The sequence below is a fragment of the Diabrotica virgifera genome, chromosome 8, assembly GCF_917563875.1.
Source record: "Diabrotica virgifera virgifera chromosome 8, PGI_DIABVI_V3a".
NCBI lineage: Eukaryota > Metazoa > Arthropoda > Insecta > Coleoptera > Chrysomelidae > Diabrotica > Diabrotica virgifera.
In genome coordinates this window covers 213,199,130-213,343,308 of record NC_065450.1, presented here as the reverse complement: position 1 = coordinate 213,343,308, position 144,179 = coordinate 213,199,130, and the positions used below count along the sequence as shown (strand labels likewise).

Sequence of the window (144,179 nt, the reverse complement as noted above, 5' to 3'; positions counted from 1 at the left end):
TTTAAAAAAAAAGATGTATCTCATTTTATGACATCGTCATTTTATGACAGTACGGTCTGGTAATTATCAAAAATTAAAACATTCGTGTATGATATTCAAATTTAATTGTTCCTAAAAATGAATAATCATGTTATCTACGAAAGAGTAGACATGGTACTTTGCATTGGGGAGTGTTTGCAAAATTGTATCTTACCTTCTTAAGTTTACGCTCAAAAGTATCGTGATAGATGACACCCAAAAAAGGACGTTTTTGAGAGATTTCAATAGATTCCGTGCTACTGGTAATGTTGTATACGGAAAGTTAAATAAAAATAAACCAGTTATTTGTGATGACGTCAAGGAGCTTGATATCCTGTTTTCTGTTACGGAAAACCCAAATACTAGTAAAGAAAAAATTTCGGGTGAATTGTAAATCAGTCAAACGACTGTTAGAATACTTAAGAGTAACCACTATTATCCCTATAAAACTCAACTACACCAGTATTAGACCAAACAGGACTATGATAAATATTTAACTTATCGTTTATGGACTTTAGACTTTATAGAAGATCCTGATTTTTTTAATGATTGTATACAGACCAATATACCTACTTTTCATAATAATGGTCTAGTAAATAGACATAATTTTCATTTCATTATGATACAGTAAACAAACATTTATTTCGTACAGTTTAAAAATCGAGAGTAACTATAATAGTACATTATATACCGCGGGACTGAAGTAGTACATTTAATCCTGAAGGTAAAGTTTATGGCCCGACCGCAGGGAGGGCCATAATTTACCTGAAGGATTAAATGTACTTCAGTCGCAAGGTATATACGATACTTTTCGTACTTCCGGTATGATTTTATTAATTATTTCAATAATTTCAATCAGTTTTTTCTCTCTTCAACTCATTTAATAAACTGTCTTTAAAATAAGTTACCATAGTAACATTGCGTTGTGACAGTTATAATTTAGAAACATTGTCATTACTAGTGTCATTGTAAAGAAACATTGTTATTGATAATTATTGGTATCATGAGTGAAGAAGGTGTATCTGATATTGATAAAAGAGCAGCCGAAGTAGGTGAAGAATTGTTACCACCGAAATCTAGAAAACTATACGAGCAGCAGTACGATGCTTTTAAAAAGTGGTGCCGCTTAAAAAATGTGAGACAACCTACTGAAAATGCGCTGTTAGTCTACTTCGATGATAAATCAAAAGCGGTTTGTGCCTCAACTCTCTAAGCACATTACTCAATGCTGAAATCGGTCCGGGAGTTTCGTCAATATTTAATCCCGGAGGGATTAAATTTGACACTTTAGTACCTGTCACAAGGGAGTGAAGTTGTCACTTTAGGCCCGGAAGTACGAAAATATTATTTTTAAAATCAATTTACCGTTTAAGAAAATTGTAAATTACGCAAAAACTATAACTCCTAGTTATAGAACATCCCTATACCATTCGAAAGAGGAACCTGTGCTTAGTACAATAATTTATTAATATACATGGTGTTTTATTTAAAATAAGCATCATATGACACAATAAATAATCCAATAACGAAACTGTAAATTTTGAACACCCTGTAAATAAATGTGTAATAATCAATCATGGAATACATTAACTATAAAATAATTACCAGACCGTACTGTCATAAGGTAACAATGTCATATAATGCCATTAATTAACTACATCTTTTGTTTTAAAATCAATTTACAGATTAAGAATTTAAGTAATTGTAAATTACGCAAAAACCATGAGACCTAGGTATAGGACATCCATATACCATTCGAAAGAGGTAAAATTTTTTAGTATAATTATTTATTAATATGCATGGTGTTCTATTTAAAATAAGAATCATATGACATATTAAATAATCCAATAATGAAACTGTAAATTTTGAACACACTGTAAATAAATGTGTAATAAATAATCATGAAATACATTCAACCAATATACAAAAATTTAAATGTTAAACTAATTTTTTTATAATTTCTTAAATAACTTGAGAATAAGCCTTCTTTTAAAACTTTACATTTTAATAAAAGTCAACATAACTCAGAACACTCTGTACTTAGGTATAGGGAAGCCTTATGATACTATACCTTATTTTTTGCAGAAAATTAAAAAATACAATAATATATAGGGTGTTCCATAAGAAAAAATATAACTTTGATATGCCGCCATTTATTGGGACACCCTGTATATTTCAAAATAATTTTAAAATGTAGATCTTATCAACTTACACACTAGTAATTTAAAAAAAATTTCAAATCTTTTACCATTTCGCTGTAATCTTCCGTCCCGTTAGTGGTGACTCACCCTGTATATATAAAAAGGAAAGTAGTCTTTTAGTCTCAAAGGAAAGTTTTTTGACTAGTTTGGAAAAAATACAAACATTTTTTTCTTTTCGGGTGTAGTAGTCAAATAAAACAGAGCGCTTTGCTAAGGCACACTATTTATTTTAATTCCAAGCTTTCGGAGGTGACTGCCTCCTTTTTCAAGGTTCTACAAATAAATTACTTGCTAAGCATTTTAAAAGAGGTACAAAAATTTTGAAACTTACCAGAAAGTTAGATTACAGCAAAAACTGACAAACGTTAAAAGCGAACACATACTCATTAAAATAAGTTAAATAAGTAAAACACATAACTACATTAGTATAAAAATTAAAGAAGGGTAATGGTACTTTTTAATAGTGATATAAATATTTATTCCATTTAAAATTACTGAGAAAATAATGTATTTGCGTTTTAACCCACCCTGTATTAGATATAAAGAAAATTAGCAATATCAATCATTTTAAAAAAATTTGATAATAAATAAAAAAAATATGGCATCATGCGGCATAAACAAATGCCGTTGTGCTTATTTTTATTTATACAGGGAGTTAAAAATTGACGACTAATTTATTTTAAGATAAAATGCTAAGTATATTTAATCCCTAATCCACCAGATTTAAATACATTATTTTACTCCTACAATACATTTTATTATAGTGTTATTTCTACATTCAAAAGGTTGGACGGGTTAGATTGCATGGTTTTTGAAAAAGATCAAATTATAAAGCGCATTTTTAAATGTTCTTAACAATTTTCTCCGTGTAACTCGAAAATTATAAAAATTTACTACTATCTCTATTATATCTTATTCTTTTTGCTACGTCTGTTTTTTTAATATCTACTTAAATTTCCCAATTATTACTAAACTTTTATTTTTATTCGATTGTCTTCAATAAGTGTCTAGTCTTCGAATTCACAATTCGAAGCCTCACTTTTGATGAAATAAATTGCTCCTGATCTGATCTTATTACAACAAGAGGCAGACTGATTTATAACTTAGAAAAGAACAGTACTTGATGTCTTTTTATAATGAATAACTTTTTTTTGTAAGACTAATAATAACGGAGTTTTCATAAATAAAAAGGATGTTGGGTGTCCGTAATTTGAGAAAAAATTTAAATTTTTTTTAATTAGAAGAATTTAATTGAATCGGTCATTGCGAAAACAATATACAGTGAGCACGTGAAGGTTGGAATAAATTCATTTTTTCATGAATGTGCGATTCTGGAAATAAGTTCCGAAACAGATAGATTTTTTATTTTTAAATTACGATTTTCTGGCATATAGATCGTACTAATGACGTCATCCATCTGGGCGTGATGATGTAACCCATGATTTTTTTAAATGAGAATAGGGGTCGTGTGATAGCTCATTTGTAAGGATATTCAATTCTCTATTTAGTAGTAGAAACATTAACATCATTATTTATACAGGGTCTCCAAAAATAATTTTTCAATTAAATATTAATTGAGACAAAAATAAGAATGTATGTAATTTATTTAATTCAAAATAGCATTTTAATGCTGTCAGAAAAAAAGGAAAAAAATGTTTATTTGAAGAATAATCATTGCTTTTTGCTTAAATTAAATATTCAAACTGTCAAGAGGCACGTAGGTGGCAGCTTGAACATTGAATTTAAGTGAAAGTCAATGTTTATTTGTTAAATAAACATTTTCCCTTTTTTCTAGCAGCAGTAAAATGTATTTTTTCTTCAAACGTCAAATAATGATGACATTACTTATCTAACTTGATCCTGTCAAAGTTTGATGTCTCCGCCGGCAGCAGTTTTTTTTCCCATTTCTTTACGGCGGAGGGAAAAATGTTGTCATGGCAACAATATGAAACATGTCACAAAGCAATAATACAAATGCCATTAACAACAATTAAACATCATTTTTATTTATAGTAATATTAAAAGTACAATTAGTTAATGAGGCATTTTCAAAATTGAAACCGTGCAAAAATGTTACCGACTCTTGATACGCATTGGTAATTGTTGATGATATTGATGGTCGAGCACAACTTTCAGCAATCATTCCGACGACTTAAATATTTTAATTTCTAACATCTAGACGACTTTGATAGTTGTCACAGTTAATTTCGAGTAAAAATAGCGTATGAATTGTACTATTTATGGTTGAAAATTGTTACGTTTGAAGAAAAAATAGTATACTTTATTCGGCAAAGAAGCGACTTTTCTTGACTTGCCCTCTATTACGCGCCTCACTTCGTTCGGCGCGTAATATCGGGCGCGTCAAGAAAAGTCATGCTTCTCCGCCTCATAAAGTAATATACTATTTAGGGGGGAGTGCAATTACAACGAAAACATCCATTGTTTCGGAAAAATTCAAACAAGCTTATATTTTTCTAAAACTTTTTTTGTTACTTTACATACATATTAAACTAAAAAGTTGTACTCGCAGATTTGGCCGCTAACTGTTTATTAATTGTTTAAACAGTAACAATTGTTTTGTATAAAAATAATTTTAAAAATATCGATAAATTCATTATTTTACTTTGATAAAATATGTTTGTATTTTGTTTTTGATTATGCTGAATCCGAATATGGCATTGCAATTTAAAAATTCTTATACAGAAACCCTTATACAGTGTGTCTGCGTAGCTATAAACCACATGTAAGCCTTTTTTATTATCAATTTTACGAACAAAAGTTATTCTTAATAAAATGCTCTGGATAGTCAAAAATCTAAAACTCAACCATCAGATATCAAATTTTATCAATTTTATACGAGTTATGTCAAAAATATGAATTTCGTTAAAGAGTAAAGTACATTTACAGGGTGTTTCATTAATAATTGTCCATATAGTAACTGGAGAAACCTTATCACAAAATACGAAGATTTAACCTAAAACACTTAAATAAAATGTGGTTTCTTACTGAGCTACAGGGTGTTTTATCTAAAAATTTAAAAATTATTTTTGCTCAGCATTTTAAAACTGTTCAACGTATCCTTTCCATACTTGGCAGAAAGTGCGACTTCTAGACACTCTACTAAAATATGAGAAACAAATGTTTCTACCTACTACCAGAGGCGTACGACAGGGGATGGTGAATGGTTGACCCTTCTCAAATTCTACGCCACTGGAGGAATTACTATTTTAGTGCCATTTTTAGATTCTACAATACTTTCTACGTAAATAATATACTCTTCAATGGTAACGATAAAGTCATTGGTTTTCGAGATATTTGAAGTTAAATATGAAACGGCACAGTTATTTTGATTATGTAATTTATGATATGATTCATATTAGGGATGGCGGTTTTTGACAAAAAACCGGTTTTCGGTTATACCTGTTTTTTTTGCTTGCGGTTTAACCTGGCGGTTATAACCGGCCAAAAAAAAACCGGTTTTTGGAAAAACCGGTTTTCGGTTTTTTTAATCCAATAGGTTACAAAGTTACATTTACAATTACAGTTTTCCTCTCCTCCCAAAATCAAAAAATTCCCCAACCATTTCAACTTATAAAAAATTTCCCAGACTCTTTGAAATGGGATTTAAAAAAAAAATATCAACATAAATATTTTACTTAAAAATAAATTGGATAATGCAATATATCTTTTATTTTTGCTACCATCAAAAAAAATTTATCATGTATTATTTTTAACACGTTTGTATATATTTCTAGAATAGGTACATTTTAACTCATTCAATACTTCCTGTATGGGTGTATAGTTTTGAAAACGTAGGGAAATTCTTGAGTTTCGTATTGGTAATCAGTAATACGATATGCATAGGCAGAGCATTATTTTTGGTAATCAGATAAAATCATTCACCGACTTTCAATGTCAAGAGTTAAGAGTTTAGTGTGAAAAATAGATGATGTTTGGCTTGCGTCTAATTCAAACAGACACTTCTTATGTAAATATTATGATTACAAATACCTTTTCAAGGAAATATTAAATAAAACTTAATAACTGAATCTGCTGGCTGATGTGAGATTGCACTTTCAGTTCGCTTCTGTATTTATAAAATAAAATAAAATTTGAATTATGGTTCTGTTTGGAATAGTTACTTCAGAATAATAATTATGATTGGGATCCCAAATAATACCTAACCTAATCCTAATCACCGTAAAAACCTAATAACCGGTTTTTTCTTTAAAAAGAAAAAACCGGTTATAACCGGGACAAAAAAATAACCGGTAAAACCGGTTATTGCGAAGTAAAAAAACCGGTTTTAGGTTTAAACCGGTAGGTTTTTCCCATCCCTAATTCATATGATTAAAATATAAAAATTATTTGTACCCAGTACTTTAAAACTATTTGGCGTATCCTTCTGATACTTGGCAGAAAGTGTAAGTACTGTACACCCTACTAAATTAAGAAAAATAAACGTTTCTAGCTACTACCAGCGGCGTACGATAGGGGATAGTGGCTGCTTGACCCTACCCAAATTCTACGTCACTGACAAAATTGTTATTTTAGTGTAATTTTTTGATTTTGCAATAGTTTTTATATAAATAATATAATCTTCATTCGTAACGATAAAATGATTAGTTTTCGAGATATTTGAAATTAAAAATGAAGCGACACAATACACTGATCAAAATAACCGTGTCGTTTCATTTTTAACTTCAAATATCTCGAAAACTAATGACTTTATCGTTACGAATAAAGAGTATATTATTTTCATGGAAAGTATTGGAGAATCCAAAAATTGAACTAAAATAGCAATTTCGCCAGTGGCGTAGAATTTAGAAAGGGTCAACCATTCCCTTTTCCCCGTCGTACGCCTCTGGTAATAGCCATAAACGTTTGGTTAACATAATTTAGTATATTTTATATTATCTATATTTTCTGCCAAGTATGAAAAGGATACGTCGAATAGTTTTAAAATGCCACAGTTTTTCAATTTTTAGATAAAATACCCTGTAACTCAGTAAGGAACCACATTTTATTTAAGTATTTTAGGTTAAATCTTCGTATTTTGTGCTAAGGTTTCTCCAGTTACTATATGGACAATTATTAATGAAACACCCTGTATATTCCAGAATGTCAAAAAATGCTATTATGAAAAGTTGTTTGAAATTAGAACATATGTCTAAATATACAATTACATCATTCAAATCGAAAAAAAGATTTCAATTTTTTCTCAAATTACGGATACTCATCATAATTTTTTATTACAATTATGATAACTATTTTATTATCACTTTTACGAAAAAAGTTATTCTTCATAAAATGCTCTCCCTGGTCTAAAATCTAAGATACAATCATCAGATATCAAACTTTTTTAATTTTATACGAGGTATGTAAAAAATATGAATTTTTCTTAAGAGTTAAGTGCCTTTATTATTCACAATATTTTAATTAGAAGGATGTAATTGAACACTAAAACAATTTTTTTAATTCCAAACAACTTTATGATCCCATATTATCTAATGAACCCATTAGATGCAAATTAGTAATTAACAACGAACTAATTGAACAAGTCTTGAGATTCCAATATCTGGGAATCGAAATATGTAGTTATGGAGATGTTAAAGAGAGCGTCCTAAAACAAGCAAATAAAGCCAATTACGTGTCAGGATGTCTGAGGGATGTCATCTGGAGAAACAAAGATATGAGGCTGCAGAGTTGGATTGGATACTGAAAAAAAGTATCCGGATACCGGATACGGATACTCAAAATGTATCCGGATACTTTTTAAAAAAGTACGAATACTTTCATTTAAAAATGTATTCGGATACAAGTATCCGGATATTTTTTTCGGATACTTCCTAGGATACTTTTTTTAAGGACATAAATTATTAGTATTAGAACTATGTGATGTGCTTGTATTTTTAATGTAATATATAATAATAAAAATATATTAAATGATGGAGAAAGAAATCAGAAAGTACTCAAAAAATTGTTTACAGGGTACAAAAAGGGTTCTTCAAAAAGGAGATATAGAAAATATAAAAAATAAATGTAAGTAATTAATTAAACAACGTACTTATGAAGATTTATAACTGATTAGGTAAAAACAAAGCTCCATTAGCTATATAATAATATATTATAACGGTGACGAGTACGAAAAATGGGATTTAACATATTAGACACATCTGGATTGAAGGAATGGCAGTGTTGTGCCTACGTTAGGTGCATTATCGGCGGGCGATACATATTTAAAAGTATCCGAATATCAAAAAAAGTATCCGGATGCCGGCGGATACTTTAAAATTTGATCACGGATACGGATACCGGATACAAAATTTAAAAAGTATCCGGATACAGCTTTCGGATACATAAAAAGTATCCGGATATTGTATCCGGATACTACCCAGCTCTGTGAGGCTGGAAGGGAAAGTACGCATATACAAATCATGTGTAAGACCGATCATGACGTACGCGATTGAAACAAGTTGTGACACAGCAGAAATCAAGAGGATACTGAGAACATCAGAAATGAGAACGCTGAGGTCAATAAATGGGAAAACACTGAGAGACAGAATACCGAACGACAGAATAAGAGATATCTGTAACATAAATGATATAGTACGGTGGGGAGGACAGAGACGACGAGAGGGGAATCAGCGTGTGACGAGAATGGACAGCGAGAGAATAGCCTGTGTAGCCTGGGATTCGAAGCCAACAGGCAAGAGACCAATAGAAAGGCCCTTGGTGGCGAGATAGCTGGCAGTCAATATCACAGCTACAAATACAAGCTCAAAATCGGTAAGACCAGGCCAAGAGGTCTATTATAAGAAGAAGAGGAAACAACTTTTCTTAATAACAATTTTCGATATTGTGAAATGTAAAGGTACTTTACTCTTGAGTGAAATTCATATTTTTTGACATACCTCGTATAACATTAATTAAATTTGATATTTATCAAAAGGTTCCAAGTTACACAGACACACTGTATAAGAGCTAAAAAAATTTTTTTTGCTGAGAATTTATTGTTGTTGAAGCTTATTATTAAATGTATTTTAGGTAAGTTTTACAGAAAAAAGTTTTGATTACTATGTATAAACATTTTTTTAGCTGGTAATTTTTGGATTTTGTATTACATTTTTGTCATTTTTCTTAATTTTCTTAAAAAGAAATAGTTTGTTTCATTTCTAAAGTAAAACAATTTAGTGAATTTTAAAGATTACATCCTAAGCTTTACAAAAGCACTTATAACACTGTAATAGATCTGTTCAAACTTAGTGATACCGTCTTAAAGGGGTGGTAATTCTATAAAACTACGAAGATTTCAAAAATTACAATTTTTGAGATGTCATATCATTTCGCACGCCGGCAAGAAAAATGACACAAGTCAAAAATTGGGAATTTTGGGGTTATGCCATGGAAACGTATCAATGAAGTGTCCCAACGTTCACGAAAACCGCCACATCTCTAACTATAAATTTGTCCACGTGAGGGCAGTTGTGTCACTTTTATCGAAGGCTAGTTCGTCAAGAAACCAATCAAGAAAATCGTCACTTTTGAGTTGTGTCACTTTTCGTGAATAAGATAAGTTTAATGTAATTTTTTATACGGTCATAATTAGTAATATTATATTAGTAATATTAAACTAATTAGGTGTTAAATAACTTTTTTATATTATTATTATATACAGTAAGGTCTCTTTTTATGCAGATTATTTTAATGCGATTTTGAAGTTGTGCGGTTTATATTTCATCCAAATTTTCTATTATTAACAGCTACTATAATAATTTTATTAATATTAACTCTTCACATCCAGATATAAGCAAAGTATAGTAAGTGTTTGCAATTCGGGGAGACCCCTGGTTATATGATGTTGCTATTACATCATTATGTACAATCTGTAATTGTTTTGAAATTAAATTTTCTCTTAGCGGTGCTATTTTATAATAAGTGGAGAATTTAAATTTTGCTGATTCAAGTTGCAGTTTAATGAGCAGCACATTTTGATTTATTGATTGAAACATTTAACGTGAGTGTCATAAAGTTTCATTTTTCATTAGAAGAGGTTATTTCCATATCAGTACCGTATTTGCCATTTTGTAATTTCTTTCAAGATTTTATTTGGCCCATAATGATAAAAAAAAAAACATCAAAGACAATTAATTTTGGAGGACAAACGTTTTGGTTTTATGTGATTTTAGAAAACTACGGAATGGTTACCTAGTTTTTCAAGGCAAGTAAAGTCATTTGTAATGCGATTTTTTTATATGCGCTTTTCTGTAGAACGTATCCACTGCATAAAACCAGACCTTACGTATTTTTTATTTTATGTTATCTCTCGAACTGTGAGTTTTTCTGAATAATTTTAAAAATAATTTCGTACGTTATTGATCTCAATTTTTAATGGTAAAATTTGTGCACATATTATATTTTAATGTATATGGGGTTAGTATAAAAATCTTTTAACAGTTATACAAAGTTAATAAAAAAACTGCTTATTTTATACTTTCCTCTATTAATACTTTCGTGTAAGTTTTCATAATAATACTTTTCGTTTTCATGTTTCTAACATTAATTTCATAATATATTTACGTAGATATTTTTACAAGCATATCTTCAGAAAATTCGTTTTTTACAGATTCATCATGTACTCCCAGCAAGGAAGTAGAGGTAGTAAATTACTGGCACCGGCTGCTGGAGCCATTAAAATGGGGCAAGCTATGGAACAAAAAATTGGTTCAAATGACCTAAAATCTAGCACCACAGTGCTAGAATGTTATGAAGCAGACGTCGAACAAAAAAAGTCAACTAAAGAAGTAGAATTGGAAGACATAGTGCCAGAAGAACATGAAAATGTTGCAAACGAAATAAAATCCAGCACTATAGTACCACAATGTAACCAAGTAGACATCGAACAAAAAAACTCAAGCAGTTTTGCCTGCACCAAGAGGGAATTCATCAACATTTTATTATAAAAGCAAAATTAATAGCTACAATTTAACTGTCATTGAACTACAGTCAGATAATGTACAGTGTTTTTTTTTTGGCATGAAGGTGAAGGTGCTCGAGGAGCAATAGAGATAGGTTCTTGCATTCTGAAATACCTAGAAGAAAAAGTCAACGCCACCAACAACAATAATCTTGAAATCATACTTTATTCAGACAATTGCTGTGGTCAGCAAAAGAACAAGTTTATAATGGGAATGTACCTATACGCTGTACAAAAATATAATATTAAATCTATTACACATAAATTTCTGATTGCAGGTCACACGCAAAATGAAGGAGATAATGTTCATTCTGTCATAGAAAAGCAGATTAAGCGAGCACTTAAATCAGGTCCCATCTATATTCCCACTGATTACGTCAGATTAATTCAGTCTGCAAGAAAAAAGGGAAATCCGTATAAAGTAACAGAATTAGGTTACCAGGACTTTATGGATTTGAAGACACTGTCTCAGCAAATAGGTTCAAACTATAATAAATTATCGGACAATGAACTGATCCGAACAAGTGACATAAAAATACTTAAAGTGCAGAAGAATAACCCAGGCATTATTTTTGTAAAAACTACATACGAGCCAAAAGAATTTGCGCAGATCAACGTCAATCATAACAGAAGAAGCATGCAGATCTCTACACCGGAGTGCGTTGCAGCGTATAAGAAAAAAATGCAAATTTCTGCTCTAAAGAAAGCTCATAAAATCACTTATCTCAGCGAAAAGCATTCCTACATTGTATAAGCCCATCTATGAATCTATGTTTTCTTAAATTGCATTAATTACTTTAGTTTGTTGTATCTTATTAGTTGTTCTTTATTAAATTGTATTAATTTTTGCGTTTTGTATTTTTCTAATAAATCAATTTTCGACGTTGCGTTAATTACTTTAATTGCATTAATTACTTTAGTTCTATGTTTAGTTGTAATTGTATTGATCACTTTAGTTGTATCTTATTAGTTATTCTTTATTAAATTGTGTTAATTTTGCGTTTTGTATTTTTCTAATAAATCAATAATTTTCGACGTGTTTTATTTTTTAATCTTCCTTAAGCTGTAGTTTTTCCAGGTATATAAGGTCTGATAGTCGTATTATGTTACAGTCAGTTAAAATATACAATGGTTTGGTGTTATAAAGTAACTAACAGTACAGGATCATAACAAAAAAATAAACAAATAAAGCAAGAAAAGTGACATAACTCAAAGACCCTACCTGTATCTACCTGATAATGACGCAAATTCCACAAAAGTAGACCTACATGTGCATCATGTGCATACAATAATGCTATACAATATAACATAATCAACCAATATAACTGTTTTTAGCAAAAACCTTTTAAAATAATTATGAGGATAAGTTTTACAGCAATCTTTAAGTTGATTTATCTCAGTATTTTTGGTTTGTGTCACTTTTCTCGCAGGGGTGCGATTTGACCGAAGGATCCTGAGAGGAATATCCGGTGGCATCTGTGAAAATGGTATTTCGAGGAGGAGGTACAACTACGAGGTATACCACAGATATAAACATATATTTGGTGGTAAAGACGTAGTATCTCTTATAAGAATAGGAAGACTAAGATGGGCAGGACATCTTGCAAGATCACAGCATAACAAACCTCCTAGAAGAATCCTTATGTCACAGCCTGTGGAAAGTAGAAATAGGTGTAGGCCAAAACTTAGATGGAAGGATGGTGTAGATGAGGATGGAAGAAAAATAGGCGCAGCAAACTGGAAACGGTTGGCAATGGATAGCACTGACTGGCGTAATAGACTTGGAAAGGTCGAGGCTCTTTCATAGGGCTGTAGCACCATTGATGAAGATGATATTATTTGAATTAAATTAATTAAATTTTTGAGATTTCTTTTGAATGAAACATCATTTAGTAAGATGCGTGAAAGGTAAGTTGTGCAAAATTGAGAGTTTTATAAGAAAAATTGTATTAGTTACACATTTTTAAAGCATTTTTAAACAAAATTCATGTAAGGCTCACTTTCCGCCCACACCGTTCTTATGCCCATACATTTTATTTCTTTCTATTATAACCGTAAGATAGCTTAATCAATTTTATTTCATGTTCAATTTGTAAAATTTTATTTGATCAATTAGTTAAATAGATACATTAAAATAACTCAACCGTGCACTTCGCCGTACGTTAGTTTACAGTGCGCCAATGTTTGTGAGAAGGGTGACTTTAGCGTTATAAATAAAAAATTATAGATGATACAGATTTAATTTTAGAAAATTTTTTATAGAAGGATATTTTTTTGTAAAATTTTCTGAATTTTTCAATGGTCAAGTCAGTTTTTTTCTAAAATTTATATTTTCGGAGTCATTTAAAAACATCTAAGGTCGTAGTTCATTTTTATTTAATAAAAAATGAAGCACCCACTTCTCGAGTAGAACTTTTTGATACGTTGTTTATTAAACATTTCTTAATGAAATTACGAAAGGTTCTATTTTGTTTGATTTTTTCCGAAGTGAAAATCTATATGCACTCCCCTATTGGAATCAAACAAATTGCATATATTCTTATCTTTGTAAATTAATTAAATAAAAGAAATTTTTGGACACCCTGTAAAAATAATAATGTTAATGTGTATATTTCTGAATAGAGAATTGAATAACCTTTCAAATGAGCTAGCATACGACCCATATTCTTATTTAAAAAACCATCGATAACGTCATCAAGCCCAGATGGATGACGTCACCAGTATGATAAGTATGGCAAAAAATCAAAATTTTGTTTTAAAATTCGCCCATTCACGAAAAAATGAATTTATTCCAACCTTTACGTGCTCACTGTATATTACAATGTGTAAATTTTTTAGGAAAAGTAAAAATCTTTTCATTAATAGAGGGATGTTCTGAGGTAATACTATATTTAATAAAGATATTATGGGTTATAAATGCATCTTTCTGAAAGACAAAAGAAGCCTAAATAGTTCAGAAAGCCACTGCGCATCCGCTAGGAAAAATATTCTAATTCGGATTTTTTGCAAAATCTTACTCAAAAAGGACTCCTTTTAACCAATTTACATGTTGCCAGGACCAAAAGTGGGTCAAAAATTTTTAAAGTTTTTTTTTGTTTTTTCCTAAAATTATTTTTTTTGCATGGAACAAATTTTTTTAGGTTTTTCGGATCATTCCAAACAGAAAAGGTCATTAGTGACTTTTCTCTAAAGTTGATAGTTTTTGATATATAAGCGATTAAAAATTGAAAAATTGCGAAATCAGCCATTTTTAACCCTCAAAAACTATGTGAAAAACTGAAAATTTGAATGTTGCCAAGGTAGGTGGATATTCTCTAAACATCGATTGATGAAATCCCGAAGAGGTTTTTGCAATACAGTATTCAAAACTCCTTTGTTTTTTAATTGCTAATCAAGCGTGCGCGACAATATTTTCCACCGTTGCATGTGTATGCAGTATGGTGCAAATGAAAGGAATAAATTCGTTATTTCGTAAACCAGCGACTTAAGGAAAAATCCCGAAACAGGTCCATTTTTATTTTGAAGTTATGATATTGTGACATATATGGTATACTAGTGACGTCATCCATCTGGGCGTGATGACGTAATCAATGTTTTTTAAACGATAATAATAGGGGTCGCGTGCTAGCTCATTTAGAAGCTTCTTCAATTCTCTATTCAGTAATATAAACATTTACATAATTATTTACACAGGGTGTCCAATAATTTAATTTTTTTGTCAATTTGTTAAATGATTTAATTTAATAAAAAATTTTTGGACACCCTGTATAAATAATTATGTACATGTTTATATTACTGAATGTAGAATTGAAGAACCTTTCAAATAAGCCAGCACACGACCCGTATTCTCATTTAAAAAAATCATCGATTACGTCATCACGCCCAGATTGATGACGTCACTAGTATACTATACATGCCACAATATCATAACTTAAAAATAAAAACCGACCTGTTTTGGGATTTCTCCTTAAAGTGACCGGTTTACGAAATAACGAATTTATTCCTTTCATTTGCACCATACTGTATACACATGCAACGGTGGAAAATAGTGTCGCGCACGCTTGATTGGCAATTAAAAAACAAAGGGGTTTTTGATATTGTATTGCAAAAACCTCTTCGTGATTTCATCAATCGATGTTTAAAGAATATCTACCTACCTTGGCAACATTTAAATTTTCAGTTTTTCACATAGTTTTTGAGGGTTTAAAATGGCCGATTTCGCAATTTTTCAATTTTTAATCGCTTATATGTCAAAAACTATCAACTTTAGAGAAAAGTCACTGAAGACCTTCTCTGTTTGAAATGATCCAAAAAACCTAAAAAAAATTGTTCCATGCAAAAAAAATAATTTTAGGAAAAAAAACCGTTTAAAAAATTTTTGACCAACTTTATTTAAATTTAATTCCTTAAAAGGGGTCCTTTTTGAATAAGATTGTGCAAAAAATCCGAATTAGAATATTTTTACTAGCGGATGCGCAATGGCTTTCTGGACTAAAATGTTGCGTATTTTTTTATAATATGTTTATAACTTTGTGGACTTACGTTTTTTTCGAAACGAACCATAATTTTTATTGCTTTTTCTTTATTTTCGGCAAAAACAGTCAAAATACATTTAAATTTAGATATATTGTATATGTATATGCAAGAAAATGAGTAAATATTACTTAGTTTATTTGATATTAATGTTTTAATTTTGTAGACTTATATAGATTTCGAAATGATTTTTAACGTTTGTACTAAAACTTTCTTTATTTTCAGCACGAAACAGTCAAAATACTCAAGTAAAGGACATGTGCTGTTTTTGAACTGAACGAAAAACATACCGACCTACCATATAATATTTTTTTTGATACACTGCATTTTTACAATCTACTCTAAACATAAAGTAATAAGTAAATAGTCTGAAAGTAAATTAAGGTGAGTTAGGTACCATCCAGTGACGCGGCTGCCCCAAGTAGAAACACTGTATATCCATTTTTTTTTTCAAAATCGCTTTTATTGCATTTTTGAATATGGGGTGTTATTATCTACAATTTACGAAGAATAAACAATAAAAAAATTTGCAGAACCACAATTTATGGTTGATACGAAACACTGTATATCACATTCCAACTTCACTTTACCAATTTAAAACACATTATATCCATATTCCCAAGTATAAACACTGTATATGCGGGATATACAGTGTTTTTATTTAGTTTTGGGATTAACAGCGATTTACCGTGGGAATCATAGAGTTTACATTCGCCAAAACTCAAGACTGTCGATATCATCAAAATTATATTTATGTTGTTTATATTCTCTAAGACCGTTGAAGTTGCAATCATTACATATTTTTTAGTGTGTAACGTTACACGTTACACACTAAACGTTACTCGTTACACACCCAGGTATATGTCAAATTGAAACTTAAAGAAAAATGATGAAGACAATGAAAATATCTTTACACATGCCCCAAATGGATTCATGCTCTGATTGTTTATAGTACAAAAAATTTGTAGAAGCAAGCAGCACAGGCATAGATAACTCGGTCGAATCTTCTACCAAAAAAGCTCAATGGGAGGCACACAAAAAGAAAGCAGATGATGCTAATAGATATTATAAAATTGATGCAGAATTACCAGAAACTAATAAAACTAAGTATTTATCTTTTGACTTGCAAAAAGTATTATTGTTACCAATTATGCCAGGAAACAAAGATGTCTTTTTTACAAGTCGTTAAGTTGTTTTTAATGAAGTCTTCGCTTCTTTAAAAAAGAAATCAAGTTCCAACTATTCAGTGGTTTGGCATGAAGCATTTGGCGGTCGTGATGCTTCTAACATCATCAATGCAATATATGCTTTAATTAAAGAAGATCGTGATACGAACAATTTTGTTTTTTGGGCAGATAATTGCACTGCCCAAAATAAAAACTGGTATTTCTTTACTGCATTAGCGATTATGGTAAATAATGATACCCATACCTCTCATGTAAACAACATAACATTCAAGTATCTTACCAAAGGTCATACACACATGACTGCAGATGGTGTTCATGGCAACATTGAGCAACAAATTAATAAAGCACGAGATGTATTTGACTTTCAAGATTTATTGTCTCTTATGTGTAAGACAATCACGAAAAAATTTAAATGTACTTCAAGTACAAACTTCATTCCAATGGCCAAGAAAGAAACGGCAGCATCGAAAGGGAGATGAAAATGATCCTTTGAAAACATTTTTAATAAATCCCATAGTAGAAGCTAACTTTTCACGAGGCTCTAGCTCCCTTAAATTAAAAACCAACTTCGAAGATGAAAACTATCAGAAACTTGAATTCCTGCAAGTCAGGTTCGTGGTGTCAAATTTTCCTCAGAACACCAACGTACGAGGTATTCGTACGTTGAATAATACAGAAACTTATTCCTTTGATGCCTGAGAACAGAAGATCCTTTTGGCTTAATTTGTCGGTCGCTGAGACAGCAGTGGACGATCTCCTCCATAACCGTGGATTGCAGCAATTACAGGACAATGATCATTAAAATGTTTTTAAACCAATTATTTTATACCTATATTTGTTAAATTAACGTGAATAAAGTATAATTTGTAGTACTTAATATCTTTACAAATTGGGATATTTTATTTTATATTTTTAGGTTTCCCAAATAAAAACACTGTATGTGTTCAAAATCTAGTCAAGACATAAAATACAGACATAAAAATATTTGCTAAAAAACAAGAGTATTTTATGCTATATTAATGTGTATTCACTTTTATTTTAAACAAAATAGAAATTTGAAAAGCAGAGCCCTTCACATTTCCTGCTCTGTTGAACAATTTTCGAAATGGCGCTTACAGTGTTTCTACTTGGGACAGCTGTGACGGTTCTCTAAGTATTATTGTATATTGTGGTAGGTCGTCTGGCCATTTTCTCTTTAGTCTTCTGTCAGCAAGTGGTTAAGTGAATTAATTATTTATCTGTCAGCAAGTGGTTGGGTGAATAAATTATTTATTAATTCGTTGGTGTGGTCAGTGGTGCGATTTTTATATTTTAATGAACGATTTTTTATTAAGTCCTTGATTAGTGGGATGTCCAAATCATTGTGGAGTGTCTGGTTGGATACATACAATGGAGCTTTACTTCTCATATGGAGAATTTTGGATTGGAATGTTTGGAGTATCTTCGTATTTGAAGGTTTACTGCAGCCCCATAGTTCTATTCCGTAAGACCAAACTGGTATAAGTATAGCTTTGTACAGAAGCAGTTTATTTTCAAGAGATAACTGAGACTTCTTTTTACATAGCCAGTTCATATTTTTTAGTTTAGGATCTAATTGTTTACGTTTAATTTTAATGTGTGTTTTCCATATGAGTTTTTCATCCAGATGCAACCCAAGTATTTGACAACTGGCTTGATGGGAATCGGAGTATTATTTACAGAAACTTAACGACATGCAGATTTTCTGGTTGTAAAAGTAATTTGTACTGATTTGCTAGCATTAACATTTATTTTCCATCGCTTGAGCCTGTTTTTTAATTAGTCTAAATGATTTTGTACTTTTTGTGATGCTACATTAGTGTCGACATCCACTGCTAAGATTCCCGTATCATCGGCAAAAGTAGCTAAGAAGGTATTATTTCTGGTTGGAATGTCGGCTGTAAATATCAGATACAGAAATTGGCCGAGAACGCTACCGTGTTATACGCCAGATTGAATGATGTGGTAATTTGAGAAGTTATCTTCAATTTTGACTTAGAAGTATCGGTCAGTAAGATACGATTTTAGAATAGGGTATAGTTGGTTATATATGATATTTAAATAGAGTTGTTGATTTATATTTTAAAAGCATCATGGCGTCGAAACGTCATTTTACCCAAAATAAGGACTTGGATTGTTTTCGCATTGAGCGATTCAATTACATATTATAACAATTTTTAATTCAAAATAACTTTTCTTAATAACCATTTTCGATATTGGCCAATTATGCAGGGTGTCCCGAAAAGATAGGTCATAAATTAAACCACAGATACTGGGGTTAAAAATAGATTGATTGAACCTCACTTACCTATATACAATAGTGCACACAAAAAAAGTTACAGCCCTTTGAAGTTACAAAATGAAAATCGATTTTTTTTCATATATCGAAAACTCTCAGAGATTTTTTAATGAAAATGGATATGTGGCATTTTTATGGCAGCAACATTTTAAAGAAATTAAAGTGAAATTTGTGCACCCCATAAACATTGTATGGGGGTTTGTTCCCTTAAACCCCCCCCAAACTTTTGTGTACGTTCTAATTGAATTATTATTGTGGCACCATTAGTTAAACACAATATTTCTAAAACTTTTTTGCCTCTAAGTACTTTTTCGATAAGTCAGTGTTTATCGAGATATTTTGAATATTTTTCGAATCCACCACATATTTGTATATGGTTAAGTACGGTTATAGAGACCTGTTAATAATCTGAAAATTTATTATTTATGATTTACATTTTTAGGTATATTTTGAAAAAGAAGCTACATCTCGATAAAAGGTGACTTATAAAAAAAAGACTAAGAGGCAAAAGTCTTAAAAACACTGTGTTTAACTAATGGTACCACAATAATAGTTTAATTGGAACGTACACAAACATTTGGGGGGTTTAAAGGAACAAAACCCCCATAAAATTTTTACGTAAATATATTGAAAACGAAGCCGAATCTCGATAAAAACTGGCTTATCGAAAAAATACTAGGAAGCAAAAAAGTTTTAAAAATGTTGTGTTTAACTAATGGTACCACAATAATGAATTAATTGGAACGTACACAAAAGTTTGGGAGGATTTAAAGGAACAAAATCCCCATAAATTTTTTATGGGGTGGACAAATTTCACTATAATTTTGTTTTAAGATGTTCCTGCCATAAGAATGATACATGTCCATTTTCAATAAAAAATCTCTAATAGTTTTCGATTTATTGAAAACAATCGATTTTCATTTTGTAAATTCAAAGGGCTGTAACTTTTTTTATGAGCACATTTGTACTGAGGTAAGTTAGGTTCAATCGAATTATTTTTGACCCCAGAATGTGTGGTATAATTTATTACCAACCTTTTCGAGACACCCTGTATATTTACATATTGTCTCCTTAAAATCTTGCTTGTTGATATCGTATCATCTATCTTAATTTAGACTATTTTTAACATCAGCGATAAAACCGAAAAAGCTTTGTAAAGTTTTTTATTACGTACTTATACGTTGAATATGTGTATGGTAATCCTTTTGTATATATAAAACTAACCCCCAATAAAATATTTCCCACACAGAGTGAGTTTAAGTAGATATTTTAAAAGCCATTCACGCTATGCAACTCAAACAAAGTCTTATAAAGAAGAAAAACTAAACCGCCCTCTATTGGAATTTTATTATCAAGAACCGCCTACGTCCTCTAGTTCAAAGGAGAAAAAGACAAGCACAAACTATTCTATGTAAGTAATTACAGTTAGGGATTTAATGGAAATAGAAGTATGAAACATTTTAATGTCTTCGCAGTACTAACACTAAATGACTTTTTAAGGCTAGCGACTTCTTTTATTTTTCATATCTAATTTAAAAATGTTCTACAACGCTCTTCGAGATTTATTGAAAAGGGAGGCCAGACACAGAGCTTGAAGAGAACAGGTTACAAGGAAACAATTAAGGGAAGTATGGGTGATTACAATGATTCTTAAATAAAATAACATCCGCAAAATTGAGGCCATTTTTGAAAAATATTTGTCTCCAAAATAAGCTTTGTTTTGTTTTATTGTATACTGAAGCTTTTTGAGATACCGAAAACGACAACTAAAAATATTTTTCTAAAAAAGGATACTCTACAGTTGACCAACTGTTTAACTTGACAAGCATAATTAAAATACGAAGATCAAGGTGTTATAAGAGAATTTATGCTTTGTTTGTGGACTTCAGTAAAGCATTTGATACAATTGATCGACAAGCGTTGTATTAGAAGCTTAGTTGTATGGGGTTGTCTTCCAAAATGCGGGAAATTATCAAATGAATTTTTATAGGAGCACAATCTACAGTATGGGGAACGAATAGTACGTCACGTTAGTTTGACTGTGAGGTGGGAGTTAGACAAGGCTGCATTCTTAGTCCGCTGCTATTTGCACTATTTCTTAATGACTTACATGATTTTCTATGAGGAAGCGTTGATTTAAACGGATTTATCATTAGAATATTGCTGTATGCTGATGATATGATACTTTTAGCAAGCAGCCCAAGAATTTTACAAATTATGATCAATAAATTAGGGGAGTATTGCAGACTACGGAATTTGAAGATCAACATGGGCAAGTCAAAAATTATGGCGTTTAGACAAGGAGGTGGAAAAATTAAAGAAGAGTGGACAATAAATGGAGAAGTGGTGGAAGTTGTTAATAACTATGGCTATTTGGGACTGAAACTAACACCGAGGCTATCTTTTAGTTCCCACTTTATCGAAAAACGACGAGCGGCTAGAGCAGCTATAAATACGGCTGGGCGACAGGTCTTAGCTAAGGCGAATTTTCCACTATCATCTATGGTGCGTATATATAAAGGGGTAGTCCGATCTATTCTGACTTATGGAGCTTAAGTTTGGGGATCGGCGGAATTTAAGGAAGTTAAGGAGGTAAGAAATTTTATAAAAAATAAGTTGAATATTAAGAGTTACTGTCCAAACTACATGTTGGATTTAGAAACCAACATTGAGCATGTCTATCTATTTACGATGAAGTTGCATAAAAAATATTTAAAGATAGTGTTTAGACTAAATATGAAGACTTTAAAATGATATTGCCAATATCTATGAGTTGCGTTCCTGGGACGACTTTACTGAAAGATAGTTCATTCGATTACATGAAATCAATCCCAACTCAAGAATATCCGTCACAAAAAAAAATCATAGCATGTGATCTGTCTTTAAAAAGACAACCACATGCAACGGTGACATTAAAATTCTTGCGTTAGAGATTTCATAGTAAATCACGAGGGAAAACCAGGAAAAACCTCGTGACACTATCCCGACATCGTAAGTATTTGGTCTTACATTTAATTTACTCTCAAAATTAATACCAAATTCTGACTTTACTATAATTTTGTTTAAATTATAGATAATATCAATAATACATGGATATATAAATAATACTAAAATATAAAATATGTACTAACTCGACTATTGACTTACTAATTGTGGTATTTTCTTTTTATTGACTTCCTCTTTCAGTATGGTATCCACATCCTACTGCATTCGACCGAGGAATTTGCGACACAATTGGTTTCGTTTAGCATAATTAGAGCCGCTTCTTTGATTTTTCTCTTTTTACTCTCTGTTTCTTTCAGGACTATACTTGAATCTCTCCACTGAACTCTATGTTCATTATCCCATGCGTGTTGACATATTTGAGATCTATCAAATTCTATATTTTTAATATAATTTCTATCTAAAACTAAACCTAGCAATGAACAAGAAAGGACAAAGAATTGAATTTATAAAATACCTTGTGAATGCGAACAGTTTTATATAGGTGAAACATCAAGACCATTAAACGTTACAATAAGTGAACATCAATCTTATATTAAAAATAGAGAATTTGATAGATCTCAAATATGTCAACACGCATGGGATAATGAACATAGAGTTCAGTGGAGAGATTCAAGTATAGTCCTGAAAGAAACAGATAGTAAAAAGAGAAAAATCAAAGAAGCGGCTCTAATTATGCTAAACGAAACCAATTGTGTCGCAAATTCCTCGGTGGAATGCAGTAGGATGTGAATACCCATACTGAAAGAGAAAGTCAATAGAAAGAAAATACCACAATCAGTAAGTCAATAGTCGAGTTAGTACATATTTTATATTTTAGTATTCCTTATATATCCATGTATTATTGATAATCTATAATTTAAACAAAACTATAGTAAAGTCAGAATTTGATATTAACTTTGAGAGTAAATTAAATGTAAGACCAAATACTTACGATGTCGGGATAGTATCACGAGGTTTTTCCTGGAAACTAGCATAGTTATCATTTTTTTCATATTCATTAGTTATATTTTTTATTAATGATTGTTAATTTAATTGTTATTTATAGAAAAAAAATGTTGATTTATATTTTGGCCAACCCCCCAGATGACCAATGGTCATGGGGGAAAATGTTTTATTAGGAGAGATATTACTGTATTACTTACTGTATTTAAAAGCAATAAACATTTCTGAATCTGAATCTGAATCTGAACTAAAAAGATTTCGGAAATACTCTTCGGCAAGTCAGGTATTGTAAACTTCTTCTTCTTTTGGGGCCTATTCGTTTCGAATATTGGCGATCATTCTGGCTATAATTATTTTATTCACTGACGCTTTAAATAGATTGGTAGTTGTTGTGGGGAACCATTTTCTCAGGTTATTTAACCATAATATTCTTCTTCTCACAATTCCTCTCTTTTCGAATACTTTTCCCTGAATGATTACCTTCAGTAATCTTTATTTAGTGCCATTTTTCATTATGTGTCCGAGATATTTTACTTTCTCGTTTTGATGGTATACATCACTTCTTTTTCTTTCTCCATTCTTCGTAATACGGTCTAGTTGGTTATCTTGTCAGTCCATGATATACTTAGGATTCATCTGTATAGCCACATCTCGAAGGCTCCAATTTTTTTCTCTTTTGCTTCAGTGAGTATCCAGAATTCAACTCCGTAGTATAATATTGAGAAGATATTATAATATCGTAGGAGCCTTACTTTTATCTCCAGATTAAAGTTGTGGCTTTTTAAGAGTTCGGCCATGTTATTGAATGCACTCCTAGCCTTCTCTATTCTACATTTTACTTCTTGTGAGTGATCCCATTGTGAGTTCATTTCTACTGCTTTCAGTTTGTCTCTGTTTCTTTGTGTTATCTGCCAACATTCTGAGCCATATGTTGTATTTGGTTCTACTATACTATATAAGAGGTTTATTTTTGTTGTTATCCTGACGCGTTTTGACCATAATATATAATTTAATTTTTGGATAACTGTTCGTCCTTGAATTATTCTTTTACGGATATCATTTTCTGTGATACCATCTTCCGTAATAACAGTTCCTAAATATTTATATTCTTTACAGCTGTTTGTAATACCGTCTTCAACTGCAATATTTTCTGGATTTCCTCCAACTTCAAGATGTTTCGTTCTATTTATGTTTATTTTTAATCCCCATTTAGCTTATTCCTCGATTAGCTTTTTAGTCATGGATTTTACGTCTTCTGTATCATTTGCCACTAGTACTTGGTCATCTGTAACTAGCAAAGCACACAGGCAGTCCTCTCCAATTTCTATTCCCATTCTTGGGGACTTTTTCATCCATAGTTGTAGCGCTTTTTGGATGTAAATTTTGAACAGCGTAGGTGAGGGACAACATCCCTGTCTTAGACCTTTAGATGTCTTAAAGGTTTTGATAAATTGTATTTTATTTTTATCCTACTAACCGAATTTTTGTATATATTGTCAAGAGCTTTTACATACGTGTTATCTAAACCAGATTCTTGGAGCACTTTAAACACCATGTTTATTCGCACACTCTCATAAGCCTTTTCCAAATCAACAAACATTAGGTGAGTTGTCAAATTTCTCTCCATTCTCTTTTTTACCAATTGCTATAATACAAGCATGGAGACTACAATGCCAAACTCAACTCCACCAGCCTTACACCTAAAGGTAGAAAGGCTTAGGACTAAGTAAGTAAGTAAGTATAATACAAAGGTATTCTCTAAACAGGAGCGTCCGGCGCGAAATCTGCTTTGCTCTTCGATTTTTGGGAAATATTTCATTTCATTGTTCGCAATCAATAATCACACACAATACACTAACAAAATTCAATAGCTACCCACACGTGTATTACTTATTGTTATATCTAAAAAAATTGTTTGTGATGATACCAGTTATTATTGTCTATGCATTCATTTTGGCAGTATTGGCAATTTATATATCTACAGCAGCGATACTCAAAGTGTGTTCCGCGGAACCCTAGGGTTCCGCGATACCCCTGTAAGGGTTCCGCGAGAATTTAGAAAAAAATTCAAAACACCTCTCTCTGTTCAACTTTTCTGACGCGGTACAGCACGATTTACGAGGCGTGGTCGAACCACTGGTCGAACTTAGTTGCCTCCTGTTGCCTCATACAATTTTACTAGCCTGTCACAGCCGATACACGACTAAGTGTGACCAAAGAATACCCCAACCAACTTAGTGGTTTGGGGTATTCTTTGGTGACTTAGTCCTTAGTCAGTACTGTCAGTAGTCTCGCTAGAAAAAAGTGTTTATTTTTCTACTGGTGTATTCTGATTTTATCAGTTTTGTACTTTTGTTGTTTGTGATCGTACGTTATTTTCTGGTTTTTAATAAAGAAGAATGGAACGTTGGCTTAAAGGCGTTAAACGTGATGCAACAACATCTTCTACCGAAGCCGAATGTTCGAAAGCAGTACGCGCGGAATATACAGCAATTACCGGTCAAGACGATTATGCAACGACGTCACAGTTTCGGTTTTGTTGATTCCAACGGCTCACCTATCTGCATTTTATGTAGTAAACTGTTTCCTAATAGTTCCAATGGCACCTGCTAAGTTGCGCCGACATTTATAAACTGTACACCCTGAGTCTAAAAACAAGAATAAAGAATTTTTTATACGTAAAAAAGAACAGTTATTGGAAAGTCAAAAAACTATAATGCATGTAACCAAAACTTTTAATGAAAAGGCTACAGAGGCATCATATTTAGTTAGCTATCGCATTGCACAAGCAGGTGAAGTGTACAATATGGCTGAAAATTTAATAAAACCATGTGTGTTAGACATAACAAAATGAATGCTCGATGAAAAATCTGCAAAGCATCTTTCTACTGTACCGCTATCGAACGATACTGTTTCACGGCGTATTCATGATCTGGCCAGCTACGTCAAACAAGAACTACCTAGTTACACGTCTACAAAAGACACGATTCGCCTTGCAAATAGATGAGTCTACTGATGTCGCTGGTCTGGCTATCTTGATGGTTATCGTGAGATATCCATATGAAAGTTCTTTTGATGAAGACAAGCTTATGTGTTCACCGCTGCCCACAAACACAACCGGAGAGGAAATTTTTAATAAAATAATTATGTTTTTTGAGGAAAATAATCTCAGTTGGAACGATTGCATTGACATTTGTACAGATGGGGCCAATGCGATGACAGGTAAAACAGCAGGATTAGTGTCACGAATAAAAAATAAAGCTCCCAATTATAGCTCCAGCCATTATATACTGCATATACAAGCACTTGCGATGAAGCAAATGCCGTCAAATCTAAAATTAGTTATGGATGAAGCAGTAAAAAGAATTAATTTTATCAAATCACGACCATATTCTCGATTGTTCTCATTATTGTGTGAAGATCATGGCAGCAAATGTAAAGCACTGCTGCTCCATACAAAAGTGCGGAATGGGACGTTTCGATGCCGCCGGTTCATCGCCGGCCGTTTCGATGCCGCCGGTTCATCGCCAGTCCATTTCATCGCCGTCATATCTCGCATTTCCTAGAATTCCTAATTAATACTAAAAATAACTAATAATTGTAACTGTCGAAAATTCGGAAATATATCAGATAGCGATTAATTGACTAGCGATGAATCGGCCGGCATCGGCATCGAACTGGCGGCATCGAAACGGCGGCGATGAAACGTCCTAGACCCACAAAAGTGCTATGGCTATCTCGGGGTAAAACTTTAACAGGGCTATTTGAACTTAGAGCTGAGTTACAAATGTTTCTTTCAGATACTTATTTCAATTTGAAAGACCGTTTTTATGATAAAACTTGGTTGTTCCGACTGTCTTTTATGGCGGATATCTTTCAAAAACTGAACGGTTTAAATTTATCATTGCAAGGTAAACAGACAACAGTGTTCCAGGCCTGTAACAAAATAACTGCGTTCAAAAGAAAATAAGATTTTTTAATTATTTGCGTCAGAAAGAGAAAAATAGAAAGCTTTACTCAGTTTGTTAGCGATACGGACTCAGAAATGTTCCAAGATGATGTATTTGAAGAATTAGTCAAATATCTCACTTCCATGCGTGCATCTTTTAATGTATTTTCCCGAAGAACAGAAGACAAAAATGAGACTGAATTTATGGATTCATAAACCCAACTTACAAAAGCCCGAAAATATGTCAAACGATATATACGAATCTCTTTTCATTCATACGAATGTCATCAGACACATTTATGGAGTCATTGTTTAAAACGACGCCTCTCAAAGATTTTTGGTGCAGAATCCGTGATGAATATCCAATGATTGCCAAAGTGGCTGAATATTCTTCTCCCGTTCCCAACAACATATTTATGCGAAACAGGATTCTCAACATATGCAGCCACAAAAACAAAATACCGCAATAGACTGGACGCCGAACCTGATATGAGACTTCAAATTAATGTCATCTCTCAAACCTGATATCAACCAATTGATGAAAAATAAAAAACAGTTTCATACCTCCCATTAGTTAGATTCTTTTTATTTTAATATTATATTCTATTATCATACTTGTTATGTAAGTAAGTAATAAGTAACTGTTACATTGGAGTTTGATTATGCTTATTGCTATTATTGTTTTATTGTAGGGTTCCGTTAAGTATTTTGCTTTCCAGAAGGGTTCCGTCACCAAAAAAGATTGAGAACCGCTGATCTACAGTAATAATTGGTTTCTCTAACGAGTTTCACTATTTTTAAAAAACAAATCTACACAACAGATTCACAAACATATTTGTCTATTAGTTCAGCTAATATAAACCAACTTATTTTATAGTAGAATATAAAAACAACATGCCTTTTGTACATTTATTAAAAATATAACTCTAATTTGCATAGAAATAAAAATATTTTTGTATTTTTATTAGATAAAATATCAATTAAAGTAAAAATGTTGAATGTTGAATTTACATATTAAAAATAAGAAATATACAGGGTGTAACAAAAATACAGGTCATAAATTAAATCACATATTCTGGGACCAAAAATAGTTCGAATGAACCTAACTTACCTTAGTACTAATATGCACATAAAAAAGTTACAGCCCTTTGAAGTTACAAAATGAAAATCGATTTTTTCGAATATATTGAAAACTATTGGAGATTTTTTATTGAAAATGGACATGTGGCATTCTTATGGCAGGAACATCTTAAAAAAAATTATAGTGAAATTTGTGTCCCCATAAAAATTTTATGGGAATTTTGTTCCCTTAAACCCAAACAAACTTTTGTGTACGTCAAAAATTAATAACCATTTTCAATTTCGTTGCAAAGCGAAAACACAGCCGAACCATATTCTAGACCAATCAGAGAGTGCCGCAAGCACCTGCAAGCATATGTGCCTCCTGATGAGAGACTAATAAGTTTCGAAACCGGTTGGGGTGCTTGCGGCACTCTCTGATTGGTCTAGAATATGGTTCGGCTGTGTTTTCGTGTTGCAACGAAATTGAAAATGGTTATTTATTTTTGATTTACATTTACTCTGTGTGGAGTATGAAGGGAACCATTCTCGTTGGAACTTTACCGCGCTGAGCAGATGGGACGTGAATTGTAAATTGTAGAATTCCCTCATCTTCCTTAGTCTCAGTATCCGTATGGCTTGCAAATTGTAGAAGCCTCGGAGGTGCAACCAGAGAAGGTTCCCATTGTTTTCATTCTGGTGGGATGTAGAATAGCATTATGTTGTTGTATATGCTATTAGAGTGAAAACTTAGTCTTTTTGCTAGCAGTTGCCGCTAGGGCATCTATGCCATTTCGTTCGTTGCAATCCGGGACTGCACGCTGGCGTTTGTTTTGGTTGGATCAGGGAGAGCAGCATATGTGCCTCCTGATGAGAGACTAATAAATTTCGAAACCGGTAGGGGTGCTTGCGGCACTCTCTGATTGGTCTAGAATATGGTTCGGCTGTGTTTTCGTTTTGCAACGAAATTGAAAATGGTTATTAATTTTTGATTTACATTTACTCTGTGTGGAGTATGAAGGGAACCATTCTCGTTGGAACTTTACTGCGCTGAGCAGATGGGACGTGAATTGTAAATTGTAGAATTCCCTCATCTTCCTTAGTCGCAGTATCCGTATGGCTTGCAAATTGTAGAAGCCTCGGAGGTGTAACCAGAGAAGGTTCCCATTGTTTTCATTTTGGTGGGATGTAAAATAGCATTATGTTGTTTTATATGCCATTAGAGTGAAAACTTAGTCTTTTTGTGTACGTCTCAATTAAATTATTAGTGTGGTACCATTAGTTAAATTCAATATTATTAAAACTTTTTTGCCTCTTAGTATTTTTTCGATAAGGCAGTTTTTATCGAGTTGAGGCTTATTTTTCAATATGTTCACATAAAAATTTTATGGGGGTTTTCTTCATTTAAACCCCCCAAATGTTTGTGTACGTTCCAGTTAAAATATTACTGCGGTACCATTAGTTAAACACAGTGTTTTTAAAACTTTTTTGCCTCTTTGTATTTTTTCGAAAAGGTACCTTTTATCGAGATGTGACTTCTTTTTTAATATGGTTCACAATATCCCTAAAAATGTAAATCATAAATAAATGTTCATATTATTACCAAGTCTCCATAATCGTACTTAACCATATACAAATATGTGGTGGATTTGACAAATATTCGAAATATCTCGATAAAAACTGACTTTTCGAAAAGTATTAAGAGGCAAAAAAGTTTTAAAAGCATTGTGTTTAACTAATGGTACTACAATAATAATTTAATTGGAACGTACACAAAAGTTTGGGGGGGTTTAAGGGAACAAAACCGCCATAAAATTTTTATGGGGTCTCCAAATTTCACTATAATGTTTTATTAAGATGCTAGTGCCATAAGAATGTCACATGTCCACGTTCAATAAAAAATCTCCAATAGTTTTCGATACATTCGAAAAAATCGATTTTCATTTTGTAACTTAAAAGGGCTGTAACTTTTTTTATGTGCACATTTGTACTAAGGTAAGTTAGGTTCAATCGAATTATTTTTGTTCCCAGAATATGCGATTAAATTTATGACCTGTATTTTTGTTACACCCTGTATGCGGAGTATATTATGTAACAGTGGCAGTTATCAACTTTCTTATTTTAAATAAAATCTCACAGACATTATCCGATTTCTGGATGCTTTACAATCATAATAGTCTAAGTGCTAGTGAACTCTCCGACTAACGGTCGTCCTGTAAGGCTAGAAATTTTTCTAGTGATAATTCATAGCACATCAAGCCTAAAAACCATGACCTGGCAGGCCTCAGCGGTGCACGTGTATCTACCAGGTGAATCGAAAAGTGCAAATTTAGGGGGTAAAATAAACTTTCTCCTGTAAGGTTTAAATTTAAGTATATGTTTGAGTAAGTCATTTAGAAGAAATGTGTACAATGACAGGCGATTCTGAAGAGCATTAGACCTTGCCAGGCAAGGGGAAAGATTAGGGGTTTTTCCTAAAATTATTCTTTTTGCATCGAACAATTTTTTTTTAGGTTTTTTGAATAATTCCAAACAGAAAAGGTGTTTAGTGATTTTTCTCTTAAGTTAATAGTTTTTGTTATATAAGCGATTGAAAATTTTGAAAATTGCGAAATCGGCCATTTTTAACCCTAAATCTGACATTTATCTAAAAATTTCAAAGTTGCCAAGGTAGGTAGATATTCTTTAAACATTGATTGATAAAATCTCAAAGACTTTTTTTAATAAAATATCGGAAACGCCTTTGTTTTTTAATTGCTAATCAAGCGGGCGCGACACTGTGGTATAAGTGAGGACGTTTGAGTTGGCATAAATTCATTATCTCGAGAATGGGCAAATTTCGAGAGAAATCCTCAGACAGGTCGATTTTTATTTTTAAATTAGGACTTTTTGACATATATTTAATACTAGTGACGTCATCCATCTGAGTGTAATGACGTAATCGATGATTTTTTTAAATGAGAGTAGGGGTTGTGTAACAGCTCATTTGAAAGGTTATTTAATTCTCTATTCGCTAATGTAAACATTAACATAATTATTTATAAGGGGTGTACAAAAAAATTTTTTTTTATTAAATTAACTTTGATTAAATTTGACAAATAGAAGAAAAATCTTTTTTGTAAACCTTGTATAAATAATTATGTTAATGTTTATATTACTGAATAGAGAATTAAATAACCTTTCAAATGAGCTATCACGCAACCCCTACTCTTATTTAAAAAAATCATCGATTACGTCATCACGCCCAGATGGATGACGTCACTAGTATTATATATATATGCCAAAAAGTCCTAATTCAAAAATAAAAATCGACCTATCTGAGGATTTCTCTTGAAATTTGCCCATTCACGAGATAATGAATTTATGCAAACTCAAACGTCCTCACTTATACTACAGTGACGCGCCCGCTTGATAAGCAATTAAAAAAACAAAGGGGTTTTCGATATTTTATTGCAAATAACACTTCGGGATTTCATCAATCAATGTTTAAAGAATATCTACGTACCTTGGCAACATTGAAATTTTTAAACAAATGTCCGATTTAGGGTTAAAAATGGCCGATTTCGCAATTTTCAAAATTTTCAAGCGCTTATATAACAAAAACTATTAACTTAAGAGAAAAATCACTAAAGACGTTTTCTGTTTGGAATGTATCAAAAAACCTAAAAAAAATTTGTTGGACGCAAAAAGAATAATTTTTAGGAAAAACCCCTAATCTTTCCCCTTGCCTGGCAAGGTCTTATGCTCTTCAGAATCGCCTGTCATTGTACACATTTCTTCTAAATGACTTACTCAAACACATACTTAAATTTAAACCTTACAGGAGAAAGTTTATTTTACCCCCTAAATTTGGACTTTTCGATTCACCTGGTAGATACATGTGCACCGCTGAGGCCTGCCAGGTCATGGTTTTTAGCCTTGGTGTGCTATGAATTATCACTAGAAAAATTTCTAGCCTTACAGGACGACCGTTAGTCGGAAGGTTCACTAGCTCTTAGACTATAATTAGTCGAAGCAAAAAAGCACCGAACCTCCGAAAAAAAAAAACGACAAGACGGATCTTAATAATTCTTTTTGCGTTCGATTTGTGAATGCTTTAGGAAACTTTGTGACCCCGAGCAATGATATAATATTAAAAAACTGCTTACAATAATGCATTCTTAAAGTGCATCTCGAACAGACAATAAAAAAAATTCAGAACTCGTCAATTATCGGCGGAAATAAGTTCAATTTTGTTACTCCGGGGTTTTTGGGGTCGCTGAAAACGAATATGACGTAAGTGATCTTCGGAGTACCTGGTGCCCAGGGTACCTACTGTTTGCCTCGTCTTGAGGAGTTTTCGGCAAATTTATTAAAAATTAGTCAAAAATCATTACTTGGGGGGTTTTTGGGGTCGCTTACGACGAATATGACATCGGAAGTGATTTCCGGAGTACCCGGTATCGAGGGTATCTACTATTTACCTCGTTTTCTGGAGATTTCGGCAAATTCATTAAAAAATTAATCAAAATTCATTACTCGGGAGTTTTTAGAGTCTATGACTACGAATATGACATTGGAAGTGATTTACGGAGTATCTGGTGCCCAGGGTACCTACTGTTTATCTAGTGACTAATGATTTTTGACTATTTTTTTAATGAATTTGCCGAAATCTCCACAAGACGAGTTGAACAGTAGGTACCCTGGGCAGCAGGTACTCCGCAGATCACATTCGACGTCATATTCGTTTTCAACGACACCAAAAACCCCCCTAGCAAAAAAAATGGAATCATTTCCGCCGATAGTTCGGTCGATAGTTCTAGAACAAGTTCTGAATTTTTTTTATTGTCTGTTTGAGATGCACTTTAAGAATGCATTTTTTGTATGCAGTTTTTCAATATTATATCGTGGCTCGGGGTCACAAAGTTTCCTGGCGCATTCACGAATCGAATGCAAAATTATTAATATCCGTCTTGTGGTTTTTTTTTTCGGAGGTAAGGCCGATTTTATTGCTTTATTGCTTCGCCTAACTAGACTAGATGGTCGATAGATGAAAACCTAAACCATCTGAAATTTGCCGATGATGTTACGCTAATAGCAAAAGGCAGAGAATAATTTCAGGACATGTTATTAGACCTAACTACCAAATCAAAAGAAATAGGATTAAAAATAAATCAAACAAAAACTAAATATCTAACCAACCAATCGCTAGATATAACTGAGAATATAACTGGACAATAATAATAATGTAGTAAAGGTGCGTATACTCCATTGGCGCGCGTACTGGTCATATTACCCGTACGCACTCCAATGGTAAATATAAAATTCTTAATTATATGACAAACAATGCGCAGTATCGCTATCAAATAATAATGCCTATCAAAATTCATTTGCATATCTCAACCGGTTTTAGAGCAACAAAGTCGACAGTTTGAAAGAAAAATTTCAACATCCCGTCTCTCGAACATGAAGCTTTTGCGGACATAAGTTTATAAAGCAAACTGTCATTTCTTTTTCATGTAGAATTACCCTTTAAAGTTTGCCGCACACCCTGTATTGATGAAAAACATGGCTAGTTTCCATTAAAAAAATCTGAGGCTATTATTGGGTTGTAATTTCAGTATTTTGTGAATGCTAGACAATTCCACAGGGTCTGGTGAACTTAAAAAAACACAGTTTGATTGTTACACCCGGTAAAAAATGACAATTTACCTCTCCAGCAACAATATTATTACAACGATATTGTTAAAAAATAAGGCTATAACACAAGGGTGGGCAAACTTTTTTTAGAAAGGGCCACAAAATGTTTTTGTCTATTACCGAGGGCCGCAATACAGTGGCGAATCCAGAATTTTTTGGCGGGGGGGAGTCATGGATCTTGAGGATGATTGAATTACTTTTCTCTGATGCAAGGTCACTTAGTCTTACCACCCCTAAGATAAGTGGGTTTTCAATTATTTTTTGGATGGGCCTAATTTTTTTTGTTTGACAGTTCTCGGTTTTTCTTTGTTTTAAAATTATTGAATTAATATTTATTTTCGTTGGGGGGGGGGGGGTCGTAACCCCGTGATCCCCCCTCTGGATCCGCCACTGCCGCAATATTTGTTACCTTAACATGTTCGAATTTTTACCTTTTTACTAATTATGCGTAAGAGAGGGCATGGTTTGAAATTAACATTTCAAGCACCTTTTTTGAATTTTGTTTGAAAACAAAACAAACAAACAAAATGGTACATATTAAGAAAAATTCAAGACTTAATATTGAAAAATAAGCCAACTGTGGCAAATTTTTACAGACACCTCAAAAAAGAAGATTTTGCAGTAAACAAACTAGTAATGGGATCATGAAAAAGAAATTCAAAAATGTTTTATTAGCATGAGTTTCTTGAGGTAATACTCCCGAGTTTTTTTAGTTTTAACTATTTTTTAGATTTTAAAGTTTTTTGTAAAAAAGGGTGAAAATGAAGCCCAAAACAAAAAATATCTCGACAGATTTACTTCACGAAATGTCTAAAGAAAATATATGAAAAATTTCAGGTGGATCTGTCAAGTAGCTTTTGAGTTACAATGTCCACCGCTTTTGAGACGGTGAACGTTGTAAGTTTTGGAAGCGTTTTTGCGGATTTTTGAGAAAAACGCGTTTAAAGTTTTGACAATTTTTATTTTCGATTTCTTTTTTTGTATGTCAAATCGTAAAGTGATGCACATCGGAATATATTTTTAAATCGCGGAGTAATTTACAAAAGAGAAGTGGAACACCTGTTGAACGTTTCTCAGTAGGGGAGGGTGGTCTATAGTGGGACACTTTTGAACATTTCAGTCTTTCGGTTGCATCTCTTATTTTTCTAAAGGTTTGAACGTATAAAATCACTGCTTTGAATATCCTCGATTATGTGTCAATTGGAATTTTAGATAAAGTTAATAGAAAGGACTGCATAATCATTGTCCCAGTATGAACCATTTGTCCCAGTATGGACCAATATTGGTTCATAGTGGGACTCCTATTGGTTTATATTGGGACACATATGGTCCATACTGGGACCATATAGTTGAAGCAGGAGATAAGTAGGTGTTCATGGGGAATCAATATTAAAAATATTAAGAAATTTATTTATATAAAAATTAAGATTACAGAAAGCATTTAAAACATTTTATATGTAGAAAAATCAAACTGGAACTGTAGCTGATTTGCTGAACGTTCCGTTGAACCTATTGCGCTAGGTTTTGGTAAAATCCTAACAATACTATCTTGTTCTATTGTGTCTATATCTTCTTTCTCGGGATAAGTAAATGTATTACCCAATGTTTTACGAAGGAAAGAAATCACATATTCACCGTTAATAATATCTTCAACACATCCAGCATAATGACGAACAGTTTTTTTGGTAGGGTATTTCACAATAACAAAATCGCCAATATGAATATCTGGCTCTAAATCATTGTCTCCATCGTCACAAAGTGCGTTGAATTCTATGTCGTCGTCTGTTTCGGACTCTTCAAAGCTTGATTGGCGTTTGTACCTTTTGTTAGGTAATAAATCTACATTACATGTGTTCTTATTTTTTTTAGTTTATATTTTTTGTAATGCTCCAAACACTTGTTTTGTGACTTTCTGTTTCTTGTTTTCTTTTAACTGTTTCTTTTCTTATCTTTGTCTATACTCTTCTTCTATTTTATCTTTTATAGGAGTGTCTGTAAGTACTAGTGATTGCCCCTTCTTTCTTTAGGTGGTATTTTTTCTAGGAGGTGCTTTTGGATGAGGCCTAATGACTTCAGGTGTTATTAATATTAATGCTCTAGAATGAGAAGGTCCAGCTACTGGAGATAAATCAGAAGGTTCAAAATAGGCAGTATTAATTTCATTTGAATCAACTGATATCTTTTCTATGGGAACAATATGAACCTCAGTGGATAACTGGGGTGGAGTATTTGCTTCGTTTGTTGTAGTATTTTGAGGTTCTGGATTTGGTAAAGCTGCAACTTCAGACGGCCGATCTGTGACATAAGACATCATGAAATCTTGGTCTGTAAAAATGTTGGAATTCAGCGGACAAATTCCAGTTTTCTGGAAGCCTTTTAAGATGTTGGTTGGGGTAAAGGCTAAAGGAAATGCTTTACCAACAATTTCACTTATGTTATAAATTGTTAAAAGTGTACCCGGGTGATTAATCATCCATTCATCAGATGCTCTATTGTAGTATGACTTGAAGGACCCATGGCAGGAAACATCCAAAGGCTGCAGCCGATGACTGCAGTGTGGTGGTATGGTCAATAATACTATGCCATTATCTTTTGCTTTCTTTAAAACATCAAGTGCTTAATGGCTTTCATGATTGTCCAATATAATTAATATCTTTTTAGCAGGAGAGCAGTTAGTATGTTTGATAATATGATCCAAACATTCTGAAAACCTGTTCGCAGTCATCCAACCTGAAGGAAATGCGGAACCACCAGAACCAGGAGGAGCGTGTTGTAACATTTTTGGGATAAATTTTTTTCTTGGGAAAACCATAAATGGTGGAATAAAAGTACCCTTTGCAGATATTACAGAACACATTGTTACTAAAATACCTCGTTCTCCCGAAGTGATTTTTCCGACTTGTTTGCAACCACTTTGCGCTAATATCTTTGGAGGCTTGTGAACAGTCGTAACTCCGGTCTCGTCTAAATTATAGATGTCACTTGCACAAAATTTATACTTTTGAAGCACACTCGTTAGATTTTTAAAAAACTCACTAACATTGTGTTTGTTAAAGCTTGTCGCACGAGACAAACTGGTAGCTTCCGGTGTGCGTGACTTCAACCGCGAATTACGATGTCGGAAATTTTTCATCCATTCAGTCCCAGCAGCACCATTTAAATTCCAAGAGTCTGGTATAACAATTGAATTTGTGATGGCAAAAGAATAAGCCAAAATTCTAGTCCCTCTTTCAGTTAAACCGTAGCACATATAAGAGGCATCAAGTAAATATTGTGCCAACATAGCTTCTTGTGCTTCAGTAAATACGGATTTATACCCATGTTTTTGTGTAAAATCATACTTCTCTGTTTCATCACCTGAGAGAGCCTTATATTTTGAAACATGACGCTGCAAAGCCGATTTTGATATAGAGTTTATTGCTGCTGCTTCTCTTAAGGTTTTCTGACCGCTGATTACTTGTAGGACAGCTTTCTTTATCTGGTTTGCTCTTTCCAAGTGAAGTATCGCACTATCTTCATAATGATCTTGTAGCTTTCCCCTCGCCCACTTAGGCATTGTTAAAAAATCTGTAACAAAATTAAACAAGATATAAAAATTATCATCTTTAATTGTTTTTTATTCAATTTGGCAACATTGATATGTTTTAAATATACAAAAGTTAAAAATATTTAATTAGAAACCTACTTTTAAATAAAAATCATCAGAAAAACGCTTAAAACATACACTATTTACATGCGTCCCAGTATAGACCACTTTTTTAGATGTCCCAATATGCACCACATAGATATTTCCCAGTATGAACCATTCCACGAAAAATAAATTCTAACTGATTACTTAAAATTGACAACACGAAAACAAATATTTACTAGCCGATCTACTCTCTCATATCATAACCTCAAAACATACTAAGTATGTTTTTAAAATATTTACTAATAAAAAAGTTATAAACGAAATTATTTGACTCTAAATGGAGAAATGACATATATTTACTTACCTTTTTATTGAAAATATTAAATATTTCTCTTATTATCGACCGGAAACCGCAAATTAATCACAAAACACAACGTGTCTGAACATATGACTCAACACAAGTGATTTGAGGTGTTCGACGCAATTTACAAGGTTGCCAGGTCATTTGTCCCACTATGAACCATGTCCCAGCATAGACCACTCTCCCCTACGCTCAAGCGCGCTGGCTCGAAGCTGCTGCAAAGTGAGCCGAAGGTAGGAATATCAAACATGCGGTAATTTTACTTCGGTCCAACTGGAATTTTCAGAGACTATTCCCGAAGTTATGTACTTTCTTTCAAAATAATAAAATATTCGAAATTTTCAAAATTTTCGAACCATATCTCTCTTCTCCAAATAACATTCTCACTTATTTAAGTATTCTATTTCCCACAAATATAAGAGTAGATATTTATCTATTTTCAGTTTATCTATGAACCTATTTATGTTTTTACTAATATTGTTTTATCTGTAGTATTGTTTCACTGAAATGATTGTAGGGACCAAAGTCATACTTTTCCTCCCTAGGGAGTACGACAAAATTATGTGCCGGCAACCCAAATAATTGCCCGCGTTATGTTGAAAATTTGCGGAAAAATCACCCGCTGCGAAAATGTTAACTAATTAGCTGCATTATCTATATTTATTTATTAATATTAGCAATAATTTTAAAAAACCTTTAAATGAAAATAATTTCAAAGACTAATAGACCAGGGCGGATCTGTAAAAATATTAGTACATTTGGACGTTGAGAGGTGACTCAAATTTTTTTGCAGAAATTGCTTGAAAATAACTCAAATAATAATATTTGAGTTATCCTCCCTCTCAAAAAGGTCCGGAACATTGTTTAAATAATCAAAATGTCAAATAAATAAGGAAAAATTCGATTTTTTTCTTCGTTTTTTGATTATAACTTTAAAAGTATTCATTTCCGAGAAAAGTTGTACTGACATAAAAGTTGCATAATTAAATTTCCTACAATATAGAATTGGTTAAAAATTTTAAAAATAGTCACCCTTGTTGCAAAATAGCAATAATGGCGAAAAAACTATACAAAAACAAGTATTCGCTTTTTACGTTTTGCCAACCATTTATGCTCACTTAGGACCTTCATATTTCACCCAGAAAAATTTTATGATACAGTAAAACAATACTGTAAATTTCATTAAGATCGGTTCAATAGATTTTGCAAAATAAATTTTGCAATCCAGCTTTCGCAAAAAAAATTCGTTTTTTTTTAATTGTTACAGGACTGAAAATAAAGCAGATAGCAAGTTGAAATTTTTTTTGCGTATAGAAGTGTACTGTATCTTTTATTTGCAATTTGCAAAATTAAAATCGATTAACTGCCACGGCGTCAGGAATTTTTTTAAATAAACATTAATTATTGGTGCTACGCGCAGGACAGCGGATAGGTTGCTCTCATTGGGCATTTCAATAACCTTTGATAATGATTGATACATTTTAATTTTTATTACATTTCGATATAAATAAATAAATTTGTTTATTGCAAAATAAAAGCACATACTCTATCCTTTGAAATAACAATTTTTTTAGCAAAAACTTTCTTTGTTCATATATTTTAACTTAGAGAATAAAAGTTTATTATTTTTAAACATATGCACTTGTTTAAACAATATTTCACAAACAATAATAACATTAGTTTGATTTTTGTGGAATTAAAATATTAAAATACAACAAAATATAGAGTAAGAAAATAATATATTAGATAAAGATTAGAAGAAATTTTGGTGGAAATCAACTTGTGTGAATCGAACACCGCTGTCCTGCGCGTAGCACCAAAAATTAATGTTTATTTAAAAAATTTCCTGACGCCGTGGTAATTATTCGATTTTAATTTTGCAAATTGCAAATGAAAGGTACAGTACACTTCTATAAGCAAAAAAAAATTCAACTTACTATCTGCTTTATTTTCAGTCCTGCAACATTTTTAAAAAAGTAATTTTTTTGCGAAAGCTGGATTGCAAAATTTATTTTGCAAAATCTATTAAATCGATCTTAATGAAATTTACAGTGTTGTTTTACTATATCATAAAGTTTTTCTGGGTAAAATATGAAAGTCCTAAGTTTAGTATAAATGGTTGAAAAACGTAAAATGCGAATACTTGTTTTTGTATGTTTTTTTTTCGCAAGTATTGCTATTTTGCAACAGGGGTGACTATTTTTTAAATTTTTAACCGATTCTATATAGTAGGAAATTTAATTACGCAACTTTTATGTCAGTACAACTTTTCTCAGAATTGAACAGTAATAAAGTTATATTCAAAAAACCAATAAAAAAATCTAATTTTTCCTTCATATTTTGACATTTTGATTATTTAAACAATGTTCCGGACCATTTTGAACGGGAGGATAACTCAAATATTATTATTTGAGTTATTTTTAAGCAATTTCTGCAAAAAAATTTGAGTCACCTCTCAACGTCCATCTCAAAACAGATGAGCCCTGGACTATAAGTTTTCACTCTAATGGCATATAAAATAACATAATGCTACTCTACATCCCACTAGACTGAAAACAATGGGAACCTTCTCTGGTTACATACCGAGGCTTCTACAATTTGCAAGCCGTAACGGATGCAGGGGCTAAGGAAGATGAGGGAATTTTACAATTTATAATTCATGTCCCATCTGCTCAGCGCGGTAAAGTTCCAACGAGAATGGTTCCCTTCGTACTCCAATCAGAGTAAACATGTAAATCAAAAATTGAAAATGGTTATTCATTTTTTGAAAATAATTTACTTTTTTCCGCGGGCCGCAAAAAAATTTATAAAGGGCCGCATGCGGCCCGCGGGCCGCACTTTGCCCACCCCTGCTATAACATATAAAAAAAATCAGTTAAAACGGACGAAAAATTTGGGAAATTCGAGACTTCAAAAATGACCCATTTTTAAGATGGTGCGTTAATTTGTTGGTGTAGTGTAGATATCGATTTCAAAAACAAAGACAATAAGTAACGGTACGTGGTACTTGTGACAGAAGTGACTACTTCTTATAGCGTGGTATCTACTATTGAAATTTTATGTCAGCTTATCACTAAAGTATAAAGTATCGTCGTGCTATCATCCTATATTGAACAAAATCAACTTTCTACGACCTCTCATTAGATGTCACAAATCAATTTGGCTTATTTTATCTGCAGATATATCGCTGTATCAGTGCTATACTGTAACATCTCAAAATTTGTATGTTCTGAAATAAGAATAAATTCCTATGAATGAATGATGGTTCTTTTCAGATCAATACTGTACTATCTTAAAATATATTTTTTTAAATTTATAATTCCATCATACGTTACTATGGTTCTGTGCTTAAAGAGCTTACATTACAGGGCAATAGAATAATAACTAAAAATATTACGGTGTTGCTCTAGAAAAATTGTATAAAACTCAGAGCAATACAGTAATATAATCAAAGAATTATTGTAGTATTGCCATGCAGGCAGTTCTCTGTACGGCTCGTGCAGATAAGCAGCAAGACATAAACAATAGTAGGGATCATAACTCGAACACTCTTGTTGATTGTTTTGATCTTGAAGCTGTATTTCAACTTCCAAAGGGGCAAATTTCAACATTTTACTATAAAAGAAAACTAAACACCTTAAATTTTACGGTTTTTGACGCCACATCTAAGCAAGGCCATTGCTATATTTGGCATGAAGGGTGTGCAAAACGTGGAGCTTTAAAAATCGCTTCATTCCTTTTTGATCTTTTAAAAGAAACTGCTAATGGAAAATCTGTTATTTTGTATTCTGGCAACTGCAGTGGCCAAAATAACAACCACGTTCTCCTAGCAATGTATCTATATGCAGTACAAACTTTAGATATTCCTTCAATTACTCATAAATACTTGCTTGTTGGTCATACTCAAAACGAGAGGGATAGCATGCATTCTTCGATTGAACGACAATTAAAAAAGACTATTAACAGGAACCCTCTTTATGTCCCCAGCCAACTAGTCGCTGTAGTTCAAGTGGCAAATAACGAAAAAAGACAATTTCAGGTAAAAGAAATGGACACCTCAGATGTATACGACTGAACTGCGATAGAAAATCCTTTTCCGGGTAAAAATTTCCAGTACTCTATATCAGGAGAGAAAGTAGTATGGGCGAACGTTAAATCATTTCAAGTAAAGAAATCAACTCCATCGACTGTTTTTTATAAATATTCTTATGAGCAAAACGAAATGGTGTTTTTTAACCTAGACGATAAAATAACAAAAAAGAAAATTGGTTCTCTTGTTGTTATGTCTAGAGGACATTCTTGCTCTTCAGTTACTTCTAAAGATGTCCAAAAGAAACCTAGAAAAGCAAAACAACAGCCGCCGAACTCCAACGAGCCGAACTCCAACAAGCACCAATTCAAACAAGCATATCGAGCTCCTCCAGGGATTCTACTTCAGAAAAAAGCGGATTTAATATAAGTTTATGCGATGCAAAATTAATACCAACGCCTTATAACTTTTTCCATGGGGTGAAGACCAAAGAAAATGATGGAGATAATTAAGTCAGTTCTTTCTGTTGTATGTCACGTGTACTGAATACAGCCTAAAAATAAATGTAGTTTTTTAAGATGGCAGTGTCAATAAATATTATTTATTCTCCATTAGGAAATGGCGTTTTACCAAAAATTTCCCAACAACACTTACACAACAATCACTCAATATTTTTATTATATATTATATTATTTCAGAGCTAAAGTGTAACATTCAAAACTATTGTATAACATTGTGGAAAAAATTTAATTTAATGTCATTAAATTTCCAAAACAAAACAGTAACATCTACAAATAAATATAACAGTTTTAAAAGTTGTTGAAACGTTCAGTTCAATATTGTAACCACTCAAATTCCTTTCATTTAAACCAATAAATAAAAAATGTTTTAAACGATATATACATTAGTGCTTTTTAAAATTGTACAAGACTAATTTACGTAAACTAACAACTAACTGAAAAACGAAAATAAACAATAATTTTCGCTGAGGAGTCAATCTTAGCGCATGAAAAACTTTAAACCCGTTTTTCTCAAAATGGTTGATTTTGAGATAGTACAGTGTTGCACTGAGGCAGCGATATGTTCGGGGAATCCCTTTTGCTGAACTGCATAAGTATATGACATTTCTTAAGCATTAAATCACATTTATGGATGATTCATTAAAAATGTCCAATCTCTGAGTTGTAGATTCTAGACCTCAAAATATTAATATTTAACCCAAATCACTTCAATAAAATGTGCTTCGTTACTGAGTGTTGTTTTATTTGAAAATTTAATAACTATTTTTACCCACTACTTTAAAAATATTTGACATATCCATCCCATACTTTGCAGGAAGTGTAGTTACCGCACACCCTACTATATATATATATATATATATATATATATATATATATATATATATATATATATATATATATATATATATATATATATATATATATATATATATATATATAGTGATTTTTTGAATAACGGCAATTCGGTCAGATGAAATAAAACTCTATTTGTTCTAGGTCTCAATATTTCGTCACTATTTGGTGACTTCTTCAGGAGAAAACTGTAAATTTATTAAGATTAGATATGGACAAAAGACAAAACATTTCATTACTTACAACTATAAGAGTGATAATTTAAATTCGTTTAACATATTATATTGAACATTGACTTGAGAAATGACTGATGTTATTTTGACATATATTTCGGAGTTATGGTAACTGCAATATATTTTATGTTAATAGAATATTGTCTAATATTGAAAAAAATTTTTAGTGAATACGTCAAAGTAAACAAGAAAAAGTATTTGCGAAATTTTAAGGTGGAAAGGTAATAGTAGATAAATGAAAAAGGACTTGAAGTATTTTAAATTGACTATAAAATGTAATCGATGGTACGTAATGAGTTAGTGTAAGACTGGTATTCAGAACTTGAATAAAAATAAGGTAGATTCATTGTTAGTTGAATAGAACAAGTTGACAACTATAAAAAACGACTCTTCCTTGAGATGGTACATATTAACAAAACTCCAGAATCAATTAATTATAAGACTGACACTAACCATTTGAGTAATATCTACTGTAATATTCTAAGTAATTCATAACATTCTTTCCCAAAATTTAAAAAATACAAACAAATTACTCAATTAATCTACTAACAATGAATCTACCTTATTTTTATTCAAGTTCTGAATACCAGTCTTACACTAACTCATTACGTACCATCGATTACATTTTATAGTCAATTTAAAATACTTCAAGTCCTTTTTCATTTATCTACTATTACCTTTCCACCTTAAAATTTCGCAAATACTTTTTCTTGTTTACTTTGACGTATTCACTAAAATTTTTTTTCAATATTAGACAATATTCTATTAACATAAAATATATTGCAGTTACCATAACTCCGAAATATATGTCAAAATAACATCAGTCATTTCTCAAGTCAATGTTCAATATAATATGTTAAACGAATTTAAATTATCACTCTTATAGTTGTAAGTAATGAAATGTTTTGTCTTTTGTCCATATCTAATCTTAATAAATTTACAGTTTTCTCCTGAAGAAGTCACCAAATAGTGACGAAATATTGAGACCTAGAACAAATAGAGTTTTATTTCATCTGACCGAATTGCCGTTATTCAAAAAATCACTATTTAACACAGTACGGTCGAAAATATTTGTACAATATATATATATATATATATATATATATATATATATATATATATATATATGTAATGAAACTACATATTATACTTTCATCATTTTAATATTGCTGTGCTCCAAGATGTCATCTCAAATTGGAATTTCAAATTGGAACGCAGTCAGCCAACGTTAGAAATTCGGAACACACTCCTGGCCTGCCGAACCGTCACTAGCTGAGAAGAGATTGGATTGACAGACGTCGTCATTTATGAAATGTCAAGCATTTATGAAACTTTTATTTTCACTTATTTGTAGAAATAATCATAGATTGGGAATATTGACATTAAATGTCGTTTCTTTATTCTAGAGCAACACAGCTGTCCTTATTCCTATAAATATCATTACAAAACGACATTACTAGTCAAAAAAATGGAGAAATTAAAGTTCCAGTTTACAATACAGGGATCCGCAGATGGAAAAACGAATGAAATATGTATAACAGCAATTGAAACTCCAGATGGACGTGTTTTTGAGCTCCCAGAAGAATTCAAGCAGGTAAATAAACATACATACCTAGCGAAATCTAATGTATTTATGAAAGTAAAAAATTCTTTGAAAAAAAGAGGTCAAAAAAGAAATTTATGGGTACCATTAGATATTGAAATGAGAAAGATATATTTAGATGATGGTGAGAATTTACAATTTGGGGAACAGTATTTAGATGAGAAAACACAATCTGTAGTTGCTACTTATGAAAAAGAAATACCATCAATAAAAAATTTTAGCAGAGTAACTGAAAGTTTTTTGATTGAAAAATTTTCTATAAAAATACCGAATGCTTGTCAGTGGATGGAAGACTTTGAGAGAGAGTGTGAACGATTTGAAATCATAGATGATGAACAGAAAATAGAGTCATTAAAATACTTACTTGAAAAACAATGTTTAGATTGGTACAGTAGCATGATAATTAAATACACAGTACAATCAGATTGGAAAATTTGGAAAACAAACTTTTGTGATGCATATGAAAAGAAAGGTTGGTCTCAAATCAAATACGCATTCACATTCAAATATCAAAGTGGTTCTCTTATAGAATATGCAACAAAAAAAGAAAGATTATTATTGGAAGTAAATAAAACAATCGACAATGACACATTAATAAACCTTATTGTATTAGGTTTGCCAGACGACATAATGAATAAACTTGATAAATATTCATTGATTTCAACTACTCATCTATTTAGTGAGTTGAACAAGAATGAATACTTGGTAAACAAGCAAGGTAAAAGACAGAAAGTATTCTTAGATTTTAAAGAAAAAGTTGAAGAAAAACATTAGAGAAACCTGCCAAAAATGCTCAGTATGCATTAGAAATAAATCAAGGGGATTAGAAAAATTCGGATTAATGTCACATTTGGGACCAGCCACAAAGCCTTTCAGCATTGTCAGTATAGACACAGTAGGAGGTTTTGGAGGTTCCCGTTCTACAAAAAAATATTTACATATTCTAGTAGACCACTTCACACGATATGCATATATATTGACATCGAAAACTCAAACTGCAAATGATTTCATTAAACTTGTAAATAGTATTCCAGAAAATGATCAAATCGAAATGATTCTATCAGACCAATATCCAGGAATAAATTCAAATGATTTTAAAAAGTTTTTAGAGAAAAAGTTTACGAAACTAATATTCACTGCTGCTAACTCTCCTTTTTCTAATGGTCTCAATGAGAGACTAAATCAAACCCTGGTTAATAAAATTAGGTGTAGAATTAACGAGACAAAAGAAAAAAAAAGCTTGGACAACAATAGCACAAGAATGTGTGGGCAAATACAATGATACCGAACATACTGTAACTGGTTTCTCACCATCATATTTAATGTATGGCAAAAAAGTAACAACACTGCCATCTGAACTGAAAGAAGTAGATTCAGAAAAAGATTGGATAAGAAACAAAAATCTTGCTTTAGAAAGAACGAAAAGATCTCACAAATATAATAAACAAATTTATGACAAGAACCGTAAACATGTGGACTTCAACATAGGTGATTTGGTGTTTGTCGAAAATGGAAACAGGTTAAACCGAAAAAAATTGGACGAATTAAAAATTGGACCATATGAAATAACAGAAAAACTATCAAATTCCATTTATAAAGTAAATATGAATCGGAAGAAGTCAGACTCTAATCTATTCCATATCTCGAAGCTGGTTCCATTCCCTATACAGGAAGAAGGTCAAGATGAAGATGGTAACGAAAATATTTGAATATTTTCACCTTTGGGAAGGATGATGTAATGAAACTACATATTATACTTTCATCATTTTAATATTGCTGTGCTCCAAGATGTCATCTCAAATTGGAATTTCAAATTGGAACGCAGTCAGCCAACGTTAGAAATTCGGAACACACTCCTGGACTGCCGAACCGTCACTAGCTGAGAAGAGATTGGATTGACAGACGTCGTCATTTATGAAATGTCAAGCATTTATGAAACTTTTATTTTCACTTATTTGTAGAAATAATCATAGATTGGGAATATTGACATTAAATGTCGTTTCTTTATTCTAGAGCAACACAGCTGTCCTTATTCCTATAAATATCATTACATATATATATATATATATATATATATATATATATATATATATATAACCGGTTCTATAGCGTTCTACGCCTTCCGGTACCCAATCGCCAAGCCTGTCGATCTAGCCAGTCATTTTCTTGAAGATTTCTTTCTGACATGGCTTTTGTAATTCCTTGTTTCCAGGAGGTCGGTGGCCTTCCTCTTTTCCATTTTTCTGGCGGTATCCATCTCATTGTAATTTTTGGTAATCTTTCATCTCCCATTCGTTGGACGTGTCCATACCAGGTAAGTTGGTTTCGTTGTACCTCGTCCACTATTGTTTTCTGCTTACCTACTTTTTCTCTGATCTGTTCATTTCGAACATGGTCCAATCTCGATATTCTGGCAGATCTTCTAAAAAAATCCATTTCAGTGGTAAGCAGCTTATTTTCGGATTTTTTTGTCATTTGCCACACTTCGGAGCCATACGTTAAAATTGGTTTCAGAATAGCGTCGTACATCCTCATTTTTGTATTTAAATTTATGTTATGTTGCCATAAGACAGGGTTTAGGGCTCTAGTAACCTTTCTAGCCTTCGTCACTCTATCATCTATACTGGATTCCGTTCTTCCACTATTTGTTAATTTAATCCCTAGATATATATACTCTGTACAACCCCTGATGTAGTCACTTCCGTCAAGATCTAGGTCCTCCTGTTGTATTTGGTTACCGATGTGTAGATATTGTGTTTTCCTTATGTTTACCTCTAAACCCCATTTCCTGTATTCTTCCATCAATTTTCTGGTCATATATTCTAAGTCTTCCTTATCTTAAGCAACTACCACCTGGTCGTCTGCGTAGTTCAAAGTGTATAATGTTATGTCTCCGATTGGTATACCCATACCACTGCATTTCTGTTTCCAAAGTCTGAGAGCACCGTCGGTATATATATTGAAAAGAATGGGAGATAAGCAGCACCCTTGTTTAAGGCCTTTTGTTACTTGGAAGCTAGATGACAGATGGTTACCTCTCTTTACTCTTGACATAGAATCTTTATAGAGGCATTGTATGGCTTTGATGACAGTTGCAGATATGTGTGTATTGTCCAAAACCTCCCACAGTTTTTTCACGGGCACTGTGTCATATGCTTTCGTTAGGTCGACAAAAAGTATATGTGTGTCTTGTCCACGTTCTAGTCTTTTTTCCATAACCTGTGTTAGACAGAATATATTATCGATCGTAGATCGTCCGGCCCTGAAACCACACTGTTCTTCGGATTCATAGGGTTGATATTCTTCAAAAATAATGGTTTTCAGTATTCTGCCATATAAACGGCTCATTGTGCTTGTTACAGTTATTCCCCTATAATTGTTGACATCACTTTTACTTCCCTTTTTGTGTATTGAAGAGATCCAGCCCTCTTTCCAGCTTTTCGGAACTTGTTCTCCGTTAATAATTCTGTGAAGGAATTCTGTGATCATTCGGATTAATTTCTTTGAACCTGATTTTATTAGTTCTGCGGGAACATTGTCAGGGCCAGGTGCCCGACCATTTTTTAATTGTGAGATAGCTTTCTGTACCATTTCTGTTGTTATTGTTATTTCTTCACCTTCTACTATTACTGGGTTTGATTCTTCTTGTATGTATTGTGGGCGGTCTTCAGTCAGCAAAGATTTATAATGCTGTTCCCATGTATTTGTTGTTATGTTGTCAAGCCTTACATTTTCTGTTGTATCTGATCTCAGTGTTTTGATAAACCTCCACGATTCTCTACTTCTCCTACCACCTATATATGTTTCCAACTCATTACATTTCTTTTCCCATTTACACCCTACTAAATTTTGTTAAACAAACGTTTTTGGTTACTAACAGAAGCGTACGACAGGGGGCAGTGAATAGTTTTCCCTTCCCAAATTCTTCACCACTGGCGAAATTGCTATTTTAGTACAATATTTCGATTCACCAATACTTTCTAGGTAAATAATATGCTGTTTATTCGTAACGATAAAGTCATTAGTTTACGAGATATTTAAGGTTGAAAATGAAACGGCACAGCTATTTTGATTAATGTGTTGCGCTCTTTCATCCTCAACTTCAAATATCTCGAAAACTAATGATTTTATCGGTACGAATGAAGACTATATTATTTACATAGAAAATATTGTAGAATCGAAAAATTTCACTAAAATAATAATTCCGCCAATGGCGTACTATGTGGGACGGGTCAACTATTCACGTTCCCCTGTCGTACGCCTCTGGTAGCAGCCCGAAAGGTTTATTAAACATATTTTAGTATATTATACAGTGCCTATACTTTCTGACAAGTATGATTAGGATATGTCAAATATTTTTAAGGTAATGGATACAAATAATTAATATCAATGTAACAGGAATGCTTGACTTAAAAATTTAAAAATTATTTGTACCCAGTACCTACTTTAAAAGTTATTAAAATATCCTTTACATACTTACCAAAAAGTGCAGGTACTGTACACCATACTAATTTATGTTAAATAAACGTTTCTGGCTACTATCAGAGGCGTATAGGGGAAAGTCAATGTTGACCCTGTCCAAATTCTACGCCACTGACGGAATTGCTATTTCAGCATAATTTTTATATTCTCCAATACTTTCTATGTAAATAATATAGTCTTCATTAGGGCGCAATACATTAATTTAAAAGAGCTTGTGTTGTTGCATTTTCAACTTCAAATATCTCGAAAACGACTGATTTTATCGTTGTGAATAAAGAGTATATTATTTACCTAGAAAGTATTGGAGAATCTTAATGTTGTACTAAAACAGCAATTCCGTCAGTGCCGTAGAATTTGGGAGGGGTAAATCACTCATTATCCCCTGTCGTACGCCTCTGATAGTAGCCGGAAACGTTTATTTATCATAATTTAGCAGAATATATGGTAACTACACTTTCTGTAAAGTATCACAAAGATATGTCAAATATTTTTAAATTACTGGGTAAAAATAATAATTATTAAATTTTTAAATGAAACACCCTGTAACTCAGTAACAAAGCACATTTTATTGAAGTGATTTGGGTGAAATATTAATATTTTGAGGTCTAGAATCTACAGCTCAAAAATTGGACATTCTTAATGAATCACCCTGTATATGAATAGTCTAATGTTATGGTAGGTACAAGGCAACTATTTCTAGTTAGCCGATTTTGTCACTTTGTTTGATCTAATATGCTAAATATAATAATAATGTACTAATTAGTTACATTTTCAATATTATACTTATATTATTTACATCTTATATCTTTACATATTAAAAAAAGATTTAAAATCTAAAGTATGTAGTTTATTATAACTGTCTATTAAAATAGCGTTGTTGTTTTTAGTATTTTCTTTAAAAGCTCATCACATTTTCTCACCGTTTAAACCTGCCTTGGACTTCTACAAATGTTTCAAAATCGAGATTAACTAAATCTGTTCAGTTATTCTAAAGCTGTTATAAAAAAGATATTAAAATAAAATCACGATTATTAAACGTCATTTAATGTTTACATATCGACAATGTCCCGGGAAGATGCGTGACTTGTCGCATTAGGCTTTTTTAAGATTAAATAATGTAGTTGTGGGCAGCACATAGTTAAAAGTGCCGCAGAATTAATTAGAAATAATAATAAATAAATAATAAAATTAGGTAGATTATTCAAATTTAAAAATATTGTTTAAATTTTAAAAATCCAAAAAACATACTATGAAGCTTCGTACTAGTCTACAGTGCGGCCTACTGTACCACTTTTTATTTAAATTAATATTCCTTTTATTAAGGATCTTTTACTAAATTTTTTCTGGTTTAAGGTCTACATCCGACTGCAGGAAATTAACTTTTCCTTTTCGATTTTAAAGATTAAAAGTTCGTTTTTTGGCCATTTCCTTCTTCTGGGGCTATCGATTTCCACTTATACAATAATTGTTCCCTATTGCTTTCAATAATCATTTGGTGTTAATCAAATTTATAAAACAGTATCCATTAATCTTATATTTCACGCTTGTCTGAATTTCGTTCTTTATAATTCGCTAATTTTCTTGTTAGCGGAAAGCTTTTGCTCGTTTTTAGGTCGAATGAGTATGGACCAAAAAGTGAGAAGCGTTGAAAATTCTCCAAAGGTTTTTTTACGATTAGACGAATTTTACACGTATTCTAAATGGATTTATTTGGCGTTTTTTATACTCCTTAAACGGTAGGGAGACTTTTTTTACAAAACTCTACTGAATTTAATATCTAATTTTTTTACAAAAAATTATATTACATTATTTTATTACGTTACAACAGAAGAATGAAAAATATGTTTTTCGATAACGAGAATGTTAGGAACAAAAAAATGATACAGTAGGCGGCACTGCAGACTAGCGCGAAGCTTCATGCAAGGTTTTCTGTATTTTTAAAATTTAAATAATATTTTTCTTCTTCTTCTTCAGGTGCCATTTCCGCTACGGAGGTTGGCAATCATCATAGCTATTTTAATTTTTGAGGCAGTAGCTCTTAATAGTTGTTTTGAGCTGCATCCAAACCATTCCCTCAGGTTCTTCAGCCATGAAATTCGTCTTCTTCCGATGCTTCTTCTGCCTATCTTTCCTTGCATTATAAGTCGCAGGATGCCATACTTCTCGCCCCGCATCACATGTCCGAGATATTGTAGTTTTCTTTCTTTAATTGGAAGGTCAACTTCCTTCTCTTTACCTATTCTTCTCAGTAATTCGTTGTTCGTAACAAAACATAACTTCGGGAGATAGTATCATAGACTTTAACAACAGTGGTAATCTTTGATATTATCTAAGATTAATATTTTGACAATATCATAGTCGCGCTAAATGGAAGTAATAGAAAACGATTTTATTATTAATAAATAGATATTTATAAAAATAAACCAAAATGGGTGAACATTTTATGTTACTATAGGTATCTAGAAGCGTATTTGCATGAAATATCTAATAATAAAACAATATTAAATAATCATTTTTTGTTATGAAGCCAAACAAATTTCGATTTTGGCATAATTTTGGCGGGTTTTTAATGGACTTTTTCTTGAAAGAAAAATACGCCTTGGAAATAAAAAATCCTCCTAAAACTTTATATACTCACATTAGAATTCGAAATATTTTTACCTAAAATATACTTACCTACCTACATATAACTAAAACTCACAATAACTAACAACAATCCATTCTTTCAAAGAGGTCAACAACTTATACAACAACAAATATATAATAAATTAACTATCAATAAACACGACCTTCCTATGAAACAACAATAACGAATTCTTAAATTAACACACTACTGCACTGAACAGATATCGATAAAGATGACAGAACAGATTAGAGAAAATCTGACGCAGGTTTGTCAAAATGACAGTGATTATTTCATTCATAGGAGATTCTGACCAATAGAAAGCTACAGAAATCTGAATTAAATCGATAATTTTTGATAATTTCCCGTCGTTAAGTATATTACGTCACATGCCTTCGTTGCTACGAAAAAATACATTCAGTGACATTAATGACAATTAATGTTTTAAAAATTATAAAAGTGATGACTTTCAATCGTCAAATATTTATAAAACTGTGTATTTAATAGTACTTACCTAAATAAATTACAATGAAATTTTGGTTTTGAACAGTTTTATTCATGAAATAATCGCAACAAATTGCACTCCACCTCTGAAATTAATATAGAATTTTTTCTCTCGTGACACTTTCACATAATTTCACTCGCCTTCGGCTCGTGAAATTAAAACTGTCAAACTGTCACTCGGGAAAAATTCAATTATTTCAGAGCTCTTGTGCAATTACTACTGATGATTTTTTCACAAGCTATGTATTCAGTGATTGTAATAATTTATATGTACCTACAACAAAAACTAATACTCTATCGCTTACAATTTTGAACATCTTTAACAACAAACATCAAATACAACAAAATATATTTTTATTAGCATAAAGATTACAGCTTCTTCTGAACCCTTCATCAAAATATAATAGGATTTTTTTTCGATTACAATTTTACAGCTATTTGACTTAAGTTAACGATTATGGTTCACTATGGTGATTTCAATGACCATTTTTGGCGATCAATGTTTTATTTTATTATGGCGCAATGGCAGGCGTAAATATCCGGCAAAAACGGCACAAAATAAAAATTTTGGGCTTTTTCCATTACATTTTAGTACGCAAAACACGAAACCGTTTATGGAAGCTGTCTGTAATCATACGATAGAATTATATTAATGGCCTATATACTTTTATTAATGCTCTAGCCTTTTATAAGTTATTCAAATATACAATGGCTTTTTAGTTCAGGGAAATAAGCAAAAAGGGCCCTGTTTGTGATGCCTATGCTTTTTGCATTCGCTTTTTTTGTGGACTAACTACTTATTGGGACTTAGCAACAGTGTGTGTGAGTGGTAACACATCAAAATATTTCGCTCCAACGATAAGTCGAAAAATAGTGGTTATAAATTAAAATCCACTACAGATGCGATCCACATAGTTACACAAACAATCGAAAAATGCCACGAACACAACATAAAACTCCATATCCTCTTCGTAGACTTCAGACAAGCCTTTGACTGTATTGCAAGAAATAAATTATTTATTGGAATGAAAAATCAAGATATACCAGCAAAATTAATCAGATTAACAAAAATGACCATGGATGGATCTCGAGCTAAAGTAACAACAGAAGAAGGTAGCACAAAATCAATTGCAATAGAAACGGGAGAGCGACAAGGTGATTCCCTGTCAACCACATTATTCAACAGAACAGTAGAAGGAACAGTCATGGCCAGCAAAATTAAAGGAACTATAGCCCACTCCTCAACACAAATAGTTGCATATGCAGATGATTTAGTTCTTATGGGAAGAGACAAGGAAATATTAAAAGAAGCAGTAACAATCCTGGCAAATGAAGCACGGAAAGAGGTCTAGAAATTAACGAAGGAAAAACAAAATATCTACTCTGCTCTAGAAGAGAAGACAACAGGACGAGAGAAATCAAAATAGAAAACTACACTTTTGAAAGAGTCCAACAATATAAATATTTGGGAGTAATAGTGAATGGCAAAACAAGAGAAGTGAAGAAGTAACGGAACGAATACTAGCAGGCAACAAAACATACTGGAGATATCATAGGCTTCTGAAGGACAAGAACTTATCCAGAAATACAAAACTGAAAATATACAGAGTTGCAATCAGACCAGTAGTTACGTACGCAGCGGAGACAATGTGCCTCACGGAAAAAGATGAAGAAAAATTGAGAATATTCGAAAAGAAAATCCTCAGACGGATTATGGGCCCGAGAAGAATGAACAACGGAGAATTAAGAAGAAAAATGAACCATTAACTAAGAGACATAATGAAGGGAGAAGATATAGTTAGATTTATTAAAGCACAGAGGTTGATACGGCTGGGATACATAGAGAGAAGGAAAAACAACCTACTGTTTAAGAAGATCACTAGATGGAAACCAGAAAGTGAAAGACCCCAGGAAAGACCCAGAGAGAGATGGGACGACCAGGTCATAAGAGATATCAAAACTCTGGAAGTGAGAAACTGGAGGGAACTATGCACGTACCGAAATAAGTGGAAGAAAATTGTAACGAAAGCCAAGTCATACAACAAACTTTGACAACATACAAGTGGAATGCGGAGTGATTCACCGCAATAAGCGAATCCGAGAGCTCTACGTTTAGAGCGGCAAACATTCCACCCGGAATGAAAAGCCCTGATGATGAATTACTAATTAGCAAATTAAGTTAAAAACGGTTAATTTCCGCTAAGTTAGAAGCTTATAAGTAAAATAAAAACTTAATAGCTTAATAAACACAAGGACATTTTTAAATATTTCTATACCTATTTATTCTGTCAAAATTTGTTCACTTGTTATTAAGTCAGAAATTTCGAAATTTCGATATTTTATAAATGTTAATAACTTTTTAAACGTGAACTTAGAATCTTCATATCACATTCAATGTTGCATTTTATTGTGCTTAAGGGGATAGCCGCAAAATCTTGGTCCAATGCTATTTAAATGCATTGATTTTTTTCGAATCCTGAGAAAACTAATAAATATTTTTGAAAAATTTAAACGCAGAACGAAAGATTGCATTATTACCGAGGCCTGAAAGTCCCTTAGAATAAACGAAAATTTACTTTTGAAGGAAATATTTGAAACCAAAAAGAGCAATAAATTTTCACTTTTTTTTCACCTCTGTAATTTATTAAAATAAACATTAGGTATAGAAGTTTTCAGGGACTTTAGGCCATCAGTAATAATGTTCATTCATTTCATTCTCCGTTTAAATTTTTCAAAACAATTTATTAGTTTTCTCAAAATTCGAAAAACATAAATGAATTTAAATAGCATTGGACCAAGATTTTGCACCTACTCTCTTAAAATATGCCTAAAATTTGAAAGCGATCGGTCAAATGTTTAAAAGGTATTTTAATTATTTTTCATTCCTCATCATATTTTTCGCAAATTCAGTTTTTTTGCAAGAACATAGAAGTAAGAAAATAATGACGACACATAGTCCTGTCGCCAGTGGCGGTACAACGGCCTCCTTAATTCAGATGGACTTACCCAAGTTTTTTATGTATTTTGACCCGTAGAACACGAATTTTTTGGGTAACACTCGATCCAGATGTCGATAAGATTGTTATAAACAAAGAACTTGAGGAATCACATAACAGCGATTTTTCGCAAAACAAAACATTTTTTGTATTTCTGGGTCATTCTAAGCAAAAAATGTTTTTACAAGTTTTTTCGTAGGATGCATAGTTTTCGACATAAACGCGGTTGAACTTTCAAAAAATCGAAAAATTGCAATTTTTGAACCTTAATAACTTGTGATTGAAAAATAAAATAGCAATTCTGCTTACCGCATTTGAAAGTCCAAGTCAAATTATATCGGTTTTGATTACTTTCATTGCTAAAAATCATTTTTTTTTTAATCCAACGAGTAGGCGCGCATACAGACAATTTAAACGTAGATTACGTGCATTAAAACGCATGCATTGGGCACGGGAAACACTATGTGTTTATGGCTTTGTTTAACAAATAAAAACTTAATTTTTATCAATGCAAATAATCAAAACCGATAGAATTAGACCTATACTTTCAAATGCAGTAAGTAGAATTGCTATTTTATTTTTTTAGTTACAAGTTATTCGGATTCAAGAATTGCACTTTTTCGATTTTTTGAAAGTTTAACCGCATTTATCTCGAAAATTATGCATCCTACGAAAAAACTTTAAGGACCATTTTTTGCTGAGAATCACCCAAAAATTACAAAAATTTGTTTTGTTTTGTGAAAAATCGCTGTTATGTAATTCCTCAAGTTCTTTGTTTATAACAATGTTATCGACATCAAAAAACCGCTTTGTGATTCTCGAATAAATTTCGAAATTCGAGTACGTTTATCCAAATGCTACGTCTGGTCGACTCTTCTCTATGAATTTGAGACATGGACCTTTAAATCATCAACCATAAATAAGTTGGAGGCCTTTGAAATGTCGATCTACCGGAGAATTCTCAAAATTTCGTGAACATCGCATACCTCAAACGAAGAAGTGCTGCATAGAATAATAGGCAAGTCAAGAGAACTTTTCAACGCAGTGAAAGTTAGAAAAACATCATACCTGGACCACATACTGAGAAATAAGTACCAATATGCTCAACTTATAGTGAAAGGAAATATCGAGGGAAGGAAAGGACTAGGAAGGAAAAGACTCTCGTGGCTCAGAAATATCCGAAAATGGACAGGGCTAAATTTTGAACAGCTAATAAGAACAGCTGAAACAGAGAAAACTTTGCAATTGTAGTAGCCAACCTCCATTGAGGAGACAGCACTTTAAGAAGAAGATCGACATCCGGATCAACTGCTACCCAAAAAATTCGTGTTCTACGGGTCAAAATACATACAAAAAAACTTGGTTAAGTCAATCTGAATTAAGGAGGCTGTTGTACCCCCTCTGGCGACAGGACTAACAGTAATTCTGTGGATGGTTTTTGAAATAAATAAGGTTTATTCTATCAACTTAATTTAAAAGATATAGAAAAAAAAAACAAATTTTGAACATTGCAATAATGTTTTTCAAAAACATAACATATTTAGCATTATCATTACACCAATACTATATTAATATATTACCATTATATTGATTAAATACATTGATTTCTATATTTCAAAACATACAAGAAAAAGTATCATTGTTGAACATATTTATACATCCCTTAATATGATTCACTGACCACTGGACATTTTAAAAGGATTTAATTAGAATCATTTTAGCCCTTGCAATGTTTTGTAATGTTCTTTAGGAGAAATACCAAAAGTGAAATAAAAAACTTATAGGTAGTGAATTTTAAATTGTTATATTTTGACTGCAAAGTCGACGGGTTTTTTGAATAAAGAATAACTATACTAAAATCACAATAAAAACGCACTGCAAATGAATAAACCAAGACACGTTGAATGTTACGTTGAATGTATAAACTTTGTAAATCATGATTTGGGGTTTTCAATGTATATACATTGGGAGTGCTCCTCATAACATTCAACGTATCCTGGTTTGTTTATTTCTAGTGCATCTTTATTGTGATTGTAGTACAGATGAGCTACTTTCCAGCTAATAATTTAAGGACACTTCTTAATCTCCACTCCCGTAAGCAGGCAGGTGGACATGCTTTATCATCTTGTAACCAAGAGATAGATTGGAAATTGAAGGAAGCCATAATAAAAAAATAAATTATTTTGTAAAAGGTATATGTATTTAAAATCCCTAAAAAGGACTGTATCACAAAACGTTTTCGGAATAAATATTCCATCATTAGTGTTATCACCTAAAATAAGTATAACTCTATAAGTAAAACAAACGTGAGGTTAAATTTTGACAAAGGTAAAAAAGTGAATAGATAGTTATACCTACAGGTTTACAGGATTTAAGCCACAAAAATGTATGGGTAAAAACCCTTAAATTGATTTTAAACAGTTGGGGTAATATTATGTTATCAGATTTTGAAGGATGTTACAAATATTTTCAGATTAACCCCTGGCATCACATGACATCAACCATATTGGTTGGAAAATTGTAGGTAGAACCTTACATGGCAGAGTTTAGGTGACAACTGATCGGAATGACCCCCGGAAGGATGTCATTACCAGACTGACAGTGCACCTTGACATAATCTAATATGTGTAGTTAATTCAGCCAAAAGAATATAAATTTTGTGGTAATATTTAAATAATAACAGTAGTGAAAAATATTTGTTGGGATTAAAAATAACCAAACCATAATAGATTTGACAAAAATAAGTACACAAACACCGCCAAAGGTACAGCTATATCAGGCACGGCTTCACTGTTTCATTGTCAGACGAAGAAAAAAAATCTCTCAATCGCTAACTAAACGCAGGCCCCGCTCTCGCCGGGAAATTTTTCCCAGTCGACTAGGAATATAATATAAATAAACAATTGTCAATATAAATAAACAATTGGATTATGTTTTTCTTTGGATTATCTTTATTCTCGTTCGAAATTTTAAGATTAAATTTTTAAAGTCCTTTTCTTAGAAGATCTCCTAGACATTGCGGAATGTTTATTAAAAATTTTTTCAGGAAACATTTATGATATACAGTGTAGAAAAAATGCTACCGAGCTATTTTTAAAAAACAAACCGAATAGATTAATGCTTTATTTTTATACCAATAACTTTCAAAAACTGTCAGATAAACATTTTAATTCATATTTTTCTCGTATAAAATGCTACAAGAATAGGAAAACCGCTAGACGTCGTTAAAATGAGTGGCGCATACAATATTCCAGCTACAAAAGATCTGATATGAATATTACGTGGCGCGAAAATGTATTTTCATTTTGATGCAAAACAAAATTTTACTTTTATTTTAAAAGATTTTTCCATAATAGTTGCTCAATTTGAAGTAAGATGCGCCACAAAAGAGTAACTTTGATACAGTTTGAATTTTGAAACTCTTTTGTGGCGCCGCGTTTACTTTAAATTTAACAAATATTATGGAAAAATCTTTTAAAATAAAACTAGAATTTTGTTTTGCATCAAAATGAAAATACATTTTTGCGCCACGTAATATTCATATCAGCTTTTTTGTAGTTGGAATATTGTATATGCCACTCATTTTTACGGCGTTTAGCGGTTTTTCTATTCTCGTATTAGGAGTTTTTCAAATTTATTTATAAATTAAATATATGAAGTTGAATGCAATGTTCCTCGATTACACGTTGCTTTATAAATGGTCGCCTTTGTCGCATTATCTCTTAAATAATTTAGTGTCCATCGAATGTACACTAGATTTTTTCTATTCGAAATATATTGAAAAAAAAATATTGGGATGGCCGGTAAATGAACTCGGATTCCCATAGAAAATAGATTTGATCATACTTATGGAGCCTATAACTTAAAAATTCGAATTTTCCTGTGTATGAGGTATACACCGTTAAATTCGTCTAAAGTCCTCCTACAAATGCTCAGTTATTGGTGCAATTCGTAGGTTGAAATTTTGAGTAATTTTAGAAAAATCAAAATTTTCAAAGTTTAGTTTTTCAGTTTTTCTGCTATACTGAGCCGTGTGTATGTCTGATCCTGACGGCTTAGACCCCATTTGAAAGCATAACTCAACACTAGTGATTTGGTGTATTCAAACCTGCGGTTCTCCTGTCTCCTCTTGAACCGAAAATATATACCCCCAAAAAAATTGCCGTTTTGTACCAACCAAGTCCTATAGCTAGCTTATGGGTGGTCAAAAGTCACAAACCGGTTCTGAATCGGCCCTGACCCCCTCTTGAAACATAGAGAAACAATTCAGATCGGTTTAACTTTTCCGCACACATAGATACATACATATCCACAAACATTTTCCCTTTTTTAAATAGAAATTGAGTCATATTTCTGAGCTCGGTAACTTTGAATGGTATAACCGATTTTTAAAATTAGACATGCGTTGGAAAGGTAATGATCAGTATTATTAGAAGCCGTAAAGGTCGGACTTAAATTTTCAAAGTTTGTGGGAGCTTTGGGAACGAGAACGAAAAACAGATATTAATTAGGAAGGGCCGTAAAATCCACACCCTTAGACCAAAATGGATGGTTGACACATGAATGGGTGAGTCTTTTTCTGAACTTTAAGATGGGAGTTGGCCAAATTTTCAATTCAGTCCACTGAATGTGGGTGGTTGTGCGCCACTGGCGAGAACTGCCGTTTTCTGGTAATTATGGTTGCTAATTGTCAATTTCACTTATTCGTATATTTTAGTTATCTTTAAATGTATAATATATAAGTTTTTATAGTTGTAAAATATTTGACTTTCTTTTACAATTTGATATCCAATTGGTTCCTCAAGTTTTACTACTAAGGAAGAAAATTGTAAGAAAAATACTTACTTAACTTTTAAAATTTAAAAAGCAAAAATAAGTTAAAGTAAAAACTTACCCAACATCTTGACGACATGCTTCGTGGCTTGTGCACTTCTCGCGAAGTTCTTCCTACCCTCTTCCTCTCCTTGTTCAACAACTTCACCAACTGTTCCTCCTCGGTTCATTACTATGACCTGAGTGGAAGGATGCATATAGGTTACTACAGGTTTGTAGACCCGATGCCTCATCTTGACGCTGTTTCCTCTGGAAGGTCCCACGGTGGATTTCCGAAGCTGCAAACCGATGAAGATGTAGAGTATTGTAATTAGGGACATTGGGGCTACGAAGAATAGGAAGAAGGATATTTCGAATGCGTGTGGGATCACTTGACGTTTGACGTTGCAGACGCAGTAATCTTCACGAACATAACCTGTAAAAAATTGACACATCCTGTAAAAAATGGATCTTCATCAAATAAAGTATATAGCGGGATTAGATGGTAAAATCTGCACTCGGCTAGATTCTTATTTGGGACTGGGTACTCAAAAGTACTATTTAAAAACTCATTTAGCCAAATTTTTAGCTACCTGTAGCTTCAGGGGTCTCCTATCGCAAAAATGTGTTTTTTCGAAACAAGTTTTCCTGAGCTATCCTTGGCTTTAAAAAATATGAAAAAATTCATGAAGATACATAGTCCAGGAACCGAAGCTTTTCACCTCGCAATTTTTACAGAATGGATCGATTTGTTTGAAAATTTAAGAATAAGTAGTGGAGAGTCCAAGTATCAAAATCTATATGATGCCGAAAAGCGCTTTTACCATGGGGGTGGTTGACACCCCATCTAGAGGGTGGAAATTTTTTATTATATTTTAACCGCAAAAATTAATAAAAACATTCATTATAAGCAAAGAACGTTCTATATATTTTTTTGATAAAATTAATAGTTTTCGATTTATTCGCTATCGAAAGTGTTAGTTTCATATCTAAGAAATCAATGTTTTTCGATGGTATACTCATTTACGGTTCACTCAATTTTTGCCGTAGAAAAATTTTTTTTAACCAAGTTCTTGGGAATTAAATAACATACAATTTCATATTAAACATTTTTTCGTATCTCTGATGCTAATCTTTCTATTCTGAAGAGAATTGCATTTTTACCAAAATACAAAAACTCGTTATTCGCTTTAAACTCCAGTTTTTTTAAACTAATCATTATAAGCCAGTCAAGCTTCTATAATCTATTAACAATACATAAATAAAGAAGAATGAATAAGGCCAATGCCTAAAAAACACCGCTAACTTACATTATTATGCTTCCAATTGGATTTCACCTTTTTTTTTTTTCACAAAAGTGTATTGATTTTTTAACCGCAATTCTTTTATTTTTTATCTTAGTTTGGTAAAAAATAATTTTGTAGATTTTTACAAGATCTATAAGGCTATTAATAATAAATCCTTTTAAAATCCTCACTCACAAAAAAAGATGACGTTGAAAGGCTTGGTAAATGTGGTTTTTGCATGTTATTACAAATTTTAATTGTCAATAGTTCACTCAATTTTTGCCGTAGTAAAAATTTTTGCAAAACAATATCTTGGGAATAATAAGCTACAATTTTATATTTAAATATTTTTTCGTATCTCTGATGCTAATCTTTCTATTCTGAAGGAAAGGGCATTTTTACCAAACTACAAAAACTTTTAATTCGCTTTTAACTCCATTTTTTAAACTTATCATTCTAAGCCGATCAAACTTCTAGAATCTCTTAATTATACATAAATAAAGAAGAGCAAATCAGGTCAATGACTAATTTTAATTAAGGTGGTGATTAGAGGGTTGTTTTCGATCACTTTTTGCTGAAAAAAAAATGGGGACACATTCTTTTCATTATAAGTCACTTAATTTTTGAGGTAGAGACTTTTTTATTTTTAGAGATAGATATTTTTAAATACTTTAAATTAGTTTCAAACAAGTTATCCTCGAAAAACGCATAGTTTTCCCGTCTTTTGACTTTGAAACTACAATATTTAGCATTTGACGAAGAAGAGCTAACATATAATAAAATATAGCTCGATTACTATTGGTCTTAAAGAAAACTGGAAAAAACGGTTGTGTTTATTTTTTCAAAAGGTACATTTTTGTTAAGTAAACTTGTTTTGATAACACGAAATCTTTTTGAGTTACTAGCAGAAAACTGATTAAAAACATTGATTTTTTCGATATAAAAATAACACTTACGATAGCGAATAAAAATCGAAAACTATTAATTTTATCAGAAAAATGTATAGAACGTTTTTTGCTTAAAATGAATGTTTTTACCAACTTTTGGGGTCCAAATATAATAAAAAAATTCCACCCCCGACACGGGGTGGCAACCACCCCCATGGTAAAAGCGCCTTTCTGCATCATATAGATTTTGATCCTTCGACTATCCACTACTTATTCTCGAATTTTCAAGCAAATCGATCCATTCTGTAAAAATTGCGAGGTTTTGTCCTATTTTAAGCTTCATTACTTGGACTAGTGTCCAAAAACGCTCTGATTTTTTCAGAATTTTTGCATCAAAATTGAGCTTAGGAAAAATATTTGAATTCACTATTCAAAAGCATTTTAGCTTTTGTAGTAGATCATTTTTGACAAACTTATAAATAATAATAATTTTTCGTATATGTTTTTTCAGTTGTTCTGACTGGCGAAGTTAGATTTGCTATTTTCTCACCGAAACTTCCTCAAAATTCGAGAAATCCCCATTTTTTGTTTGTCATTTCCAGTCAGGCAGTTTTTTTACCTTAGGAGTAAGCATAAGCATGGTTCTGAAAATGGCTTCCATAGCAATGATATTAGAAAAAATGGAAAAAATGGATGTCTTCCTGCATTACATATAAACATTTAGAAAAAAGAGGACTTGTATTATTTTGAGCATGTCCTGGTCTGAAAAAGGGAAAATCTGATCCCGATATTAGAAATTAAAAAAATTGTATCAAAACTCATTATTTATTGTTATAATAGTATACTGAATAGCATTTACGTGCTAAAAACATGGAGGAAAACCGAAAAATATTTTTTTAAACTTAAGAATTTTTCGGAGAGGAAATGGCAAATCTAAATCCCGCCATTCTAAAGAAAGAAAAAAATTACAAGAAAAATAATTATTTATAAGTTTGCGAAAAATGACGTACGCTACCCAGAATTTTTTTAAAAGTTCGATAATGTGTAAATAAATTTATTAAAATCAGCTAAGTACTTTCAGCATTTTTAATGCTATTATCATAGCTATCCTATAAAAAGAATAAGTTGAAGAATCTTATTCATAAAAAATTATAAAGTGAAACTTACGTCTTACAATTGTAACTACCTCAAATGAAGAGTAGTTTTTTTAGGCGCTCCATACATAGAGAGAAGAAAGCTAATTCCGTTGAAAATAACTTCTTGTGGAGTTGAATTAGTTTTTTTAAACTTCAACACATTGAAGTAATATAGGTTTAACACGTATTTTCACTCCGGAGTAGTATTCAAGACTAATTAATACCTCGAGGGTGTCATCTACCTGAATGATTTCGCCACCCAGGAAGATAAAGGTGTAAATTGCATAATAGTAGACAAACTAAATTTTCATAAAATTTATTACATATTGAAATGTTTATTAGTACTTAGCATTAAACATTTTGCCTAGAAAGTTGGCTTTCATTATTATGTTCAAACCCTTCTGAGAAAAGAATAAGTAGGGTGATTAGATTAGCCGACGTACCGATAGAACGTGTTTATTCCGACAAAAACCATCTTTACAAATTGAATAAGATGCATAAGTAAGAAGAATTATTAGAAGCTAATACTTTGTCATATCAATTTACTATTTTTGTTGGGAATAACCCGTAAAATTAAAATATTAATTCCTATTATTTTCGCGGTACATTCAATTTGTAAAGATTTTTTTGTTGGCACTGTAATATAATACAGCATACATTGCATCCCTCGGTAAACCGCAAGCTGTATAGTAGAAACATTATCATATTTATAATATCTTATATTATTATATGTAATATAAGTTAAGTTGACGATAGAATATTATGGTTACTTGTATTACAGCTTCAGTGATATATATACAGTTGAGTCCCTGAATCTTTACACGTGCGCCATCAATTAAAGCATATGAAATAAGTCGATGATAAGTCGGAAATTGAAATTTACTAAACGCAACAGCAAATCACTTACTGTCACTTGCTGTTGCATTTAGTAAATTTCAATTTCCGACTTATCATCGACTTATTTCGTATGCTTTAATTGATGACGCTCGGGTTGGATTTATGATAGATTTCATTTTTGATGGTATTTTGAACAATCCTGCCAATTTTCGGCTTGATGGTAATTATTGTAACCTCACTCCTATTTTTGAGTCTAACTAGACCGGTCTATATTAGGAAATGCTTATTTAGTAATTTTGCTGTTTTTCCAAAATTTTGGTTATTCAGTGTATCTTGACATCTTAACTTACCGTTAAATTTCTCGCAGACAATCCCCAACGCCATAGCTTGAGGCACAGCCAGACACATAGCCACTGCCCAGATGAAGATGATATACTTGATGGCTCTGTTTAGCTTCGAGAGAGTGTGCGACAGAAAAGGATGACAGATAGCCACGTATCGTTCCACTGTGAAAGCAGTGATTGTGAGCACTGTAGCGTTGGCCGATGTTTCTGCAGTAAAGCCCTGAAATAAACAAAAAAAGATAAAGAGTTTATAAAGTAAATTTTCAATGGATGTCTGAAGGGCGAAATAAATTGTGTGTTCTCGAAAATAGCGCACTAAGATCAGAAACAGATAAGGGATATTGTCGTAGAGCTTAGGAAGGTTTTTAAACGATATAAGCTAAAGTTAAATTATACAGGGTATCCACAAAGGTAGTTAATAGAAGTAAATTCTGTGTTAAAAATATTTTATTGGGTATAACATGTTCATTTTCTAAATCACAGGTTGAACTTCGTATCACTGATAGCTCATTTGTTTGATTAACTAAATTATTGTAAGCATAACGTAGGAAGAAACGTTAAACGTTTGTAATAATTATTTTACTCATTCCCCGTTAGAGGTCGTTCTAACCTTACTACGATATAAATAGTTTATTTTATACCGAAAAAATGGGAAGTTTTGATGTCAATTTGTCTTCTTGCATAGCGTCCTTGACAACGGGTAGACCTAGAAATAGCTATCGGAGGATAGCAGGAGACAGCTTTCTGTGTTTGTAATAATATTCTTCATACGCTCTTCCTCATGGTCCCCCTGATTTTTGTTCTTTAGAGTTCTTATAACATTGTTTACTTTGCTTAGTGTTAGCACAATCCGTTTTTTAGGTTTATTTCTGTGTTGTTTAAATTACGTGTTGGTCTCTATAAAATCTGGACAGTTTTCTGTAAGTAGCTCTTTGTAGTATTATTCGCACTCTTCTTCTGATATGTATTATATTTGGAATTTTGCATTGGTATTTTTTCTTGAAAATTTTAATATTTTCCAGGATTCAGATTTCCTTGGTCCTCCTATGTATTGTTCAATTTGTGCCCATATTCCTGCCCATTCTATTCTTCTGGCCATTTTTCGTTTAAATTATGTAAAAAATCAATGGGAAAATCCCAATTGTTGGCTGTATACCATAGTTTAAAAAACTCATACAGAAGTAAAAACTTCGAGATGTATTCTGGTATAAAATCGTTTATTTAAAAACTATTTAAAATGTCATGGATTGCAAAACGTTTTCGTTCTATACAGAACATCTTCAGTGCCTAGAGTGAAGTATTTCCACGTTAGTTTAAAGCAAAACTTTAAAATTGTGACTGTTAGATTGAAAAAATGTGGGAATACTTACATCCTGCCGAGTAGTTTGAAAGTAGCACACTGTATATAGTGTTAACCCCATCATATATGGCTTACATAATATAATATATTAAAATTTATATGATGGGGTTAACACTATATACAGTGTGCTACTTTCAAACTACTCGGCAGGATGTAAGTATTCCCACATTTTTTCATTCTAACAGTCACAATTTTAATCTTTTGCTTTAAACTAACGTGGAAGTACTTCATTCCAGGCACTGAAGATGTTCTGTATAGAACGAAAACCTTTTGCAATCCATGACATTTTAAATAGTTTTTAAATAAATGATTTTATACCAGAATACATTTCGAAGTTTTTACTTCTGTATGAGTTTTTTAATTATGTGTTTTCCAGTTTACACTTCTGTATGTCCCCTGGGGATTGGGTATTCATATTTTTCACGTCATAATCTTTAAAGGAAGAGAATTCTTTCACAAAAAATCCAAAATATAATCAGAGTTAATTTTGCTCTAAAAATCATCGATTTATTAAAAAAAATAAAATAAAATAAATAAGATAAAATAACAATATCAAAGTAGAATTTGTAACGAAAATTATTTAAAATTCTTTACTAAACTCAAATTAAAATGAACTCCATTTTCAATTGCGAACATTTAAATAAAAAAAAAGCAGTATAATACCCTTAGAAAACATGTGCCTCTAACTAAATAAAAAAATAACCAAACTGGTTACATAAAAGGACGTATCAACAAACAAAGCTTACACAGCAGAAGGATTAGAAGAAGGCACATTTTCAGAAGTAAATATAAATAGTGACAACTATTCTGAAACATCTATTTTAAGTAACCAGGTAGAAAATATTTAAAGAAACCGAGCACAAACAATAAACTGACAATAAAATACTTTTTCCGTCGTCCGTCCATTTATGATCAATTTTAACACCCGTAAAATAATTGATTAATGACCCATATTAATGAATGATTTTCTATTAATGAACGATTTCATTATAGGCAACACAACATAAATTGCTTGCATAATTTAATTAAACGCTCTGCGATTGGCAGTGACCTGTGGTGTAGGCAACCAAACATAGACCTATTTATATTCCCACTAAAAAATTTAAAATCAAGTAGCCGCTGTTAGTACTATCTGTCATTGTATGTCATTATTTCCTTTATTGTTTAAAATTCTGTGTATTTGAAAAATCAAAAGATAGATATATCTTTATTTCTGAAAAGTACGGTCAACGGAAAAGTTTTGTAACGAACTCGCGAATTAAAATGGCGATTAACAATCTCGAACATTAACGCGCTCGCGCCGCTCACGCGTTAAAATATCTCATTTGTTAATCGCCCTTATTAATACACTTCTTGGTTAAATAACTATAAACAAATTTCCTCCATTTAATTATGTTTTTATTAATAGTCTTTCTTTCCAAGGAAGGTAACAACTGCTACGCTTCAACCGTCTATTATGCTTTTTCTCATGAGCATTTTTCAGTGCGTCACAGTTTTTCGATTTCTTTCTAACGCATTAAATTGTATGTGACAGAAAAAAACGCACGTCGGTGATTATATTTCGTCGGTGACATTTATAAAATTTATTCTAGTTGTCAATAGATGGCGCCATAATCGAAAATAAAATAATTTGCGAATTATATAATATATCTACGAATATAATCTGAACAATTTAAAACACTATACAAATCAAAGAAAATACCATTTTATAAATGCAATTAACACAATTGATTTGATTTTATGCCAAATTGCAAATAAAATGTGACAACTGTCAGATTTAACTAAAATTTCATGTCACTTAAATATATATTATCACGGACTTATCTTTTTTTCTATCATTTGTGACGCACTGAAAAATGCTCATGAAAAGAAGCATACTACCCCCGTTTTTACCCAAGATACTCATTGTATGGGGCTTAAGATCTTACCCAACGCTTTTGTTTAGCTCAAAACCAAAACACTCACTTCTATATGAAGACTACAGGGGAAAAACAAGGAATGTCAATTTTTCATTAATTTTTGTTTTTCTCAATATGTGGTAGCAAAAACTGAGTACGATCGACTAGGCTATCGATTCCGGAGTCTATATAAACTTTCAAAGAATTTGTATCCAGGCGAAGAACCAGGATTGTCCGCACGCCACTGAACAAAAATAAGGAATGTTAGCAGTTTTTTTGTGCATTATTAAATTAATATAGATTCATATTATAGTAAGATTATAGAATAAGAATTGCTAGAATTCGGCTAAGAATCTCCTAAGTAGTTTTTAGATATAATAATAATTAAACCTTTATTGGTGTTTATCTCAATATGTATAAAATGTGACATTCCTTGTTTTTTCCCCTGTACTCTTCATATACAAATTTCCAGTACGATATTCGCCCTCTTCGTCATGAGGCAGATACATTTGTACCAAACTCCTCTGATACGTTAGAAAATATACAGGTTCAAATTAATGTACAGTACAACGTTAGGACATTCAAGACTCAAGATTTGACTTTGAAGATACACTAGACCAAAATTGTTTACGTGCGAAGGGAGCTCAGCAAAAATAGCCATGACAAAACAGAGTTTATTATTAGATTTTGCGCATCAACATTTAAATCAGTTAAGATTATCAAAACAAAAGAGTACCTTATTTCTGCCAATTAATATATTTATTCTGTTCTCTTTATCATTTTAGTTTTGGTATCTGGTACTAATTTTTGTAATATATTTTATTTTTATTTTATTATTATTATAATATCGCCGGTCCTGCATAAGAATGACGTAACTGCATATCGATGGGTTTTTGACAAAACATCGTAACCGAAAAACGCACATTTTACAGGAGACGACTTTTTCTTCTACCGACTTTTTGGTTAATATAATTAAAATTTTGAAACTATGATAAATTAGTACATAAAAAATATTAATTTAATAAAAAAAAACTGTAATATAACATTATTTTATTAAATTATGTAACCTACGATATTTTGTTAGACCTTGTCTGTGTAAATTTTAGTTGCAGTAACAAAACTAAGAAAACTTCTGTTGGAGTGAAAGTAAAAAGAAAGATATACTCCAACAGAAGTAAGGAAAAAGAAAAGAATAACTAGAGTATAGAAGTAATGGAACAAAATGAAGATGAAAGTATGAGTAATGGAAAGAAGAGAGTGAAGTGGCTTCTACGTTGAGAAGCCGCAGTGGAAAAAAATACTACTTTGCAGTAGTACTGAAGAAAGGGGGATTAAAAGGGATATTAGTAGAAGTGGGAAGATAAACATACGATAGTTTCAAGGTATCAATCTGTAAATGAATATTCATAAATAACGTAAGTATCTTAACAGAAAAAATATTATTAATAATAAAAATCGACAAAGAAAAATAAAATTTAATACGTATATTAATCTGTGTCTAATATGTAATTCAACTGATACGACGTCCCAAAAAATGTAATTTTTGAAAACTTCGTAGTTTTACAGAATTACTACCACTTTAAGAGGGTATTAGTCAAGTTTGAACAGATATTACAATTTTATAGGTGTTTTTTAAAGCTTGAGATGTAGTCTTTAAAATGCACTAAATTCTTTTGCTTTAGATATGAAATAAACAACTTCTTTTTGAGAAAATTAAGAAAGATGAAAAAAATGTAATACAATAACTCAAAAATATCAGTTAAAAAAATGTTTGTACAAAGTTATCAAAACCTTTTCTGTACAACTTACCTAAATACATTTAATAACAAGCTTAAAAAATTATAAATCTAATTTTTTTGAGCTCTTATACAGTATGTCTGCGTAACTTGGAACCTATTGGTAACTTTTTATTATCAGTTAAAAAAAAAATATCAGATATTAAATTTTATTAATTTCATATGAGGTACGTCAAAAAATATGAATCTTGTTCAAGAGCAGGTAAAGTAGCTTTATCAATATCGAAAATTTTTAATAAAAGAAGTTGTTTGAAATCAAAAGCTATGTTTCAATATTCCATGTATATTGGACAATTTACATTTGTTTCATGTTTCAGTGAACTTACTACAAGTTGATATATTTTTGTTGCAAATATAATATTTATGATATTTGCACAAGAACAACTAAAAAACATAGGTTATGTCATTACCAAATTAGTAAATTAGACTTAAAATTCAATTAAAAAACAATAAACCATAAAAACAAGTATTAAAAACTTACCGCATTTATTAAATAAGAGGATTTATCAAAACTACCACTATTTTCGTTTTAAATTGTTCTGGCGAAATAAAATTTGCACTGAATTCTAACGAATTTAAGATAACACTGAGTAATGTGCTGAGCCACTACAGGGTAGTTACGTCGTTATTGAAATACGCACCATTTTAGACCTTGTTTCAGATGAATAATGACGCAACTGTAAATAGGGTTGAAAATGGAGGGACTAAATTAAGATAATGTAATTCGGAACAATAGGGATGCAAATAAAACCCATCGCTGTAAGAATAAACGACATACTAAATACTTAAAAATAGTCTTTTTGTACAGAAAAATTTTAAATTCAAGAATGACGCAACTGTAGATAGGGTTGTAAATGGGGGATTAAATTAAGATAATGAAATTCGAACCAATAGGGATGAAACTAAAAGCTATAATTTTAAGAAAATACACAATACCAATGCTCCGGACGGTTACTCTTTATTTAATCAGTATTGTAAATATTTAAATATTTTTAGATGAAGAATGACGCAACTGTAAAAAGGGTTTAAATTGGGGGATTAAATTAAGATAAAGTCGAACCAATAGGAATAAAAATAAAAACTATAATTGAAAAAATAAACGCCATGCCGATGCTCCTGAACGATTACTTCTCATTAATCCCTATTTTAACTATTTAAAAATCGTTGTTTTTGGTCTCCTGAGAAATTTGGCTTTTTTCAGTTACGTCATTCTTATTCCGGACCGGCGATATATTATTACTAAAGCTCCGATTATAGGCAAAATGCCTTTTTTGCCTATTTTGCCTATTATAATTGTTTTTTGAACTTTTTGCCTTTTTTCGTAAATTCCGCCTATTTGAGCCTTTTTTAAAATTTCATGGTACTACCCATGATATTATTCTATTACTAAACCATTCTATAATAAAATTTTGGGTCAATAATAAAATATCAATGGTTTGTTTATATAACAGATTTCTAGGAAAATGTTCCTGATCGAGACTTGAGGGTTAACTATTTGGAAATCCCTAAGCTTTATTTTTGCACGATTGATCATTTTTGACTGTTTACCGTGACAGATTTTACGTCAGTAGGTGACATCAGATTTTACGTCAGTAGGTGACATTTACTAGCAACTCGACGGTACGTAATTCACTTACTGTACCGAAAGAATAAAGAAAACTAACGAATTATTTATTAATATTGAAACTTATGGTACAATTTGTTAAATTATTTAATGAAATCCCACTTGTTTGGGCCGTGGTTTCACTTCTAATAGAAACTCCTGCAGAATCGCATACATTAGTAGTATCCAACATTTTTCTCTTCAAATACGCGATCAAAGTTGAAAACTTGGAAATATCAATGCCATCATAAAGAAAAACGGTGGATTTAATCATTGAATATTCTGCCCAGAGGCTTCCAGGAGCTTTCAACTGCATATGTCTTTGAACGAAATATGCCAATAGAGTCTTTTCTTCGATTCTTAAATTCTTGCATTCGCACCATTTTTTAAAACTTTGGTAGGTATTTTGATAACGGATTTTGGATTTTTCGGGAATAATTGCGGAACACCCTTCTTCCCAAGCCCGTTCAATTTCTTCAAATTCACTTTCGCTCATATTTTAATTTATAATAATCAAAATTGTACTTAAAATTATTGACAAGTAAATAAAAACTCAATTCTCCATTGTTGTTATGCACCCTAGTTATTACCTAACAACCAAAGTATCTGTCTTGATAAAATGAATGAAACTAGTCAATATGACGAAAATGTTTAATTTTATAATTTATAATGGTATCAATCGTGCAAAAAACGTTATAAGCATGTCGAACGTTAAGGGTAACCGATCTCAGACAATAATTGGAGTCGTCGCTCCGCTCCTCCTCCAAACAATTGTCTTCGATCGGTATAAAACCCTTACCGTTCTCCATACTTAATATACTATAGTTTATTATCAGTTGTACAGTCGGTTACTGTATCAGAGTTTAGTCACAAATTGCTATATCCTAGTTTAGTTTTGTTGCGTATACCGAAAAGCAAAGAACACGTTTTAAAACGTTTTAGACATTTGTGTGAAAATATGACATCTAAATAAAGGCTATGGATCGCACCTTATTCGGAACTTTCTCTAGAAGGAGATGGAGCATTTTGTAAACCATGCGGCAAATCGGTAAGTTTTATTTTTTCTCTTTTTTTCTCGTCCCAAAACATAACTAAATTCTAAAAGTACTAAAAAAGTACTTTATTGACCAGCATTGTGGAACCCCACTTCATAAACGTAATTTGGAAAAATTAAATTCCTCTAAGTTAGCCCAAATATCTCTGCGGGATAGTTTGAGCAGTTCAAAAAAAAAGGAGGAAGACGCATTTAAATTTGATTTATGCCAGATGATGATTGCATCCAACATTCCTCTATATAAAGTTAATAACCCTATTATAGTTTGAAATGCTTTTTCGAAAAATATCTTAATAAATCCTTACCGGACGAGAGTACATTGAGAAAACATACTGTGGAAAAATGTTATGTGGAATGTATTTCAAAAATTAAGCGGGAGTTAGAGGGCAATTTTTTGTATATTATCGTGGATGAAACGACAGATGTATGCGGCAGGTATATAGCTAATTTAATGATTAAAATTTTGAACGAAAACTTTGCGAGAAAACCTTATTTAGTTGCCGTTAAAGAATTGGAAAAAACTAACAATTTAACAATAAGTCGATTTATACAAGATAGTTTAACAAACCTCTTTTTACCCAACCATATACCAGTGAATAAAATAGTTTTAATGCTTTCAGATGCTGCGGCATATATGTTAAAAGCTGCTGTTAATTTAAAGATTTTTTATCCTAATTTAATTCATTGCACTTGTGTAGCCCACGGGGTAAATAAAATTGCTGAAGGAATAAGAAATCTGTTTCCGTTGGTAAATAATTTTATAAATTTTATGAAAAAAGTTTTTGTAAAGGCTCCGTTGAGGGTGCAAATATATAAAGAAAGACTTCCCGGTGTCCTTTTGCCACCTAAGCCAGTAATTACAAGGTGGGGAACCTGGCTCGAAGCAGTTTTTTTTACTTTGAACACTGCAATGAAATATAATTAGTTATGTCAGAATTTGATGATGATATTTCCGAAGCCATTCGAGAAGCAAAAAAAATATTAAAAACTCCCAAATTGAAACAGGAACTCGCTTATATCAATGACAATTATAAATAAATAGTTACCACAATTACCTTATTAGAAAAACAAGAGATAAATTTATGTGAGTCAGTACAATTAATAAATAATTTAAAGACGAAAATTAAATCGGCACCTGGAAGTAACGGTCAATTAATTTTTAAAAAAATGAAATAGGTTTTCGACAAGAATGAAGGTTTTTCGTTTTTATTTAATGTTGCTAAAGTTTTGAATGCGACATTTTCCGAGGAATTACAAATTATGCCAGATTTATTATCCGCTGTGAAATATGCTCCAATTACATCTGTCGATGTCGAACGTTCATTTTTAATGTACAAATTAATTTTAAGTGATTGAAGACATAGTTTTAAGACCGAAAATATTGAAAAACATTTAGTTGTTTCTATTAATGATAAAATTTTAAGTGGTTATAAATAATAAGTTATATTCCTTTATTGCCTATATTTTGCCTAAATGTTAATATTCCTGCATTTTTTAATAAAAATCTTTGCCTATATAGGCGCCTTTTTCTTCAATTTTTGTTGCCTATAAATCCGAGCTTTAATTATTACTATTCTGTCACTGATCTATTAACTTTAAAACCGACCTGATACTCACCTAGTTTATCTTCAGCAAATCTGTATCTCGCTTAGCATCCTAAGTAACACCTGTGTAATTTCATATGACAATCTATCCCTCTTTATATATGGGACACAATAAAGCTTTATTCCAATCTTTGGGGATATTTTCCTTTTTCCTTATGCTATTGACTAGGTTAACCCTCCGTTACTTGCACGCGGTGTATGAAAATAGCCCTCTAAATAACTTCCTATAACGCTGATTTTAATGGAGATCTTGAATTGCTGCTGTATGTACCTCTTCAATTTGTGGGTGAAGTCCAGGTACAGTGTAAAAAAGAGTATTGTACTTTTATTTTTAGGCAACACGGTGCGGTACACCAGGTGTGAGTATTTGTGCACAAATTTTTGTGTTTAAATCAGACATCGATAGTTTTAATTAGTAAGGTAATTTAAGGTCTCTTTCTTATTTTCCATATTTAGATCTCTTCCATATTTAGATATGGATTACGAGAAGGAGAAGCAAATATTATAAAATTTATTTGAGAAAGTATTGACTGACGAGGAAACGTATGAAGATGATGATTACCAAAGTTACTTTTTAATAAAGTAATATAATGTTGACACAAACGCATATCTACAAAATTATATGATCATATATTCATTAAATAATATATTGGTACACAATTTTGCAAGAAATTTTTTTAAATATTGATGACACATATTTTTGGACCCGGTGTTCTGCACCGTGCGCAAGTATTGGATCACAAAAAATTGGCGCGAGTAACGGAAGGTTAAACAAGAGCTAATAATTCAGATAAACCATAACAAAGCTCTACTTGCGTCCCCTCGCAGTTTTTATATATATTTTTTTTCTAAATAACGTAATAATTCTTTTTAAACATCTAAAGCTTTGATTGATATTAAAAACATTTTAAAAAATTATCCGATATTTAACCAATTATTACGGATTTCGTATAACCAAATCCGTAATACATATATTTAACCGCGAAATCTAAATCCTCAGGTTTTTATCAATCTGTATAATCCGATTTCCACAGCAAAATCTTTTGCTTCCACTTCGTGGCCATTATAACGCGCCGCTGTCGACGATAAAGATGAATATCGGTGATTTATTTGCTTCTTTTCGGCTCTTTTTCACGCGCGTGTATGCACGTCAGAATGGATAAAAAATTATGTCGACTCAAGAGACAGGATATATTATTATGGAATTATATATAAAGAAGATTAGCGGTCTCTTACGAATTGGTCTGGACAGAGACTAATAAAAAACACAAGCGTACTTGAAAAGCAATAAAAAAACCTTGCACTGTGTGTGAGGAGGCAACATGCAAACAGCCTTAAATCAAACAAAAATAAAAACTTAAGTTAGATGTTCTGATGCATTGTTCTATTATATTCTAGGTGGTTTATTCTATCTGGTTAATGCAAAAATAATATATTGTACAACAAGTGAGAAAAAAGACATATTCCTCACGAGCACAGAAGTTTGTTGCCGCAAATCAAGCGAGGGAGAAATATGTCATTTTCTCACATGTACACTGTATTTTTTCCTATGCAGGTTGTTTCATTAATAATTGTCCATATAGTTACTGGAGAAAAATGTAGTTCCTTACAGAGCTACACGGTGTTTTATCTAAAAATTTAAAAATTATTTTTGCTCAGAATTTTAAAACTATTTGACGTATACTTTTCATACTAGTATAGCTACTGTACAAACTACTAAATTATGTTAAACAAACGTTTCTGGCTATTACAAGAGGCGTACGAAGGGGGAAAGTGAATGGTTGACCCTTTCCATATTCTACGCCACTGGCGGAATTGCTATTTTAGTTCAATTTTTGGATTCTCCGATACTTTCTGTGAAAGTAATATACTCCTCATTCGTAACGATAAAGTCATTAGTTTTCGAGATCTTTAAAGTTAAAAATGAAACGACACGATTATTTTGATTAATGTATTGTGTCGCTTCATTTTTAATTTCAAATAGGTATCTCGAAAACTAATCATTTTATCGTTACGAATGAAGAATATATTATTTAAATAAAAAGTATTGGAAAATAAAAAAAATACAGTAAAATAGCGATTTCGTCAGTGGCGTAGAATTTGGGAAGTGTCAACCAGCCACTATCCCCTGTCGTACGCCTCTGGTAGTAGCTGGAAACGTTTGTTTATCTTAATATAGTAGGGTGTACAGTACCTACACTTTCTGCCAAGTATGATAAGGATATGCCAAACAGTTTTAAAGTACTGGGTACAAATAATTTTTAAATTTTAATCATATGAATCATATCATAAATTAATCAAAATAACTGTGCCGTTTCATATTTAACTTCAAATATTTCGAGAACTAAGGACTTTATCGTTACCAATGAAGAGTGTATTATTTATGTAGAAAGTATTGGAGAATCTAAAAATGGCACTAAAATAGTAATTCCTCCAGTGGCGTAGAATTTGAGAAGGGTCAACCATTTACTATCCCCTGTCGTACGCCTCTGGTATTAGCTATAAACGTTTGTTTATCATAATTTAGTAGGATGTGTAGTAGTCGCACTTTCTGCCAAGTATGAAAAGGACACGTCAAATAGTTTTAAAATGCTGAGCAAAAATAGATTTTAAATTTTCAGATAAAACACCCCGTAACTCAGTAAGGAATCACATTTTATTTAAGTGTTTTAGGTTAAATCTTCGTATTTTGTGCTAAGATTTCTTCAGTTATTATATGGACAATTATTAATGAAACACCCTGTATATGCGTTTTTGTCAAGAGATCAAACCTCAAAATTAAATAATTTATGCTTTGAGGTATATTATATGCCCAAATTTAAATAAAATATTATATATACACATACAGGGTGGGGCATTAGTGTGACAAAGTCCAATTACTCGTTTGTGGTAAGAGACACGAAAAAAAGTTATTTAGGTAAAAGCTGGGGCACACATAGTATCAGATTTTTAAAATATTTTCAAATATACAGGGGCGTCCGTATTGACAGGGTGACACAAACTTATGTTTTTTTAAATAGAACACCCGTATATTTTTACATTTTTGGATTCTCCTCGATGTTTTCTTTCTTAAAATATATGGGTTTGTGATATTATACGAGGTAGTTTAAAAGTTAATTACGTTTTTTTGTTAATTTCGTAGCAAAATCTACACCCTGTAGAATTGTAGTGATTTGACATCAAACTTTCTATTTACTTTCAAACGATTTTTAGTATAGTCTGCTACTGTTAATCATTAATAGTATAGCGAAATGTTTAATTTTAGTATACAGGGTGGGTCGAAACTCGGAGTGAGTATTTTCTGAGTTTTCTTAAATGGAACACCCTGTATTTTAGTATTGTAATGAAATTATGTTATATGGTACTTTTTTATTTCTTAAGCATTCCCTATACCTAAGTGCTTTAATTTGTAAGTTATTCGTCATTCTTTAAGCAAACATTAATTGCAACAAAAATTACGTAAAATTTCATTAGGTAGCCGTGAAAATATCCAATAAAAAGTAATTTTTCGAAAAAAAAATACATAATAATCTAGCCTGATCCTTAATTTATTAATATTGGATGAGATATCCAAATACATTCGTAGTTAAAGTTGTTGGTGCTTAAAATATGAATCAAACATACAAAATTCTGCCTAGTTGGCTATGACACAAAATTTGCTTAAACATTTGACATTATACTATTTATATTGTTCCAGTTGATTTGATGCCATTACTAATATTAATTTTTCTAATGAGGAACGGATTAAAATGGCTTTGTGCTAGGAGGGTACAACAAAAATTAGATACTTGCAATAAAAATTTATCATCAGCAATTCCCTGATAGACGACAACCAAAAAGAGAAACTTTTGAAAGTATACTAAAACGGTTTCAACAGACTAGATACATATATTGTAACAACGGTTGTACCAATATGCAGATCCTCAGTGACACTAAGGATTACATTTAATTGCTGTTTTCTTCACTTACAATAGTTTTTATTCGAGCAGATTTATCATAATCTAAATGATCAGTCCGTTGAAACCGTTCTAGTATATTTTTAAACGTTTCTCTTCTTAGTTGTCTATCAGGGAATTTCTGATGAAAAATTCTTATTGCCACTAGCACATTTTTGTTATATTCCACTAGCACCAAAATCTTATTAATCAGTTTCTCATAAGGAAAATACATATTAGTAATGGTAACAAAGCAACTGGATCTATAAAAATAGTATAATGTCAAATTTTTAAGGAAAAGTGTCATAGCCGACTAGGTAGAATATTGTATGTTTTTATTAATATTTTGCGCACCAACAACCTTAACTACGAATTTATTTGGATATTTCGTCCAATAGTAATAAATTAAGGATCAGACTAGAATATGACGTATTTTCTTTTCCAAAAATTATTTTTGATTAAATATTTTCACAGCCACCTATTAAAATTTCACGTAATTTTTCTTACAATTAATGTTTGGCTTAAAGAATCACGAATAACTTACAAATTAAAGCACTTAGGTATAGGGAATGCTTAAGAAATAAAAAAGTACAAGTCATTTCATTACAATACTTAAATACAGGATGTTCCATTTAAGAAAACTCAGAAAATACTCATTCCGAGTTTCGACCCACCCTGTATACTAAAATTAAACATTTCGCTATACTGTTAACGTTCAACAATAGTAGACTATATTAAAAATCCTTTGAACATAAAATAAAAATTTGATGTCAAATCACTAAAATTCTACAGGGTGCAGATTTTGCTGCGAAATTAACAAAAAAACGTAATTAACTTTTAAACTACCTCGTATAATATTATAAAACCATATATTTTAAGAAAGGAAACATCGAGGAGAATCCAAAAATGTAAAAATATACAGGGTGTTTTATTAAAAAAATCAAAATTTTGTGTTACCCTGTCAATACGGACGACCCTGTATATTTGAAAATATTTTTAAATTATGGTACTATGTGTGCCCCAACTTTTACCTTGATAACTTTTTTTCGTATCTCTTATGACAAACGAGTAATTGGACTTTGTCACACTAATGCCCCACACTGTATATATGTAGGTATTTAATATTCTGAATATTCATGTACCTGCTTTATTTATTTCAAATTATAATTCACAGTTATATTTAAACAGTTTTAAAACGTAATTCTTAGTAAGTTTTTCTGTAACACATTTTGTTTGACAAAATAATTGTTTTTGTATTGTGCATGTTACCATGGAGACGGCGCGGCGATCATGTGTATGGGAAACCGGCAATAGGGACTTTTTTCACTGCAATGGCCGACTTTGTTTCGTTTTGAATATATGTAAGTAGTGAGATAAGGGGCACGTTGTACCGGGTGTCCACTTATATTTTCCCCCATTTTAACTGCCTATAACTTCTAAACGGCTCAAGATCAGGCCCGACCAGAGGGGGGGCAGGGGGGGCAAAATCCCCGGGGCCCGGGGCCCAAGGGGGCCCGGGCCCGGCCGTTAGCAAATTTAAAAAAATTCCTTTTATTAAAATATTTTACAACAGATTGAATTTGCTTGCGGTTTTAATTATGAAATTATTATAAGGAATATTATGCATTTGGAAAAGGCAATATGCAAGAAATCATTTCTTTGCATAAGTTACAATTAATAAAAATATATCGGGAATACATTGCGCGTGGAAGCTCCTGATCGGAAGCTCGCTCTATCGGCCACTGCCACACGATTCGCAGAAGCGCTGACCTTGGCGCGACGTCTGTTTGTTTACGAGTTTACGTCCTGGACTCACTACCATTCCCATATACCCCCTTCGTCACAGGTTTCAATTGCAATTTTCGGCAGTTCGGCACTTATGTGGAGTATGCGCTGCTGAGAGTTGTACTGAAGCACAGACTTTCTTTGGTGTTGTTCAGAATATGTACAATTTATTCAGTTGCAGCCCGAAAAGATGGGAGCTTCTGAAAGAGATAGTAGGATCTTCACTGCACTCATTGTCTGATACGAGGTGGAGTGCTAGAGTAGAATGTGTGAAACCAATAGCGGCATACATAGGCAAAATCATTGAGGCAGTTTCATCATTGTTGAATCTTAACGTAACTGTTGAAACGAGAGCCACAATCAATGGGGTTTTAGAAAATCTTAACACCTTCAAGTGCATCCTCATGGCGTCAATTTGAGTGAAAGTGTTGGTACCCATCAACTACAGAAGTCAACTACTTCAAATTATGGACGCTACTTTGGATGTTGAGAGTAGTAATATAGAGAGCCTAATTGATGATTTAAGTGCCTTAAGAAATAACTGGGACAAGATATTGTCTGAATGCAAACATGTTGCAAATGCTTATGGTATCGAACCGGAACTCTCCACTTCCCGTGCGAGAAAGAGGAAGACTTTTCACGATGAAGCAGCTACAGAAGATGTAATGTTAAATTTATCTCCGGAAGAACGCTTCAAAACAGAAGTTTTTTTACACAATAATTGATGTTTTGGTGGCCAACCTGAAAACGAGGTTCACAGCACTGAGAGAAATCGAAATGAAATTTTCATTTTTATAGAAGTATAACGAAATGGACGAGAATACGATCTCAGAAAGTTGTGTAATATTCGCCGAAGAGTACAATTCAGATGTAAGCAGGGATCTAGTTGATGAAATGATTTACTTGAAAACTGTTAGTAAATCAAACATCTCAGATACGTCGCTGAAACCAGCAAAACTTTTGAACAAGCTCGTGTCCCTTAATGTGACAAATCTTTTCCCCAATGTGTGCATTGCTCTTCGTATATTCTGTTGCCTACCAGTATCCGTTGCTCAGGCCGAGAGATCATTTAGTGTTTTGAGCCGAATTAAGAATTGTTTAAGATCTACTATGGATCAACAACGATTATCTGATTTGGGACTGTTAAACATAGAGTCGAAACTTGCAAAAACTCTTGATTTCGACCACGTGATCCAAAACTTTGCGGATATGAAAGCAAGAAAAGTTATGTTGTAACTAACAGTTCTATTGTAAATAATTAAAAACAAAATTTAATGGTTAAACTGTTTTAATTTTCTTCCTTCCTGTGTCAATAGCATGAGTGTTCACTATTACATATCCCAGTTTATGAGTTATCAGATTTTTGGGAATTTTCGTTCAACTGGGTTTGGGGGGGGGGGCCGGCCGGGTCTCATCCCCGGGGCCCGGCCTGGCTCTGGGCGGCCCTGCTCAAGATAGAAATATGCGGTTTTCGCTGAAATGTTTTATTTTAGTAAAAGTTTTGTCTGAATCGCATGAATTTTTTATATCGCTTTCAAATACGAAAAAAAATGGCGGATCTTTGAAAAAAACGTTGTTGAGCAACGAAATTGAAAGTGGTTATTCATTTTTGATTTACATTTACTCTGTGTGGAGTATGAAGGGAACCATTCTCGTTGGAACTTTACCGCGCTGAGCAGATGGGACGTGAATTGTAAAGTGTAGAATTCCCGCATCTTCCTTAGTCTCAGCATCCGTATGGCTTGCAAATTGTAGGAGCCTCGGAGGTGTAACCAGAGAAGGTTCCCGTTGTTTTCATTCTGGTGGGGTGTAGAATAGCATTATGTTGTTTTATATGCCATTAACCCGCCATTACACGCGCTATGAGGGAATCCCTCACCATATTTGTTTATAAGCAATGAAATTGTGTAAACTAATACGATAACCTTAAGCACCCAGGAATGCCTTTAGCATGGTTCATGAGAGGGTATGAAAAAGTTATAGAATATTTCAGGCGGTCAGTGTGCTGTGTAATAGTTGAAAGAAGAGACATCCCTCTTCAAGTGAGGGAATTCCTCACTGCGCGTGCAGTCACGGTGAAATCACGTTTCTGTTATCTCAAAGAAACTTTTAGGTTTTTATTTAATATTTAGGTAGGTTTAATTAAAATATTATTGTTTGGATTAGGTTAGGAACAGTGGCACATCGAGAGGGGGGTTTGAGGGTTAAAATCCCACCCAGAGCATATAGAAATATATATAAAAGAAGGTAGGAAAATGTAACTTGTCTTTCACAAATAATACAAAAAACTTTCGGTGCCCAAGCAAACCCCCTCCCCCCAGAGGAAAATTCTAGGTGCGCCACTGGTTAAGAACCCATTTTTAAATTTACCTATTCTAATTGGGAAATAAGCCACAATTTAACTTGAAAAATTGATTTTATTGACGTTTCGAATTCCACCTCGGACGTCGTGATCAAAATACAAAATATTAATAGTTAATTACATAAATGCCACAAAGAAATAGCTTCAGAACAGTTGTTAATTTTAATTTGTATTTTTAGTAAAAGAATTCGCGTAAAGAACGTTAATTTCTTCAGTGGCTTGCTGAAATTGAAAATTAAGAAAACTGGCCTCTGATCTATATTATTTTTACTTTTGTTTTGTTAAATTAATAAAAAAAATTGGTTTACGAGACTTTCTATAATATGTGAGTACAATCCATTTTATATTTATACATGTTGACATTCATTCTTCCTCGAAATAAGTCGAATTTATGTAGGTGAGGGCGACGCTCATACGCGTGCAACCACGGCACAATAGAAGACGCGTGTAACGGCGGGTTAAAGTGAAAACTTAGTCTTTTTATTTTTTTATGTTTTTCGCAATTATTGCTACTTTGTAACAAGGGTAACAATTTTAAATAATTTTAACTAATCTTATGTTGTAGGAAATTTAATTACGCAACTTTTATTTTAGTGCAAGTTTTCTCGGAAGTGAATAGTCTTATTCAGTAATTTTTCCTTCAATTTTTGACATTTTGAATATTTAAACAATGTTCCGGACCTTTTTGAGTGGGAGGATAACTCAAATATTATTATATGGGTAAATTACAAGCAATTTCTGCAAAAAAATATGAGTCACCTCTTAACGTCCATCTCAAAACAGATCCGCCCTGGACTATATACTAATTTTCAGACAAATCGTAGATCCAAAAGTGTTTTTGATCCAAAGTTGAGTGATTTGACCTAATATTTCAATTAATCAAACTCTACCTACCGGTCAACTGAATGTTTAAACTATTAGTACCTATAATGAAAGTTTTTATAGTAAATATTAAAGTCATAATTTTTGAAGCGCATTCTGCTAACAATAGAAGTTTCAATTTATTTTACGTCAGACAAAGCATATGTTGTTCCCATTAGTTGATTAGTGCTAATAAGTTTTCTTTCTTTTTGTATACATGTGTCAATCATCAACTACACATGTCGGAAAAGTCCAAGTATATTTTTATACATAGATTTATTTGCTTTGGAACTAATTTAGATAATTAATAAGACATTTTTCTAGTGCTGCAAAGTATTTCAAATATACAGTGAGGACGTTTGAGTTGGAATAAATTCATTTTCTCTAGAATGGGCGACTTTGGAGATATATCCCGATTATAATTTTTAAATATGTAAATATAAATATAAATATGTTTTAAATAGATAAATTTTAATTTTTTTGGCATATATATCATGCTAGTGACGTCATCCATCTGGGCATGATGACGTAATCGATGATTTTTTAAATGAGAATAGTCGATATAGCTCATTCGAGAGGTTATTCATTTCTCTATTCACTAGTATAAACATTAACATAATTATTTATAAAGTGTGCCCCAAAAAAATTTTTTGAGTTAAATTAATTGAGACAAAAAAAAAGAATGCATGTAATTTATTTACCGCAAAATACATTCTACTTCTGTCAGAAAACAAGAAAAAAATGTTAAATTAAAAAATAAACATTGCTCTTCGCTTAAATTAAATGTTCAAACTGCTAATGGTAGGGGAGCAAAGTATGCTAAATGTGCAGTCACTCGAGCGCTTTGGGGATCTATGGGGTTGTGATTATTAGGTCCAAAAACTAAAAAAAGTTAAGTAAAATTTTCCATTTTAGTGGGGACTTGCCATTTTTTAATTTAATTTTCCATTTCCAACAATGGTTTTTTCCGATTATAGCGCCATCTATCCATAGTTCGAAAAAATGTTTCGAATAAAAGTTGCTTATTTTTACGTAAATAATCCAAATCGGCAATACAAATTTGGGGCTCCTATTTAAGATTTTAAAGTAACTCCCCACCCCACCTACTTGGGGGGTCGTGTTTGGTATCATTCGATAGATTTTTCAAAAATACTGAATAAGTGTATTTTGCAGTTTTTCGATCTGATGTTTATTTTGCGAAATATCTCAGAATTTGTATTTAAAATTTTAAACTTACCCCCCACCCCTCTACGTGGGAGGTCATGTTTGGTATCATTCGATAGATATTTGAAAAATATTGAAAACGTAGTTTTTAGTTTTTCGATCTGACGTTAATTTCGCGAAATATTCGCCTTTATTTTGTGAAATTTTTGACTCACCCATTTCCTTACGCCCCGCTCAAATCGTCAGATTTTTGAAATATACACTCGACTGCATGTACTTAACTTACCTTATCTTAATCTGATAATTTCGAGTATTTTTAATGATAGATTTTTTTTTCGGATCCCCCTTAACGAACTCCCCTGTGTTAAGAGCCAATATATGGTAGAGGTACATCTGCAGGGTACCAGGTTTCTCCCCATATGATAATCTGACGCGCTCGAGTAACTGCAAAAATCCCCGCTTGGGCTCCCCTACCATAAGAGACAGGTGGGAGGCAGCTTTAATATCGAATTTAAGCGAAAAACAGTATTTTTTTATTAAATAAACATTTTTTTCCTGTTTTCGGACAACAGTAAAATGTATTTAGAAATAAATAATTTATATACACTCTTCTTTTTATCTCAATTAATTTAATTCAAAAAAATTGGGCACCCTGTATAAATAATTATGTTATTAGATAAAGGCATTTTATATTTAAATAAATATTTAAAAATAAAATCTTTAGATTTCTTCATTCGGAAAGAGATTCTCTCTTATACCTATTACCCATCCTTCTAAAATTTGCAAGGAATAAAGGGTGATGAATGCAGAGACATGGGGAGTCTATATGGTTGCACTCCACAACACATTAATTCAACGAGGCAAAGATGGACAAATCTGTTTCCAAGTACTCAATACGTGAGTAACAACTCAGGTAGATAAAGGCATTTTATATTTAATTTCCAATTAGAGATCATTACCATCTCTATATGGATCATTTCGAACTTCTGTTCTCCTCAGGAGAGCTTGTAATGATGTTCTGAATCGAAATTAGACATATTTGCCAAGTATGCCAATTACAAAGAAATAATCAACATTTAGACGCACTCGCGACCTCTATTAAAGCAACGACGAAACAAAAAAACCTGAATTTTCAGACAAATAAATATTTAAAAATAAAATCTTTTGATTTCATAATTCGGAAACAGGTATAAGAGAGAATCTGTTTCCGAATTAAGAAATCCAAAGATTTTATTTTTAATTATTTATTTGTTTGAAAATGGAGTTTTTGGGTTTCGTCGTTTCTTTAATAGGGGTCGCGAGTGCGTGTAAATGTTGATTATTTCTTTGTAATTGGCATACTTGGCAAATATGTCTAATTTCGATTCAGAACATCATTACAAGCTCTCCTGAGGAGAACAGAAGTTCGAAATGATCCATATAGAGATGGTAATGATCTCTAATTGGAAATTAAATATAAAATGCCTTTATCTACCTGAGTTGTTACTCACGTATTGAGTACTAGGAAACAGATTTGTTCATCTTTGCCTCGTTGAATTAATGTGTTGTGGAGTGCAACTTATAGACTCTCCATGCCTCTGCATTTATCACCCTTTATTTCTTGCAAATTTTAGAAGGATGGGTAATAGGCATAAGAGAGAATCTGTTTCTGAAATTAAGAAATCCAATGATTTTATTTTTAAATATTTATTCGTTTGAAAATGGAGTCTTTTGGGTTTCGTCGTTTGTTTAATTGTGTTATTGTTTACAATAGTGCATAGAACATTGCATTACCTTTCGAATGAGCTATCACACGACCCTTATTCTCATTTAAAAAAATCATCAATTACGTCATCATGCCCAGATGGATGACGTCACTTGTATGATATATATGCAAAAAAAATAAAACTTAAAAATAAAAATCGATTTGTTTCGGAATTTATCTCTGGAGTCTTCCATCGAGAAAATGAATTTATTCCAACTCAAACGGCTTCACTGTGTAATAAAATTGGTTTAAGATTAAAAAAAATACCAATACAAATGACCAATAAATAAATAGTAATAAATATTTATTTATAAAAATATGAAACAGTTCTTGAAGTATGCTTTTTGCGAACGCACGCGATTTTTAGAGCACGAGCGACAACGGAGCGAGTGCTGTACATCGCGTAAGTTCGCAAAAAGTACTTCACGCACAGTTTCACACAATATTTTATCTATGATGAACAAATAAAAAAACTGTAACTCTTCGTCACTGTAATTTATTTCTACTCTACAATTTTCAGAACTTTGATATTTAAAAATTCTAAGTTCTTTCAAACCACAAAACTGTCAAAACTTTTGTCGTAATTTATTGCTCATTATGTCATGACCATGACAACGCGAAAGTTAAGGATATTTAATTATATAAAAGTGTGTCAAAAACAGTGCGAAAAAGTAAGTCCCATTTAAAATACATTGTTGCTTCACGCAGACTTTAAACACTTCACGCACTGCAATCAATGATAACAGTTTTCACAAACTAAAAATTTATACATAATATGACATAGAGTAGATAAAATATTTTTTAGAGCGTGCAAAAATGTCCACTTTCTCGCACGCGTTTCAGTTAAGAAAGTTTTACTTTTCCGCACGCGTTTTACTTTCCGCTCGCGTTTTACTTTTCCGCACGCGTGTTAATTTAGATATGTTAATATGGCCTTAAAGTAATTATAATACATGCAATAAACTAAAATTTGGATATTATTTACTAATTTATTTTAAATATATCTTATTGTGTTCATCAAACAAATGAAATAGAGAACGTGGAAAAATCCCCTTACGAATAACTCACACATCCACTATTTCTGGCTGGGAAAAATTTTTCGAATAGAATCAAAGATCCAAACACCAGTTCTTAGAAATGTGTTTCGCCCTCTTCAACCTCCGTGGGCTCATCGGTAAAGATGAGAGTTTGAATATCTTTAGATATTCAATATATTTATTGTGTTCATGTTTTAATGAAATTAACACGAGAATTCGATGAAATAAAATAATTTTGACATAATATTCGAAAGTCAAATCAGTAGAAAATAACAGTGGTTTTGAATCGTCGTCATGAAAACCAAGATCGTCGTCATGCTAACCAATTATGCTGAAAGTTTGGTTTTGACAACCTTGTCAAAGAATTAATTTGTGTATGTATTTTCATATTAATTAAATTAATTGATTAAGATTTGGTCATTTTTTAAAGACTCGTAAAAAAATATTGTTCCTAACGCTTGCAGAAAATCTCTTTTCCGCACTCGACTGCTTGCCGAACTCCCGCTTCGCATCGTTCGGCAAACTGCAGTCGCGTGCGGAAAAGTATGACTTACTGCACTTGTTAGGAAAATAACTATTTTCTACGGCCATGCTAAAACAGCCACTTTCCCGCACGTATTTCGTTTTCGAAAGTTGTACTTTCTTGTGTTTGATATACTCTATTTGTTATGGATTTTTTCCAAACGTACGGCCCTAGAAAAAATAGTGTTCCTAACTCATGCGGAAATATCACTTTCCACACTAGTTAGGAAAATAACTATTCATGATTTTAAAAATTTTCAACATTAAAAAAAGTGACCAAAATAAATTATGACATAATGGTATTCCTGCTTTTCTAATTACATACTATGTTTTCTTGTTTTGTGTGTTAATTGTCTTTGTATAAATTGTTATAATGTTTAGTTCATTGACTTTCATCGATTTGGTGAACTCTTGTACTTTTCTTATTAATTTGTTTAAGGTGTTGGTATAGCAATACTGCATTTCTTTATTTTCAATATTTTCTAGTGAATTGTCTAACCACTGATTGTTTTTAGTTGTGCATATGTTATTTTTGTACATCTCCTTTTTTCGTGGTAATATTGTTTGCCTTGGTCAATTAGTGTTTTTGTGCCATGTTTTTCTGTATTTTTTTCTGTTAAACCTTCAGTTTTAAAACAGTCTTTTCTGAACAAACAATTTTTAATTATGTTCTTTCTTCTTACTCTTGGTTCTTCTCTTTTTTCTACTTCCTTTTTGTTGCTAATCATTCTTCTCCTACACTATTTTCTATTTGTATTATTGTTAGTTTTCTATCTTGTTTATCTCTGTTAGATCTTAGATCGGATTCAGTATTATTGTCTTTCTTGTTTTGTATTGTTTTTTTTTAACTTCAAAATGCCGATTTTTGAAATTTAAAAAGTTAATTTGTTGATACGCAAACTGCAAAATAGGTGAAAATGGTTATTTGTTAATAACTTTTACTAAAACTACCTTAGAACTTTAGTGTTTCACCCAAAGTTGGGTATTGGGGTACTTAACAAACCCTCAAAATTTGAGACCGATCCATAAATTAGTTTAAGAATTATTCTATTTGTTTATCCCAGACCCCTTTATTTTGTTATAAATTTTGTAGTTTATAAACATTTAGAATAACTTTAAAAATGTTGTCCGTAGAAACAATCTTTTTATAAAAATAAAATAATTTTTTTTATTTTATTATATTATTATATTATTTTATTATTATATATTATTTTATATTATACATTATTTTATTTTATTTTATTACTTTATTTTATTTTATTTTATTTTTATATTGGTCTTTACTCCTTCGAGTAACTAGGTCCATTTTCTGTTGGAATTTACCAGCTGAACAGACGGGGTCGCGAATTGTAAGTTTTTTGAATTCCCTCTTGTCTTCTTCGCTTCAGCATCCATTTGGCTTGCAAATTTTAGAAGCCTTGGAGGTGTTACCAAGGAAATGGACCAATAAGTTTTCGATTTAAAAATCTTTTAGTAATATTTTAATATTTTCTAAATATCATTAATAATGCTATTAGGATCGAAAACTTCATCTTCTAATCTTTTTATATATTCGAATAGATAGTTAACACGAAGTTTCAAATAAAATAATTTAGCCTGGGTTCATTTGGGACAAAGTTAGCCATATGTTTTTTTTTAATTCACATTAATTTGTTTATAATAATTAAGGAATCTCATTAATGTCATTTTAAAGAATGAGATTTGTATTTTTCTTAAAAAATTTGCACAAACAGTGTACTTTTCACAGCACCCTCTACGATTTTTCAAAAATGTAGTTCAAACGATTACTAGGGGGAACCTACAAATCCACCGATAGGTCTGGATCCCGCGTATGAAAAAAAAGTTGATTAATAGCAAGCTGAAAATTTGTTAATAGCTTAAGGGTGTCTAGTGTCTAGTCGGATTAATTTTGATATATGGAAACACTGGAACAGGGGCAGTTTTAATTGTGGAACAGGTTAAAAATTTTGAACGGTCACACCACGAAAACAGCACATTTATTTTGTCCGACAGAACAGACTTAAACTCTCCGAACAGAGATTAAACTCTCATGCAAAAATCAGACTGCTACTTATCACCTGTCATAATTTCTGTCATTTGACATATTCTACATGTTCCACTCATTAAAATGCTCATTTGGTGATAAATAGCAGTCTGATGTTTACATAAGTGTCTAATCTCTGTTCGGAGAGTTTAAGTCTGTTCTGTCGGACAAAATAAATGTGCCGTTTTCGTGGTAAGACCGTTCCAAATTTTTAACCTGTTCCGCAATTAAAACTGCCCCTGTTCCAGTGTTCCCATATATCAAAGTTTGTCCGACTAGACACCCTTAAGCTATTAACAAATTTTCAGCTTGCTATTAATCAACTTTTTTTTCATACGCGGGATCCATACCTACGAGTTAAAATACCGAAAAAGCAATTTCAAACGAATATAATTTTCTGCATCTCCGGATCAACTCAATGGATTTTGATCTTTCTTTTTTTAATTTGTATTAATTAATAAACAGTATAATTTGTTTAAAAAATTCTTGAACAAATATTTTTTTTTACAAAAATCTATTTTTTTAATCATAGTATCATTAATGATCATAGAAACAGTTAAAGTACACTTTGATAAATAAATGATTTTTATTAGATAATTATTTATTGCAGATAATTTATTAATTAAAGTATACCTTAACTTTTTCTATGATTAATAACGGTAGTATGATTAAACTCATGGATTTTTGGGAAAAAATTATTTTTTCAAAAATTGTTTAAACAAAGTAGACTGTTTATTAATTAATAAATGTCTAGACAAATTGGATATTTGTAATGTACAGAAAAATTATATGCAAATTAAAAAAGAACGATTAAAATATATTTAGTAGATTCCGAGATATAGAAAATGATAGTAGTTTTAAGTTGTCTTTTTTAATTCTTGAGCTCGTGCATTTGTCGGCTCCCAGCTCCCCCTTCACTTACCACGACTAGTCACCAATTGAACTACATTTTTAAAAATTCGTGTAAAATATCAGATTTTCTAATATGTAGTTAATGAAGTTATGAAGTTATTCTAAATGTTTATAAGCTACAAAATTTCACAAATTTGGCATTAGGATTTTTCACTATATTAGATAATTTTTTATCTTTTTTTTGTACATTTTAATAGCATCATTTCTCTACTTTCATTTGACATACGGAGAATTGCCCTATCTTCATTATTTTCTGTCTTAATGTTGTTGCAAAATACAGGTCTCTGGGATAAACAATTAGAATAACTCTTAAACTAATTAAAGGATCAATCTCAAATTTTGAGGGTTTGTTAAGTACTCCAATATCCAACTTTGGGTGAAAAACTAAAGTTCTAAGGTAGTTTAAGTAAAAGCTATTAACCAATAACGATTTTCACTGATTTTGCAGTTTTCGTAGCAACAAATTAACTTTTAATTTTCATAAATCGGCATTTTGAAAGTTTTTTAATGTTCTAAAAATTAAATTTTGTAATTTTATGTCAACTATTTAGCTTTTGAATGGGGTGCAAAAAATCGGAAAATCGCAATTTTTGCATTAAATTGTTAATAATTAAAAAACTGACGCGAACTCTAGGCAGGAAACAGATAGGTTTTCTACCTATAGGTCTACAATAACTAAAAAAGTAGTCAGCTACCTGGATCTTTGAGTGTCTCGAACATGGTCTATTTCTAACTTATTTCCCTGGAGTACTTGTGTATCGTTTGTATTCCTGCATCACTTGAATTATATTAATAGTACCCAAATAAAATCAGTTGTAAGTGGGTTAAGATTTCTTTCAATTAGGGTGGTAATGCCAAGGGTACTATTTTTCATTTTTTTTTAGAAAAAAAAGTGACTTATTTTTGTCATACATGGATGACTTTTTATGCAAAAGATTTCTATCTTCCTTTTATTGACATAGGCCTCTTCCACCATCTTCCATAGATGTCTATCTTGAATAAGACACTCCCAATTTGTTGCGGCTATTGTTTTTATATCATCTACCCATTCCATCTATGGTCTTTCTCTCGGTTGTCTATCTTCGTAAGGTCTCCAGTATTGTATTGTAGCATTCCAACGTTGGTCTTTTTGTCTAGCAGTGTGGTCTACGCAGCTCCATTGGAGATTGATAATTTTTGTTGTGATATCTTTGACTTTTGTTTTTGATCTTACCCAGTCGTTTCTCTTTTTATCTGACTGTAGTATACCTTTCTGTTTTGGTTAGTTTATTCATATTGGCCTTAGTTAGGGTCCGTTTTTGACATCCATATGTCATGATAGGAGGGATACACTGGTTGAACACTCTGCTCCTTAAGTATTGAGGTATTTTGCGGTTCTTAAGAATCCATTGGTTTTTTAGTACTTTTAAAAATATTCTTTACGTTTTCAATGAAAAATTCACCATTTTCAAGTTATTTAAGGTTTAGTAAGGTAAGGAAGTTTCAAATTTCAGGGCTTCTCGAAAAATTACCGACCAACAAGCAATGACCCGATTCGTATTGAGTCTACAGAATTTTAACTATTTATAATGGGAAATAAGCCACAATATTATTAAAAAATGATTTTTAAAGTTTCGACGCCCAAATCGGGTGACGTTTTCAAAATACAAAATACTACTAACATAAACAAAAATGTTGCTTAGTAAAAAAATTCTTCTAATAATTTATTTAATTTAACTCAAGAAATAATACGAGAAAAATATCAATACCATACATAAAAGGACTATCCGAGAAACTTAAAACAATAGGAAATAAATTAGACATTTCAACAACATTCAAAACAACCAACACATTTAGATCTATTCTATCTAAAACTAAACCTAACAATGAACAAGAAACGACAAAGAATTGTATTTATAAAATACCTTGTGAATGCGAACAGTTTTATATAGGTGAAACATCAAGACCATTAAACGTTAGAATAAGTGAACATCAATCTTATATTAAAAATGGAGAATTTGATAGATCTCAAATATGTCAACATGCATGGGATAATGAACATAGAGTTCAGTGGAGAGATTCAAGTATAGTCCTGAAAGAAACAGATAGTAAAAAGAGAAAAATCAAAGAAGCGGCTCTAATTATGCTAAACGAAACCAATTGTGTCGCAAATTCCTCGGTGGAATGCAGTAGGATGTGGATACCCATACTGAAAGAGGAAGTCAATAGAAAGAAAATACCACAATTAGTAAGTCAATAGTCGAGTTAGTACATATTTTATATTTTAGTATTCTTATATACCCATGTATTATTGATATTATTTATAATTTAAACAAAATTATAGTAAAGTCAGAATTTGGTGTTAATTTTGAGAGTAAATTAAATGTAAGACCAAATACGATGTCGGGATAGTATCACGAGGTTTTTCCTGGTTTTCCCTCGTGATTTACTATGAGATCTCTAACGAGAGAATTTTAATGTCACCGTTGCATGTGGTTGTCTTATAAAAGACAGATCACATGCTATGATTTTTTTGTGACGGATATTCTTGAGTTGGGGTTGATTTCATGTAATCGAATGAACTATCTTTCAGTAAAGTCGTCCCAGGAACGCAACTCATAAATATTGGCAATATCATTTTAAAGTCTTCTACTTTAAAATGTATCATATGTATCTGAATTGCCGATATTAATGAGTCAAATTAAATAAATTATTAGAAGAATTTTTTTACTAAGCAACAACATTTTTGTTTATGTTAATAGTATTTTGTATTTTGACAACGGCACCCGATTTGGGCGTCGAAACGTTAATAAAAATCATTTTTTAAAATACTGTGGTTTATTTCCCATTATAAATAGTTAAAATTGTAAAAATGCCACTAGAAAATAGCTTCAGAACAACATTGAGTCTACAGAAGTGATTAAAAACGAATTTCTTTGAGTTCCACTCTTATTTTGATTAAAAATCTAGAAGGGATGACTGTACTCCCTAAGGAAAACCGCACTTCGACACAGCGTAAATTTTGAAGCAGGTGATAAATATTTCCTAAACCTAAACTTACAAGAAAATCGACTTGGGGTAACAAAATATCACGCAAAAACGTAAGCATCAACATATCCATCATTTCTACATTACGAAATTACATGTAAATACACCGAAATCATTTTTACATAATGTAATCCCATTTCATACCAATAATTACTTTCTTAAAAAGTCGACGTGAACTCAAAATTTGATTTCTGCCGTATCCGAACAATATAAATCAAAGTATATTAAATTTTGGACGAGGTTAATCCACAGAGAACATGAGAAGTTGAGATTTGCATTTCAAATTTCTTCCTGCGAATGTTAACTTTGAAATAAAGTAGTCATAGATTTCACGTTCAGGGGCACAACGGGGAAATGAGAGAATGTCGAGTTATGTTGTACGAGGTGTGACGAATATGATAAGTACTGCATGTATTTACTTGCTTTCTATGAATAAATTACAAAAAAGGTACAACGGGTTTGTATAATACAGTTTTTTGAGTCCCTTTTACTTTTCAGTGTTGAGACTGACACATTTTTTAACGTGTGTACAATTGTTGACCATTGCGCACCCTCAGTAATATAGAGGCACAATTCAAAAAAGTAGATTTTTGGGAAATCGCGTTTAACCTTCCGATGACCAACCTTTTTTTGTTACACGGATGACCAAGGGGGGGAAAATGACCCCAGGTCAAAAATGTCAAAAATGACAATTAACAAAAAAATTAAGTTTTTTTTTTAATTTTTTTTGCAATGACTGTCATTCAGACACTCACAACATGAGTATTAGTGACATGTGTAGTGTGTAGGTGGAGTAAGTGTCTTGTTACTTTGCAAAGTCGACGTCATTAGCGTAAAACTTCTTGGAATTACACATAATATACGGTATTTTACTAAAAATCAACTTCAGAATATATTTTTTATTCGTAAAAATATAGGGATTTTTTTTTATTTCAAAATATGAGGATATCTAGAATGATATTAAAGTCAAATAAAAAAATAACGGGTTAAAAATTTAAAATACTTTTGAATTTATTAAAGAAAAACCTACGCTGGGGTCACAATTTCCCCCGCTTGGTCATCCGAAGGTTAAAGATTCTGGTTTCCAAAATTATAGCTATTTTTTCAAATAACATGTTTATTATTTAAGTTATAAATGTGAAATTGGGCAGATTTGTTATTTGATAATTGCACTATAAATAGCGATGAGAAAAAAAAATTAACATAAATAAATTCCATTAATTACATGTAGTTGAAAAAAATACTTTCAAGTTAGTCCCAAATAGTACAAAAAAAACATAACAGAAATAAGGAAACTGTTTAAGTTTGATCTCTTATATAATTAATTCCCTGTCACTGTTTATGCAAAATAACGATCTATAGTGAATTAGACCCATTTATTTATTATATTTTGCATAACATAACGGCTCAACTAAAAACTATTCTATATAATACAAAATGTTAAAACACAAACTAACCAGGATTTTCGTCATAGAACGACATGTTACTGATTGCTCCCTTGTAGCAGTAAAAACCAGAGGTGTCCGGGGAGAGTGAGAGAGAGGCATACATATATTTACCGAATCATTCATATTATTTTTCTCCCTCTGTCAACGTTAACCGGTAGAGAATTACATTTTTTACCATATCATTTAAAATCACAGTTATCACAAATTTTGAGTTCAGCCCTTATATTACTGAGGGTGCGATTGTTTCTTGTTGCATCTAATCTGCTTGCTTCTGCTATTGTTTTTTCATCCCTTTGAATGATTTCCGCGACAATGTTCTCTAGGTCTTTCTCTATTTCTTTTGTGTTGTAGAGTTCTATATTTTTTAACCGGTATGTTGTCTTTCATTTTTTTGTGCCCCACAAGTTGTTTTTCTTCAATATACTCAATTACCGATTTCGTCTTGGGGTCTGTCCATATATCTGTTTCTTATTCCGTCTTTCATTGTCACTCCTCTAATTCATCGTAAATACTTCATCTCTAGGGCTTGTACCTTACTCTATAGTTTTCTTTATATCCATAATACGCAGCCGTATGTAAGTATGTATTGGTCTATACAGGGTGATTCATAACGGATGTAAAATCTCTGAGTTTTAGATTCTACACCTCAAAATATTAAGATTTAACCCAGATCACTTAAATAAAATATGACTCCTACATACGATACAAGGTGTTTTATTTAAATATTTAAGAGGAAACAGTAGCGATCAACAGGTAGCGAAAACGCGTTCCAAGATTGCGGCTGTAATTTTAAATATTTTTTCGAGATATTTGGCACACGTATTCGTAATATAATAAAGAATGGCGGTACAGAGCCCAATTTGAAAAATATATTAATATGTGGAAATTACTCTGTAATTAAATACAATATTAAAAAAACGAGCCTGTACCGCCATTAAGAAGAACAAAAAAATACACTTTCTTCAAATAAATTTTTTATCCGATGCCTAGATTTTGTGTCATTTTGAAACTACTAAAATTTTTTATTTCATTAGTAGTTCCAAAATGAGACAAAATCTAGGCATCGGGTAAAAAAGTTTATTTGAAAAAAGTGTATTTTTTTGTTCTTCTTAATGGCGGTACAGGCTCGTTTTTTTAATATTGTATTTAATTACAGAGTAATTTCCACATATTAATATATTTTTTAAATTGGGCTCTGTACCGCCATTCTTTATTATATTACAAATACGTGTGCCAAATATCTCGAAAAAATATTCAAAATTACAGCCGCAATCTTGGAACGCGTTTTTGCTACCTGTTGATCGCTACGGTATCACCTTAATATTAACTATTCTAAACGGGAAATAAGCCACAATTTAACTAAAAAAATACTATTATTAACGTTTCGATGTCCAGATCGTAAATATCATATTTTGATAACGACGTCAGATCTGGACATTGAAACGTTAATAAAATCATTTATTAGTTAAATTGTGGCTTATTTCCCATTTAGAATAGTTAATTACAAAAATGCCACAAATAAATGAGGCGCTCAGAGCAACAATGGCCTAACCCACAACCCACAAAATTACCAAAACGTTTTATTACATTAAAGTTATCCCTTATTTAAGTATTTTCAGATGCAGAGTGGCTCAAGGATTAGTTGCTTGAGCCACTCTGCATCTGAAAATACTTAAGGTACTAGTACACTTTAGAAGACCAAAAATAAGCATTTTTTGAAGACTTTTTTTCTCAGATACTTTAGGAAAAATGAACATAGAACTTTTTACATACTAATATCTAACTCTTAGAGAATACAAAAAATATATCTTTTTTCATTAATGCACGTACACTAACATTGTAGAGGGCGCCAAAGTCGAGGCCTCGAAATAAAGTAGTTCCGATGGCGGACATTTAATCTCACGATTGGTATCTCTGAGACAAAAAAATCGTACTGCATTTCAAAAAGGAAGGTTTCTTATGTGACAATTTACTACCGCTAGTGAAAATTTCCGCAAAAAAAAAGATTTTACGGAAACTTGAAAATTTTTTGTGAAAAAATCGCCCGTTTTCATGGTTAAAAATATTTATTTTTTATTTTTTGGCCAAATTGTGGTAAATTGTCACGTAAGAAACCTTTCTTTATCAAATGCAGTACGATTTTTTTGTTTCAGATATCCCAATCCTGAGATTAACTGTTTGCCATCATTTTTCGAGGCCTCGACTTTTGTGCCCTCTACAATATTAATGTACGAGCATAAATGAAAAAAGATATATTTTTTGTGCTCTCTTAGAGTTGGATATTGATATTTAAAAAGTGTTATGTTCATCAGCTTGAAAAAATTATTATTCTTGGTGTTCCAAAGTATACTGGTACCTTATAGGGGTAACTTTAATGTAATAAACACGTTTTGGTAATCTTGTAGGTTGTGGGTTAGGCCACTGTTGCTCTGAGCGCCTCAAATAGCTTCAGAACAACATAAATATTTAAAAAGTAATTTTACCCAGTACTTCAAAACTATTTGATATATTCTTGTCATACTTGGCAGAAAGTGTAGGTACTATACATTCTATTAAATTATGATAAGTAAACGTTTCTGGCTACTACTACAGTCGTACGACATAGGACAGTGAATGGTTGACTCCTCCCAAATTCTACGACACTGGCGGAATTGCTATTTTAGCACAATTTTTCGTTACTCCGATATATTAGTTTTCGAGATATTTGAACTTAAAAATTAAGCGGCACAATACATTAATCAAAATAACTGTGCTGTTACATGTTTAACTTCAAATATCTCGAAAGCTAATGTTTTTAACGTTACCAGTGAAGAGTATATTATTTCCATAAAAAGTTTTGAAAAATCGAAAAAAAAGTGCTAAAATAGCGATTCCGCCAGTGGCGCAGAATTTGGGAAGGGTCACCAATTCACTGCCCCCTGTCGTACGCCTATGGTAGTAGCCAGAAACATTTCGTTTGATTCCCGTTATCTCTCTAATGCGTTCGTTCTTAAGGTGATACCGTAGCGTTCAACAGGTAGCCAAAACGCCTTCCAAGATTGCGGCTGTAATTTTGAATATTTTTTCGAGATATTTGGCACACGTATTCGTAATATAATAAAGAATGGCGGTACAGAGCCCAATTTAAAAAATATATTAATATGTGGAAATTACTTTGTAATTAAATACAATATTAAAAAAAAACGAGCCTGTACCGCCATTAAGAAGAACAAAAAAATACACTTTCTTCAAATAAAGTTTTTTAATCCGATGCCTAGATTTTGTGTCATTTTGGAACTACTAATGAAATAAAAAAATTTAGTAGTTCCAAAATGACACAAAATCTCATCGGATAAAAAAGTTTATTTGAAGAAAGTGTATTTTTTTGTTCTTCTTAATGGCGGTAGAGGCTCATTTTTTAATATTGTATTTAATTACAGAGTAATTTCCACATATTAATATATTTTTCAAATTGGACTCTATACCGCCATTCTTTATTATATTACGAATACGTGTGCCAAATATCTCGAAAAAATATTCAAAATTAGAGCCGCAATCTCGGAACGCGTTTTCGCTACCTGTTGATCGCTACTGTTTCCTCTTAATCATTTTTTTTTCTACATCTTCTCGTCACTCTTTTCTCCAAAATTCCATTTCCATTGCTTTCAGCGTTTCCAATGTTTCTTTCTCTTATGGTTTAATGTTCCGTTGGTCGACATATTTATTTCTGACGTATCCAAATAATATAAATCAAAGTAATATTAAATTTTGGAGGAGGTTAATCCACAGAGAACATAAGAAGTCAAGATATGCATTTCAAATTTCTTCCTGCGAATGTTAACTTTGAAATAAAGTAGTCATATATTTCACGTTCAGGGGCACAACGGGGAAATGAGAGAATATTCTGTCGAGTTATGTTGTACGAGGTGCGACCAATATGATACTGCATGTATTTACTTGCTTCCTATAAATAAATTACAAAAAGGTACAAAGGGTTTGTTTTAAAACTTATCTCATCGGAAACATAGCGGAAGTTTTCTCTTGCTCTTCATTCTAGTCATTTGTTGCTTGTTTTCGTATCAATCATCGCCAGATCTTTCAACAGTGCTCTACACTTCTCCTTTTCTCTTCAGTTTGTAAAAAAATATTTATTTTGTTGATCGATTTTCACCCTTTCTGTTTATAATATAATATCCTTGTTTTGTTCTATATTCGTTAGTTTTTTGATCGATGGAGTAAATGTTTAAATCTTGTCCATCGTCTAATTTCTCTATCAAGTTTTGTTATATTATACTTGGCAAAATTGGCAAAAAGCAAAAAAATTACAGACTAAAATCACTAGATAGTTGTGTCTGAGTTTAGCCAACCGACTATATTATTTATTAGTGGAGCCATATTAAATAACCGGTTTTAAAAATACCAACACTATATTTACGGTCCCTGTGGAGTGGCGCGTTTTTTCCGGGAATTGTCGGTAAAATGACACGGTTCAAAGAAATTTAACATACAGCTACTAGAAGCTACGATCAGTGCCTTGATAATTTTACTATTCAGTGGTCTAACCACGTTGTGGTAAACTTTTATTATTGTATGAATGTATTTATTTATTTATTTTCAACGGGCTGCTTCCCAATATGATTACAAGTTTTTAATACAATATTTCAATATACTTATGTGTGTCAATAATTACTAAAATATAATAAAAAAGTTACAATAATACAATAAAATATAAATATCACAATAGTATATTAAGTATGGAGAACGGTAAGGGTTTTATACCGATAGAAGACAATTGTTTGGAGGAGGAGCGGAGCGACGACTCCAATTATTGTCTGAGATCGGTTACCCTTAACGTTCGACATGCTTGTAACGTTTTTTGCACGATTGATACCATTATAAATTATAAAATTAAACATTTTCGTCATATTGACTAGTTTCATTCATTTTATCAAGATAGATACTTTGGTTGTTAGGTAGTAACTAGGGTGCATAACAACAATGGAGAATTGAGTTTTTATTTAGTTGTCAATAATTTTAAGTACAATTTTGATTATTATAAATTAAAATATGAGCGAAAGTGAATTTGAAGAAATTGAACGGGCTTGGGAAGACGGGTGTTCGGCAATTATTCCCGAAAAATCCAAAATCCTTTATCAAAATACCTACCAAAGTTTTAAAAAATGGTGCGAAGGCAAGAATTTAAGAATCGAAGAAAAGACTTTATTGGCATATTTCGTTCAAAGACATATGCATTTGAAAGCTCCTGGAAGCCTCTGGGCAGAATATTCAATGATTAAATCCACCGTTTTTCTTTATGATGGCATTGATATTTCCAAGTTATCAACTTTGATCGCGTATTTGAAGAGAAAAAATATTGGATACTATTAATGTATGCGATTCTGCAAGAGTTTCTGTTAGAAGTGAAACCACAGCCCAAACAAGTGGGATTTCATTAAATAATTTAACAAATTGTACCATAAGTTTCAATATTAATAAATAGTTCGTTAGTTTTCTTTATTCTTTCAAAAAATAAATTAAAATTAAGAGATTTTTTAACTCGACGGTAAGTGAATTACTTACCATCGAGTTGGAGTACTTACCGTCGAGTTGGATTACTTACCGTCGAGTTGCTAGTAAATGTCACCTACTGACGTAAACTCTGTCACGGTAAACAGTCAAAAATGATCAATCGTGCAAAAACAGATTTACATACCACAACAATGACTATCTATTACACAACTACTCAAATAAATATACGCCTGAGGCCCGAAATGAATTCAGATTTCGGAGCAAAAAAATCTAGATCAGGGTGAATATTTGCCCATCCTAGTGCTCGAGATAAAAAGTTGTTATAAGCATAGTTGGTTCTGTGAATAGTAACATAGAAAGTTTGGTTTAATTGTGTTCTGCGGAGAGGTACATGGAGACCAACGTGCTCAAGTAGCTGAGGACACAAAACTGTTGAATTAACTATGGCATAAAGCATCTTTGCATATTTAATTATTCGCCGGCTTAGAAATGAGAAAATGCCAAGTTGGGTTTCAATTTGATGATAATTTACTTGATTTAACTCAAAAGGTATACCCCGTTTATATGCTACATATTTCAAGAACTTGTGTTGGACTGTCTCGATTTTTGATATGTAAATATTATAAGATGGAGACCATACACAAGAACAATACTCTAGATGAGGTCTAACTAAAGAACAATATAGTAGTTTAATTGCTTCAATATTCTGAAATTATCTAGTGCACCTTTTTATAAAACCAAGCATTTGTAAAGATTTGGAAATTTTTTAAGTATACTGTGATTCAAATAAAAGTTTAAAGTCTAAGTTAATTCCCAAATAACGAATTTCAGTAACCCAGTCAGAAGAAATATTCTGTATATTATACTTAATTATATCCCATTGGGTTTCTCGATCATCCAAAAGAAATGACATGACACTTGGATGCATTCAGAGCCATGGCATTCAACATACACCACTCACTCAACCCATCAAGATCATGTTGAAGATTAATACAATCTTCTGTATTGTTGATAATTGTATAGAACTTTAGATCATCTGCAAAAAGAAGAGGTGAACTGTGCCGGAAGCAGTGGTGTATATCACTGATGAATACGTTAAATAACAGAAATGCGATCCCTGAGGTACTCCTGAATGAACCTTAATCTCACTGGAAACAAAATCCCTGATACGCACCATCTGAACTCGGTCAATCAAGCATGTTCTCAGCCACTCAAGAAGTGAACCATTAACACCCATTTGTTTAAGTTTAAATATTAAAATATTGTGGCTGACCCGATCGAAAGTCTTGGAGAAATCGGTGTATGTATAGTGCATGTACCCTACAGCCCCTCTCCAAGGCCTTCCTCAGGAAGTCCACAAACACTAGTATGTTACATTCGGTTATTCCGAAATCCAAATAGTTGGTCAACTAGCTGTTTTTCAAGTGAAGGTTTAAGATAGTCACATGCAAAACATTCAAATATCTTTGGTATTACACTACTTATACTAATGGACCTGTAATTATTCACCAATGAATTATCTCCCGCTTTATAAATAATAGGTGTTAAAAAACTATTTTTCCAACATTCTGGAAATTCACCCACATTTAAGGATAGATTAAAGATGTGAAAAAGAGGTCTGGATAATATAAAACAACAGTTTTTGAGAAAGCTTGGAGGCAATTCATCAGGACCAGGACCCTTATTCGCATCCAGTTCTGATAATTTTAGATAAATATTAGATAGAGTTATGTTGAAACCAGTCATGTTAGTAAGACCAAATGTAGGTGAGTCACTGGGTATGACACATATTTGGGTGGAATATACTGTAGAAAAATATCTGGTCCATGATTGGATTCAACACCACCATACCTTAACACAGCTTAAGTAATCAACATAATAAAATTTCTAACGTCCACACTGGTGATGTACAAATCCGTAGTCTGGATCCGACCGATTTTATCAAAAAGTAAATATTTATTAATTGCATAGTAACGTGGGGTGCTAAACGTGATCTCTTTCCTTTTTACTATTATAATATTTTATATTACTCTTTGCTGACGTTTAAATTGGTAAACTGGTGAAGCGCACCTGAACACACTCCGTTGGTCCGGACCTTTAGATTAGTCTGTGAATTATTGATATAATTATATCGATGTTCTTTTTATTAAATAACATGGTTTTATTCAGCCTATATTAAATGATACGCCTTGGAGAAACCGTCAATAAATCAGTTATTATTACTTTTATTCCAAAGAATGAAAAACTGATTAGCGGAATAATTTTTGATTATTTTCGAATAAACCTCTCCCAATAAAATAAACCTCTTCCATCTTTATTGAAAATAAATCAATTTAGCCTTTTGTGTGGAGGAGCGTACAGGTCAGGATTAAAAAAATAGAATGAGGCTAATTAAGTATACACTATACAGTCGAACCCACTTTAGGAATATCCCGGTTCAAGGAATAGAATTTTGAGATCCGGAAACGTTTCCATTTACTTCTTAATAAATTTACCTGTTTATAGGAATACGTTTTTGTAAAATGGTACCGCTTATTAGAATATATTTTTCAAGTGACCAAAAACTTTTTATGTACAATTTCCCACGAATTTAAATGATTTCTGGTTTATAGGACCTGTAGATAATAAACACTTTATTACTTGATTTATTACTGGCACCAATTCTAACCTCCGCCAAACATTTACCGATCATAAAGTAGGTACTTTTTCATTTGTGTAAATATTCTTATTGCTCACCCACCACCCTCGTCGTTGTCTGTTTAGATTTTTAGAAACTGTTAATTTAGAAGTTATATCCACTTGTATATAATGGTAGGGGAGCAAAGTATGCTAAATGTGCAGTCACTCGAGCGCTTTGGGGACCTATTGGGTTGTGATTATTAGGTCCTAAAACCAAAAAAAGTTAAGTAAAATTTTCCATTTTAGCGGGTGCTTGCCATTTTTTAATTTAATTTTCCATTTCCATTAATCGTTTTTTCCGATTATAGCGCCATCTATCCATAATTCGAAAAAATGTTTCGAATAAAAGTTGCTTATTTTTTTGCAGAGAATCCAAATCTGCAATAAAAATGGGGGCTCTTATTTAAGATTTTAAAGTAACCCCCACCCCACCTCCCTGGGTGGTCGCGTTTGGTACCGTTCGATATATTTTTCAAAAATATTAAATAAGTGTATTTTGCAGTTTTTCGATCTGATGTTTATTTTGCTAAATATCGCGGGATTTGTATTTAAAATTTTAAATTTACCCCTCACCCCTCTCTGTGAGGGGTCATGTTTGGTATTTTCGATAGATTTTTGAAAAATATTGAACGTGTAGTTTTTAGTTTTTCGATCTGACGTTCATTTCCCGAAATATTCGCTTTTTTCTTGTGAAACTTTGTGGCTCACCAATTTCCTTACGCCCCGCTCAAATCGTCAGATTTTTTAAATATACACTGTTTTGCATGTGCTTAACTTACCTTATCTTAATCTGACAATTTGGAGTATTTTTAAGGATAGATTTTTTTTTTCGGGCCCCCCTAAACGAACTCCCCTGTGTTAAGAGCCAATATATGGCAGAGGTACATTTGCGGGGTACCACGTTTCTCCCCATATGATAATCTGACGCGCTCGAGTAACTGCAAAAATCCCCGCTTGGGCTCCCCTACCATAATAACCGCTTTATAATATGTATTATATGAAATTTTCTGGAGGTTACAACCAATGTCAATTTTTAAATTATTATATTTTAAAACAATAAGTGACTAATATTTTAGGTAACACACAAAAATTAGTCTCAGATTACCGATTATTTTTCCATAAAAAAAGTAAGTCTGTTGTATGTATGTTAATAAGAAAATATGTATACCTATAACTACATATTATTGCATACATTTCATACTTATTTGTGTATGTATGCACAGATAATGTAGTTTGGTGTTTTAATAAAAAAATAAGCAATAGTTATACTAGGTACTGTATTATTGACATAAAAAGAAATAAAACCATATACATATGTACATCACGTATGTCTGTACATGTAAATACATACTATGTACATGTACATGTACATACATAGTATGTAGGTACATGTACCTACAAAGTGGGGTGTACTATTATGACGTATATTCAGTATATTTATTTCTACTAGCCACCACTGATCGGTTATTAGAATATCCCGGTTATAAGAATATTTTTGTTTGGCACGAAGGCTATTACAATAAACGGGTTCGACTGTATTATAGTAATTAATTTTTATCTGTTCATTATTTAACCAAAATATAAAACTAAGACATCAAAACAAAAAATTTTTATTTTTTTTATTATTGTGCGAATCTCCACTATTCTTGTAGAATATGTTGATTCCCTTCAATACTGACCTAGTTTAACAAAAAATATTGGCACACAACGAAATAGTATTTTATATTATACAAGGTGATTCATTAAGAATGTCCAATCTCTGAGTTGTAGATTCTAGACCTCGAAATATTAAGTTTTAACCCAAATCACTTAAATAAAATGGGGCTCGTTACTCAGTTACAAGGTGTTTTATTTAATAATTTAATAACTATTTTTACCCAGTGCTTTAAAACTATTTGGCATATCCTTGTCATACTTGACAGAAAATGTGGATACTGTACCTCCTACTAAATTATGATAAATAAACGTGTCTGCCTACTACCAGAGGTGTACGACAGGGGATAGTGAAAGGTTTACCCTTCCCAAATTCTACGCCACTGCCGGGATTGCTATTTTAGCACAATATTTAGATTCTCCAATACTTTATGTGTAACTAATACACTCTTCATTTGTAACGTTAAAGTCATTAGTTTTCGAGATATTTAAAGTTGAAAATGAAACGGCACAACTATTATTTTGATTAATATGTATATCGCATCTCCGCTCAAAGAGTGTCCATAAGTCAAAAAACAAAATTTCGAGAAAACGACGTTTAAAGTTTGTCCTGCAACATTTTCGGGTTTAATCCAAAAACTATTAAAATTAGAATAATAACTATTTTAGTCAGTTACAATGGTCTTTGAAGCTCTATAAAATAAGTATATTAAAAATATTTAAAAAAAATATGTTTTTTTTGAGTTGTGACACTATACAGATAAAATAACGAAAAATTTACGAAATAATATTTATCAATAATATTTTTGCTATTTTTTCTATTTTTTTTTCGCACTTTATGTTGCATACTCATATGTTATTGAAAGATTTAACAAGAAGTTCGAGAAATATGTTACGCTTTGTATAAATAATAATTCTGTTCTTGTCACTCCTACAAGGATTCAATGCTTTCGATTCAATATGAGTAAAACTTATACAGAGTGTCCCAAAAGTAGCGGAACGGTCGAATATTTCGCGAACTGAACATCCGATCAAAAAACTGAAAAATACGTGTTCAATAATTTTTAAAAAATCTATCGAATGACATCTAACACCACCCCTCACTCCACTCCCAGGAGGTGGGGTGGGAGATAACTTTAAAATCTTAAATGGAAACCCCCAGTTTTTATTGCAGATTTGGATTCCTTACGGAAAAGTAAGGAACTTTGATTCGAGACATTTTTTCGAATTGGGGATAGATGGCGCTATAATCGAAAAAAAAACAATTTATAGTGATACCACAGGTAAATTATAGAAACGTTCTAATATCTCGAGAAATACACTACCACATGAAAAACCAAAAAATATTTGTTAAACATTTTTCAAGAACCTATCAAACAACAACAAACATGGCCCCCATGCCATTCCGTGTAGGTGGAGTGGAGGGTAACGTTGAAATCTTAAATGGGAACCCCCATTTTTTATTGCAGATTTGGAGTTATCATCAAAAAATAAGAAATATTTGTTTGAAACATTTTTCAGGATTGTTGATAGATGGCGCTATAATCGGAAAAATACGATTTATTAGCGCCATCTATCAACAATTCTAGAAAATGTTTCGAATAAATCATGAAGAGAAGTATCCATATTACTCAAATATGGTCTCGAGGTAACCAGTTACAAAAAAAAAGGATTTTTTTTTGTAACTGGTTTCGAATAAATGTTACATACTCTTTCATGAGAAATCCAAAACTGCAATAAAAAACGGGGGTTCCTATTTAAGATTTTAGAGTTACCCCCCACCCCACCACCAGAGTGTGGAGTGGGGGTCGTGTTTGGTGTCGTTCGATAGGCTTTTGAAAAATATTAAACACGTGTGTTGTGGTTTTTCATTTCGAAATGGGTGTGTCGAGATATTCGACTGTTTCTATAATTTACCTATGGTATCACGATAAACAGTTTTTTCCGATTATAGCGCCATCTATCAATAATTCGAAAAGATGTCTCGAATAAAAGTTGTTTACTTTTACACAAGGGATCCAAATCTGCAATAAAAATTGGGGGTTTCTACTTAAGATTTTAAAGCTAGGCCTGCCGTGCTAGGCCCAAAGGCGGTAACTAACATTTGAGAAAATGGTGTCAAAATCGATTTCAAAATTGAATGCTAAAATTTTGGCCCGTTAGGGATTTATGGACTAGCTAATAGTTTTTATGCATGGATATATGCCCCAGTTTATTAAGGGAACCGTTAATTTTATTTTAAAACAAAGTTTTATATAAAAAGAGGTAGATACCGCTAAAACGTTTTATCAAAACTTACTATAAAACTAAGCCTATTAGCGGTATGTGGTTTATAGTTGTGATTGATATGAAATAGAAAGGTTTTCTGTGTATTCCAGTTTATTAAATTGAAAGAATTAAAGTACTATTAAATGTTATTATTTTGTTGAGCCACAATATGACAACAACAAATTGACAATATTTAGTTGTCGTTATATCTGTTTTCTTTCAAGAGTCAATAAATACATATTGGTTCATTAATATTAATGTTCTATTTGCGATTCAATATAGACGATTTAATAGACAATCGAACACCATACATTGTGTCCGGTACATACACAAAACCTATTTAGTATTACAATGGTATTACCTCATAATTATCATTTTTTTATAAAATCTTTTATAGTGCGTCTAATAATTTGGGCAGAACTGTACTTATAGAACGAAAAACCAGAATCCGTTCAGATTGTTGTAGCTGTTTAAACATCTGCGTTTTAAAGAATTCTTCAACTGTAAATGTGATTGTAAACCATACTTTTGACTTTCTCTTCTCAGCTATTTTTATTTTGTTTCTTGCAAACAAATTTTTGGATCATTATCCAGGTACCTGACGCATTCTTAGAAAATTTATAAAGGAATAAAACCAGCATTTTTGTATAAAACTTATGTAAAGGATTCTCAAAAGATTAGGTAAAGATATCCCAAATCTACAATCCCGTATCTATAATAGCATTGTATAACTAGACTACTATTAGACATTGTCTAGTTAAACAATGATAATAGCTTGTATTGAAACAAAAAAAATGCAATCAGTGGCTTGCATTGATTTAGTTGTTGCAACCTAACAAAGGGTTTAAACATACATATAAATCATCCACTTGGCGCAGATTCATATTGTTTAGGAAAACATAAATGGTTAATTCTTGAAATACTATAAACATAAATGAAAATATATTTCAATAGATATAATAATCTCGAAAAGTTCTTACCATCCTCGCTAATTATTTCTTTTACTAACACAACTCTTTTAACTAACACAATAATTTAACCTTGTAAAGTTAGGCCGAATTTACTTTGTAATACTAAGGCGATTTGGCGGTTTCTAAATGTAGGCGTAGAATTCTTGAAAGTAGATTAGCGGTAAGTGCAATATGCTAAGGTATATGGACGGCAACTGTAGCAGATACCGTCAAAACGCCATAGTATTTAACATTTGCCGCCAAATTGCTTAGTATTTTAACTGAAAAGTGTAGATACCGCTAACAAAATTGCAATTTTTTTTGAAATATAATGCTTCTACAACTCCAAAGACTTTATAAATATATACTAAATACCCTATTCTACCTAAAAATGCAAAAATCTTATTTTCGATAAAAAATTAGATCCCGCCTTTGGGCTTAGCACGGCAGACCCCACCTCCAGGGTGTGGAGTGGGGGGTCGTGTTTGGAGTCGTTCCATAGATTGTTGAAAATTATTGAAAACGTATTTTTCAGTTTTTTGATACGACATTTATTTCGTGAACTATTAGACCGTTCCGCTACTTTTGGGACACCCTATATATTGTGTAATTCCAAATATTTCATTGTCACTTAAAAATTGTAAAAAATTTGATAATAAAAACTACACAGAATATAATGTATTGTTATATAATTTTTATGGGGAAAATTTAGAAAATTAATTTATGTCAAAGACCACGAGATCATAGATTTTCATCGCCCTGTATATGGCCAAATATTGTAAATAGTATAATTTAGTCATGAGCAGTGGTTCGCGGAAAGTAAAAATCGTTCAGCATTAGTATTTCTATGAACGGACTTAATCAAACGGTCGGATTAGAAAGTACATGTATTCGCTTTGCAGTAAACAATAGGACATTTATAAATGCTTCTTGGAAGGACAGACGGTAAACACCATTATTGTTGAGTTTTAGAATATATCGGGTTTTTATCGCATGTAGAAACACAAAAGTAATTTTGGTGTCTCCTGGAATTTGACAAAATGGAAAAGTTGTATACAAAATTAATTTGTTCTTAAGAAATGAAAAGCGGGATGTAATGTGTAGAGCGGATGTTTTGTTATTGGTGAGAGCGACGGATGGAAGGTGAATAGAGTGTTTGAGTCTGACTTGGGGGAGAAAAAAAGTTTCACTTTGTAATTTAAAACCTGAAGAGAGCAGTACAGTTTTTGAAAAGTAAGAAGTAGGTGTAAAGCGGAGAAGTTGGCGGCCGTGTAAGCAGAATCGTGTTGAAACGAAATCGTTGATCGAGTTGAGAAGTTAAATCTCCTTGTGTCCGAAGAGATTCCTGTTTTTGTCTGGAACGAGTAGTCGGCTGGTATCAATTTGCACAAGATATCGAGCAGAGCGAAAATTGAGGAGAGATTTCGAACGAGTGTTGTTGTTTGTGAAGCAGTTTGGACGTGAAGGATCCTAGAAGCACGTGTGGGAGAATCAGTGACTACACAATCCATGAGAAGAAGTAAAGAAAAGAAAAGGTTAGTAAGATTATTTGTGAAACGGAGAGAGTTTTTTTATATCAAACACCATATTTGTTTATTTTTTATGGAACAGTTCTACAGCACCATTTAGTTATTCATAAATTCAAAGAAGAAATAAGTAATCAATTCAAAAGGTGATAAGTAAATTTTTTTATATAATAGTAAGAACAGTCTAACAAATTATTTAAATGAAAATTTTGTTAAAAAAAGAAGATAGCAGAATTAAAGATTAATTTATTAGATAAGAAATAGTTGCAACACAATTTGATTTTTAGCATACATTTAAATCTTATATTTATGGTATATTGGATAAATAAATAATATTTATAGAATTTATATGACATTGCGATGGCTTAGTGTGAAAACCTCGTATCTCATTTTTTTTCGAAAATGACATTTTGGTGGTTTTAGTTTGAAAACCTTGTATCTCACGATTTACAACTGTTAGAAAAAATCCAAATACACCAGACTATTTTCTACATCCGAAAAAGGAAACCACGTATATCAATTGCTCTCTTGATTTAATGTGAATACCACGTATATTTATAACCACGAATTTGGTACTTAATTTGGAGTGTTTGCTTAAAAAATTCGACTTGGAGAAATGTTTTTTTGTGAACAACAAAAGATAGTCCGGTATATAGAAACATTTTATGAACCTTAAGTCAAAAGATTTGTACTGTATCAACCTAGTATTTGGAGGTGTGCAATAAGCTATGAAAAATGAAAACCTCGTAAATAATCATAAACACAACCTCATTTTAGATGAAAAACACGTATATAAAGATATACGAGGCTATCATAGTTACTTGGGCAAATGCTCTATGTACTGCAAGGATATTTACGTGTTTTTCATAGTTAATATTTTTATTTTCAATTTAATAGCAACATTTAACACTTTCAGCTCTGGGCCAAGATCAGATATTTGTCTCAATGTGCTCAAATTAAAATATGTAAGGGTAGTTTTTGTTTTTAGATTATATTATGCAAAAAATCAGTTTTTTGCCTCTCCTGTAAAATTGTAATTTAATGAGATACGAGGTTTTCACACTAAGCCATCGATTGAGTATATTTATTTTCCGTTTTGTCCTGGATGAAGTAAGCAACTAGAGATACTAGAAGCCACAAATCAAAGGTAATACATACATTAAAATAAATTAGCCCTGAGAATAAATTTTTTTAGAAAGTTTTATTTAATTTTGGTTTTGTTTTACATAAGTAGTAATTAGAATTATTAATTAATTAATCAAAATTAGAATATGCTGATCAATCCTATAACAGAGAGAAAATACAGAGTATAACAATATATCCTAGATGTAAAGTAGTTATTTATGGTATAAGTGTTAAAAGTACACGTTTAAGGCACGCATGGGAAAGTTTGCAGAATGAGCGAAAGTGAGTTCTGCAATTCACATGAGTGCCTTAAAAATGTACTTTTTAACACGCATATCATACAATATTTTTTCTACAAACGTAATTACAGGACAATATCTACAAAAACGTTTACTTGAACTTGACTGACATTCCAATTTTATATTTTTTTGACATTATATCAAAATTGCATATACGGTCAATACGAACTGCAGTGCCTTAAATTTTTTTTAAAGCACTAGTGCCTTAAAGAAGTATTTTTAACGCTCGTATGGAGTGCTAAAAATTGCTTTTTTAACACGGTTGTAGAAAAACTAAATTAAACGACAAAACTGTTAAAATTTCAATTATATTTTAAATTTAGTTCCATTCTACTCATTTGATAAAGTTATGAAAATATAAAACCGTTCTATTTTCAAAATAAATTAATCAATTTCTTTTCTAAGAAAATTATTTTAATTCTGAACTACGGGAACCAATTTCGAGGAAATTCTTGTGATAACACTATATTTAAAAAATCTATAAATCTTTTGAAGTTTATTAATTAATCTTGTCCGGTAATTTTCAGAAAGGAATGCGGAAAAAGAATTAAAATATTATGAAATTATTTAGTTCAGAGAAATAAGGAAAAAAATAACCTGTTGGTGACACATCCCCCTCCAGGCCGAAACCAAATTTTTTGAGTAGTATGGACGTCTATATTAATAACCTATATGTTTCCTGCAGCCGATTTTGATGATATATATAGTTATAAACAAATGAAGATAAAGAAACGCTAAATTTTCGTTTTTTCGTCTATAACCAAAAAGTTAAGTATTTTAAACAAATTTAAGAGTGAGAAACTCATAAATCGTATATAAAACTTCAATATGGCGTTAGCTGAATATTATGTCTATCGTTATTGGTTGTTTACAAAATTGCAAAATAATTCATAAATTTTGAGTTTATATAAATATTCATAACTTATATAAAAATTAACTTAGAACGTTCTTATTACACTGACTGGTGAGACTTCTGGTGCTTAAATCATGCCCTAAATTTCAAAGCAATTGGTCAAATAGTTTAAAAGCTATTTAATTTTTTTTTCCCAAATTAATTTTTTTTGCAACTCTATAAGTCAGAAAATGAAAAGTGACGCTAATACTTTGGATAGTTTATGAAAGAAGAGAATTTATACTATTAATTTAATTAAAAAAAAAAGTGACAAAAAATATTTCTAAATACTGCAAAATTATTTTGCAAAAACATGTGAATTTAAAAAAGGGGGGGCTAACTTCGTCCCTAATTGTCCTAGGATACTTGTTTTTCTTTCTAAATGTGTATAGCAATTTAGTCTTTCCAAATATGGAAAAATAATTTTTCTACGGGTAACGGTTAAAAAGTTATTCTAATTGATTATAAGTAAGCAAGAAATCGACGTGTTTTTGCAAAATAATTTTACACTGATCAAAATAACTTTTTGTAATTTTTTTTTAATTAAGTCAATATCATAAATGTTCTTCTTCTATAAACTGTCAGAAGTCTTACTGTAACCTCATAATTTTCTGACTTATAGTGTAGCAAAAACAAATGAATTTGGGATAAACAAATTAAATAACTTTTAAACTATTTGACCAATTGCTTTGAAATTTAAAATATAATTTAAGCATCAGAAGTCTCAGCAATTCGTGTAATAAAAAGGTTTTAAGTTAATTTTTACATAAGTTATGAATATTTATAAAAACTTAAAATTTATGACTTATTTTGCAATTTTCTAAGCAACCAATAAGGATAGACATATTCAGCGAACTCCATATTGAAATTTTTTAGACGATTTATGAGTTTCTTACTTTCAAATTTGTTTAAATTGCTTAATTTTTTGGTTATAGACGAAAAAACGAAAATTTGCCGTTTTTGATCTTCATTTGTTTATAACTATGTATATCATCAAAATCGGCTGCAGGAAACATATAGGTTATTATTATAGATGTCCATTCTACTCAAAAAATTTGGTTTCGGCCTGGAGGGGGATGTGTCACGAGGAAAATCTTATTTCTCTGGACTAATTTGCTTGTGAAATGGTTGTAATGAATTTAAAATAAGTATTCTACAAAAATTATTATTTAATATGCCGCTATTTGTCTAAATAAGTTTTGAAATTGAGCACTGTTTTGCCCAGAAAAATAAATATAATTATTGAAAGGGATATTATTCTTTTAGGAATAAAAATAAGAGTAAATATGGTTCATTCCACGAATATACGGCTGTTTTGGATTATCGCGACAACGAATATTTTAGTGTACAACATAAGAAGTACGAAAGTAAATGGCTTTAATAATTATCCCAATAAACAACAATGTAATTTGCAATTTACTTTCGTTCTTCATATTTTGCACAATAAAATATTCGTTGTAGAGATAATCCAACACAGTCGTATGTTCGTGGAATAGGGTATATATCGTCGCCTTAGTACTATAACTTGATAACTCCAAAATTGACATTTTTGAGATAACTAGTTCACAAGATGTATTTTATTTGCCTCCATATTGTGTAAAAACTTGATAGCTCACTTCAAACGGGTTAAGTATTTATTTATGATTGACGAAAGTTGATAAAACTCAAATGCCACTAATATTCAGTGCTAAAACTTGACAAGATAAGTTATCAAGCTATTATTTAATCGAAATAATCGTGAATACGACATACACTGAATGCTATAACTAGATAACTCGAGTTATCTAGTTTTAGCACGTGTTTCTTTGAAACCATTGAACTTACCACATAATTGCATCTGTTTATTCGGTTCATTTTAATGCAAGAATTCGAGAATTGTTAGCAGATCTGGCAACCCCCATGACAGAGGGCTAATTTTCAACAAAATAATGTTTAAAATATTAGTTGTGTTAAAAAGTTCATTTATATGCGACTTAGCACAACATGCGACATTACCAAATGTTAACATTATGGTGGTGCTAAAAGTTGATAACTTTAATTTTTCATGTTTTTTTTCATATTGGAAAACAAATTTACACCATATTCCTAAATAGATCAGTTACCAAAAAGTTAAGGAACAGTATTTTATAGCTGAAGAGTGAATTCCGTATTTACCAACATCATGATAACAGCACAAATATCTTTAAAATCTTTAAACTCGTTTATCTCAAAACTACTAATTTCGAGTTATCAAGTTATAGTATTAAGGCGACGATATGTAAAGCTGAATATAGAACCCGTTTTATACATATTGCATAATATTATAAGCCCGCATCCAATGGAGTGTGGCGTGGGACGGAAATCTCTCGAAATAGGAAAAAACACTGATTCTACACTCTTTTTATTTTGAATATGCAAGTACATGATAAATAGAAGGGCTTACTGCAGTGTCGCTTTACGTTATGCCGTTCAGATACCTCAAACATCTCAAACAATAATAATTGTAATAATCCCCTACTTAAAATATCCTCGTTTTTATATTTTTTTTTCATATCGCACTTTTTATTTAAGATACACGTGAGAAATGTTCTCTACTGTAAAGTCGTGTACACAAACAAATATTACTAACCTTTTTTTTGTCACAAATTGAACGAGGAACTCAAGAAAGATTTTTAATTTGAAAAATTTCAGTGGCGTACCATTTTTATATTTAAAAAATTTCAGACCATTACCCCTACGCGCGCCAATGCTGAATATAAAATTTTTAATTATGCGCAATAACTAAGCTTTATTTTTAAATCAAGAGGAGTAAACTAAAAAGACAGATTCACACCCAAGAAAGTCACTAAAAATATCACCAAATACATCTTCTCTTTTGGTTGATCATATCGGCCTTTGACGGTAATAATTCATAAAAATAGTATATGATACTAATACGTCGCTAAAGAGTTCTAAAATTAACTGTTTTTTTATATAAAAACAGACTAAAAATCTAAAAATTAAAGGAATAACGCAGAAAATACAAAAAATCGCTGATATAACTTAATTAACCTATGAATTGTTAAAAGTGTCAAAATTCTTTAAATGTCATTAGTGTCAAAATTTGACAACAGTGGAGTAAACTTGGTTGAGGTTGGACCAATTACAAACAAGCTTTACGGCGTGTGAAATTTGAATTACTTCTCTTGGTTTAAAAGCAGACTATAGATCTTAAAACCCACCAAATTTCATTTGCACACCTCAAGCGGTTTAAGAGCAATAAATAAATCGTCAGTCTGCAAGAAAAATTTTAACACCCCGTATCTCGGAAACAAATGAAAACAGAATAACAACATATAAGTTATTTTTAATTATTATTACGTATATTATACCGACTTAAAGTTTGGTGCGTTCCTCCTCACTCACCCTGATATATGTTTATACACTGTGGGCCGAAATAAAGGAGTACATTTTTTAGTTGAAAATAACTTTTTTGCTTTTTAGGCGATTGTTTTACAGGGCTGATAGCCTAATATGTCCTCAATATGACTGCAAATTTGGAAGCAAAAATAACGTACAGGGTCGGACTTATAAAAAAATTTATGTAACGGTTCATTTGAGCTCGTTGCAAAGGAAAACTGTCTTAAATAAAATTGAACTGATATGCTCTTTTGGTAGGTTAACTATCCAGAACACTTCACTAAAAAGGAAATTTTTTAAAATTACCGGATTCGCAAAATATCTTTTTTTTTATTAAATTAGGGACATATAATATTTTAACAAATATCACATTTATGAAAACAGTTTAATAATTTTAAAACTTAGACTAAATTATTATGAATGTGGCCACAATTATTGTTTATAACTTCTTAAAGCCGTCCGCGCCATAAATTATTAGCCCCATTTATTACACCCTGTTCAAAATTGTTCCAATCAAACTGCATTCTTTCTTTGAGCTGTTCGATGGTTTCAAATTATTGTCCGTCATACAAATTTTGTTTGAAAATTCTTCAAATTGAATAGTCAACCGGATTTAATTCTGGGCTGGTACATGGCCACATCTCTGGCTCAATATAGTCTGGGCAATTTCCACTCAAGAATATCCTTGTATTGTGGGAAGTGTGCAAAGGAGCACCATCCTGCTGGAAAGTGTAATCATAACATATACTTCTTCAATTTCAGGTAATAGGTGCTGCAAAATTTGTTCTTGAAGTGTTTCTGAATTAAGTTTTACCCCGGCATCAACAAAAATCAGACGAGATTTTCCAAACATGGATACTGCAACAGAGAGCATTACACCTTTTGAGAAATGACTTTTTTCAATTAAAATATGCTCTAGAGGAATTTCTGTCTTTTATTGTTGGTATGTCAGAATACACCCTACTACTTTGGGTATTTTTAGGAGGCCGTAAATAAAACATTTTTTCATCTGAAAACCATATTTTTCTAATGTATACACGAGAGCGGAATCTTCTTAGTAGCAAATTACATGTTTCCAGTCGTTTTTCTCTTACATTGGCAGTAACGCTTTGACAGTAAACTTTTTTAAATACTATAATATGGAAATCTTTTTTAATGATTCTTCGAACTGATGTGCGGTAAATCATAGTATTTTTTGCGATTTCCATTGTTCCGACAGATTGACCAGGTTGCAAATTTCCTAAAAACCTTTACTCTGGCAATATTTTCTTCAGTTCTTAACAATAGACCCATGGGTTTCCGTTAGATGTCTTAAGAACTTTCCCACCATTTCAATCTGCGAATTTTTCTCAGAAAATGCAGTTACAATTTTTCTTGCACCATAATTATAGTTTTCACGGTAATATTTAATTAATATTCTGCCTCCTTTGCTTAAATATGGCATTATGAACTGGCCAATTTACTTATTTAACTACAAAAATGTCAATCAAATTCCATGGCAAAGTAAGCAGTCATGGCTTAGGTACTAAGTAAAATTGACATATTTGAGTGTTTAAGAAATTCTTGCTAATATGAGTCAAAAACGATGAAAAATATGTAATTTAGTGTTAAGAGGGTTAGTGAACATATTAGAAAAGTACTCGAATAAGATTTCCTAATTTAAGTAAAAAATGACATTTTACAAATCCGGGATTCTTTAAAATTTTATGGGGAAGGCATGTTCTGAACGTTATTTAAATAAAAAAAAATATATTTTGCGAATCAGGTAATTTAAAAAAATTTCCTTTTTACTGAAGTGTTCTGGATAGTTACCCTACCAAAAAAGCATACCAATTCAATTTTAGCTAAGACAGTCTTCATTTGCAAAGAGGTCAAATGCATTGTTACATAAATTTTTTTATAAGTCCGACCCTGTAAGTTATTTTTGCTTCCAAATTTGCAGTCATCTTGAGGATATGTTAGGCTATTAGCCCTACAAAAAGAAATTAAATCACCCAAAAATCAAAAATCAATTTCAACTAAAATGAATGTGTGTGTACTTTGTACGCACGTAAGAAGCTATACTTCTATTATATGATTTAAGCGAAACAAATATACTTTAAACAGTTTATTTTTATTTTATTTAAATATTAAACTAATTTTAACGCTTACCACTTTCCAAAAATAAAAAAAAAAAGAATAGGAATGGTCCGGATTTGAACTCCAGACCTATGGATCTCTAGCCGAATGCTCTACCAATAACGCTACGAGCTCTCTGTTTACCTATATAGTTTCTCGGACATAATGACAATTCACGGTAACAAACAGACGAATTGAAGTATAAATAAAAATGTTTTAATAATACTAGGAAGAAAAATCCAAAGACACAAAAATTATAATAAATATATATAGTAAAAACACTAATATATTCAATAAAATAAAAATAAAAGTGTATACCTGCAGGTCAAATTCAGTCAAGATTTTAAATTTATACTACTATTGACCCCCTTAAAGATTAGAAAAATAAAATTTGGGGCAGCTCGTAATGAAAGGTCAAATGCTATCCCGACTGGGCTAATATACGGAAAATGTTGGTTGTATAGGTTAACAAGTACATGGGCAAGTTCTTGATTGTAGAGAGCAAAGTGGCAAAAGACAGCCAACAAATCTGTGTTTGGATTAAGGGATGTATTTAAAGTGAGCCATTTTATAAATAATTCAAAACGTTTTTTAATTATGTAATCCCGTTTTTTCACATTTTAATATAAATAAGGTTATGTAAGTTACGCTCGTCCAAAATATTGTAAATTTTTCATATTTTAATTGCTTTTTTTGCTAATTGATCAGCATTTTTATTACCTCTTACACCAGGGTAGCCTATATTCTCTCAAAAATAACCTTCGTACCCAGTGATTGAGTTTTTATTTGCATAAATTGGTCGTTCACTTTGTCAAAGCTTGTTTGGTGTATAAATATTAGTGGATATTTAGATCAACCCTTTTTATGTTTTCTGCATTAATTAAATCAAATGCTTTATGTACTACGAGCAAGTCAACTGTATATTATACGTTTTGAAAATAAACTGCTCGTCAAAACTTAGGGATATATAAAATTATGCTCATTTTCATAGTCAATTTTTTCGTGAACAAATTAACGGATTCCGCTAATTTTTTTATTATTTAAGATTGATTTTTCTTTAGTATTTACACAGTTGTGCGAAGGTTTACTCAAAACTATTTTTTGTACTTATACCGGGTGGAAGAAAAAAATATGTTTTTCTTGTGTTAAGTTTAAGACGACCTGTAAGGAGGACGAGGTACAAATGTGAGAATATATCAGAACCGTATTGTAGTCATAGGTTTTGTGAATACATATTTTGTTTTTTGAATGTCCCTGATATCTTTAGTAACAACGAAGATAGGTGGTTTTACTCTTTAATAAGTATTTTAACTGAAACAAAACTAAATTAACAATAAAAAATAGCAGTTAACAAAACTTTCAAAACAGAAAGGCACATAAGGTAAACAGTTCTTATCAACACCTATAAGAGTTATTTGTCGTCCAGGTAAGCGGTATGCATAGCGCAACATAAGAAAGACGAGATTGTTTAATGGAGGCTCTGTAATGATTTGGGGTGGAATTTCATTGAGAATAAGTACGGATTTGGTGTCTACGTGTAGGCTCTTTAAATACCGAGAGATTATCATTACACAGATTTTTTTTTTAAACATTTTGGACTTTTCGTACCATAGTTGGAAATAGGTAAGTTATAATACATATTATAGAGTAAAACTGTCTAGGTTCTTTGTTATTAAAGATATCAGAGAAATTGTAAAAATCAAATATTCGAAAAATATCAGACTACAATATAATATTGATGCATTTGCACCTTTGTGCCTTTTCCTTCCTACAAGGTTTCTTAAACTTTTTATTTCGGTTAAAACACATGTTAAGTTACAAAATTTTTTTGTTTCTAAAGATTTTAGGGACATTCAAAGAACAAAATGTTTACAAAACATGAGAATACAATACGACTCTGATGTATTCTCACATTTGTACCTAGTCCAGGTACAGGGCGTCTCAAACCTAACATAAAAAACATTTCTTTTCTTTCACCCGGTATAAGTACAAAAAAGAAGTTTGAGTAAACATTTGCACAACTGTGTAAATACTAAACAAAAATCTAAAATATTAAAAAAAAAGGTCAAGTGGGGGTAATTTTAAAATCTTAAATATAAACCCCACATTTTTAGTGCAGGCTTGGATAACTTACGTAAAAGTAAGCAACTTTTATTCTAGACACTTTTTCGAATTCTGGATAGATGGTGCTATATTCGGGAAAACGATTTATCGTGATACCGTAGGTAAATTATAAAAACGGTCTTATATCTCGAGAAATACACTTCCAAATGAAAAACGAAAAAATACGTGTTTATTATTTTTTAAAAACCTATTAAATAACACCAAATATGACCATCCATCCATCCCCTGGAGGTGTTTTGTGGGGGGTAAATTTAAAATCTTAAATAGAAACCCTCTTTTCAACGAAAACTTTTCGTTTATAAATTCGCAAAAGTCTGTGTGTTATTGCGTTACCGCTCCTGCAATACTAAGATCACATTTATCGATGGATTCTTATGTAGTTTTTTCTTCTAAATCCAAATCTGAAAACGGCATTTCGATATCTCTAACCGTCTTCGAGATAATCGACCTCAAGATCTAAAATGTGACGTCACAATCCATTTATTTTCTGCCGACACACTACACCTCAGCTTAAATCGTTGCTAGTAAGTAGGCTAGTTTTTGTAATCTCGATTTGTTAAGCAACGCATAGGTTATTTACATTTGAGTTTGACACTTCGTGAATGTCAAACTAAATTTTAAATTAAGTATTAATAAAATATCAATAACATTTAATAGTGAATTTAATTATTATATAAAATAAATAAGATATTCAAAAATACAATTTAAGTATATTTTAAAAGCAATAATTTATTAACAGCTTTAAAAAGGTTTATACGAGTATACGGCCTTCCCTTTAATGATAAATGGACTGTTCCATTCGTTATGAAATGAAAATTGTTATAGTCGGTTCGCTAAACTCGACACAACTGGCTAGTGATTTTAGTAGGTATTTTTTTTGTTTTTTTGCCAATTTTGCCAAAATTGGCAAGATTATTAATTATTTAGTACTTACTTATTAACTATTTAGTAATTATTTTTTTTGCCAAATTGGCTAAATTATTGACTAAAATCACTAGCCAGTTGTGTCTGAGTTTAGCGAACCGACTATATGAAATAATATTGTTTGGAAAAAAAATATGGTCTGATATGTGCAATTATATTCTTCTAATGGAAAAAAATATTTGAAGATTTTTCTCAAATTATGGATACCAACAACATTTTCATTTATAACTCTTTTATTTTTAATTTGACGAAGAAAAGTTATTCTTCATAAAACGCTCTTCATGCTCTAAGATTTATGATGCAACCATCATATATAAAATTTTATTAATTTTATACGAGGTATATAAAAAATATGAATTTCGATAAAGAATAAAAAGTGCCTTTATAGTTCATAACATTTAAATTAGAATGATATAGTTGCACATTAAAACATAATTATTAATTCTACACAACTTTTCATAAAAGCAATTTTCCATATTAGGAATTAAAATACGTAGGTAAATAAACAAAGTTTTCGTTATGATAATGCTCGCATTTTCAGCTTGTTTATTATAGATTTGGATTCCTCATGAAAAAATAAGTAACATTTGTTCGAAACATATTTTTTAGAATTGTTGATAGATGGCGCTATAATCGTAAAAAACCATTGTTGGAAATGGAAAATTAAATTAAAAAATCGAAAGTCCCCACTTACATAGAAAATTTTAACGGTTCGCCATTACGGCGATCGGCGATTACCGCCATCTGTTAACAATTCCAAAAAATGTTTAGGATAAATGTTACTTACTCTTTTATGAGGAATCTAAAACAGCAATAACAACGGGGGTTCCTACTTAACATTTTAGAGTCACCGCTCACCCCACTTCCATGGTGTGGAGTGGGGGGACGTGTTTGGTGGCATTCGATAGGTTTTTGAAAAATATTAAATACGCGTTTTTCGTTTTTCATTTGGAAGCGTATTCATAAATTATTTATGGTATCATGATAAATCGTTTTTTCCGATTATATCACTACCTATTCACAGTTCGAAAAAATGTCTCGAATAAAAGTTACTTACTTTTACGTAAGGAATTCAAATCTGCAATAAAAACTGGGGGTTTCCATTTAAGATTTTAAAGTTACAACCATCCCCACCCTCCCCTACCTCCAGGGGGTTGAGTGATGAATAGTATTTGATGTCATTCGATAAATTTTTGAAAATGATTAAACATGTATTTTTCCGTTTTTCGATCTGAGGTTTATTTCGTGAAATACAGTATAGCCCGAAATAAACAGCACTGAAACTGAAACCTAGGTTTCTCATTCTGCAAGCTGGCATACCCAAATTAACTTGTATAGACCTGCCAAGTAATTCTTAACAATTGTTAATTATTAATACCTGCCAAGTAATTCTTAACAATTATTAATAATTAATAATTGTTAAGAATTACTTGGCAGGTTTATACAAGTTAATTTGGGTATGCCAGCTTGCAGAAAGAGAAACCTATGTTTCAGTTTCAGTACTGTTTATTTCGGGCTATACTGTATTCGACCGTTCCGCTACTTTTGGGACACCCTATATAAAAAACAAAAGCACACAGTAAAAACTTCGAACAAATTTAGAACGACTGTTACAGTGACCTTGGGGACAAACGATAATTTCCTCCTTATCGAATTTCTTTAAGTCTCAAAACTTTAAATTGTTGCAGCTAGCCATTGCTGAAGGAGAATGCTGACCCACCGGACATCTTATTTGTCTTTATTGTTAGACTGCAGAGATATGAATATTTTAAAATGTTACAAAGTCACAGTTCACTGTTGCATGAAATTTCCTATAAATATTCAGCACGTGCAGACAATTAATCGAGGAATGGAAAATGGGGATTAAGTAGACAAAGGGTCGTAAAAAAGGGATAAGAGCTGATTTATTTTCTTAAAATCTTAAAAAGGAACATCGGATATAAAATTGGGCATTTACTGATTTGTTTATTGCTTCAGTTTAAAATTATTTACTACATATTTTTAATGGTAATTATTATAATTATGTATTTATAATTGGTAGGAAACTTTTGCAGAAGTACAACAATGAAAAATGTACAGCGCGATACTTACTGAAAATAGAAAAATATTTCAAAGATTGGACAGCCATAAATGAAAGGAGAATCAGTGAAGAAGAAGACATGAGAATAGAAGAAAGAGGTGGGTGCTATAAATAAAAACGGAGTATAAACTCCGAGTATGTTCTCATAAGTATGAATATAAAGGATAAGTTTATACTCTTTTTCGTATGAATAAAAATAATTTGATGTGATGAGTTTCTGCTCACAGTACATAAGAGTAGATACCCTCTATTTAATTTTTAAACATGTCAGAGTTTTGCAACATCTTCTATCGAAACCCGAACTTTATATTGAAGTATCGGAAATCATTGTTTTAGTTGTCTAAAAGATCTTTCAATTCTAACACGCTCCTTTGTAAATAATTTATTATAAGCAAATTATGCATAGCAGGATTATTCAGATTTATAAAGGGCATCATTAACTACTCTACTACGCCATAACCTTCATCCCCTAACATTATTGCATTTGACCTCCTAAACTCATTTTTAGCGATGCGATGTTACAAATTTGTGAGTTGCTCCATATCCGTGAAGCATGGACATATCCTGGCCATGATGTGTTTACACTTGTAAACCACTTATCTACATTGAAAGTGACTTGAACTGTTCAGTTATATAACTGTATTAAATGTTACTGTAATTTACTGTATTTTACTTTAATTCTAATTTATTGTTGTAAGAGTATATAGGGTGAGGCAGATAGCTGGCCTATTAAAAATATCTCGAGAACTAAAGGCAACAGAATCATGAGAATTGGAATAAAGGGGTTTTGAAAGATGATATATTACATGAAAATATTTTCATCTCTTTGCAACTTCCGGTTATACCGGAAGTTGCTTATAACTTCGTTTTTTTTTAATGGGACACCCTGTATATTTTTACATTTTTGTTCTCCTCAATATCTTCTTTCTTAAATATGAGATTTTGTAATATTATACAGGGTGTTTTAAAAGATATTTACGTTTTTTTATTAATTTCGTAGCAATATTCACACCCTGTAGAATTGTAATAGTTTGACACTAAAAACTCTGCTTACGTTCAAGTGATTTTCAATATAGTCTATTATTGTTAAGAATCATTAGTATAGCTAATTTTGAAATTTTAGTATACAGGGTTGGTCGAAACTCGGAATGAATATTTTCTGAGTTTTCTTAAATAGAACACCCTGTATTTTAGTATTGTAATGAAATGATATTTTATAGCACTTTTTTATTTTATAAGTATTCCCTATACCTAACTGCTTTAATTTGTGAGTTATTGGTGATTCAAGCTAAACATTAATTGCAACAAAAAATACGTAAAACTTTATTAGGTTGGCCGTGAAAATATTCAATTATAAATAATTTTTCAGAAATAAATACATATTAATCCAGACTGATTCTTAAAATTACCAATAATGGTTTAGCTATCAAAATACCTACGTAGTTAAGATTGTTGGTGCGGTTAACAATTAAGCACAAATTAAAGCAGTTAGGTATAGGGAATGCTTAACAAATAAAAAAGTACCATAAAATATCATTTCATTACAATACTAAAATACAGGGTGTTCTATTTAAGAAAACTCAGAAAATACTCATTCCTAGTTTCGACCAACCCTGTATACTTAAATTGAAAATATAGCTATGCTAATGATTCTTAACAATAGAAGACTATATTAAAAATCATTTGAACGTAAGTAGAGTTTTAGTTGTCAAACTACTACAATTCTAGAGGGTGTGAATATTGCTACGAAATTAATAAAAAAACGTAATTATCTTTTAAAATACCCCGTATAACATTACAAAACATCATATTCTAAGAAAGAATACATCGAAGAGAATCCAAAAATGTAAAAATATACAGGGTGTCCCATTTAAAAAAAAAGAAGTTATAAGCAACTTCCGGTATAACCGGAAGTTGCAAAGAGATGAAAATATTTTCATTTAATAGATCATCCTTCAAAACCCCCGTATTCCAAATTTCATGATTCTGTTGCCTTTAGTTCTCGAGATACTTCTAATAGGCCAGTTATCTGCCTCACCCTGTATAGAGGAGCCACCTATGGATCATACCACCATTTGAAGAGATTAGGAATATATGTAAATAAGAAATAACGATTACCAGTCTAACAAAGCTAACGTGTAATGAGGGTGAAAACATAAAATCAAAAAGATATTCTATAGATAAACAAAACGATACCTTTTCTTTATAAACTGAATCTGTCGTCGAAAACTAAAGATCTACAAGGAATATCAAATGAAGACTATATGAAAACCCAAATACACCTAGTAGTAGAAGAAGCAATTAGGAATAACTCAATAAAAACTTAATCCAAAAAGAAAAGTAGGAAATCTCAAAAAGCCATTGGACTGGGAGATTGAAGTCCTTAATTTCCTATTAGACAGGACAAACGGTAACATAAAATTTGGTGAAATAATTTATAGTTATTTCGGTAATTAGTGTGCATTGAAAAAGGATCTACAATTTGTGGGTTTTTTCACTATTTAAAAACTTATAAATTAACGTCGTGTATCATTTCGGCGAAGAGAGAATGGAATAAAATAGTGGTGTTCGATTATTTCTACCTTTAGCCAGACTAATTATTAATCTAAGAGAAATATAAACATTCTTGATGGGAGCTCAAAAATAGTTTCCTGTCATCTATGATGTGACAATACCTCCTATCTGGTTTTTCATGAATTTTTTAAGAGAGATTTCAAATTTTTTTTAGTGTCATCGCCTGATTTCATTTGATATTTTTTGACTTGTTTTGTAGTAAATTCAACTATTTATTTACTACAAAATAAGACAAAACTTACATATGAACACAGGAGGTGACCCTAAAAAAAGTATGAAATATCTCTTACAAAATTCATAAAAAAGCAGATAGGAGGTATAGGGCTTTTCATCGATTGTCATTTGTTTCGAGCTTCTGTCATGTGTCACATAATATTAATATATCTACGTCGTACGTCTTTGGTTTGTATCATTGGATATATCAATAACGTATGACGTAGATATATTAATATTTAGTGACAGACATTTAATTATATTTCTTCTTCAGGTGCCGACTCCTAAGCGGAGGTTGGATATCATCATCACTATCTTTGCTCTATCCACCGCTGCTCTAAAGAGTTCTATAGTACTGAATCTAAACCAGTCCCTTAAATTATTTAACCATGACACTCTTCTTCTTCCTATACTCCTTCCGCCACTTATCTTTCCCTGTATTATCAGTCTTAACATTTTATATCGCGGTCCCCTCATTACGTGTCCCAGATATTTAGCCCAGTAAATGAACGGGAAATTCGGCGATCCCGTGTAATTTTCATGGGGCAACTCCGAATTGCATGAAAATTTGGATTTAGGTTCTACTTACACTCCACTTCAAAGTTGAAATTGTGCCGTTTTTGCTTTTACTTGGGGGATGACAGTCACCCCTTCTCGGGGGTGAAAAAACATACGTTCAAGATAAGTCCGCAAATGGATAAATTGACTGATTTTAAGCAAGTTTTGTTCTATAGAGTTTTTTACGTAAGTCAATACTTTTCGATTTATTTGCCATTGAAAATGTTGATTTTTCGACAAAAAAAACTATGTTTTCAGACGGTTTTTCGCAAATAACTCAAAAAGTAAATATTTTATCGAAAAAAATATCCTCAGCAAAACTGTACCTTATAAAAAAACCCAAAAAAATGGTGTATCAGTAAAGTCTATCAATCAAATAAAAACAAAGTTGTAGCTCATGAAAAATAAGTTCTTATTCGTCTAATTCCAAATCGAATATTTCAAGGTGAAATCACCGAAAAATTAAGCAATTTTCGCGAAAAACTTATTAAAGACTTATTAAAGTGTTCATAAAAAGCTTTGTTTTAATTGCTAACAAAAGTATTAGCATTAAAAATAAGCGAAATACGCTCAAAATAAAGTTGGCCCTCTATTTCTTTGTAAAAAATCATGAAAATCTCGCCGTGTTTAGCTCCCCAAATGAAATTAATCACTACCGCTTTACAAACAATTCACTTACCTATCTATTTTTTATATGATCTGTCAGTCTGACCGGTTTAAAGTGTTTATTTTTGAAAGGGTTATAATTGAGAAAGCTTGAATGGGTCACTAATCACGAGTGTATGCAAATTTTGAACAGCCATATCTTATCCAATTTTTGTCTTACGGAGAAACAAAATGAAACTAGCATATTTATAATAGCAAAACCTACATTTTTTTACTCTTTAAGATTTTTCTTATCACTAATACTTTTTAAGTTATTTTGAAAAAATGAAATTTTTCAAAAATTTTTAGGAAATTTTTTTTTACTGTAAAACCAAATGTTTTTAAAAATAAGCACTTCAAACCAATTAAACTTACAGATCATATAAACAATACACACATAGTTAAAATACATGGTAAAGCCAAACGATTAATTTCATTTAGGGTGCTAAATAGAGGGATGTTTTCACGATTTTTTTACCAAAAAACGGGGCCAATTTTTTTTAGCGTAACTCGTTTATTTTTGATGCTCTAAACTTTTGTAAAAAACAAATAATAAGCTTTTTTTCGATATTTTAAAAATATTAATAAGGTTTTCCCGAAAAACGCTTCTTTCTTCGGTGATTTCGCGTTGAATTATTCGATTTGGAATTAGACGAATAAGAACGTATATTTCATGAGCTACAACTTTGCTTCTACTCAATTTGTAGACTTTACTGATACTCCATTCTTTTTGTTTTCTATAGGCTACACTTTTTCTAAAAATATTTTTTTCGACAAAATATTTACTTTTTGAGTTATTTGGAAAAAACGGTCTGAAAATGTAGTTTTTTTGTCGAAAAATCAACATTTTAAATCGCGAATAACTCGAAAAGTATTGACTTACTCAAAAAACTTTATAGAACAAAATTTGCTTAAAATAAGTCAATTTATCCATTTCCGGCCTTATTTTAAACACGCGTGTTTCACCCCCCGAGAAGGGGTAAATGTCACCCTCCAAGTAAAAGCAACGAACGGCACAAATTCAACTTTGAAGTGGAGGGTAAGTAGAACCTAAATCCAAATTTTCATGCAATTCGGAGTTGCCCCTGGAAATTACACTCCAAAACGGTTATTTATTGGGGTAATTGTAACTTTCATATTTTTATTGTGTTTATTATTTCGCATTCTTTACCCATTTCTCGCAGTACTTCCGTGTTCGTTTTCCTCCGTGTCCATGATATTCTAAGCATCCTTCTGTAACACCACATTTCAAATGACTGTAGCTTATTTATGTGTTCTTGCTTTAATGTCCAGCTTTCAAGTCCATATTGTAGTATCGACAACACGTAGCAACTCAAAGCTCTTACTCTCAGTTCTAAGCTATGTCTTTGTTTAATTATATGTGGAGATGGAAATCAGATGTAGCCTAGCCCTTTCATTGTTGACGAAATATGCATAAAGTGACCTGGGTGCTAACTCTATTTTTCGCTACATTTACATTGTAGTGTTTTTTTCCAGATGGCCCTGGAATTGCACTATACATAATATGAATCTAAACTGACGATATAAAAACAAATTTTTAAATACTCAATAGGAAGTCAACTCTTTTCAGTCAAAATCGAACAAATACGAACTTCTAAACGAATGTTGTGCATATCATCATTCAAAGGGCTAGGCAATTACGACAGTCTGTGAAATATTATGGGTACAGCACTATCAAAATTTTAAGGGCCATTATTTCTGGAAATTCTCTAAACAACTTACGTTTCGCCGATTATATTTTCATAGTAGCTGAGGATCTAGGTATGGCAAGAGAGATGATGCAGGAACTCGTTGTAGCTACAGAAAATGTAGGTTTAAATAAAAACACCTCGAAAACCAAAATAATGACAAATTTGGTACCCAACCAGAACATCAGTACTTGTGGGAAAGAAATAGAACTCGTAGATAGATATAAATACCTGGGAAATGAAATTACGATTGGCAGGGATAACCAGACTCATGAACTGAAGAGAAGAATCGGTCTTGGGTGGGCAGCATTTGGAAAACTGAGAGAAACTTTTAAAAGTGAGTTGCTTACATGCCTAAAGAGAAAGATATTTGCTCAGTGCGTCCTCCCAGTCTTGACGTACGGATCAGAAACACTTGCCTTAACTAAAGCCTCTGCTACCAAACTAAGAGTCACGCAGAGAAGAATGGAGCGGTCAATGTTAGGAATAACTCTGCGAGACAAAATCAGAAACGAAGAAATCAGGAGAAGAACAAAGATGACTGACGTCATCGAGAAGCTAGCCAGGTTGAAGTGGATATGGGCAGGACACATAGCCAGAATGACAGATGGGCGATGGACGAACAGGTTATTGGAATGGAGGCCAAGAGAAGACAAGAGAAGCGTCAGTCGACCGCCTACAAGATGGACTGACAACTTAAGAAAGTTAAATAAAAACTGGATGAGAGTGGCACAGGATAGACGGGGTTGGAAACGAGGGGAGTAGGCCTATGTTCAGCAGTGGACTTTTGAGGCTGGATGAAGATTTCTGGAAATGGGAAAAACTACGGAAGTACTTACCTGCAAAACACAAAATATCTCTCCGAAGATATACGGATACTTTGACCAGATAAAATACACCTCCTGTGGTAGCCCAGAAACCAAAAGTAACAAATCACTGATCGCCAAACTGAATAGATAGTAGTTGGTCGCCGTGTGCATGCATTTATTCTTAGCGATCACGATGCAGGTGCTGACGTTCCCGAGGATTCCAGTCAAAAAAATGGCTATGTAGATTACACTGATCGGTATCACCACATAGAGGGGGTCACGCTTGGGGCCCCAGTCGTAGGTCTGGTTCAAGAACAGCTGCTGCAACGGGACGATTTCGGTGGCATTTTCCAAAGGGTCTTCTCTGTGCCGGTAGAAGGAACTTTGCATTTTCTTTCAAGTGACGGTGAATGGTTTCGTTGACCGCATGTTGCGAGACCCTGCAACAATAATTGAGATAAAATTAATGATTTATTAACCTTCCTAATACTAAGTCAATTTTAAAATACCTAATACCAGGTGGGGCAAATTATCGCCCCAGTGTTTTTAGTATATATTTTATTTTTTATTAAATATTTTATTATTACCAGAGAACGGCAGTTCCCGCCAGTGGCGCACAATACCCCTACATGCGACACTATATATACCTACACAAAATTTTCGATTTTCTAAATCTGACTGAATTGAAAATTGGGCCAAATTACATCCTAAAGTTTAGGAAAAAACTCGCCCATTCATACGTCAACTCTCCATTTTGGTCCAAGGGTGTGTTTCAACCTACGAATTGCGCCAATAACTGAGCGTTTGTAGAAGGACTTTAAACGCGTCTAACGGTGTGTACCTCATATCTGGAAAAATTCGAATTTTTAAGTTATGAGCTTCATAAGTATGATCAAACCTATTTCTTATGGAAAAATGATTTTTCAAGCATAATAATTCCTCTTACACCTTCAGTTATCATACTTGACCTTAGATGCCTCAGATACTACTTAGGTTTAAAACTCATATTTAGTGATCAAAATCGGTTAAGCCGTTTAGAAGTTATCGAGCTCCAAACGTATAATTCATTTAACCATTATCGCCGAAATAGTTTATGTAGTTGTAGTGGTTACGACGCTAAGTTTGATCGGAAAATCCGAGTTCATTTGCCGGTCATAATTATTAGGATGGCTGGGATATCATCTCGGATTGTCTTATCACAAGTCTGGTGTCGTAACTACTAGATCATTTGGGAGAAAATGCGACAAAGGCCACCATTTATAACGCTTAACGTGTAATCGAGAAATATTACATTCAACTTCATTCATTTAATATATAAAAAACTTTCAAAACTCCCCATGCAAGAATAAAAACCGCTAAAAATGAAAATAAAATTCTAATTTTATTTTGAACGATTTTTTTTATAATATTTCCTAAATTTAAAGTAAAACGCTCCACAAAAGAGCCCCAAATTGCAAACTCTATCATTATTATACAGGGTGTTTCATTGGGAAACGGAAATACTTTAACGGTAAATAGAGGTCACCGAGCCGGTTCTAGATATAGTACATTTTTTGCCCTACCGACTTTTATAACCGAGTTACAGGGTGTTTTATCGATTTTGCCCATTTCTTTCCTAAGCCATAACTTTAGAACCACCCTGTATATTTTTTTGATATTTGGTACACATATGTCTCATTAAAAACCCAAACGACCGACATACTAACCATAAGAAAAATCCAGGTCCGGATTAACAAAAAATTATAAAGTAATTGTGACCTTAAAACAAAACTGTTTGAATATTTGAAAAGAGCACAAAAAATCAAGTTTAATGGTTCGCTTCAATTTTTCGGCCAGACAATTTTATAACTTTCATTTTGAAGTTATTTTGAATTTTTTAAGAACTTTGACATTAAAAAGCAGATATTATTAACTTTTAGTTATAAATTATTAAAGTTAATGAATAAATACTCATTTTAAAAATAATCAATACTTATTTACCACATTGGAACGACCCAATTACTAATGACAAGAAAAATCCAGGTCCGGATTAAGAAAAAAATATAAAGTAATTGTGACCTTGAAACAACACCCTGTATATTGAAATTTTGAAAAAAAATTTGTGCATTTTAAAAGAGCATAAAAACTGCGTTAAAAGGGGCATGTCAAATTTTTGCGCAGATAATTTAATTACGGCAATTTTGAAATCATATTGATTAATTCTGTCAAGGCCACAAGAAGCTACCAGAAAAATGAAGAACAATCCCAATGTAATTAGAAAATCGATTCGAAATCTTTTAAAACGAGCAAGGAAATGCATCGAACAAAATGGCGGACATTTTGAGCAACTGCTATAGTTCAAATATTTTTAATTTATGTTAAATTGTTGAATTGTAACGAATTTTTGTTTTATTAGATATAGCAGTTTTCTTAATTCTTTAATAAATCATTAAAATATCCAAATTCTCGCAATTCTAATTTTTAATGATCTGCATATAGCTAAATATCCAGAGAATATATGAAGCCAGCCTAGCAAATAAGTATTAAGTATTTTTAAAATAAGTATTGATTCATTAACATTAAATTATTATTAAAATTTAACAATACCTGGTTTTTAATCTCAGAGTTCTTTAAAATTTCAATATAATTTCAAATTGATGTAATTAAATCAACGGCGAAAAATTAAAATAAGCCTTTAATCACAGTTTTTCATGTTCTTTTAAAATGCGCAGACAAATTTTTAAAATTTCAATATACAGGGTGTTGGTTCAAGGTCACAATTTCTTTGGATTTGTTTCTTAATCCTGGACCTGAATTTTTCTTGTCATTAGTAATTGGGTCGTTCCAATGTGGTAAATAAGTATTGATTATTTTTAAAATAAGTATTTATTCATTAACTTTAATAATTTATAACTAAAAAATAAAAATATCTGCTTTTTAATGTCAAAGTTCTTAAAAAATTCAATATAATTTCAAAATTAAAGTCATAAAATTGTCTGGCCGAAACATTGAATCGAACCATAAAACTTACTTGTTTGTGCTCTTTTCAAATATGCAAACAGATTTTCAAAATTTCGATATACAGGGTGTTGTTTAAGGTCAAAATTACTTTATAATTTTTTGTTAATCCGGACCTGTATTTTTCTAATGGTTAGTATGTCGGTCGTTTGGGTTTTGAATGAGACATATGTATACCAAATACCAAAAAAATATACAGGGTGGTTCTAAAGTTATGGCTTAGGAAAAAATGGGCAAAATCGATAAAACACCCTGTAACTCGGTTATAAAAGTCGGTAGGACAAAAAATGTACTATATCCTAGAACCGGCTCGGTGACCTCTATTCACCATTAAAGTATTTCCGTTTCCCAATGAAACACCCTGTATAATATATATATTTCTCTTTTGTGGCGCGTTTTACTTCAAATTTAACAAATATTATGCAAAAAAATTTTAAAAATAAAACTAGAATTTTATTTTCCATCAAAATGAAATTACATTTTCGCGCCACGTAATATTTTTATCAGCTCTTTTGTAGCTGGAATATTTTATGCGCCGCTCATTTTTACGGCGTTTAGCTGTTTTTATTCTTGTATTTATTATACAGAGAGGGGCAAAATTATTAAATACATTAATTTTCTTTAAAATGGACGATTTTGGAGATAAATCCCAAAACAGGCTGATTTTTATATTTAAATTTCAAAGGTTGTTCAATTCTCAATTCAGTAATATAAACATTGACATCATGATCATTGTGACCAAAAAAATAATTTTTGAATTAAATTAATTGCCCAAAAAGAAGAATGTATGTAAATTAATTAAGCCAAAACGTATTTGACTGCTGTCAGAAAATAAAAAAAATGTTTATTTGCAAAATAAACATTGCTTTTCATTTAAATTAACTGTTCAAACTGCAAATAGGCAGGTGGGAGGCTGTTTGATATTAAATTTAAGCGAAAATCAATGTTTATTTTTGAAATAAAGAAACAATTTTTTCTATTTTTGACAGCAGTAAAAATGTTCTTTTTGCGTTAATTAATTTAATTCAAAAATTGTTTTTTGGCTACACTGTATAAATAATGATCTTAATAATCCTTGGGTCCACATATAAAATTAATATTTATGGCCACATAAAACGTACGAAACTTTTTGTATTTGTTATTTGGGTGGAGTCGGACAAATTTGGAGCTTGGCGCATTTTGGTAGTGGGCGTTTGTCTGTCAAGCTGTCACGAAGTTGTCAATTTTATGCAAGACAAAAATTTATAACGATATTGGTTATTTTATTGTAATCAATGATTTTTATCATATAAACAGCAAAATCCATTTTGTCAGACAAAAATATTCGGTCATATGACGGGTCGGACACGCTAAATATGTCAAATTTCTGAAAATAATAAATTTATTACCAAATGGCTAATTTTAACAAAATCTACCATAACACATTTTTACAATAATGTGGTAACCTTATCGGACAATTTTCACGGGGCATATGAGCAGTCGGGTGCGCCGAAGATGTCATGTTCCTAGAATTTTTTGTTTATTACCACAGATGTCATTTTTATTTTGTACTGTTTATTTACATGTGTAATGCATATTGGATCACTTGTCGGACAAAATTAATGGGTCCAAAATTTTCAAAAAATTTTCCAAAATTTTGACTCTTGTCGGAATTTTTTTTTGAAAATTCGAAAAGAGAAAGCTACGGAACGATGTTTGTCATTGTTGAAGGGATATGTACACAAATTTTCAAATCAAAATTTTTCCAAAATTTTCCCTCTTGTCAGAAATTTTTTTGGAAAATTTTGGGTACAACTCTACGTCACCGCCTTTTAAATATTGTACTTGGTGTGTGTACCAATTTTCAGCTAAATCGATTCAAAAGTAACCGAGAAAAACTGTTTTAAATTTTGTTTTTTGACATTACCTCCTCTTAAGGACGAAGATAACTTAAAAAGAATTAAATTTTCTGTTCGTTTGCCCCAACATTTTTGTCAGGCATTTACATTTTTTATTTAAGAATGTAATTACTTGTAACCTACTACTTTTGTCGGAAAAATGGTTGTGACGATAAAGGGATGCACGAACCCAGCGTAGTTTAAAAGTACATATAGTTTACTAATAAAAATTAAACTTTTTGTCCGACTGTCGATTTGCCCCAATATTTTTGTCGGATACTTAGATTTTTTTATTAGGAATATAATTACTTATAACCTCCTATTTTTGTCGGAAAAATGGTTGTAAATAAAAAAAAATCCAGGAAATTGACATCTTTGGCGCATCCGACTGCGCAAAAGCCCCGTGAAAATTTTCCAACAAAGTTACCACATTATTGTAAAAAGGTTTTATGGTAGATTCTGGTAAAATTAGCCATGTGGTAATAAATTTATTATTTTCATAAATTTGGGTATAAATTTTTTTTTGCACAAAATTGACAACTTCGTGACAGATTGACAGACAGACGACCCACTACCATAATGCGCCAAGCTCCAAATGTGTCCGACTCCACCCAAATAACAAGTACACAAAGTTTTGACGGTGTGGTGATAAATAATAATTTATTTGTGCGCCCAAGGACTATAATGTTTATATTACTAAATAGAGAATTGAGCAGCCTTTGTACTCAGTAGAGATATTGTTCTATAGCTGTTACAGGTTGTTACCTCTCCTTTTTGAAGTTATACTTCTTTAGGCATGAGGGTAAATTTTTATTTTACTGAGCGCATGCGGACACCGACAGTATGGTATTAACGTTATACGGGATCGGATTGGGTGTTAAAACCATCTGTCAATAATTGCTCAATATGGAGATTTTGGATAAACAAATTAATGTTGTGTATATTAGTTTTTATTGTTGCGATGGCAGAGAAAAAAGCAAGTTTATAATATTGCGGTGACTTTTTAAACAGTTTTTAAAAGCGACAGGTACGTAATAATTGTAAATGTTTCAGTATCCTAATGAAAAATTTCATAGGTACCTACCTATTTGGAAAATTAAAAAAAAAACCTACCAAAATAGTATGAAATGCTTTGATTTACATAATTTGATTACCATCAAAATTTCTATCAATATTCACCTTATATATCGTTTTCTTACTCTATGTTTTGTTGTATTTTAATATTTGTTTCAATTCTAAATAATTTCAATTCAAAATCAAAATAATTTGGTTAAATTCAGAACCGTCAAAAGTTTAATCCGTTTAGTTAGTTGATCTTCGCACATGATGACACATGGTCTCCGTGGGTAAAAGTTTAAGGTGAATGAATTTCAATACTAACTGCGGTGATAAGCGGGTTTGAACCCCAATGGAAACTTTTGTTTTTTTATTTTTTTTTTTACATTTTATGATTGTAAGTTTATTTATTATATAATTTTTTTTTCAGAAAATACGTATTTAGTGTAAAATTTTTTTCTACATTGTTCAGAAATCATTTTTGGCATTTTTCAATGTGTTTGTTTGTGTGTGTTTTATTCTTTTATTATTTTAATTTTTGGCCCTGTTTTAATTAAAAAAAATTGAGAAGAAGTAAGTATTAAAATTAGTTTAATATTTAAATAAAATATAAATAAACTGTATAAAATATATTAATTTCGTTGAAATCATATAATAGAAGTATAATTTCTTACGTGCGTACAAAGTACACACACATTCTTTTTTAAATATTAGTATAATTCTGCTTTCCTTCCAATAAACGGGCATTTTTCCGGGCATACCCACGGGCATGTTTCCCATATTCTAACTATTAGGTTATAGCTGCTTGTTAAGAACTCTTACCCTTTGTTTTTAATTAGATCGTTGGGAATATCATCTTGGCCAGGTGTTCTTTTCTGTTTCATTTTTTGAATGATGTCTAAATATTCATCATATGCTGGTATCCCTATTTCATTATCTCTCATGTCTTCCATTGCGCCTACTTCCTCGTCTGGACTTTCTTTGCATCTATAGTTCTGTGAGGTGTGTTACCCATGACCTATAGTCAATGTTTTAGCAATATTAGTCCAGGAACCGAGGCTTTTCACCTCGCAATTTTTACAGAATGGTTCGATTTGCTTGAAAATTTGAGAATAAGTAGTGGATAGTCCAAGGATCAAAATCTATATAATGCCGAAAGGCGCTTTTACCATGGGGGTGGTTGCCACCCCATCCCGTGGGTGGAAATTTTTTATTATATTTTGATTCATTCTGTAAAAATTGCGAGGTTTTGTCCTATTTTAAGCTTCATTACTTGGACTATATATTATTCATAGAGTTACTATATTAATTCAGAACTACTTGTTTGGGAATAAAGGTTACATTTTATATTAGCCAAGTTTCCAAATTAAAAACTGACAAACACATAAGCGGCAGTTTACAAATAAATTTCACAATACGTCACATCGAACCAGAAATCCTAACAATTTCAATTTCCAAACGAGCTATGAAACTAATCACGAACTATGTTTACCAGATTTGAACTGATTTGTAATCATTTGAACTTGTATAACATATTCGGTGCAGTTTCCAACTTTGACTGAAATACACGATTTGAGTTTTTAGCGATAAGTGCCCTTTACTGTTCTTTTAGTTTGCATAAATTTGCTGCACGGTTTTCAGTTTTTGAAAATTCTATACCTTAAGTTTTTTTTTGAATGAAAATTAAAGCATGAATGTTACATTGTAACACAACAAACATTTTGAGGCACACAAAATAAACGAGGCCGCATTGCTTAGAGTCTGAAGAAATGTGGGGGTTGTTCCTAAGACATTCCCACGAGTAGACAAACAAAAATAAAATTGGAGAGAAAAAGAAAGAAGCTACTAGTGCTAAACCAGAAATATTGAATAAATAAAATATAGAAAACAAGTTGAGATGGACGCCCTAATAGTCTAGGAACCGAAGATTTTCACCTCGCAATTTTTACAGAATGGATCGATTTGCTTGAAAATTTGAGAATTAGTAGTGGATAGTCCAAGGATCACAATCTATATGATGCCGAAAGGCGCTTTTACCATGGGGGTGGCTGCCCCCCATCTCGGGGGTGGAAAATTTTTATTATATTTTGACCGCAAGAGTTGATAAAAACATTAATTCTAAGCTAAAAATGTTCCATATATTTTTTTGATAAAATTAATAGTTTTTGATTTATTCGCTACCGTAATTGTTAGTTTTATATTGAAACAATGGTTTTCGATAATACTCATTTACTATTCACTCAATTTTTGCCGTAGGAAAAATTTTTCAAAACCAAATTCTTGGGAAATAAATATCCTACAATTTCATATTTAAACATTTTTTTGTATCTCTGATGCTAATCTTTTTATTCTGAAAAAAAATGGCATTTTTTACCAAACTACAAAGATTCATTATTCGCTTTTAACTCCAGTTTTTTTAACTAATCATTCTAAGCCAGTCAAACTTCTAAAATCTATTAATAATACATAAATAAAGAAGAATTAATAAGGCCAATGCCTAAAACCACCCCTAACTTACATTATTATGCTTCCAATTGGATTTCTCCCCCTTTTTTTTTTTAAATACGAGTATATTGATTTCTTAACCGTAACTTTTTTATTTTTTATCGTAGAAAATTTGGTAAAAAAAAATTTTGTAAAATCTTTTTAAAATCCTCAGTGACAAAAAGAGGTGACTTTAAAAGGGTTCGTAAAGGTGGTTTTTGCATGTTATTACAAGTTTAATTAATAGCTCACTAAATTTTTTCCGTAGAAAAATTTTTGTAAACTAGTTCTTGGGAATTAAATAAGCTACAATTTCATATTTAAATATTTTTTCGTATCTCTGATATTAATCTTTCTATTCTGATGAAAAGGCCATTTTTTTCCAAACTACAAAATTCGTTATTCGCTTTTAACTCCTTTTTTTTTTAAACTAATCATTCTAAGTAGGTCAATCTTCTAGAACCTATTAATAATACATAAATAAAGCTTCCCATCACTTATTCGCTGAAGAAAATAGGGACTGACATCTTGTCATTATAAGTCACTTAATATTTGAGCTAGAGACATTTTTTTATTTCTGGAGATAGATATTTTTAAATACTTTCAATTAGTTTGAACAAGTTATCCTCGAAAAAAGCATAGTTTTCCCGTCTTTTTACTTTGAAACTTCAATATTTAGCATTTGACGAAGAAGAGCTAACATATAATAAAATATAGCTGGATTACTATTGGTCTCAAAGAAAATTAAAAAAAAACTGTTTGTTTATTTTTTTAAAGCTACATTTTTGTTAAGTAAAGTTGTTTTGATAAAATGAAAACTTTTGGAGTTAGTAGCAGAAAACTTATTAAAAACATTCATTTTCTCGATATAAAACGAACACTTTCGATAGCGAATAAATAGAAAACTATTAATTTTATCAAAAATATCTATAGAACGTTTTTTACTTAGAATTAATGTTTTTACCAACTTTTGTGGTCAAAATATAATAAAAAATTTCCACCCCCGAGATGGGGTGGCAACCACCACCATGGTAAAAGCGCCTTTCGGCCTCATATAGATTTTGATCCTTGGACTATCCACTACTTATTCTCAAATTTTCAAGCAAATCGATCCATTCTGTAAAAATTGCGAGGTTTTGTCCTATTTTAAGCTTCATTACTTGGACTATAAGAAGAGCCAGTAGAACATCGAGATTGGACTGGGTTAGAAATGAGGAAGTAAAGCGAAGAATTAATTTACAGGAAACGGTTTTAGAATGCATTGAGAAGAAATAATTAACGTGGTACGGACATGTTCAGCGAATGGGGGAGGAAAGACTGCCAAAGAAAATTATAAAATGGATACCTACAGAAAACAGGAAAAGAGGAAGGCCAAGAACGACATGGATACAAGGAGTAAGACGATCAATGAGTGTACGAGGATTAGAAGATGAAAACTGCAATGATAGAAGATATTGGCAACAAGGCATCGGACAACGTCGGAGGACGTTTGGAACCCGAATTTATATATATATATATATATATATATATAAGGAAAACAGGTTTTGTTGTCTGATTTGAGTGGTTTTTTTATATATTATAGTTATAACCGTATTCTTGAATATCGCCGTGACAGTTTTGTTGCTAGACTGGTAAATATTATTTTATGCCGGGCGTAACAGTCATACTGTGTTTTTTCCAAAAGCTCGGAATACCTTGTTTCCACAAGCATTTGTAAAATGTTGAAATTAAAACTCAATTGTAGCCACAGGCTTTCCTAACATTTTGTTTTTTTATTCATTCGTTTATGTTCGACAATAAATAAATATAATATTAACTATTATTACAAATAAGGTTTGCTGTTTGGTCTTGATCAATATCATTCCAAATATCAAGAGCTATTGTTTCTACCTCTGGTAAAGTTCTAGGAGATGGCAAACGCTGTCGTAGTCTCAGGGCCCCCGTAACCGGGCGTGCAACGCATGCGGCGCACGCCGGCGTTACCCCAAAGGGGCGCCAAACCAAAGGTTTGGTGAATAAGAAATATTTATTTTAAATGAGATAATCATTTTTTATATACAATTTTAATTATTTCATGAACAGCTAGAGAAATCTCAAAAATCAAATAATATTGTGTTATTACTGAAAAAATAATTATTCCCGTCCTGAAATGTTGAACTTAAATAGTGTGTCAAAAATACTGTGTTGTTCCTTTCTAACTTTTTTCTTTGAAGTAGATTGAATTACGCTTGGCATACCATCCAATCGATTTATGTTGTAAATTAAAGCGACACTCATAATAGTCAAATAAACATCAAATCACACCCCATGACGAGTAGAAACATAAATTAACACCTATAAAACGCAACTTAGCAGTTTTACTCCAACAAAAACACCACTTGATGGATCAAGCAGTTTTATTAAGTGAATCTTTTACTCTAATTTATGATAATTACCCTAAAGTAAACAAATACTCTTTGAATTATGATTATGTATTTGACTTGAGTAACGTTTCCCTTCTCGTCTATGCGTTTATTAGGCATAAATATTATTTACTGTTACTGGTGAACGGCTGGTTTCCTGCAGTGAAAGGTTTAAAATTTTATTTTATATTGGTGTTAATAATTACCTACGACTACGACTATTATTGCAATATCCGTTGGATTTGTTCTGCCCTGATTTTAAACTTTTGTTTTCGTGTAAAAATATTGGACACTTTTTTTTTATTTGTTGTCATTTTAAGTGGCGTGGAAATTAAATTAATTGTGAAAATGGTAAGTATCATAATCATTGCATAAATTAATAAGGATTCATTTTAAATAGTCGATTATAATCGGGTTCCCTCTAATAAAATCCACAATAATTTACAATTTATTTTGAAAAAAAAAAGAAAATAATTAAGACATTGTGTCTACGTAACTTGGAACCATATGGGAAACTTTTTTATTATTAATTTTACGGAAAAAATGTATACTTCATAAAATGCTTTGCATAGTCTAAAAACTAAATTGTGTCAATCTTCTGAGTATCAAAAATATGAATTTCGATCATAGTCTAGGCGCCAAATAGAGCTCACCGTGTCCTTTTCAATTCTGATGGACAAACTTAACGGGTTCTTATGGATTTTTGGCTGCTGATTACGAATTTCGAGAGTGGAATTCGAGGATTGCTTCGTTTTTTATTAACGAACAAATTTTATTTGAAACATTCTTTTTTATCTCTTTTATATATGAGCCAGAGCCTTATAAACAATTAAATTGTTTATAACAATTTTTTGACCACTCGGATCGAAACCCTCGAAATTCGTAATTAGCAGCCAAAAATCCATAAGAAACCGTTGAGTTTGTCCATCAGAATTGAACAGGACACAGTGACCCCTGTAGAAAAAGTAGAAAAAAATCTAAGGAGAAAGGCGCAAAATGTCGCCTGTCAAAATTTTCAAAGTGTTTTAAATGTATTCATTATTTTCGAATCCTGAGAAAACTAATAAGTATTTTTAAAAAATTTAAAAGCAGAATGAAAGATAACGTTATTGCCGAGGGCCGACAGTCCGTTAATAGTATATTGTGCAACACGTGCAGAAAGGTACTAATTTCTCACGAGTTTGAAAAGTTGCGGTACGAGCGCAAGCGAGTGCCGCAATTCAAACGAGTGAGAAATTACCTTTCTGCACGTGTTTCACACTATACTTTTTCTACAAGCACAGTTTTTCCTAAAAATAAAAATCACAATTTCCAAACGACGATTAATTATAATAGGTACCTATGTGATAAATTTTAAACTGTATTTAATTAATACCTACTAATCAATTTAAATTCCTTATACCTAAATAAATTGCACAGAAATCCGTTAAAAAATTAATGCACTGCCTTAATTTGTTTAAATTTAAACAATGATTACACATTATTGACATTATATTTATGCAGTCACGAATTTACACAAAACCTACTTCATTCGACGTCTCTTGCACAGGTTGCTAAATCCTTATTGGTTATTTGATAATTATAAAATGATTAATAAGAATAAAATTGTAAAATAAAACAGTTGTAACATCCATAATTTAGTTTCTATGCTATAGTTAAATTAGTCCTGTCGCCAGGGGGGGTACAACGGCCTCCTGTATTCAGATGGACTTACCCAAGTTTTTTTTATGTATTTTGACCCGTAGAACACGAATTTTTTGGGTAACAGTTGATCCGGATGTCGATAAGATTGTTATAAACAAAGTAGTTGAGGAATTACATAACAGCGATTTCTCGCAAAACAAAACATGTTTTTGTATTTTTTGGGCCATTCTAACCAAAAAGTGTTCCTACAAATTTGTTCGTAGGATGCATAGTTTTCGAGATAAACGCGGTGGAACTTTCAAAAAATCGAAAAATTGCAATTTTTGTACCCGAATAACTTTTGATTAAAAAATAAAATAGCAATTCTGCTTACCGCATTTGAAAGTTCAAGTCAAAGTATATCGGTTTTAGTTATTTGCATTGCTAAAAATTTATTATTTTATTGTTAAACAAAAGTATAAACACCTAGTGCTGGAGTGATTTTTTCAATGATTTTTCATTTAAAATCGAACTAGTAGGTAGAGTAGGTTCAAGTGCAAGCGAGGCTATTTCTATGTAGCATGCATGTAAACGCATGTATTAGGCACGGGAAACACTATGTGTTTATAGCTTTTTTTTAGCAATAAACACATAAATTTTTAGCAATGTATATATTCGAAACCGATAGAATTTGACTTGAACTTTCAAATGCGGTAAGCAGAATTGCTTTTTTATTTTTTAATCAAAAGTTATTCGGGTTCAAAAATTGCAATTTTTCGATTTTTTGAAAGTTCAACCGCGTTTATCTCGAAAACTATGCATCCTACGAAAAAACTTGTAGGAACATTTTTTGGTTAGAATGGCCCAAAAAATACAAAAACATGTTTTGTTTTGCGAGAAATCGCTGTTATGTAATTCCTCAACTTCTTTGTTTATAACAACCTTATCGACATCCGGATCAACTGTTACCCAAAAAATTCGTGTTCTACGGGCCAAAATACATAATAAAAACTTGGGTAAGTCCATCTGAATACAGGAGGCCGTTGTACCCCCCCTGGCGACAGGACTAAATATAATAATTGTCTTATAGGTTATATATATATATTATAAAAATGGGAACATGGAATGTGAGAAGCATCAATGGAAAAGAGGAAGAACTGGTAGAAGATATGATAAGACAAAAAATAGAAATACTAGGAATAACAGAAACGAAGATGAAAGGAAAAGGTCTTAAGAAAATACACAAAGGATATTGGTTACTTTGGGTAGGAGCGGATACAAAAGAGAGAGCAAAAGAAGGAGTCGGGATAATAATTGCACCGAATAGACTACAACACGTTATAGAAGAAACATATGTTAACCAGAGAATATTATCGGTGAAAATTAAACTGATGGACGAAGAAATATGGACAATAATAACAGCCTACGGAGTAAATGAAGATGCAAGAAAGGAAGAGAAAGATAAATTTTTCGAGGAGCTCCAAATGCAAATTGATAATGGGGAAGAAAACATAATTGTAATGGGAGATCTAAACGGTAGAGTCGGAAACAACAACAGCGGAATAGAGGAGTGCATGGGAAAAGAAGGAGAAGAAATGCTAAACAGAAATGGTGAAAGAATAATAGAAATATGTATGGAGAATAAACTAGTTATAACAAATACAAAATTTAAACATAAAGAAGTACACAAATACACGAGAGTACAAGACAGCAGAAACGAAAAATCAATCATAGATTACTTTTTGGTAAGCAGCAACAAATGGAAAAGAGTACAGGATACGAAAGTGAAAAGAGGCTCGGAGATTGGCAGTGACCACCATCTAGTAATAATGAGAATGAGAACAACAGAGGAAAAAGAAGAAAAGAGAAGAAAGGTAGTAAATGAAAAAATAAAAAGTTACAAATTAAAAGAGGAAATATATAAGAAGAAATTCCAAGAAAACTTAGATAATACTTTGAAAGGTAGGGCAAAAAATACAAATATAGAAAAAAAATGGGAATATCTAAAAACCAGCATAATCAAAGCAGCTGAGGAAACTTGCGGGAAAGCAAAAATAGCAAACACTAACATGAGGAGAACAGAATGGTGGACGGAAGAAATACGAGAGAAAATAAAGAACAAAAAAGACAAATGGAAAAGATACCTAAGCACAAAACACCCGGAAGATTACGAAGCATATAAAGAAAAAAGGAAAGAGGTTAAAATAGCGGTGAAAGCAGGAAAGGAAAGGTCATGGGAGATATTTGGACAAAAAATGACAAAAAATTATAGGGAAAACCAAAAACTCTTCTACGGTCTTGATCAATATCATTCCAAATATCAAGAGCTATTGTTTCTACCTCTGGTAAAGTTCTAGGAGATGGCAAACGCTGTCGTAGTCTCAGGGCCCCCGTAACCGGGCGTGCAACGCATGCGGCGCACGCCGGCGTTACCCCAAAGGGGCGCCAAACCAAAGGTTTGGTGAATAAGAAATATTTATTTTAAATGAGATAATCATTTTTTATATACAATTTTAATTATTTCATGAACAGCTAGAGAAATCTCA

The 144,179-nt window shown here is 31.7% G+C and overlaps 1 protein-coding gene across 1 annotated transcript; it reads right to left on the bottom strand.

The window, feature by feature from the left end:
* Nucleotides 1-47,108: 47,108 nt before the first annotated feature.
* Nucleotides 47,109-129,623, bottom strand: LOC114324560 (pyrokinin-1 receptor-like). The gene is made up of 4 exons (XM_050659205.1): nucleotides 129,225-129,623; nucleotides 65,001-65,226; nucleotides 60,599-60,952; nucleotides 47,109-47,134 (listed from the first exon to the last, which is right to left on the bottom strand). Exons 1-4 carry the CDS (start codon nucleotides 129,582-129,584, stop codon nucleotides 47,109-47,111), a joined length of 966 nt encoding a protein of 321 aa, XP_050515162.1. The 5' UTR covers nucleotides 129,585-129,623.
* Nucleotides 129,624-144,179: the final 14,556 nt, after the last annotated feature.

Coding starts and splice junctions, on each gene's coding strand:
- LOC114324560 (XM_050659205.1), bottom strand. CDS start 129,584: ATGCAAAGTTCCTTCTACCGGCACAGAGAAGACCCTTTGGAAAATGCC. Junction 65,227..129,224: donor AGATATTTTGTGTTTTGCAG/GTAAGTACTTCC, acceptor TGTTTATTTCAG/GGCTTTACTGCAGAAACATC. Junction 47,135..60,598: donor GCATGTCGTCAAGATGTTGG/GTAAGTTTTTAC, acceptor TGATATTTATAG/GAATAAGGACAGCTGTGTTG.